Source organism: Cheilinus undulatus, linkage group 20 (genome assembly GCF_018320785.1).
Source record: "Cheilinus undulatus linkage group 20, ASM1832078v1, whole genome shotgun sequence".
Classification (NCBI taxonomy): Eukaryota; Metazoa; Chordata; class Actinopteri; order Labriformes; family Labridae; genus Cheilinus; species Cheilinus undulatus.
The window spans coordinates 14,686,405-14,808,300 of NC_054884.1; the positions used below are offsets into that span (position 1 = coordinate 14,686,405).

The 121,896-nt window shown below is 39.6% G+C and overlaps 2 protein-coding genes and 1 long non-coding RNA gene across 3 annotated transcripts; 1 reads left to right on the forward strand and 2 right to left on the reverse strand.

The window, feature by feature from the left end:
• Positions 1-78,400: 78,400 nt before the first annotated feature.
• Positions 78,401-97,160, reverse strand: LOC121528449. Its single transcript, XR_005993485.1, has 4 exons — positions 97,066-97,160; positions 96,734-96,810; positions 93,114-93,271; positions 78,401-78,701 (listed from the first exon to the last, which is right to left on the reverse strand). It is a non-coding gene; the product is annotated as an uncharacterized LOC121528449 (long non-coding RNA).
• On the forward strand, positions 88,742-94,054 carry dlx4b (distal-less homeobox 4b). The gene is made up of 3 exons (XM_041815922.1): positions 88,742-89,303; positions 91,953-92,146; positions 93,427-94,054. Exons 1-3 carry the CDS (start codon positions 88,982-88,984, stop codon positions 93,676-93,678), a joined length of 768 nt encoding a protein of 255 aa, XP_041671856.1. The 5' UTR covers positions 88,742-88,981; the 3' UTR covers positions 93,679-94,054.
• A 6,976-nt stretch (positions 97,161-104,136) lies between the features above and the next one.
• Positions 104,137-106,793, reverse strand: dlx3b (distal-less homeobox 3b). The gene is made up of 3 exons (XM_041816090.1): positions 106,303-106,793; positions 105,302-105,486; positions 104,137-104,978 (listed from the first exon to the last, which is right to left on the reverse strand). The coding sequence occupies exons 1-3, from the start codon at positions 106,643-106,645 to the stop codon at positions 104,664-104,666; spliced, it is 843 nt and encodes a 280-aa protein (XP_041672024.1). The 5' UTR covers positions 106,646-106,793; the 3' UTR covers positions 104,137-104,663.
• Between the last annotated feature and the right edge of the window lie 15,103 nt (positions 106,794-121,896).

Consider the following 121,896-nt stretch of genomic DNA (forward strand, 5'->3'; position numbering starts at 1 on the left):
AAGGATTTCTGGAAGTGTTCCCAAGCCCATGCAGTGATTTTCAGTACAGAATCATACAGGTTTTTAATGCAGTGCCACTTGAGGGCCCAAAGAGCTAAATTTCACACCTGAAAGTCCATGGGACTTGGTTCAGTTCGTGCCACAAATTGCAACATTGCTGCTCTTTCATGCGGTTTGATTCCCTTTGACACTGCACTAGGTCAAACAAAACAAACTGTCTGGATAATGTCAAGCAGTTATACGTACGGTACCGTCATCCCAGACAAACAGCGGTGAAGAAGGAACGACAACGTACGCAGAAGCGGACAATACAGAAACTCCATCTCCTTCTTTGCATTGGTGTCATTATAAGCAGCCAGAGAGGCAGCGAACTATCCAGCATGTCATCTCTTTGCATGACATGAATGAATCAGAACCAAAGAACGTGAGCCAAATGTGAGCAAGACTGTGACATGTTGCTATGGCTACACAGAAGCTGGGCAAGGTAGTGACATGTATTTGAGAGTGGTAAATAACATAAATATATCTGTACATCATTACGCTTTATGCCACTTCCTGCCTTTGATTCACAAGTTAGTCTGCAAAACTGCACCAGGGATGGTTTGAAAGCAAACCGAGATCCCCAGGTTCAAGTGGACCAGAGTTCAAATGACCTTTCACACCAGTCCAAATGGCCCTGGAAAAAGTGGTTTAAACTGGCAAAAATGGATTAACTGAAGCAGAGCAATAGGCAGAAATGGGCAGAAAGGGGTTAAACTGGCAAAAATGGGCATAACAAACAGTGACATGTGGTTAAAATGTGCAAAAATTGGTGTATAAAGTGGTGAAGAGTGGTTAATAGTAGCAATAATAGGTTTAACAGATGCAACAATAATATAACCTTGCGAAGCAGATGGATACGCCTGTTTCCAAGTTTCTCACTGGCGAATCCATCTTGCAAAGCTCCCGTCTGAACCGTTTGGGCCTGGTTAGAAAGTGACAGGGCAAATCAGTGACAAGGGGCAGTACGTTCAGGCTCAGTGGAGTCGTGACCTAAGCAAGCAGCAACAAGAGGCCGGTGCAATTATGGCGGAAGAGCTTAGCGTGGGTGCTGCTAAAGCGCCAGTTTTATCAGAACTTTACAACATTTCTTTGTTAAAAGAAGAACAAAGAACAGCAGTGAGTTGTTTTCTTTTCAAAAACAACAAAAGTTGTGTACTTACATGTCTGTAGTTGCCATGGTTCGCGTTATTCGTCATGTGTTTTGTTGCTCTGATTGGTCTGTAAAGATGTGACAGACAGAACGTTCATCCAATCACTTTCTGACTTTTTTTCAAAGCCTCTGACCTTTCCCAAATGCTTAGTATTGAAGGTTTTCCAGGTGTCAGGTTAACAACAAGATGAAAGTGGCAAGAATTGGTTTAGAAGTAGAAAAATCAGGCAGAAAAAGGGGTTGAAAGACTTTAAAATTGCCAAAATTTGGCAAAAGGATGTTAAAATTGTAAAAAAAAAAAAAAAAAAAAGTGGGAGAAAGTCGTGAGGAAAGATTATAATCTGTCAAAATTGGTGTAAAGTGGCAAAAGTTGGTAAAATGGGGTAGAAAGAGGTCCAAATTCTTCAGAAATTATGAAAAGTAGCTTACTTTTGTGACTTACTTTTACAGTTTTCTTGAACATTACTTTAAATTTTAGTATAAACCACTGGTCTAATGTACTGGAAAGGCCAAGTTCAGATCCCTGTAAGACCAAACGTATTGATTTATTACACTAGTCAGAGTCTTTGTATACAGATGAGGTCTTAAATCACTGTCAGTGCATTAGTCACACACCTCATCAGATACTTCTTTAAATAGCTTTCAGAGCATTTGAAAACATTTGTTGTGTGTGTGGTTTTGTGTGTTCTGCAGACGCAGACAGGTGAGTGGGCCGCAAACACGACAAGGAAGTCTCCGCTCCCTGAGAACACAGATCAAAGCCTTCTGCGCGTCGACGGGCCGCCGTGTGTACACAGCTCAGATAATTCTTTGCATTTAAGCTTTTTTAACCCTCTCCTCGTCTGCTCTGCTGCCTGTTGTAATAACACTGTGCTCAACAGTGTCAGTCAGTGTCAACATACTCGCATGTGACCTCTTTCATTCAGCTGTGGGAGTTTCACAACTTTAATTCAACAGGCCGCTACTTTATTTTTAGCTCTCTTGATGTTGAGCTGCAACCAAAAAAAGCCTCAAACAAGGAAGGAACCTCCTTGAATTTGTCTTCATGTATCATACTCAAATCTCTGCAGCTTCACCCAAAGGTAAAGAGTCAGTTTGGTTAAAAAATAACTCCAAAGTGGGGGAGAGGGCCACCAAAAAGCCTTATTTTCTTTCTCCCCACACAACCTTTATTTTGACAAGGCTGGGAGAAAAGAGTATTTATATATGGGGCTGTGTGCTGTGGTTTCTCCACAATTACAGAGTGGCAGTGCTTAGACTGGGAGGCGTGCTGGAGGTTTATGGAGGGGGACATGAGGGGACCAGCCCTCCTCAACCTCTTCAAATCTGACGTATGGATTTCTTCAAATACCAACATTTCAAGCATGAAAAAAAGCTGTAATGAATATCAGGTGAATAAACTGCACATTCATCGGATTATAACTCAAAAGGATGGGGGTTTTGATTTAAAAATTTTATGGAGTAAAAAGTATGAGGAGAATTTTTCCAGGCCGAGCTAAACCTCTGTTGCCCCAAACCTTTACGTTGCAATGAGGCTCAATTTCAGTGTTTAGAAAGGTGGTCAGTAATGTTTTGAGTGGTTCTGGCGCGGGGGTGGAGCCCCCTTTGTAGATCTGCTGTATTATGGTTGTGATATAAACAAGGATTTCTACCAAAAAGCGTCTTGCACAACCGCCGCAGGCCACGTAGAGGAGAACAGTGGGAGTTTGTGTTTGTTTGGTGGATGCTGTGTTGAATCTGGCATCGGCCTCTGCAGGGGTGAGGAGAAGGGGAGGGAGGAGGCAGGAGGGGTGAGCGGGATTTTGCGGTTGGGGGGGGCGCTGGAAGTTAGTCAGGGCGGTGGCTGAACCACCTTCCCCTCCACAAGCCGACATCCAGCATCCCCCCCCGCACACACACACACTCAAAAAACGTCCATGTGAACAATGTGGTTGTCAGAATTTTCAGTTCCTTATCACATGCTTTAAAACTCTACAGTAGCCATTATTTTACTGAACTATGGTGACCAAAATCACCAAAGCTTTAGATAAACTTCAGCTCTTGTGTCATTAAAAAAAAAAAAAAAAAAGCTGGCACAAAAGAAAGAGAGCTGTCTTAATGAAGCAAATTAGCTGGGGTACATATTTGTGTGTCTTAAAGACTTTGCTCTTTTGGGGGGAATTTAAAGCTCCTGGTTGGAGTTTTTGGTAGGTTATGAAACATACTCAGATGAATACAGTTGCCTCTGTATGAGCTACAGATATACACAAAAACATCAGCATATTGCTAAAGAAGTTACTGTTAAAACCTGAAACTTCTGCAATGGGGTAGGTGTTGATGGCTCTATTTTCATTCCAGCATCCAACATAAGTCAGAGCTCTGTCTTTTGTTTCCATGCAAAAGTTTCGTTCTATATACAGTCATGGACGCAAGCATTGGCACACCTAGATTTTTTTCCAGAAAATACACCATTTCTCCCAGAAATTGTTGCAATTACAAATGTTTTTGCTGTACATGTTTATTTCCTTTATGTGCATTGGAAAACCACACAAAAAAAAACAAAAGAAAAAAGCCAAAATTGACACAATTTTACACAAAACTCAAAAAATGGGCCAAACAAAATTGTTGGCACCCTCAACTTAATATTTGGTTGCACACCCTTGGGGAAAAATAACTGAAACCAGTCGATTCCTATAGCCATCAACAAGCTTCTTTCACCTCTCAAGTGGAATTTTGGACCACTCTTCTTTTGCAAACTGCTCCAGGTTTCTCAGATTTGAAGGGTGCTTCTTGCAACAGCAATTTTGAGATCTCTTCATAGGTGTTCAATGTGATTCAGATCAGGACTGATTGCTGGCCACTTCAGAACTGTCCAACGCTTTGTCTCCAACCATTTCTTGGTGCTTTTTGAGGTATGTTTGGGGTCATTGTCCTGCTGGAACACCCATGACCTCTGATGCAGACCCAGCTTTCTGACACTAGGCCCTACATTGTGGCCCACAATCTTTTGATAGTCTCCAGATTTCATGATTCCTTGCACACAGTCAAGGCACCCAGTGCCAGAGGCAGCAAAATAACCCCAAAACAACTTTGAACCTCCACCATGTTTGACTGTAGGTACTGTGTTCTTTTCTTCGTAGGCCTCTTTCCCTTTTCTGTAAACAGTAGAATGACCTGCTTTTCCAAAAAGCCCTACCTTACTCTCATCTGTCCACAAAATGTTCTCCCAGAAGGATTAAGGTTTACTCAGGTACATTTTTGCAAACTCCAGTCTGGCTTTTTTATGTCTCTTTGTCAGCAGTGGGGTTCTCCTCTGTCTCCTGCCATAGCGTTTCATCTTATTCAGATGACAATGAATGGTCTGAGCTCACACTTTTGCACCCTGAGTCTGCAGGACAGCCTGAATTTGTGTGGAAGTTGACTGAGGATGTTTATCCACCATTCCAGCTATCTTGCGTTGCATTCATTTGTCAGTTTTTCTTTCTGTCCATGTCCAGGGAGATTAGCCGCAGTTCCACGGGTTATAAACTTCCTGATTACGTATATTACATACAGCAGACAAAGGAATTTCTAGATCTCTGGAGATGGTCTTGTAACCTTGAAATTGTTCATATGTTTCCACAATGTTGCTTCTGAAGTCCTCGGACAATTCTCGGCTCTTCTTTCTCTCCTCCATGCTTGGTGTGACACACACAGGCACACAACACAAAGGTTGAGTCAACTTTTAGACATTCTAACTGGCTCAGGTGCGATTTTGATGTTGTCTTTATGAAAAAATCACTGAACTGAAAGCAAAAAAGTAATTTAAATTCAAAAAATGTGTCACTTTCAACATAAAACATTACAAATATCCATCTTATTCTTAATGATTAAAATATCAACTCAGCCGCATTGTGGTCTGTCCACATGGAGATACAGTTGTCAACAACATTTGTGACGTCATCGGGAGGTGCATGACCCCGAAGAGTGTTCATAAGCCCATGTTGGGGTACCAATCACAGAATGATGCTAGTTTTTGATATGGTGCCACCCGAGGGATCAAAAATAACAGACATTGGTTCTCCACTTAGTGCCAGTTGACCTATGGCTAAGTCACGTCCCCTCCACTCACTCTACAAACAATGAACATTCAGTGACAGGCACTATGGCAGGTGTCACAGTAGGAGACATTTCGCAGAAGGCCACTGATGATTTGTGGAGACAGAAAGATCACATATCATCTAGGAGTCACCAAAAGGGTCTAAACTACGCATTGGAGGGATATATTAATCATTTTATTGTCGAGAAGGTCGATAAAAAGCTTCAGTTACAAGCCAAAATTTATAGGTCCCATCAAACATGATAAACTGCATCTCATTGCCATCACAATCTCAGACCACAAGATAGAGGATCAGCATCAAAGAGCCACTAAAGTTAAGGTTTTTGGCTCAGAATATGAGAAAAATATAACAGCCTTTTTACCATCTTTGCCAAGAGCGTCTCTCCGTCAGTTTGGTGCTACAGTATTTACATTGAATCATACAGCATAACGTTTGCCAACCTTTGTTATCTCGGCTATTACAGATAAGTTAATGAAGCTAAGCTCCAGGAGTTAATGTTAGTTTAACTAGAGCCCTTTGGACAACAGCTGACAATGATGTACAATCACCAAAGAATAAAAAACTAGAACAAAATAGGCCACTGAAGTCTCAATAAACAACGTGACATAATGAACAACGCAGGTAGGAGCTAACTTAGGCTAACTTTAGCTAATGTTACAGATGTTAAAGACAACTTTTTATTTCTTTCCAGCAAAGTGACAATATGTTGCCTCAAATGCGATATTGGCTTTCCTTAGAACAGATGTAGACATCCTTGTTAATTTTATTCACGTTGAGTTGATGTTGTTGTCTACCGCACAACTTTACACAAATAAGACACTTTTCTCAGTTTAGATGTGGCTGAGAAAAGGGTAAAAAATACATCCCGTCACCCAGCCTCTCAGGATACCTTGTGTTGGAGTTGCATGTACCCTATCAACACCGTTTGACCATTTTGAAAATGAACAAAAACTGCGATGCATTTCAATGGACGTCCAGGCAGAGGATGTCCAAGTGTATGGGAAGGCTATATGCACTGTGATTGGCTCATTGCATTTGAGGGTGGGACTTAGCCATAGGTCAATTGTGCAGAGATTTCTCCAGATTCTTTGAATCTTTTGATATTATGGACTGTAGATGGTGAAAGCTCTAGATTCCCTGCATTTACACGTTGAGGACCATTGTTCATTAACTGTTGGACTATTTCCCCAGACAAAGTGGAGAACTTTATGCCATCGTGGTTTGTAGACTACTGTGACTATCAGGAGTGCTCCTCTTACATGCAGCCATGGTACTATTTCTCCTTACCAGCTACCATACATACCTGTGGAATGCTTCAGGTGTTGCTGAGCCTCCCACTTTCCCAGTCTTGTCTTGCCACTGTCCCAACTTTTTTGGAACATGTTACAGGGATGAAATTATGATTGTTTAAATATTAAAAAGAGAAAAAGTTGATTGGTTATAACAACAAATATGTTGTTTCTATGCTGTATTTAATTGAATATAGGTAGAATCACTTTATTCTGTTTATTCACATTTCACACATCGTCCCAATTTTTATGAATTAGGATCTGTAGTTTTTTGACTATAGCACTTTCAGTATCATAAAACAGATATCATATTTCTTAAAACAAACAATAACTGAAAAGTGCCGAAAATGTAACCTCTAATTTTCCTAGGGTCACATTGAGATTGACATTAATGTGAACAAGCTGCTCCATAGAAGCACCGATCCTCCAAAGTCACAGCAGTCTTTTCTTTCTCTGCTCCTCTCTACAGTTGAATGTGGGGGATGGCGTGTCAAACAGGCAGCAGGAAATAAAAGAAGGCCTTGTTTACAAGCAGAGCACGTGACACACAGAAAGACTGGAGCCACATTCAAAAAAAATTAATTAAACACCTTCTTGGCAATCCACACAAACATTTCATTTTTCCTCCTCCATGCATCAGACCTGCTCTTGCCTGTTCATACGCCAGGCCTGGCTTTGAAATGTAATACATCTCCTGGGGTGTGAGCACTTTTAAAAACAGGCTGTAAACTTGTTGTGTCTCTGTGCTACAATGACAGATACCTGATGGATCCGCCTTCAGTATTGTCAGCATATTGACATACATTAGCACAGGAGCAGCGTCTTGCGTCAGCTTCTTGCTATGCGTTGATAGCAGCTTCATCCTGTTTTAAATACCGCCAGCCTGACCACCTTGTTCTCGCCCCCTCCTACGCATGGTTTTAGTCGCCAGGGCGGCATAACAAATACTGTGATCAGATGTAGCATTTCAGTCACAAAAAGCTGCACTTTGTGCCCACATTAAAGGATATCAGGTTTTCTGAGTGGAGACAAAGGTGCATTTAGGTGCGTAGAAAGCATCATAGGTTTGTTTGCATTTGTGGTTGATAGTCTTAAGGTGTATTGTGATGTACACAGCGTGGTTTTGTGCATAACTGAGAATAAATGAGAGGCTTTGTGATGTCACAGCTAAGGTGAAATGTTAAGATGCCAGAGACAGGAGCTGTCAAAGGTTTACTGTAATCTGAGCCCACTGTAACCGTACCCACTCGTCTGGCTAAATGTTTTTAAGGAAATATGACATTGGATCAGTTTTCACCGCTACAGGAGCTTTATTTCTATTGGTTGTCTATTCAGCCTGAACAGTAGATAATCTACACGCACATTACAAGTGAACATGATTTTTAGATGTATAATTATAATCATGACACCACTGAATAAAAGACTCCATAGCAAATAAAAGCTCTGCACAGAAAAAACTTAACTTAATTGGGCTGTTATTAATAATGCTTAAACTTGTCAGCAGGATTTTTTAACGCTGCAGGGCAGACAAACTCAATAACTCTCTTTATGAGGGCCAGATTTTCTAAAAGAAAACAGCCAAAGGCTGAACAGGTTAATTTATTAAGTTTACCTGTAAAGCAAGGACTCAAAATAAGTTGATATGGCACCTTTTAATCAATGGTGATTTGAACTTTCCCTGATTCTTTCTGTTCAGCAGGTTGAGTTGAATGTCCTTAAAGGAACGTTATCATGAAAGATGATTATTAATGGAATACCACTTTGAAATTGACAAATTTTTATCAATATCTATGCATTTTTTTCCATTTTTATAGCACACATAATATAGCCCAGGTGTTTTCCAAAACAGCTCTCACTTTAATTTAAGTGAGGAGCAGAGGGAGCAAGGGCACATAAAAAACAAGATTTAAAGGATGACAGAGAGTCAGCCAATGGGTAATAAAAACTTTGATTTGTAAAATCAATGCGTAGTCTTGTATGATAATCATGATCTCAGTAATGATCAAAGTAATTGTGATCATTTTTGCCATAACGGGCAGCTGTCTTATTTTGATTTGTTTCTTTTGTCCTGCATTTACTGATAATCTTTATGAATGATTAGAAGCCATGTTGAAATCATTGCAAATCCAGATTCAGCCCCCAGCTCATATTGGATATATCATGTTGAGGTGATTTTAAATGTGGTGGGATGAGGCTTTAGCAATGCATGATTTATTCTGTAGTTGTATAATTTGTGTAGTATTTCATAGCAAATGAATTAAAGTGTTATTATTACAATGCTGTCTTGCATGAACAAAAAGCTGAATAAGATGAAAATAATTTAAGTATCTCAGGCTTTTAGATTTTAATGAATTTCTTTGAGACTTTTTACTCCGATCTGACGTTATGTAAAGATATTTTACAGCTCATATGAGAACTTTCAACAGCAGCTACTTCATGTTGGCACCTTTCAGGTTTGTCACCGGAGACGTATTCAGTCTGTTTTTTCTCTGCCTCTTCCTCTTCTCTCTGCACTCAGAGGCAGATCAAATAGGATCTGCTCCCGTCACCTGTCAGAGGAATGTGCCAGCACTCCCGTCCATCAGCAACTGAACTAGAACAGGCAGAACTGTGGCTGCTGTAGGCCTCAAACAGCCCCAGGGGCGGCAGCAGCACCACTGATACCTGGCTCAGTGGCTTGAACGCGTGTTCATGTGCGTGTGCGTCGAGTGTGTAGATCTTGAAGTTTGCATGTTTACGAGGCATCGACGCAGCTAGTGGTTCCATCACGTGACCCAACATGTCCTGCCCTGCTCAGCGGCCTATGTGATGTCTGCGGTTTAGACAGGGCGTTCCAGCGTGTTCACCACCAACCTGGGAGAAAGAGGGGGATTTGGCATGTGTCAACAGGCATACCTGTAACCTGGGAGATGATGTGCCCTGCAGGCACCTAGTGATTTTCTCATGATTGTGATGGCCAGACGTAGACGACAGGGCTTGCAAAAGTAGACTCCTCAGCAGGACTGAGGTGGCTTAGCGTGGCGTCAGACATACACACCGCTGCATTCCTTTGGGATGCTCTTTATGCAGAGGGAGGGGTGTTACACTATGTGTGTGCGTGTCCCTGTTTGTGTGAGTCTATTACAATTACTGTTTGTGTTCGTGGCCATTGAAGGCCAGTGTCATGGTAAAACAGAGCGCAGGTCCAACCCTGAGAACCTGAGGAACCTGAGTAGACGTTAGGAGACTAACGGAGTCTAAGGGGCTTAGTCTTGGCCCGACACAAACACTTACCTACTGTGTCTGCTGTCTCCGTCACTGTGTACTGGAAAACAAGAGCTTTGGTGGAGACACTGGATCCGAGGGATACCCCTTGGCTCCGATCTAGGCCTGAGCTTTTCGTTACATATCTCCTGTTTGTTTACAGTTTAGCTCATGTTGAAACCACACTGTATCACTCACAATATTCCTCTTGTATTTTTTCTCTCCCATGTCATCTCTCCGAAGCAGTTCCCAACAAGGTGGCCTTAAATGTGAGGTAACAGAGCGTGTTTGTGAAGGGGGATTAATCTCCCTCTGTCAGTGTGGAGACAAAAGACTGGCCTCCTGATAAAAGACGAGCCTCGCGTGTTAGAGTACAGGGGGTCCTTTAGGTGAGTGCTGCCGTTGCTTGACAAACAAAAGAAAATGATTGCCATCAGCTGTCAGGAGGCACAAGATGAAACGTTTGCGCATGACAGATGAGGAGAGCAGCTCCTACAGTTGCATTTTCAGCATTGCCACACCTTAAGACTCTTTCTTTTTGATCTCGGCTGTCACTGCTGCCTTTGTGTGGTAAGTGACAGCAGAAAGCATATTTTCTTCATGAAACGTCTGCAGGTCAAGACTTGTAGAGGCACGCACTTTCCACAAAATATATTTATTAGGACATATTCCCATCCCTTTTGCATCACAAAGCAGTCCTAATGCTGCCATTGTTCCACTTTCTCTTATCACTGGAGCTGCATTTGTCATCTTGCATGTAAGGCCTAACTGAGGCTAGCTGATATGATAATTAAGATAAACTGCTCATAGACCCTGAGGTGTGCCCTCCTGGTCGAGTTGTGCAATAATACTAATAGCAGGCTTCCTCCAGGACCGAGGGTAGTGGAGCAGGGGAATCTCTAATTGCCCCAATTATCAAGGGAAACCTGCATTCCAGCACGTGGTGGAGTGAGCATGGATCCGCTGAGTGTTATGACATTACCTGTGCCATTAGCTGCTCATTAGATTACGACACCACAAATAACGGGAGCTCAATTACAGCCCTCCTCTGTGTGAGTAAAAAGAGAGGATACAAAACCGAGCTGAGCTGGGTGAGGATGTGAAAGGAGAGGAAGAAGCATTGAGCTGCAAACAGCTTATTAAGACATTATTGAACATTAAGAAAACCAACATAACTAGCAACCACGGCTAAGTATTGAGCAAATATTTGAACTATTTGTTCTTTCATATTGTTTATACTGTTAATCTACTGCTGTCAATGTTTTGCTCAATTTATTGTGTAAATATTAATTCTGATTGGTCTTCTTAAACATTTTTCTCTGTGTTACACTAAGTCCTAATAGCATGCAACATTACCACCAGTGGAAAAAATCTGCTTAATTCTACTGTTTCCTGATCCTGACAACATGGCGCCACGTTTTTACCCCATTTCTAATTTTTTCTATGTTGCTTGCATTGACATGGATCAGGGATGTCCAAACTGCAGTATAGTCTCTTTAAAATTGGCTTACAACATACCTAAGAATAAAATACTGATACACACAAGAGCACCAAGCTTGTGCCTGACCATATTATACTTTTGACACTAGGTGGTGCTGCTGTGCTAATTCTGTAAACAAACATTTTGACAAGAAGAAGTCATTAGGTACGTCTTTCATGACTAAACTAAGGCGACAACATAAAAAGTAAAAATTACAGTTTAAAAATGATATCTGAAATCCTTTCAAGCAAATTGCAGAATTTACACTAAAATCTGTTGGACACCTCAGCATCCTTTACAGTGATTTGCTCTTTGCTTATTAGCCCTTAAATCTGTGATGTAGGCTGTTTTTTCTTTTACCATATTCAGTAGCTAAGCATACAGTAACCTTCACTGGATTGGCTTAACTAACTTGAAAACACTTAAGATGAGTTATAGATAACTGGCCCAGTCAAAAGTTTGGACACCGCTAACACAGACCATAAATAAGGAAGGAGGGAGTCAGGCAGCCAAGACTGACTGACAGGATTTTTAAAATAAATTTCTTTTGCTTTTGTCACTCACACACAGTTGTTAGCTTTTTTTTTTTTTTTTTTAAATGAGACATTGCTAAAGTGATAATATCCATACCATTATTTGAAATATTGCACTCTGGCTCATGTTAACATGGCAGTAAAAGCAGAGCTGATATACTGTTTCTATCATGATGACGACGTGCCCATGCGCAAAAAAACACATCGCATGGACATGCAGTAGTCAGGTGACTATTAGATTTTTTTTATTATTATTTTTAAAAATTGCAAATATATCTCAAAGAGAAAAACTATTGCAATATCTGTTTTTTCCAATATCGTTTAGCCCTAGGTAAAACTACTGATTCTGCAGACTACTTAACACAGTGGTTGAGTAGTAATACACTAGTATAACCCCAACAGCCTACATACAACTTAATTTCCACTTTCTAGTTTAAAAAAAAACTGTCATACAGTGCTCATACAACATGCTAACTAGCAAGCTTCCCATGGCCATGAACTGAAGCTAGAGCGGCTACTAGTGGAAGGAGGTTACATAACAGCTCTAAAAGAGTTTTTGACTGGGATTTTAGGCTCGTAATTAAAAAAACAATCAGTAAGCAGTTTAGTCGACTTGTGCATCCCTGCTGCAAGAACCAAAGATGTGTGTAAAAAATGCCAAAATAAAGGCAGTAAAAAAAAACTCTAACAGATGTTTAAGTCCGTTTTAAGCTCCACCTTCATGTGGAGCTTGGAGGTGTTTGTCATTATTCTAGCAGTTCATTGTGTGTGCCACTGGATTTCAGCATGTTTTAAGGTTGTAAGAACTAATTGTTTTTCAGTAGTTAAAATAATAACATGCGTTGAGGAAAGTTTAGACGAGGCTCTTTGTTAGTAAAGAAAGTGTGTGTCTATTTTTCAGGGACTTTATCACTATAAAACACTTAAAGTTGATGTTTACGTTCTTTAAATGTCAGTCTCATTCTTGTTTTTGCCCTTGTCCTGCCACTGTAATAAATGTAATAAAACTTGTTAAATGAACTGAGTAAGAAGATATTCTGATGTTTTTTAATTATTTCAATCATCAGCCATTGTATTTAAGAAGAGAGGTAACTGCCTTGGACAAACAAGGATTTGTACCCATTGGGTTTTCAACAGAGCGCAACTCTTTCGGGGTGTGGTGATTTGTTTGTTTCACCTTTCAGAGACGCCACCATTGCCAAGGAGATGAGTGTCACGCTGGATCCAGAGGCACACGTTGACACAATGCAATCAAATATTCACCTCAGATCAACCCAACTTATGAAGTTCACTGAGTGCTCAAGGCGAGGTTCAAATTAAAGTTTGCTCTCAGTTGTGCTGCCAACCTGTTACCCAAGTCAACTGGTTTTTCCCTTTTAGATGCATATCGGTTTGAGTATATGATTGGTTTGACATGACAGTGCATAGATTGTTCCCTCTTAGATGCACGTGTACACACAAACAGAAGTACACACCCCCAAGGGAGGTGGTGCCTGATCATGACATGTGTCAAGTATAATGTCTTGGCTAAGCCTTGGCCATCTCGTGTCAAGAGGTTTGGATTAGTCACACTCTGTGGTGTACCGTGTGCATTATTAACCAGCAGGCTCCCTTGACACTTCCACCCTCTGACACCAACCATGCCGTCCCTGCCAGCGTAGATTTATACCCCTGGTGTAGCTGGCAGGACGAAGATGAACACGTTAATTAAGAAAATGGAGACAAAGTGCGGCCGACCACACTGACACCCTCTTAATACAGCTGTCCCGCTCTCCTCCGCCAATTAAATGTGAAATGATCACATCAAATGATACGTGGAGCTACAGCTGATCAGTCAGACGAAGCTGGAGTGCATGTAAAGTGATATTAGTCACTGTCACTGTGAACGAGCAGCAGCGAGACACGCTCTCTTGTTTTCAAGAAGTTACAAAGTAGTGTTAGGCCAGAGGTCTTAGAAGAACTAATGGATGGGGGTGAATGGGTTTCAGAGTTGTCATGAATTATTGAATGTGATCAGGTTTCTCATGCTCTTGCGTGGCCTACGTACAAATGCTTGGGCACATAGGAGCAAGACCCTGGTTCCTCTTGCACAGTGGAAAGAAAACCAACACCTGTAATCCCTACAAGGTGTAGGAGAGTCCAGGATCAGACCGCTGAGGCCTGAGTGTGCTTTGGGATGTGTGTTCCTACCAGTGTAGAAGCTGGGGGTTAAAGTTCTTATCAATAAACAATTGAATTAAGAACGGATATCACTCTGTAAACTAATTATTTATTAAGCTTTCATTTGATAAAAGGATCCCCATTGGCTAACAGGAAAAACAGGATTAGTCCAAGTTTAAAAAAGAAACAACTGGTAGTAAAAAGCTAACCTTCTTATGAGTCCTTTGTTGAGTAACCATTTTATTAGGTACACCTGTTCAACTGCTTATTATTCAATCAGTCAATCGCATGGCAGCAACCATCAAATGTAGGCATGTAGAAATGGTCATGACAGTGTGCTAAAGTTCAAATTGAGCATCAGAATGGGGAAGAAAGGGGATTTAAACGACCCATTGTTGTTGGGGCCAGACAGGCTAGTCTGAGTGTTTCACAAACAGGAGCTTTTAACACACAGCCTTTACTAAGGTTTACTGAGAACGGTGTGAAAAAGAGAAAACATCCAGTGAGTGGCAGTTGCCTTGTTGATGGGAGAGATCAGAGGAGAAAGGCCAGACTGGTTTGAGCTGATAAAAATCCACTCATGTGCTCAAGAGCAATTCTGAACACACAACTCATCAAACCTTGAAGCAGACAAGCCCTAGCATCAGAATACCATACTCAAAAAGTACTCAAGATATTTTTTGCTTCCCGATACAGACTCCAATACCAGAGAGAAAGTTAAGATAACCTGGCTTAACATTGGCTAGCTATAAACTTTAGCTGAGTCGGTAGCAACACAATTAACGTCAGAGTATTATAACACTAACTCAGGCAGGCTCATGCTGCCAGATAAGACCAGAGCAAATCAGCGTTACACAATTTATGACTAGTGGGGTAGGGAGACATTTCTGGTCGAATGTTGATTCATTGTGACTGCACAGACTTAATAAATGTATGACTTCATTTTGTACATTAGTTCTTATTTTGCCAGTTAAAGTATTTGAAAACATTAAAGGGATGCTCCTTCAATTTATATTTCTGTAACACGTATTTAAACTCTATTCAAGGGTTGAGAAGCAGCTATTTGTTTTGTTTATTAATTAATCAAGAAATGTATGTAAGAAATTAACCGGAAGCATAATTTTTTTATTCCTTAATATCAGCATCAGCCCCCAAAAATCCATATCAGTTGAGCCTTGGTGTTGACTACATCTGCATGCTTGAATGCATTGGTTTAGCCATGCGATTGACTCTAAAGCTAATTGCGTTAATGAGAAATTTAACAGTAACAGTTTATATTGGCCTGTGGTGTTTTAAAATAAAAAAAAAAGAAAATATACGTGGCAAGCAAGTAAGTAGCAGTATTAGCATGGATTTGGTGTGATGTTTTTTGTCTAATCAAACAGTAGCAGTCTAACACTCATAAAGCTCCTTTGAGGAACTTTTGGTTGTGTTGATTTTGGCACCCCCTGTGGACAAAGCAGTAACTCTTATCTATTTTGTACAAGCAGTGTTTTTAAGCATCAAGAATACTTGCAGTGTAAAAAATTAGGGGATAAAAAAGTGTTTTTTTTTCCACTTTGTCAACCTCCTACCCACCAGCAGCATTGTCAAACATTGAAAATAGCAGTATTCAATTTTTTTATGTTTATTCTGATGGTCTTGTTTGCTTTTGAGGATTAAGAAGAGACATCTGTTTTATTTCAGTCTGTTTCATAACCAGTGAAAAATTTCTTACAGGATCTTTAAATTCTCAAGTTGTCAGCAGTCAAACACCAATGTGTGCAAGCTGGTCGCTAACTTTGTGGCATTTGTAGTGCTGGTATAGTCCAGATTTTTAACAGCATGTTGAAACCCATTGAAAACAGATTACATGTTAAAAGAAAAACATAATAAAGCCTTTTATGAGATTTGACATTAAAACTACTAATCATGGACATTTAAATAGAATTTTTTCTCAACCCAATGTTTGGCCACAAAACATTTTCTTATTGTTTTTAATATCTTTTTGTATTTATTTAATCATTATATAAATCATATACCTTTATTTGTGTTTTTTTATTAGGATGTTTTATAAACCTTTGAATTGGACTCCTGACTTTTAGAGCCCAGCTGAATACATAAAAGCAGCAGCCTTACTGCCATCCACTTTGAATTATTCAGCCACCTTCACCTATAGATCTTCACCTCTCTTGGAGGTGTGACAGCCCCCCTCAGCTCCTGTTTCCTCCCCTTCACTAATTACATCTAGATCTTGGCGTCCTGCTCAAGAGAAGCGCTAATGAAGCGCTCTCTATTAGGATAATGGCAGAAGATGATAAAGACTTTTGGGGGAAGGAAACACTTGGCTAATACCTCACAAATGACTCTGAGCTCTAACCCAGTTTCCCTGACAGATCAAAAGTGAAGAAAGCTGCCACTGATGCATGTTCTATTGTTCTAAATTTGTTTAAATACACTGGTTAGGTTGTTATACATGCTATTTTACTGATTACCTTTAATTAATGCTTTGTGCGTTCATGTTTGACTATAGTTAGTGAAACACAAGTGATTATCTAGTCACTTCTGATGTTTGACACACTTGGCTGAGTGCATGACCTTTATTGAGAGTAACTGTGTCACTATAGGATGGCGGTTCCTGTGATGGTCTATTCTATAGAAGATCCTTGTTGGCTCAGAGACAAGACTTCCTCTGTGTGAAGAAATCATTTCAAATGATGAAGATATGCCTCTGTGTCCTTTGTCTACATTGTTTTTGGTATGCATAGGGTACCTTCTGGAAGGAAATTTAGAGTGGACCCAATAGCACACACCGAAATACAACATAGCTTTTGATCATTATCAATCACAGAGCACTCATGGCCTAGTGGTTGGGTCATGCCACATATACTGAAGTGTAGTGCGGCTGAGGCCTATGTCAAACTTGTGGCTCCTTTCCCCACATATAATACTGTGCTCTTTCCCTGACTCTATCTACTGTCCTTTCAAGTAAAGGCTAAAAGCTTGTGGCAAAACTCAAACTTACCTTTCTTATCTTCTGTGATCATTCTCAAAGAAACTTTGGTCTGATATCCAAGTGCACCTCTCCACCAAAACACAGAGTAATCCTTATGCTGCTGCTGTTAGTAGAAGGGGTGTTACTCGACAACTGATTTAAAATCTGGGTAAATGCATATTTAATTGTGTTCATTAAACTTTAACCATCAAAGTGTTTTCTAACAATAGCAACAATAGAATATAGCTTCACACTAACTACAGATCAAAATCCTGCCAAACCACACTGTTCTTAAGTGATGCTAGCACCTGCTCACTGTGCTTGTCTACATCTGGGTAGTAGAGCCTTGTGGCAGCATGGTAGTATCTATGAGCTGGAGCCAGTCTTGTAGTACTCGAGTCCGACTCGAGTCCTGATTTGGAGGTCTCGTGACTTGACTTGGACTCGAGCACTGATGACTTGGACTTGGACTCGAGCTTTAACTGAAGAGGAGGACTCAAACCTTTTTTGCTTAAGACTATAGCTAAGACTGTGAACACAACCAGAGGAGAGAGAGCAGGAGGAGCAGGGGAGCCTGGGTGACAGAGAGAGGAGCTGATAGGTTGATAGGTAGTTTAAATCTGTGGCTCTTCTCTGTTTTTTTTTTTTTTTTTTTTTTTTGTAAATCAGTCATTTTATTTAGGATTATTTAGCATGAAATAAAGGTGAAGTATGAGTTCAGTTAAAAACATGTCTCATTTTTCCACTCTAAATACACAAATAATCCTGTTAACATAACTAATATTATCGATTAAGAGTGTGATCATTAAGGAGTATTAATAAGAGTATCAGTATCAATAAAATCAATGACCCTCATCCTGGACTGGAATGTTTGTCAGTTTTCATTGACTAGCACTAGAGTAAAACTATGAAGGGTGATCGGGACTAAAATGTGACTAAAACTTAAAGTAGTTTTGTCTAAAGACTAAAACTAAAGACGGTTGCCAAAATTAACACTGTCTCTAAGTCTACACCACGGGGTTGTAGATGTCTGGTTTTGTTGATGCACAACTGCTGTAAACTGCTCCTTTAGTCCTTTAAAATAAAAGTTGAAGAAATTCATACATTAATGAAACACATCAATGTAGCCCACCTGGAAAGCTGGAATGGCTTAAAAAGAATTAATAAATGAATTTAATTTGGCTCTAGGTTTTAGGTACTGGGGACTCATCTAGAACTCAAACACCGGTAATTAGGACTTGGACTCGAACATGGGTAAGTGGTCTTCTACGTCGTGGCTGAGTTGCTGTTATTCCTAAATGCTTCCACTTGCTTATAATGTCAATTACAGTTGACTGTGGAATTTCCAGCAGAGATTAAATTTCATGAACCATCTTTTTGCAAAAGTAGCATCCAACACGTCATGTTTGAAGTCACTGAGCTCTTCAGAACGACCCATTTTGTATTGCAAATGTTTGCTAAAAGAGAGTCTGCATGGTCAGGTGCTTTATTTTATGACTAAAACTCCTGAATTTAATAGCTAACAGTTGTGGCCAAAATACTTTAGTCAGTATAGTGTATTTTATTTAACTGTTTATTTTTTCAAGCGTCTTATCTAAGATTAAAATTCTGATATCATGACAGCTGCAGTATGATTCACCAAAATCTTCTGAGTCAACTAACCAGTAAACAAACAAACTGTTGCACCACAATAAATGATACTTACAAATCATGATAAGAAATGGTAGTTTTCATAACTGCAATGTAAATCAGATTGGCACCCAAGAATCGTGATGAAATTGACCTGGAAGTAGGACAATAGTGCATCAGTCCAGGACAGATGACAACCCTTGTTACGGACTGTATACATGTAACCTGTTAGAAGAACAGCTCTGTAACCGTTTGTTTACTTTTAGTGACTAGACTTGCAACACATTTTAAATGGATTGGTGTTTGAGATAAAAGATAATGGGAGAAGAAGAACCACCAGTTTTTTAAAAGTGCCACCACAGAGTTTGACTTGCACATTAAACAGACTTTTAACACCATTAAGTTGAAGATATATATGATATATACAACATATCATCAACTTAATCTGATTGCTGAAGAAAGTTTGGTACAGGTAGGAGAGAGATTTTGCCTTGCATGTAGAGAAGAAACTTAAAATCGCATCTGATCAAAGTCTTGATTTTTTACTTTTAATGGAATACATTTGAATGAGAAAAATCACTTAATTGACATCACAATGGCAGTCTTTTCAGCACTCCTTTAAACCATAAAGCCTATTTCAGGCTTAAAAGTCGTTCATGCCAACTTTTTTTTACACTTATCCTTGTTAGATTTTGGTACAAATGGGGTAATGAGGGAGTTGGGGTGGGTTCAGTCCCTCCAGGGTGCAATGGAAAATCCCATCACCATCCTGTTCAATTCATTTCCCTGGCAGTGAGGTCATGTTGTCTGCTGCACCACAGGCCTCAGGGTTGAAGCGTGATGACTGGCTGTGTGATGTTATTTCATTAGGTGAAGTCACTAGGTGGCAGTGTTGAGCTGGGAAGCTGGAGGAGGCGAGTGCTGAGAGGGGGTGTAACCTTTAGTTTTTGGCACATACACATTCAGTGCAGTGTGTCCTTTGCTGAGTGGACTGATATGAAAATAAAACAGTCAGTGACAGGATTAGAAAGAGACTTATCAAGGGATTTGAAAGCAGATATTTTGTAAATCTACAAACCCTGATCCAACAGGGAATCCAACTTCTTAAAAGTTTTCATTGAGTGACCCTGTTGCACCCTAAGGGCCCTGTGAGTGACTGTGGTCATTGTGTGTTGGTCCTGATTCTGAAGGTCTTACCTGTCAGCAGCTATAGCCCAGAGGACAAGCCCCTGTGCCTACTTTGTTACAGCAGTGACAGGGGGACAAGAGGAAACCTCCAAGGGGACCTTGTTTCAGTGATCAGATGATGATGAAGTGATCTGTGTAGGATTCACAAGTGTCGATATCAGCTGTCAGCACTTCTTTGATGGGCGACCGTCCCTGGAAAATACCAGTGAGTTGATGAATGTTTGAAGTTTTTAAGAGAAATTCAGCAGTGCAATATAAATTGGATGCAAAGCACTATTTTTAAAAAGCCATACATCCTGGTCTTCATCCATCTGACCCTTTGCACACTCTCTTTAAACCTCTCTGTCTCAGTCGTTCTGGAGTAGAGACATGCCTGACTCTCCTTAATGGCCCTTTGTTCAACCTGCAGGCTCTTAGGTCAGAGATCAACTGCACCTGAGGCCGGTTCCCACAAACAAAAGCTCTGTGTTTACTGGCACCAGGTCACCACTTCCCTGTCTCCTGCCGGGGGGGGGGGGGCACAACATGATGGAGTGGTTATAGTCCACTCATGTTTAACAGCAATACTCTATTTGATTCATGATGTCCAAATTCATACAGATTTGTGTCAGGGACATTCCTAGTGACTAATTTCCATGATTACTGAACAGAAATTGAATCTCCAACTTGTCAGCTACTCAAAACACAAATAGTAAAAATCTAGTTTATAGCAATCCAATTCACACGGCCAAAACATTTCCACAATCAGTTTGTGTAACTGTTTGTGAAGCAGCTCATTTCATCCTTACAAAACAAAATAGACCGCTGTTTCAAATGTACCTGGAATCTACAACACTTTGCAGCATGTATTACCCTGCTAGTAGATGGTGTTAAATTGGTTTGCTGAGCTTCCACCACCAGCCTTTGGTTCTCCTTGCAGGTTAATGTCCACATGTGTGCGCTGGATGTTGTTATGCATTTTGCCAGTTGACCGGCTATTTATAAAAATTTGCTATCTGTTTCTGAATGCTGGAACTGGGGATGTTCAGCCAGTGCATTATCATGGATTACAAATTAATTTAGGGCATTCAGTACCTAAGTCCACTGTATGCTAACCTGACACGCCAGATAGGCTGTTTCATATGTCTTTTGCATCGGATATATTTCACTTTCATTTGGTAAACCTCCATGGAAAGGGCAAAAAATTCTTGGAAGGTGATTGGATTAACAAATTAGTCTGCCACATTCATCAGGAAATGCTGTCCAGATCTGATGAAAGCTGTTGCTAAAGTACTTCCAGGCTAACAGCTTCACTGGCAACAGTCATACTGGCTTGCAATAGAACTAAACTTCACCTGAAACTATTGCTGTCTCATGCCAATGCAGGTCAGAAGTAGAGCAAAAATATTTCTTCCACAACAAAAAGTTGTCAGTGCAGGTTTTTCACTCTTGTTATTTCTTCGGCAGTGTGTTTCAGCTCTGATAAAACTGCTGCTCTATAGCTACATCCAAGATAGTAGCTGCACCAGAGGCAGCCATAGCTACTGGCCTCCAATAAAAGCAAACCCTCATTCTCATTTCAGGCGTGGTACAATCATTGTAGAATGGATATTTGCAAGATGGGTCTGTCTAATCACATACATGGAATCTTGCCAAACCATTGGCTTTGCAAAGTAAATAATATGCATTAACAGTACCTCTTCAATGATTAGATGATAACTGGACAACTTGACTGCCACTTACGTAAACAAAAGCCTGCATATAATTAACTTAGCTTTCTTACTATGGATTCATATCCCTGCATGCTGTGAGCATGGCTAGATAGGCCTCTTTAACCGCTTTTCTCCCGACTTTTAAGATAAGATATTCCTTTATTAGTCCCAAAAAGGGAAATTCCAAATTTACAGCAGCAAAAGTCATGTAAACAAATGAATAAATACAATATATGATGGTGTGTTATTCCCTGGTGAGCTAGTTCCAAGAAATAGGATCCAGCTTTAGTTAGAGAGGCTGTTTCCTTTTCTTTTCTTTTTTAACAGAATTGTCTATCTTTAAAAAGAGCTGCAACTCCCATCATTCTAAGAAAGTCCAAACATACATAAATTAAGCCATTTTAATGCATACCTCAGATCAAGTCAGTCTGCAGTCCAGACCATTCAATATTAAATGATTTCCACTCTGCATTTAGATGCATCCAAACAAAGCATTAAGGATTCGATATTGTAAAGATATCTCCACCAATGCAAAACAGGGTATGAGCCCTCTTCTCTCCCATTAAGTCACTGTGTGACCCCCCAGAACTCCAAGTCCTCCACCTTTGTGGCAAACAGTTCTGCTGTCTTTTCAAGTTTTTCTTTCATACCTTGTAGGTTACTGAGCCTGTCTTCAAAGCAGACATACATAGATCTGCCTCAGTTATGTGACTGCTGTATTGTTTATTATCTTAACCTTTTTAATCACTCTTTGTGCTTAGCCTACCACACCTTCATTTTCATGTTCAGACAAGATTCATTTCGCTTGTTAGGAAGTTTTTCAGTTGTGTGAGTTTCTCTTTCACTCCTTTTCTTGGCATATTCACTTGAAGTAGGTCTGTTGAGATAATCTTGCACTGTGGGGGATTGTTTTAATTGTGTTAATGTCAGGATTAGGTACAGATCAGCAGTAATCGCTCTGCTTAGCTTTCCACCTTAACTGGATGCCCCAGTTGAGTGTCAGTTTGCCTGCGCTGCTACTCTGAGACGCCATTTGTCTGATATGCTTGTTTACATCTAGACAGTAGAGCAAAATAAGAATGCCCATTAACTGAAGCGACAGCCCCCGCTGGTGGTGGGTGGCTGCATTACAACTTGGACACAACATTTGACTAGCAGCCTTGTGGGCCTACATTAACAGAATATTAACAATTAACTAATAATTCTAACTGGCGAGGGGTGACAACTTTGTGGGCTAGTCCTGCAAATCCCGGATAAACATGTTGATGTACTGTTGATTACTGTAACATAAAAAACATTTATACTAAGGTTTATGATGATTATATTTTTTCATTTTAGTAGTTCAGTTAAGGGACAAAGAAGTTAAATTACAAGAGAAAAAATGGAGCTAAGATGTTCCTGTACAAGCAAATAATAGGCAGAACTCAGAATTCAGATGTTTTAATTCGTTTTAGACAAAAGCAGAAAACTGTTGTGGTATTTTGCTGCAAAGAAAGAGAAACCACGTCCAAAACATCACCATAGCCTCAAAAACCCAAACCTCAACCAAAACAAACCAAAATTAATCTTCCACTGAAATCTACACCATAACTAAAGCTTAAAAGCACTCGAAAAAGGACATTTTTAGAAGCGTAACTAAACTTTTGATGAAACTGAGAGTGAACACACTTCCAAGAAATGATCTCAACTCTTTGCACTCATCACTTATTTCAATCTTTCCCCCTACTCCCGACACAAATATCACCAAATGATCTCTAACATTAAACAGAGGAATAAACCAGGAAGCAAAGTCTTAAAGATTCCCTTCACGTCCTGCTTCAGAGTCGACTATTCCCAGCTTCTCTGGCACCGAGTCAAGGACAGCAGATGGGAATCTTTAAGCTGCCACACATCCGCCCATGGACGGGAACATAAGGGGGCCTGCACTGACCAGATTGATCCCTGAGCGGGAATAAAGGAAACTGTTGGATGCTGTGTTGGGCGGGAGATGTGGGGGTAGGGATCAGAAGAAGAAGGGGTGGAGGGGGGATCCTACCTGTCAGGACATGAGTAGAACAGGTGAACCCCCGTCCCCAAGGCCCTGCATACAAACACACTGACATGGACCAGCCCCCTCCACCTGTCACTCTGTCACCGGGGCTGGAAACAGCAGGGTGCCTCCCTCCACCCGTCACACCCTCTTTTCTCATCCATCCCTGTTTCACCCGTCAAGTCCCATCCCATGAGCTGAAGGCTACCTTCAAGGTACTGCTTTTTATGCCAGCTTTATAACTTTTAGAGCTCTTATAAAGTTATTCTATGTCTTATTAAGATCACTACTACTGATGAATACGGCAAATTAATTTAGGATATTTGCTATTTTGCTTCGAAGCTAATTTCCAAGACAGTTAAACAGAAATTAAAATCAAGAATGGCCTTTGATTGTCCTTGCAGTTCACATCCTTGTGCTTAATAGGATAATGCATTATTTCCATTATCAGGATTGAGAAACGGCCAAACCTCTGTTCCTACAAGCTGCTATCTGTTTGTTGGGTGATCATAGAAATTATTAGGCTACTACAGCACTACAGCTGCATTATGGCAAAGCCTCTGTGTGGCAATGATTCCTTGCACCAGCCACATGGAAATGCACCCCTTAAAAGCAAACTGTTTCTTCAATCTAAAATGAAAGCCATTATTTGTGAGCCCATGTCTACAGGAACATAATCACTGTTTAAAACTGCTTAAAGGGCCTAATCTGGGATTAAATTATGTATAGACCCATTTTACAGTAGTACATGGACAGCTAGATTTAGCTTTGTTAGCTTTAGCCAACTCTAACATAGCTGGGGTAGCTTCTTAATTTCTCTTACTGCATAAGTGAATGTAGTAAGCTAGCTTTAGCAAAATGAGACTTAGTAATCATTACTAAAGCTAATGTAGCTAAGTAGAGAATGTATCCGTGTAGCTAACATAGCTGCTATGTGAGCCTAACTTTGGCTACATTAGTTACATTAGCTCTGTAGCTCCGTTATCAATGACTGAGTTAGCTTTAGCAGCATGAGCTTTAGCAAACATAGCTAAAGCTAATTTAGCTATGTAGATAACATTGATATGTAGAGAATGTGTCTGCATCGCTATCATAGCTGCTATGTTAGCTAAGCACCACATTAGCTGTGCTAGCTATGTTGCTCCATTATCAATGGCTAAGTTAGCTTAACTCATTGAGTGCCAGCCCTTTTATAAAATGGAAAGTGCCTTGTGCCAGCGTTTTTGGCAATTTTGAGTCATCTTTCAAGACCCACAGAATATTTTGTACTATGGTAACAAAAACATCAAATAGCTCAAATGAAAGAAGAAACTCTGTATTTCATCATGAAAAAAAAAAAAAACGTTTGTTTGTAGCTTGTTCCGTTCTTGATTTATCTTAAGTTGAATAGAGGCTAGTTTTACCAAAAAGACCACTTTTTTTCTAGAAAGCTGAGAAAAATGCATTTTTGTGAAAGAACAGTGATTTGAATGTTATAATTTTGCCTTCAATGACATAAAAGACATCTGAAAATTGTATTACAAATATTATTTTATTGTAAAATAAATAACAATGCTTACAGTCACCGTCATGCCATTCACACTCTGGAACTGGACGGCCTCCATAGGACCCGCCTATACGTCCACGTCCTCTCCTGCTTGTTGCTGTATGCATCCAGCTGGCGAGAGGCTGCCTTATTTCTCCAACTGGTAGGAGACCTCGCGGCATTATTTAGCCTCTTGACCGCATAGACAGATGAATAAAAGCGCCGATCCCTGGATTTGCAGTCGTTAAGTTCAGTGTCGGTTTCAGTGAGTAAGCAATTTCTCAGGCAAAAGTTTAAAGTTTCTTCCAGCGTCTAATTAGAACTTTCAGCTTAGATTACTTCCATAACGATCACTCTGCTCTTTGACCCCAGGGTGTCCACGTCACTTCCAACTGTAGTGTTCCGACTACGTATCCCAGAAGCCCCAAAATTACTCACAGGGATCGTGAACGTGCCCCCTTGTGCGAGCCGCCGAAAAAACATTTTGACGTAGGCATACGTTAATGGCACTCAAGCGTTGTTTTTTTAATGACGTATGCATACGTCAATGGCACTCAATGAGTTAAGCAATGTGAGCTTTAGCAAATATTGCTAAAACTAACTTAGCTATGTGAATAACATAGATACGTAGCTTACATAGCTGCTTTTTGGCCTTAGCTTTAGCTACAATAGCCCTGTTTGTTTTGTAGCTCGGTTATCTAAAACTAAGTTAGCTTTGGCAATGTGAGCTTCAGCAAGTGCTGCTAAAGCAAACTTAGCTACATAGATAACATTGATATGTAGCTCACATTGCTGCTTTGTGAGCTTAGCTTTAGCATTGTCAGCTATGTTACCAACATAGCTCTGATATCAAAAGCTAAGTTAGCTTTAGCAGCGTGAGCTTTAGCAAATGTTGATAAGTAAATTTACTACATACTGTAGATTACATAGATAAGTAGCTTACATAGCTGCTTTGTGAGAGGCCCTTCATCCACTTAAGCTACATAGCCACATTTTTTACGTAACTCAGTTATCTATGTCTTGCTGTGTTAGAATGTTTTCATGGAGGATGAGCTTTTTTCTTGTAGGCCGACTGTTTACTCAACTTTTTTAATTGTTTTATGATCAGGTGTAGGTCAGGTTTTTAACTTTTAACCTCTGATATCATATCTGTTACCTTAACCCTTATCCTTACCCAGAGGCTTAATCTGTTTTTATTTTGAAAGTTTTAGCATATATTTCCTCTCTGAGATACATGCCGCTTCAGATGAACGGTCGTGAGAGTGGCCCATACAGAGGAACTGTCTGCGGCCAGACTGTCTTGTGGTGAGTTTCGAGTTCTTTTACAGTCTTTGGTTATGCTACATGAAAATGGGCATTCGTTCTAACAGACGCATGTATTCATTGACGTGTGCATGCATTCGTGAGTGTGTGTTTATACGTGAGAAAGAAAAGGTGACACAGGGCATGACAGGAGTAGATTCACTAACCTCCATGGTGAGCTGTGTGTGCAAGATAGAGAAGTGTGTTAGCCCACAGTGCCATCCTCATTATTCCAGTTGGTCAAAATGACACACAACCTTCCAAATCTGCCAAAGATGAGGAAACATTTTTTAAATGCCACCTCTGGCTTTGGCAAAGCAGTTGTCTGGCACTGAGGGCCAAAACTTGAAAACAGTGATCATTCATTTAATAAACTAGTTATTCCTGCTCTGAGATGTTTAATTGTTTGTTCGGTTGGTTATGCACATCAAGGAAATGTTATGATGTGTTGTCGTAGTCTCTTCTGGATTGTTGAGCAACAGCAAACACAAATGAGAGCTAAAATAACAGCAATTTTAAGTTAAAATGCCTCGCAGGCATTGGGCCAAAAATCTCATATCTCTGCTTTTTATTACTTTGAACTGTAGCAATTCTTAGACATATATTCCTAACAACTCTAATACAGCAAAAAATAGATGTAATTGAGATACCCACCCCTACAAAATGACCATTTAAGTAAAAAAAAAACACAAGAGGCACAATGAAATTCTTGATTGTAGTAGATTGTATTTTTCAAAAGCACTTTTGTTTCATTCTTGTCTCTCTGTATTACATTCTGCTTTTGCAGCAGCAACAGTGTTTTTGTTTGGAGCAAATAGAACAGCATAGTTAGCGTGAGCAGCAACATCTTTTCAACAGACAAATAAAAGTAACACAAACAACATTAACACCACAGCGGTGCCCACACTCTTTGATTAACAAGTGAATCTCTGGGGAACGGCCGCTCAGACTCACCACAAACAACCCGGCACCAAAGACGAGGCTAAACCTTGGCATGAATTAATTACTGAACACTTTAACCACAATAGTTTTTGCAAAGCCTTTGACAGCATGTGATCACAACAAAGCTCTGTGCACAGCCAGTGGTTCAACTGTAAGGATGTCAGTCGGTTGGAGGGCTCACCACTTTGGTCTGGACTGAATATCTCAGCATTATAGGATGGACAGGCCCCTATATTTCATTCAGACATTTATGACAAAATGAGGATAAAAACTGTCTTTGATAATCCTGGACTTTTATTCCAGTGCTGTTGAAATGTGAGCTTTGAGCAAACAACATGCAGTCAGAAATGCGTCCAGAAATTGGAGAAGGGCTTTGGTAAGAGAGGTGACCAAGAACCCGATCACTCTGACTGAGCTCCAGTGATTCTGTATCTCTGACTTGAACCCCATCAAATATCTTTGGAGCATATCTGAAAATGGCTGTCCACCAACGGTCCCCATCCAACCTGACTGAGCATGGGAACATTTGCAAAGAAGAATGGCAGAAAATTCCCAAATCCAGGTGTACAAAGCTTGTTGCTTCATATTCGAAAAGACTGGCAAAAGATGCTTCCACTAGATACTAAGTAAAGTGTCTGAATACTTCTGTCCTTGTGATACTTCAGTTTTTTCTTTTTAATACATTTTCAAAAGATTCTGCAATTCTGTTTTCATGTTCATGTATGGCTGTCAGCATTAATGCATTAATCATGATTAATTAAGATCCATAATTACTGTACTAAGTTTTAAATCATAATTAATCACATGCTTTATATACTCTTTAAAGTGCAATGCAAACAATACCGTACCCTAAGTAAGATATATTCAGAATAATCAGAAAAGTCCCTGGGAGGTCCTCTCGCCCCAGCAGTAAAGTCCAAGCCCCCCAGGAAGCCCAAGAATATCTTATGCAATTCATAGTTGGGTAGAGCCAGACATACTGAAACAATGAAATGCTAGATGACTGTGTGGTAAAATGGCATGTACTTAATAAAAATGTATGATTTTGTCAAAAAAAAAAAAAAAAAAGGATAATGCAGAAATAAAGAGCATATGTTTGTATTTTATTGCTTACACTTGGGCTAGAGACATGTTAAAATATTAAGATTATTTGAGTTCCGATGCTTCTATAAGAGCGGAAAACAAATACTGTTGGGTGCCTATATCAAAGATTTGATTATGGGATTTAAAGTATAATCTCTTCTATTTGAGAAAAAGGTTTGATTGAAGCACTGGATATCTTTTTTCCCTGTTTGCCTATCAAGCCTATAATCCACATAATCATAAACCAGACTGTAACTGAGACTTGTGAAGCCTCGCTTATACTTCCGTGTTGAATCTTTGCCAAAGCTGTTTTGTGCACTTATTGAACCACCCAGAGAGACAAGAATGAGGAAATAAACTTTTGATACTTTTGGATGTTGGTGAGCAGATTTGACTAACAGTGCTGCTGGCTAGAGTGTATACAGAGTACATACAGTAGGCCTATAGGATGTTTGCAGGTGAAGCCATGTTACAGCGTAGAACTCCAAATGGCGGACAGGAAGTGATGTCTGCATAGTGAAGTTCTATGATTACCAGAGTTTTGCTCTGTTTATGGTTCTGCCAAATGTACAGATTGCAGAAAAAAGCAATTTTAATATCATAAAAGTAGGGACACTTTCAGGCATAATGTTTAAAAAGCTCACAGAGAAACACATGGGGTAAAAAACCTCAATCTATAGCCTGGACAAGTCGTGTCGGACATCGTTCATGTATGGTCTGTTTCCACCAAGCTATCCGAGTTGGATCAGTGCACATTAGTCACGGTTTGCCTCTTTAAACTCTGATCTTGCCTGCATTTTCCACAGCCGATGTCCGCCCAGCATGGGGAAATCGTCTCTTTGTAGAGATCCAGATCATGTGACCCGGCTCAGTCCTAAGAGTTGGTTCTTTAATTTCAAACAGCTCATCAGTTTGGCTTTTTAAATGTTTTTTAAACACCAAAAAAAAATTTAAAGAAAGAAAGGAAACTGAGCCTCAAAAAGGGGGGCCGGCTCCTGTAGTCGATATGAAAGGCCCGACTCATTCATGAAAAACACATCATGACTTAGTCGCTTACCCCACAAGGTTTATTTGCTGAATAATGTATTACTGTTTCAGTTAAAATCATGTTTAGAACAAAACAAGGTTGACGAGAAGTGAAAAAGATGTAGCTTGCCGTCTAGACTCCTCAAGTCTCTGGTCTCATTTTGTTTGGCTTGATTAGAGGAGATCTTCGGGCTAGGTCATCTGTGACCTATGAAAAGAATAGCCACTGTATTGTTTTGATTACTGTCTTGAAGATGGTGCTGTGTAATGAGAATATGAGTATGTGTCTGTTTCCAGCAGCAGCACCATTGCCTATGTGTTAAGATGCTTAAGATGATGTAAGGCCAGTTTGGCAAACAACGAATATGCACATTGATAACGCTGCGTATATACTCTCGTGCACAGCTGGTTCTAATGTGATACCACCCAACAATCAAAGAGTGTCTGAAAATAAAACCTTAATTCAACAAGCACCTTAACCCTGGTTAATGTAAATTTCCTGTTCTGTCTTTTACGGCTTTAATACTCAAATACGGAGATAAAGCTCACCATGGTAGATGTATCTTAAACTTAGATTTGTTAGAATAGGGCTACATGTGAAAACACTGGGATCTATGTGTGACTGAATTTTGAATTTAGACCTCTGGAAAGTTATTCACCTCTTTCCTGGCTGGGTTTAATTTGTCCAGTCTGCTGATGTCTCTGCACTGAAAGTGAACAGCCAGCTACATGCTGTGGTTTTGTTCAGTTTGAGATAAATTCCCCAAATCTATCAGCCACCGTGGCCTATGGATCATTAAAAGCATCATAACAAAGAGATTTGTACCAGAAAACAGTAAATATAATCCCCAACTTCTGTCTTTCTGCTCTGGCACAGAGCCAGGCAGCTGTAAGGAGTGATCATATTTCTTGTGAGTGGGTGTGGCTTTGACTCATTCAATGACCAGCCCACACCATCCTAGAGCAGACCTTTTTTTCTGCCTCATCTTTCATGGTTTTGAAGCTTAATTTCATGAACTTTGAGATGGCCTGGTGGTTCATAAGACAGTGGCCTGTCAAACAACAAACCTAAATAGAGATTTATTTTAAATTATCTTATCTAGCTCATGTTAATCTACCCACATCCTTACATATTTTATACTTCTTCAGCATTCTTGCACCCTTTGCACAACTTGAAACCATACTTTCAGTGCACATGGACTTGCATTTACTAGAAAATATACCTAACAAGGGCTTGTACATATTTAAATCTTCATTCTTTGTATTTTTGTCATTTTTATTTGGTGATGAAAAATGATAAAGTTTGATGAATGCTGCAGCAAAAACATCAGGAACAATTAAACCATCAAAGATTGTTTTGCAACATGAAAATAAATCTTATTTAAGGCCAATCTTTATCCATTCACAAGCACATGGATCATTACTTCAAAATCTTAGAGCCTGTCCAACAATAGTTGTGGGTTTGTATTTTCACATGTCTCTTCATAAAAAACCATGAATAGGAGCTAATACACACAGGGGTGAAAGATCATTTTACCGTCTTTCCTGTTTACCTCTGTTTACCTGTGAAGTGATAAATCACTGCTTCAGTTATTAATCCCTTTGAGCACCCATGGAATCAACGTCATTTCTTTATTTTTTAAACTGAAAGCATTTTGTTAAAGGGTTGAATACAACACCTGCAGGGGCATGTGATCTGCTTATGCAAGCTGGCAAGTGGTTGTATTATTCAGTTTTCAGACCGGGCGCTAAGATACACCCTGGTAATATTTGGGGAAAGGTTGACAGTATTAAAAAATGGATACTGCCCAATTTTAGGGTGTTGGCCTCTGTGTAGGTTCAGGACTCCTATTTGTATGCTTATGCATATGTATTTGCATATGCTTATAGTACAATTTTCAGCATCATCGCAGTTGCTTAGTCAACATCTACACACAGATCTTTGCTGAAAACTCATTTATTCGCACTGGCTTTTAATACAAGTTGAACTTGACATTTTGACATGTATTCTCTTTGATATTGATGTTGCTAGATCAGTATGTGTTTTATGTGTTTTTGTGAGTCATTTATTGTGCTTTTACTGTTATGTCAAATCCTGTAAAGCACTTTGGTCAACTAAGGTTGTTTTTAAATGTGCTATACAAATCAACTTTGACTTAACTTGACTTGACTTTTTCAGGCTTTTCTAACAAAAATGTATACCCCTGGCCTGTCCACAATCCAAGAGGGTCTGGCTGCAGACCTCTACAAAACCTCTACGCTGGGGCGTTCATCCACAGACCTGTACACTGGGACGGACCTCTACGCTGGGGCGAGCAGCAGCAGACCCCAACCTACGTTATCAAAACCAGAGTGGATAGGTTAGGTTAAGCAAGTGGGCAAGGGGCTAGAGCAGAAAATTCGATGTACATCACGCCCCAGCGTAGAGGTCCGCCCCAGTGTACAGGCATGCTTTGGGGACCTCTGAGACTAATAAACACTCACATTAAAAGGATCAAATATGTCCCCTTTGATTCAAAGAACTGAATGATGGATCTACCTTCTATTACTTAATAAAATGTGTTATGGGGCCTTTAAGTGGGACAATTAACTCCCTGCTGTTTCAGTGAGCAAACACTTGCTGATTGTGGATCTTCATGCTGGCCTCTAGAGGTGCAGAAGCTAGGAACATGCAAGCATGCCCTGTTTCACCTTACAAACACTGCTTAAAACAATAAATAATGTTTTGGCAGGGAGATGACGAGCTGTGAGTCACCCTGCATGGTGTGCTCTGACTCATGCCGATGGCTCCAAGCCGCAGACAGACGCTGAAAACTGTCGCTGAGAAAGAGGCGAAGACTGAACTGGTTTAAACATTAAAAACCAGCAGATCTGTTGTGACATTATTTGAAGTTCCTCATACCATAAATCAAGGAAAGAGACTGTCTCGACACATATTTGGACACAAAGCTCTGCAGTGTCGATGCATGTCAAAATCACGATAAAGCCTGTGTTCACTGCTGCTACCTAAGGGGCTCGCTGTTTTACATGGCCTTTTAAGCATTTCTGTGGGATTAAAAGAGGTTAGATGCACACAACACGCTGCTATTTCCCTCAGGCGAGAGAGGAACCTTTCCACTCTCTGCTCACACTCCACACAAGTCACGCAAGCCCCGTCAGAGATCGGCACACACACGAACTCTCACAGGAAAACTGCACAGACCAGAGAAGTTTGCACTTAAAACAAAATGAGTCAGAGGAGCAGCTCAGGATGGTAAATCCACATGTTGTGTAAGAGTGTGTTTGTGGCATGGGGATTCTTTGCCGTGCTGATTTTTTTGTATTTACAAGCGTCTGTGTTGTTTTAAGCACAAAGAGACAGTGAGAAGGTAAAAGGGAAGTTTGTATTTGCATTAGGGAATTGAGCGTTATGGTTATCAGTCGGCACGCCAAAAGGAAATACAAATGATGGCAATGTTGCCATGCACTACCGTGATTCTGCTTAATTTGGCAGTGTGAACATGCTGCATAGCTTAAATGAGTAAGAGAGAGTCCTACAGAACAGGCTGCAGGGCATCGCTGAATGACTGATAGGAGAGACCTTTAAGACAAAGCTTCTAACACAGCCCACCCACCCGTCACACACTCTCAATAGAAGCAAAATCTACACAAATCCTTCCCTGCCTGTCTTCCTATCATAATTCTTCAAACATGTGATCTTACTGTAACAATAATTCATGCTGATCAGTCAGAGAGAGTCCTTGCATCCACCCACTGACAACTGAGTGGGTGGAAACTGCCACAGAAGACAACAACAGGCAAACTTTATAGTCTTTATACATGCAAACTGCTAGTCTGAACGCCCTTGGTTGCAGATCTTCATTTCACTTACCAGGTGTGGGGTTTAGACCCTCTGAATTCCACAGCGATATAAACGCTCTCAGATGCTCGGGGGTTAAAACGAGCAGGGGTTAGGTCCCTCACAGACAGGGTGCAACAACCCATGCAACAGAGCAAAACCCAGACAACCAGTCCCAATGCCTCTGTCATGTAATCAGAGGCATTGTGGGTCGGCAACTTTTGTAACTGGTAGGGATTTTCAATTATAACGGCCACAAACTGTCACCGCCACTCAAGTCAAGCAGTGTGGTGGATGCATATTAAGGCCTCATTACGTTTGAGCATTGCAGTTTTACAGTAACTCTGTGTGCTTGCTGTTCCTGGAAATCCCACACAGTGTGTCCAACTCGATTTTATGTCAAACAACATTTGCTATATTCATGAAGTGTATTTTCTCTGATGTCATGCTCAGGGTGGGAAGCTATGATGCTGGTATGATGTTGTAAAGCTCTATTATAGGATGCAAATCTATAAAAAAAGGAAGTTTATATTAAATGACAAATAATGATCTACTTATAAGTTCATTTTGTGTGTGGAGATGACAAAACAGCCAGATTTTATTTATGAACAGCCAGAGTCCTCTCTCTGAGGAAAGCAACTTTTAAAAAACAAATACAGTAAACAAAAGGCAAAATTAACTGGCAACAGTTTTTGAAACTTAGGTGTTTCAATCAGACCTGTTGCCACAGGTGTATAAAATCAAGCCTCTAGCTGTGCAGTCTCCATTTGCAAACATTTGTGATCATTCTGAAGAGCTCAGTGACTTCAATAGTGGTTCTGTGATGGATGCCAGCTTTGTAATAAGACTGTCCATGAAATTTCATTCCTGCTGGATATTCAACTGTTAGTGATACTATTAGAAAGTGGAAGAGTTTAGGAACAAAAGCAACTCTGCCACAAAGCGGAAGACCACCTAAGCTTTATTGAATGGGTTTCCATGGCTGAGCAGCTGCATGCTAGCCTCACATCACCAAGTCCAAGGCCCAGCATCACGTGGCGTGTGAGCAGTGGAAACGTATTCTGTGGAGTGATGAAGTCAGATGGGCGAGTCTGGGTTTGGTGGATACGGAGAAAACATTACCTGCCTGACTGCATTGTGCCAACTGTGACGTTTGGTGGTGGAGGAACGGTATGGGCCTGTTTTTCAGGGTTAGACATAGATAAAGACATGGTTTGAGGAGTTCAGTGTGAAAGATCTGGACTGTCCCTCCCAGCATCCTGATCTCAACCCCGCTGAGACCTGAGATTGCAAGCCAGGTCTTCTTGTCCAACATTAATGCCTGTCCTCATAAATTCTCTATAGGATGAATGCCCTTTTGAGTAGATTTGATCACTCTTAACACACCTCATACAACAGGAAAACCTGGCAAGATACCCTTAGAAACATAGAATAATCTGGATTTCGCTCAATTATGTTGAAATAGAGAGTTGGGCCGAAAGACAGCCTTTTTATTTTATTGCAAGTAGATTAAATGAGGAACATTTACTAAATAAAGCATTATTTTATGCTGGATCTTCTGTTTTAAAAAACAATCCAAGATGGCCGCCCCTCCTCCTCCCCTCCCTGAGCTGCTTAGTTCATATACAGTGTGCAGGAAGTGATTAACAGTAAAAGATCAAAGGCAGAGGACAGGATAAGCCTTCTTCCCCGGGACCCTACTCCTCCAGGGTATACAAGACCACTTCCTCTTTCTACAGACTGACTGCTGCCTCCACCGCCACAGCACAGCGCACACATTGTCACCACATGAGGCACTGACCCACAATTCAGCTTGTCTGTGTGACAGACAGAGCAAGATATAGAGATAGAGAGGGGGAGGGGTGGTGTGTTTATTTTTCTAAGGCTTGCCTGTATGACTGTTAGGAGGCGAGGCAACATCTAAGCCGCAATTTTAAGTTAGAAAATTTTGATGTTGTCCAGACGCACCGATCAGTCCAGAGGCAGACTCTATGCTAATCCTTCATGATGCTCTCACTGGTGCACAGCTGTTGTTAAGAAAAAGGACTGCCATTAGGAGTTGATTATGTGACCCTACCCGCTGCAGGTGTAGAGGAGAGGAAAGACAGGAAGAGACGGAAACCCTCTCTGATGTCAGCAGCTCTGGATATGCAATGCAAATTTGAACTAAAGTGTTTATTTGTAGAGCTGCATGTGTGAGGTGAGGAAAGACTGAAGGGGAAACGAGTCTGCATGTTAATCTTTCTGTGCAAAAAAATGTAATCACTGAATGAAATGTTGCAGTATGATTTCATCTTTCAACGCCACATCCAAATACCAAATATCAGGGGTGTAATAAAGCTACATTAAAACTTAGTACAGAGCAGTGATCCAAAATATGTGTGGAATAAATGTACTTTAAACCTGAGTTCCCAGATGGACTGCAAAAAGGCAGCAACTACTACAAACAACATGCAAGAACCTGAAGATTCCCCATACCCTAAACCAGTGCTTCTTATATGGTATGGCATGGCATACTGGTGTGCCATAGCAATTTGTACAACCTCACATAAGTAATGCAACTATACAATAACTTAAGTTTAGTCAGGACCACTTTGTTAAGAAACACATGATTTGCAGTCATGACTTGCTTTTCTCTATCAGCAGTTGTAAATTTAAACTTTTTGCTGTTATTCATATGTGGGAAGGAGGAGCTGGGGTGGAGGAGGCTTTTAAAAAGGGGCTTGGAGAGTGAGCAGCAAAGCATAGCCAGGTTAGAGCAGTTTATATATGGCAGCATGAGTGCAATTAGCCAATAGCGTGCTTAAAAGTAAATCAGCTGGCCGTCAGCTAATTTGATGAGGACTTGCATGAGATCAGCTGATCTCACTTATATAGCAGTGCTTGACCCCGTGGCTTGCCTGAACTAATGCTGTATGCTCGATTTACTGTAGCATTTTTTCATTAGGCAGTTTTGTAGATAAGGGTTTGATGTGCCTTGAAATTTTGGCCTGAAATTAGGTGTACCCTGGGCAAAAAAAAGTTGAAAACACTGCTAAACCCTTGTGTTTCCTTCATTTGTTCAGTGTCTTCATGACTCAAAGTTTATCTAGCTTACAAACACTTTTTTTTTACTCTTTTATATACTTTTATTGTCAATATGCCTTATTTACATTGGGTAATTCCTTGTTTGTGAGTTTAAAAAAATCCAAATTTTGAATCATTTTGACTGTAGTCATGATTTGATTACAGTTCAACGCAACCAAGCAATATAATGTTTTTAATGGCTGCAAATAATCCTGCTCGTCGTTGTTGTTGGCCAAAAAGTACATCATCTAGTTTGCGTGTTTGTAGAGTTTATAATATTTCACCCATCTTAGTGTGAGAGGTTTCTTGAAAACTTTATTTCATCATAAACCCAATTTTTACACTTCTTTTCAGATGATTAATACCCAAATGCCTAATTAACATGAAATAAATAATTGCCCATATCTTCCCAGTCAGGTCACTGAGATCTTCAGGTGTGGGCCTCCTCAGTGTACCTAAAGTTAGAGGTACAGTTGAAACCAGAAGTTTACATACACTATATAAAAAGGCACATAAATTTTTTTTTCTCACCGTCTAACATTAAATCAGATTAAACTTTTCCTGTGTTTGGTCAATTAGGATTACCAAAATTATTTCTGTTTGCTAAATACCAGAATAATGAGAGAGTATTTGGTAGCATTGCCTTTAAACTGTATGACTTGGGTCAAATGTTTTGGATATGCTTCCACAAGCTTCTCACAATAGTTTGCAGGAATTTTGGCCCATTCCTCCTGGCAGAACTGGTGTAACTGAGCCAAGTTTGTAGGCTGCCTTGCTCACACATGCCTTTTCAGCTCTGCCCATAAATTTTCAATGGGATTGAGATCAGGGCTTTGTGATGGCCACTCCAAAACATTGACTTTGTTATCCTTAGGGTCATTGTCCATTTGGAAAACCCATTTGCGCCCAAGCTTTAACTTCCTGGTTGATGTCTTGAGATGTTACTTCAGTATTTCCACATAATGTTCTTTCCTCATGATGCCATCTATTTTGTGAAGTGCACCAGTGCCTCCTGCAGCAAAACAACCCCACAACATGATGCTGCCACCCTCATGTTTGACAGTTGGGATGGTGTTCTCAGGCTTGCAAGCTTCCCCCTTTTTTCTCCAAATGTAACGATGGTCATTATGGCCAAAAAGTTCAATTTTAGTTTCGTCAGACCACAGAACATGTCTCCAAAAATTAAGGTCTTTGTCCCTGTGTGCATTTGCAAACTGTAATCTGGCTTTTTTATGTTTCTTTTGGAGTAATGGCTTCTTCTTGGAAGAGTGGCCTTTCAGCCCATGTCGGTACAGGACTGACTCGTTTGACTGTTGATAATGACACACTCTTACCAGCTTCAGCCAGCATCTTCACAAGGTCATTTGCTTTTGTTCTTGGGTTGAGATGCACTTTTCGGACCAAAGCACGTTCATCTCTGGGACACAGAACCCGTCTCCTTCCTGAGCGGTATGATGGCTGGACATTCCCATGGTGTTTATACTTGCATATAATTGTTTGAACAGATGAACGTGGCACCTTCAGGCATCTGGAAATTGCACCCAAGGATGAACCAGACTTGTGCAAGTCCACAATTCTCTTCCTGATATCTTGGCTGATTTCTTTTGATTTTCCCACGATGTTACACAAAGAAGCAGTGTGTTTTAGGTGTGCCTTAAAAGACATCCACAGGTGTGCCTCTAATTAACTCAAATGTTGTCAATAAACCTATCAGAGGCTTCCAAAGACATGACATCATCATCTGGGCTTTCCCAAATTGTTTAAAGGCATAGTAATCTTAGTGTATGTAAACTTCTGACTTTGAAGAAAGCAATAAAAAATTGTCTAAAAAAATGATCTCTGTCATTATTCTGGCATTAAGCAAATAGAAATAATTTTGGTAATCCTAATTGACCAAAAACAGGAAAAGTTTAATCTGATTTAATGTTAGACAGTGAGAAAAAAAAGTTTATGTGCCTTTTTATATAGTGTATGTAAACTTCCGGTTTCAACTGTAAATATGGTAAAGGAGAATTTAGTCATTATGGTGCTGTACTATGGAACAAGCTGCCGGCTGACCTGGATCTGTAGACACTTTAGGCTCTTTTAAGAGTGGTCTGAAAACACTGCTTATCTCTCATGCTTTTAACTGTTAGACCTATAGTATTTTTGCATTTTGGATATGTTGTACTGAAAGAAAAGACAACATAAGCTGTATTATATGTGCATTTTGTGCGTGTATGGGTGTGTGTGAGTGTGAGAGTGTGTGTGTGTGTTGTGGGGGGGTTAAACTGTTTAAGTTGTTTATTGCTTTAACTGTTTGTTTTTTATCTTGTGTAAAGGACAGTGAGTTTACATTTGTATGAAATGTGCTATACAAATAAAGTTAAATTGAAAAATAAAAAGAATTCTCATCCAGTCCCCAGAACATGATCAAATTCAAAATACATGCAGAGGAAAAATTCTAGAGGCAAAATGTTATGTCTTGGGAATGTTTTTCATGTTTGGCATGGCAGTATTCTATTTTTTTTTAATTTATTTGTAATAATCTCCATACAGCTATTAAACCAAATCCAAAAAACAGAAGAGACCGGAACAATTTAATCAGAAATGACCTTATGTTTCATCCATTTGTTAGAATTCCATCTGTAAGCCATTATTAGCAAACATAATGCATGTTAAACATGCATTTTTCAGTTTATTCTTGATTTATTTTTAATGCCATTTTCTGTGGAAACGTTTGGCTTCAGGTGTTTTGGGAGTGCATTATCCTACTTGGGTTTTTCATTTATCCCAAGACAGCATATTAGCTTCAAACCGAGGGACGGTCAACATGACGGCTGCATAAATATTTAGCTAAAATATCTCAGTTGCCCCCTTGTGGCTGGCTGCGATATAGGGACTGATCTCACTGTTGAAGCCTAAAAATTTTGTACATTTGAAAGAAAATAGAAATATACATACACAAATATGTTACATAGACTATTTTGAAAATTTCTTTCATTTATTTGAAAGTCCGGCCCCCAAAGTGCCTGTTTAGGAAAAAGCTGGCCCTTGTACAAATGTAGTTGATGACCCTTGCTGTAAAACCTCTCTATACTTTTCAGCATTTATAGTGCCTTTCCAGATGTGTAAGCTGTCCACACCATGGGCGCTAATGCGACACCATACCATCAGAAATAAATGCTTCCTTTTAGCTATACACAAATAACAAGCTGAGTGCTCCCTCCTCTCTTAAGTCCACAGGAAAAAACGTCTGTGGTCCTGTGTCGTGTTCACATATTTCTTTTTCTAAAACGATACAGCTTTAACATGCATTTTTTGATAGTAAGGCAAACTTGTAGACAGGCAGTGATTTCTTGAATTGTCCCTGAGCCTATGCAGTGATTTCCAGTTTAGTATCATGTCTGTTTTTATTGAGTGCTGCCTAAGGGCCCGATGCTCATGAGCAGCCAATATTGACCTTCTTGACCTTGTTCCTTACCCACAGAGATTTCTCAGGATTCTCTGAGTTTTTGATAGTATTATGTACTATAGATTGTTGGTTATTCAAAGTCTTCATAGTTTTACATTGAGGACTATTTTTCTGAAAATTTTCCACAATTTTGAGACAGTTTTTCACAAATTGGTGAACCTCTGCCCATTTTCACTTCTAAGAGACTCTGCCTCTCTAAAATGCTCCTTTTACACCCAGTCATGTTACTTGCTTGTTGACATTTAACTTAATTAGTTGCTAAATGCTTCTCCAACTGTTTTAATCATTATGATTTTCTTATTTTACGCTTTTAGAAATATTAAAAAGAAACTAGCAGACCTTAGAGCCAGAACAGCCGTTGTTGCTTTAGACTTCAGTGAACCAGCTTTCAAATATGCAAATCTTGCATCTGAAACATTGCATAACAGTGACCTTTAATTAAATGTCTGCATGAATGACTGATCGTAAATTTTTAAGGTATCTTTATTGCTGTTGCTCAGTGTTGGGCGTCACTCGGTACACAGAACATTACATGACTGCTCCTCCTATGAATCCAGTTTTAACCCTTTGATGTTAAATCAGTGTTTACATCAATATCAAGGCATTCCTTGTTGAATCTGGGGCTATCTTTGCCCCCCCTCCTCTCTGGCACAAGGTGAAACATAACCTTCTTTTGGGCTCAATGGATGGCAGATCACAGGCCCTCAAGATCTAAAAGAGACAATTATCCTCAATTGAAGGCTGACAGGAAGAACAAACGCTTCATAAGTGGAGCAAGGGGCTTTCTTCTCTGGGGGCTGGGGGGTTAATCCACTGATAGGACATAGGAATGACCAGGTCACCCCTTAGCAAGGTAAAGGACCCCACAACTCTCCCTCTGGAGAGATCATCCACCCACCCATGCATATATGGAAAATCCTCAACATACATTACACAAGGGCCTACAGTGTGGCCTAAAACAAGGGTTTATAAATACAGCATTTGACCTTGTTGTTCCTTTGAAGCTCTCCTCTCAGGGACACCGTCTTTGTGTTGGGTTCAGTGATGGCTCCAGCAGCCTTTGCTGTGGTAGGAACCCAGCGCAGAGTCCAAATGTGGGTTTAAAAATAGCGAGGTCTCTGGATGTGTGGCTTTCACTCGCTGTTTCTCTTGGCAGGCCCAGTTCAGAACATATTGCACATAATCCACTTCAAATGCAAGGCTACATAATATGACTCCATGTCTTTACAGTCTGCCAGTTCCTCTCATAGTCAATCATATTTAAGGAACATGTTGATGATGGAGCGACACCGTCAAAAGGAAATGAATTGTTACACCCATGTTGTTCATGTGACAGCCGCACTCTAACAAGCAAGACATTTTTCTCACTAACTCTGCCAGAGTGTACTTTTTCATTCACATGTTGGTTACAAATGAGCCTTGTTTTAGAAAAATAACCAACAAAATGAACACATGGCTTCTAGTAGAAGACCCACGTTTGGCCTCTCTGCTTGCCATTAAAAACATTCAGTCTGATAGAATCATTTGTCTTTGTGTTTCAGGCCAGGCAAGTCCAAGGGCAGGTTTCAGTGTCCGATTGGTGGAGAGGATCATTGACATCACAAGAGGTGAAGGGTCAATCTAGGACAACCTTGCAGGTTCTTTGGTGCCAAGTTCTGTCTGAGAGTTGCCAGGTGTGAAAAGCTTCTCTTGTTGTTTTTGGGGCTGATTTGAACATCTGTGCCGGACGAGCGGCCAGTGCAGAGAAACAGATTCATGAATTCCCCTCAAACAAACAGTCATTTAGAGAAAACACATTCATGGGTGTGGAGGGGGGAATGGGAATTCAACATCTTTATGAGACTCATCAAGGGTTTCACAACATATCTAAGATTTTTCAACAGTATAAAATGTTTCATTGTGAAGTTTTTTAAATAAAAAGTAAAGTTTTATCTGTCAGTTTATTGGGCAAAATAATGGTTTAACCACCTTGATTTGATCACACTGAACAGAAATCAATCCAAGGCTTGGATTGGTTCTATTCAACAACTATTATTGCAAGTAAAATTGAATGCATATCTACACTAAATTCATCCCAGCTCTTGGTGGGTTTAACTAGACACACTATAAAATAAGATCTTGTATAAAGGGATTTGATGCTCCAAATGTGGAGGGATGTGGAGGCTGAGAGGAAGCAGAGGCTATGTTAGTTGATTGCATTAGTGATGTTGACGCTAACAGGCTGTAATCCACACACATGCACCTGCAACTCTGCTCAAAATAGGGATTTGCACAGTTAGTTGGTTAAACAATTAAAGTCAGACCCGTTGGTAGTCAGCATTTGCTGCCCTGGTTTGCCCGTAATGAATGTGACAGAGAACGTAAGTCCATCACCATCCATCCATCTGCAGGATCGCCAGGTTGCGGGAGTAACAGGCTCAGCAAGTCCACCCAGACGTCCCTTTCCCCAGCAACACTTTCCAACTCCTGCTGGGGGATCCCGAGGCATTCGCAGACCAGACAGGATACGTATTTCCTCCAACGTATTCTGGGTCTTCCGTGAGGTCTCCTCCCAGTTGGACGTGCCAGGAATACCTCCACACGGAGGCAACCAGGAGGCATCCCGATCAGATGCCCGAACCACTTCAACTGGCTCCTTTTGATGCAAAGGAGCAGAGGCTCTACTCCTAGCTCCTTCCAGATGTCTGAACTCCTTACCGCATCTCTAGGGCTGGCTGGGCTAGCCGTGACCTCATTCTTTCGATCATTACCCAGAGTTAATTACCATAGTTTGGGGTTGGAAGGTAGATTGGCCGGTAAATTGAAAGCTTTGCCTCTCGACTTGGCCACAATGAACTGGCACAACGCCTGTAGTATTATTGATGCTGCGCCAATCCACCTGTCAACCGAACGCTCCCTTTTACCCTTACATGTGAACCAGATTCCAAGATACTTAAACTCCCTCACTTGGGGCAAAGACTCACTCCCCACCTGGAGAGTCCATGTTCCTCCATATTTTTTTTTCAAAGATCCTGCCTTTGCTTAACACCATCTATAGTGGATGCAAAATACACTAAATTGACTAAACCAACAGGAAGTGACATCGTATTCAAATACATGTACTTTAATATGGAGTTAATCCCATTTTAAAGATATAACAGCCTCCACCTTTCTTGGACAGCTTGAAGTCTCTTCAAGATTTTTGGGTATTTCTGTGGGAATTTGTGCCCATTCATTATGTAGAGGTCAGGCACTGATGTTGGATGAGAAGACCTGGCTTGCAATCCCTATTCCAGTTCATACCAAAGGTGCTCGATAGGGTTGAGGTCAGGGCTCTGTGCAGGCCAGTCTAGTTTTCAACACTGAACTCATCAAACCATGTCTTTATAGTTCTTGCTTTGTGCACTGGGGCACAGTCATGTCGGAATTATTGTCCAAAATGTCTTGGTACGCTGAAGCATTAAGACTGGCTTTCACTGGAAATAAGGGGCCTAGCCCAAAACCTGAAAAACAGCTCGATACCATTATCCTTCCTCCGAAACAGGTGCCACAAAGCAGTCATGCAGGTAACATTCTCCCGGCATATGCCAAACCCAGACTCACCCATCTGACTGCCAAAAAGAAAAGCGTGATTCATCACTCCACAGAAGACATTTCCAGTGCCCTACAGGTCAGTGTCAGTGTGGTTTACACCACTCTATTTGATGATTGGCAGCGGACTTGCATGCAGCTGCTCGGCCATGGAAACCCTCTCAAGTTTTTGTTTTTACATCAGTGCCAGTGGAAGTTCAGAACTCTTAAGTTATTGAATCAGTAGAGCATTGATGACTTTTACGTCTAATAAAGCTTCGACCATCTCGTTCATAGTATGGATCTCCGTGTTGATCTTCTCCACAGTTAATTGCCCTTGTTTACACATGTACATACCAAAAATACAATAAACTCCCATCCCTAGTAGCAAAAGATTTGTTGTATTTTCTATAATCATTTAAAAATGCTGAAAATATTTACATTTACACACCTCCTTCGTAGTCTGTTGTGAGTGAACATGCGTGGTAGAAAATTCATCATACCCCTTGGTTTCAAGTGCGGTCCTGAAAAATCTTCGTTTCAAGGGCTATGTAGTCCTTAGTCCTTGATGCAGAGGAGGATTGGGATACACCTTCACCTGATCTGAACTAACAAAACCCAAGGGGACGGGCTAGAAATGGGATTGACCCTAAGACTTCGTGACTAGGTGCTTGACCTAATTAAGATTTTATTTGAGGGTTTTTTATGCTTTTATTGACAGAGGACAGAACCGGAAACAGTGATGAGAGAGACATGTGTAGAAAGTGTTACAGGCTGGATTTAAACTCAGGCGACTGCATTCATATGGCACACCTTTAACCACTACGCCACCTGCGCCCCAAGGTGCTTGATTTTTCTACACTTGTTATGACAGCTGTAATTGAAACACCTGAATTTAACAATTAACAGGTGTGGCAAATTTAATTTGCCCAGATAGCATGTATCTCATGCCATAGATAGTATGTGTAATAGTCCATGTGGTGTGACAGGTTAGTGAAAGAATTCTTTTTTGTGGTTGTTGCCATTAATCATCGCAGGATTGTTTGGACTATCCTTCCTGACAGGGGCAATTTTATACTGATGAAATAAAGAAAAATGAGAAAATGCTCAGGAAAATTGCTCGAGCAGACATGAAAATACCTGGGCAGGCTGCTCAGGTGTATAATCTGTGTGTGCTTTTTTAATTATAGTTCCTTTTGCATCATCATTTAAACTGATTTTGCTATCGTGTCAGCTTCAGGCAGTTATTTCCTGAAATTACTTTTAATCTACGTAGATCACATAAACATATTGTACTTATTTGAGTTTGTTCAGTTAGCTATAATGAGTCAAACCTCCATCTACCGGTCTGATAATATTTTGTTTGTGAGGTTGGAACTCATTTAATTTTGCATGGAAGCATAAACATCCCCTTATGTTACCTCAACAAAGTTTAAAGTTTCAAACAGCTGCTGTTACATCCGGAGCTGAAACACCCAGCACACATTTAGCCTCCTCTTCTGATATAAATAGACAGTATTTACTCACACATCTAGTTTACCTTACAATGGCGTACCTCTGTGCCTGACCCCTAACATAAACACAACATGGCTCCTTTCCCCAGCGGCACACAGGGGTGCAGGTGGTCCCTATGAAGGCCTCTATATGGGCTGTGACCCGGGTTCAAAGGTTGGAGCCCTAAAATGGCGGCCTTCCTTGCCTCCCATAATTGCCGTGTTTATTTTTAGTCCACACCGGGCCGTGTTGAGCTATTAAAAGAAACATGAACATGAGGCCGTGTGCTAATTACTGTTGGGCCAGCAGACCCTCACTTTCACTGATTGCTTCCATATGCTCACCCACTCAGAGAGGAGGGTCTCATCTGTCACCTTAACTGTCTCCTGCTGGTTTGGGTAGCACTAATGTTTGGTACTTTACTACAAATGTGTGCAAAAATGTATGATATGGATGAAAGAGTGAGAAAATGTTAGTTAGAATATTCTTTTGGACCTGGTCTGCAGAAATAAGAAACTGCTGATCAATAAAGATATGAAATTTGATAAATATAAGGGATGAATAAATGATTTGTATCACAGTAATGCATTGATGACACAATTTTATCATGCCTTTTTTCTACAAAGACATGAGATGAGTGAATTCACGGATATGGTCTTTAATTTCCGTTTTCTGACAGAAAATTGCAAAATACAACTTTTCACAATTTGATTTTTATTATTTTATCCATCCAGATCAGCTCCATCCTGGATTGATTAATAGGACAGTCTAGTAGTTGGTTGTACCCTGATATCAGTACAGTCACTGGTAAAATTTCCACCACAGAATGTATTTTTGCACACACCAGTTTCAATGCATGTGTTGTGTTGTAGTGCACACAAGTAAAAGCAATGCCACCATGAGTAGCAGAGAGATACAGCGCATTCAGAAAGTCCAAATCAGCGGAGGGCTGCAGTGATGTTTGTCCTTCTACAACTTTGTCCCATCCTCGCACAGGATCTCAGAGTGACCACCGGGTTCTTTGTCACCTCACAACTGATTGCTCAGTTTGACCGAGCGACCAGCTCTTTGAAGAGTCCTGGTTGTGCCAAACTTCTTCCATTTGAGAATTATGGATGCCACTATGCTTTTGGGAACCTTCAGTGCAACAAAACTTTTTCCCCAGATCTGTGCCATACAACAATCCTTTCTCTTAGCCCTGCAGGTTGTTCCTTTAACCTCGTGGCTTGGTTTCTGCTCTATGCATTGTCAGCTGTGAGGCTTTCTATAGAGAGGTGTGTGCCTTTCTGAATAATGTCCAGTCAATGTATTTTACTGCAGGTGGACTCAAGTCAAGGTGTAGAAACATCTCGGCAAAGATCCAGAAAAATGGGAGGAACAAGGGATGCATTTCAAGTGTTGTTAGAAAGGATATGTAGAGTTTTTCATTTTTAATTAATTTGTTAAAATTTCTACAATTCTGTTTTCACTTTGTCATGATGGGGTACTGAGTATGGATTACAGGGAATTAAGCTGATTTTTTTTGACTGTAGCATCAGGCCTTAACATAAGAAAATGGAAAAAGTGAAGGGGGTCTGAATCTATTCTGAATGCACTAAGGTAATTGCAGCTGCTTTAAGATATGATTTATTTACCAGGGAATGGGTTTACAATTATGAATATGTCTTTATGAATGTATTTGTGATCGTGTTGACCATGTGATATAAGTTTTTCTTATTCTGTCTTTTTTGGATTACTGCAGGGAACCTTGAAACGAGACCTTGGTCTCAGTGGGTTCTCCCTGCTTAAATAAAGGCTGAATAAAACACAAAGGAATAATATGGGAACTGTGAAGAAAAATACCATTATATATATTGCATAGCCAAATCACTTATTTTTCAGCCTCCTGTTCATCTAAATTGATTTTATTTTCCCATCGTTCCCTTCACTATACGCCATTTTTGTTTCAAAAGCTTGTAAAATGTTAGGATGCTGTTCAGATGCATTCATTCCAGTCATTTTAGTATGTCATTTAAAAGCAGATTCCATGCATGCATGCTTGTGTGTAATGAAAACTAATTTACATGGAAAACACAGCATTTAAATCTGACAAAAAATGGATTAGAAGGATGACTGGAGGAGGGGCAGGGAAAGCAGCCTTTTGCAGAGAACAAAAGTCAAGAGAATCTTCCTCTAATGCAATCTTTCTCATACTGTTGATATACTGGGTTAATTATAGTTAATTACAAAGCCTGTAATTAATCAGATTAAGCTTTAATTGATTACCAGTACCAGAATCCAACATAAAATAAACAGTTATAGCGCAGATCACAAAGATAATTCCAACTAACTACTTGCAGCCTTTTTTCTGGCACTGATGCTCCGAAATCTTTTAAAGATGATTTTTCCTCACACTCTCATTTAAGAGCATGCACATCAACAAAACAGACAAAAAAGATGCTAACAGAGCCGGGGCTGGCAAGTATCAGAAAATCCGTTTGGAGCATTTAAGGAAGCACTAAGTAATTGGGTCGATTTAGACCTATTTGTGGTCACAGAGAGGTTGAAATAAAGCAGCAGAGGCGGCCATCTTGCTGGAGTTGTGAAGTTTACAGAGGTTTGATTGCAGGAGGAAGCTGTTTGTGTGGATTAGCAGATGGACCTGGACAAAGAGAGAGCAAGCTTCTGTTCGGACTGAGAGTGGGGCTGACATTTGATATGTCGATTAGAGATCTGTTGGGGGATTTTTACTGAACAAAATGAGCAGAAAAAGCTGACATTTTTATGGTGATTAAAGTTACATCTAGGAAACTTCCTCTTGTATTCCCTTTATAAACCAACATTTATTACAGTCACAGATCTTTGCTCACATTGATGAATTCAGATTTTATTCAGCTGAGGTAGCATTGTCTTTTAACTTTGTAGATTTCCTTCTTTCTGATGTGTGTACACTCGCCCCTCAGTGCCAGCTTACGTTGCTGGTAACACGTGTGCCTGCACTGAAGCTGTCATGAAAGTGTCTGGATATTGTCAGACAGCACAGGCCCACCCGCCTCGCTCTGCCCTGATGGATTGAGTTTCCCTCCGCACCTACATCCACACAGACCTGCGCCTTCCTGCAGAAATGAATCACGGGGCGAGGGGAAAACAGATATTCACAGGAGAGCAATGCATTATACTACTAAGACCTGTTAGGCAGCTATGATGTGATGTTGTGTTTCCTGTGCAAATAAATGAGTTTGGAAATGTCAAAGTGAAGCAAATGAGAGGCCTGTTTATGGTCAGTGTCCACGTGAGAAGAGCTTGGATCTGCTACGTTTTAAAAACATTGATTATGACAAGCAATTCATTTGCTTAATAGGTTTACACGGAGGAGGTGCTAACTAGTTTAATGTTCAACTACATCATCAAATATTTGTTGATTTAAAGCTGGAAAAAAGGCTTAGAATGAGTAAATGTAAGCATGAAATCCAAATTCTTTGCTCATTTGATACATTTACAAACACTAATGTGGTAAATGTGGCTGATTTGACCCCCAGTTGGAGTGGTATGACCCTGTTTGAGGCTTATCCAAACTGATTACTTGTGTGTGGTGTCAATATGATGTACTCCTGATCAAGCCTAAACTTCACAGGTCCAGAATCAGGACCTGTGAATCAATTCTACTATAGCGTATACTGTCTCCTCAGCCAGGATTTCTCTGCAAAACAGAATTCCCACCAGGACAGCCAGCCAGGGATCATCGATAGTGCTCCATATTTCTTTTGCCTCTGAAGTCATGTTTGATCATGAGTTTCTGTGAGATCTCACCATGAAAAATCTGTGAAATAGTGACTACAAAGATCTGGGGTATGGCTGTAGTATGAGCCTTAAATAGGTGATGTCATAAAAGATTAAATGATGCATTTTTCTAATAGTTATCACTTTATTCATGTTTACTTTTTAAAGATATGAACATAGCCAAAAAACAGAATTAAAAAAAAACAGCAGCATAGAGTACAGACAGAATCTATTTTTGAGATAGGGTGGCCGGGTGTTTTGTTGGTTTAATGTTGGTGTGTGTGTGGTCTAATTAGTCCTCCAAATTTAGAGTCGACTGTGTGGATAGTTGGGTGGGGAGGCGAAATAGAAATAGGGAAAAAGAGGGAGAAAAATAGAAAAAGGAGAAATATGTTTATACAGTGTACACACTTGTATAAGAAGAATAGGAGGACATGATGCTACGCAGTACATGTGTGAGGTCATAATGATAAAAGTCAGGCCCCTGCCTTTATGCAGACCACACGTAGCGCGTAGGGCCTCATCGCCCTGTAGCACCACATTATGTAATAATGCCCCATTATGTAATAACCCTAATCATAGGACTTAGTGTGGGCTCCAAGGTATGCCCTACCCAACTGCCTTGCCCTAACTCGAACCGCTTAATGACTTATGGCTAAACCTAACCCCCCTTCAGGGCTCTAGACTAAACACCTAACCTTAACCCTAGGACTTAAAGTGGGCTCCAGGGTATACCCTACTGTGTCAAGTTCCATACATTAGTTATATCCCTCCCTTTATTCCCAGTTTCAGCAAAAAGTGCAATTTGCACATTAAAAAACACCACTGGAAGTGCAGCAAATTCAAAAAGCTTCTAAATGTTGCATAAAAATTTTACCCTCATATGAAGTGGATAAGTTGGCGTATTGATAAAAGGAAGGTGCAACTTTATTCAAAGGAAGCACTCCGCAAATAAACAATTATTTTGATTAACATACTTAAGTTAGCACCCAGATCTATTTCTAGAACTAGATACCCCTTCATGTTGTTTAGCTCTTCATCAGCTTCCCACTACCAACCATCACGCAACATATCATATGGCACACTTCCTCTACTGTGTTTTTTCATGAGTATACTTGCATAAAAGTTGTAGATGAAAACACACTTTGATTTGTTTTCTTTTGCCAGACTTCTAAAAGTTTGTTCAATTTTTTGAAAAATGCATTTGGATGGAAACTCCACTAAAGTGTAAGAAAGCACCTGCAGTTGTCAGGAATCAGTGGAAAGTAAGAAGAAACAGATGGGGGCGCTACTCCTGACATGGATTATTTTAGACTCAGCTGAAAGGTGTTACTCTTCTGCAGTTATTTCTAGCAGATGTTTATAAAAATGTGTGGAGACCTAATGCTCCATTAGGAGAGCTAAGAACTGAGCTGTGTTGTTGCAGGAGTGCAAACTGTATGGATTGTGCTATCATAGTCTTATTTAGTTCCATTTAATTTTAAAAAGTTGTTCTGACCACATACAGTTAAGTGAGTATGTTTTTGATTTTTTGACATGAGAGAAACACATTTGTGTCTGTTTAGACCAGCCTGATATGTTTTTTTCCAAAGGGCAAAATGAGTTTTAGAGACACAATGGATCTGAGCTGTGATAACCTGAAGACTGATGATGGTGTTGCAGCAGCATGTGGTAACACTCTGTTTTAATGGCAGCTATCCCTCTGTTATCAACACTGAAAGATGTGGACTATTATCTAAGCAGAGAAATCTCTGACTTTCTGCTTTGTGAAAGCCTTAATAGTGGAAAATTTCAGACTTTTTTTTTTTCTTCTTCTTTGGTTTGGCCTGCTGAGCTAACGCCCAGCTGTTGCTGGGATGTTAATATCTGGAGTGCGTCAGAAGCTTTTCTTTCACTATTGCTGTTGTTTGTCTTTTCACTCCTGTGTAACACACAGTGATTTTATACGGTTGAGGTAATCCTTAAATGTGCCGTGCAGATGTACAGTAGATACCGTTACACCACCAGACACTTTGTTTTGGCGCGTGACACTTGACTGAAACTCAAGTTAAACAACATGTTGATGATTAGTTTGAAGAATTTACAATAGCAACATTAAATACACGTTTGAAAGTCTACCTTAACATTAAAAGTATTTATTTAAACTACGGCTCCAAGCAGCACTGATCCGGCCCTTCCACCTTTATGCAACTGGAGGTTTGGTGCACAACGGTCTTGTGGAATGGCTGCTAAATGCAGTGTTTTAGAGACATCTTTCAATCACAAAATATCTAAAATCCTCTGATGTGTCATGTCAATTGTGTCATGTCCAGTCATGGCCAATTAAACCATTAAACCATGCCACAAAATACTGCTTTGTCTGAATAAAGGTGGCACATTGAAATATGCAATATTTCCAGTTATGATGGCACTGAGTCAGTTTGCAGCCATGCCCTGTGTAACGGCTTGGTCGTATTCTGCACAAACAAAGCAGCAAATGCTAGCTGCAGATCAAATTTCAAGAGGATCAGAAGACTCCCTGAAGTTAATTCTAGAAGGATCCCTGGAATTAGTTTTATTTTTCAAAATTTTTTCCCCTTTTTTTCTTTTCTTTTCTTTTACAAAATTAAAATTTAAAATGCCAGACTTACTGGTGATTTGGTGACATGAGTCAAGAGGCTTTTGTAGGTCCTGTTATGCTGAATATGTGTACAACATTTCAAATATTTCGGTTGTATGTTGTTTGGGGGCTTATTTTGTTTTTAAATTATAGGGGGTACTACTGAGCCATTAAGCCACGCCCACAAACTAAACCCATATGTAACTTAATTTTTTCCTCTGTGCTTATTCCCACCAATTTTCATGGCAGTACAAGCCCTTTGGAGCTGTTCAAAACCCTTAACTAGACTACTTTCTCTTTCATTGTGACTAATGGGTCACCATGGTAAAAGATTTAGTGTCACATCTGTGAGTTTAAAAAATATCTACCATGGGAACGCTTAAAGGATGTTTCACACCAATTTTGTGGCAGATTTGGTCAAGTTTACAGAAGCTGCATTCGTTTATTTGAAACAAAGTCTGTTTCTGTGTCACTTTGGGACATCAAAGTTAGATGAGCTGCCAAGGCCACGCCCTTTGAGTTTTGTACAGAACTCAGAGCTTTTCTTCACAAAGGTCTCTTCTAGCAGACAACTCAGTTTTGAGTCAGTCAGAAGAATGCCTTCAAAGGGTACTCCTGGAAGAACACCTGGAAATGGCTAGGGTTGACCAATGTTGTTACAAAAAATCAAAATGGCGGACTTCCCGTTGACTTGGCGACATGGGTCCAAGAGGCTTTTTTGTAGGTCCTGGCAAGATACATATACCTTCCCATTTTCAAAAACCTAGGGTGAACTTGCTGCTGGAGCCGATTTTTTTTTAATATTCCAGAGGGCGCCACTGAGCCATTAAGCCACACCCAAAGACCAAATTTATATTAATGAGCTTGTTTACTTGTGCACTAAGAATTTTATGAACCAAGTTGGCTGTATTATCCTTTTTACCGCTTAATAAAACTACTTCCTGTTTCATGGCAATCATGACTTTTTGTTTTTTGTGTGTTTTTTTGTGAGTTTAGGGGGCGCTATTGTGCCAATGTCCCACAATCATATTGGGGACCTATAAAATACCAAAATTTCCAGCAAATTAAAAGCTTTTCATGCCGGAAAAGATATTTTCCGCTCTTCAACCAGCCTTCTCCAGCATGGGTTTGTGATTGTAATGTGTGGTGTTTGCCCATGTATCCTATGGTTGTTACTGTGGTCGCTATTAGCTTGGATGAAGCTGAAAGAAAGTAGCAGTTAAATCGGAACTGGACCCCATTTCTTTTTTTTTTTTTTTTAAAAAACAAGAGCAAAGAGTCAGACCAAAAGCTTGTCTTGGCAGATAAGATGTTTTTGCACATCCTGCAACCGGCATTAGCATCAATTTTGCAGCTCCGGCAGTCAAGAAGCAGTAAAACTCAGGTGAAACACATGCATACAACCTCATTTTGTCTTGTTGCTCTGATTGGCCTGTGATGATTGGGCAGACAGAATGTTTGTCCAATCACTTTCTCTGAATTTTTTTAAAAGACCTGCCCAAACACTTTCAAGGGAGCTTTCCAGGATGAAATATGTGAAATATATCCATGCAATGGAGATATAAAACAGTCCATCTGGCGTGTCAGTGAAGCTGTCTGTGGCAGCTGCCTTTCAACCATGGCACAGTATAGAGGCTTATGTTTGATGATGTAACGTATTTAATGAGATTATCTCACAAGAATCTGTGACAGAACATCAGAATTACAGGAAAACCATTAGATTATGATTTGTGTGTAACAGTTTTTTTATTTAGGCAGTATTATGACTGGCCTGAGTGAGCCAGGGGAACATGCAGTCAGAGGGCCAGGAGTCTTTGAGTCATGCACCAGGACCAGTGAGCCTGTTTTAAGGTCAAGCTCTGCAAAATTACACAATATACAATCTAGAGCCAATCAGTTCAACATTATAAAACATTTGACTGTGTTCTAAGTTAATAACCATACAATACCATATTTTTACTGGTTATTTTGAATTCATAAACTCTGATGTACAACCCCAGGCTCTGGCTCTAGCATCTGTGGTTTTGCCTCCATTCTTCTGTAAACCAATGTGATATCAGTAGTTGCAGGGCCACTGTTACCACCCACACAGCTGTTGTAGAGCAGCAGGCCACCTGATGAGCCCCTCACCATCATGTACACACCTGACGGCGCTCCCTGTGGTTCTGTTCCCTCGGGGAGCCCTGCCGACGTCTGGTGCGTTGGTTTTGGGCAGCGCTCCAACAACAACGCTGTAAGTCAACGGAAACCAAGTTTGAAAGCAAAGCTCATAAAATCACCAATCACACTTTAATGTTTGCTAACAGTCAGCTGCCACTGTGGAGAAGCCCCTTTAATGAGGCTGCGCTCAGTTATTCATAATGGACGGCTGGGTAATAGAAAACCGCTGCGCTGCAGTTGCATTGGTTTCACATTTTTGAATAATCGCCAAACCAGTGAAGCATAAAAAGCACAAGGTTGTTGCAATACAGCCTGAAATCTAAGCCCTCAGTGTTCCCAACCCAGTGTCTGGTCCTTCTCTGAAAACTGGAATACCTCCCAACTGGGATCAACACCCTGCTCCAGCAGACACTCCCAGTTCCTCCACCGCCTCCTAATCTTCCTGAGAAACCAGGATGGGACTCCTGGGTGAAAAGGTCACTGTCCCCCAGCATTCCTGGCCTGGCAGGGGGGCAAGGGTTGGGCTGAATTAGAGGGGCAGGGTGAGGTAAGCAGGGGCATTGAATGTCCAGGGGAGGTTACCTTGTCGGGTTTGGCCCTGCAGCTTTTTGTTGTCATTGTTGGTCAGATTTAACTCAGCATTCCTCCTGGCTCTGCTGTGAGTGCGTACTGGAGAAAGGTAGCAGTGAGGGGCAAAGACGACAAAACAGACAGCTTTTTAAACCTTACAGGAAACAATAGAAGGTGAAGCCCCCTGAGCCATTCAGGGTCCAAGTGGCCTTCAGGGCTTTAAGCAGAAAAACTGCATGACAATTGCTGTCAGTAGGTAAAGAAAACATGAGTTACCTGCAGAAAATCACCTGTAAGAGGACTTACGAAATACAGGTTTACCTTTGATATCAAATTTACATTTATTTAAATCAAAATGTGAGATGCTATGGTGTATATATTGGCAATGTTTACCAAAGTGTCCAACTTACCGGGGTTCAGAAGAGGTCATTAACCAGTCCTTCCATGATTTTGTTGCTTTCTGTTATTGTTGCGGCCTAAAATTCCTCATCTGCACCATTCTTATTAAAACATATCGTAAAGTTGCAATGTGCAGTGTTTTACATGAAATTGCAAGGATGCAACAATTGGCTGAACTAGCGAACTTCCTGTAGGTATCAATTGACAATAAATGGAACCAAATGATTCTTCCAGATTAATTTGGATTCCCAGAATTGTTGTAGTGCAGCCACAGAGGTATATTTGCTTACTCTTTCTGAATTTTCCTTTAAAATTGCCATCTAAGTTTGTTAAACCTGTGGAATTCTGTACCCACTGTTTACTGATTGACACTGGAGTAAAGAGCAGTACCAGTGTACCAGTGTGCAGGGGATCAAATAGAGAGTGATGTCTGTTATGTTCTTTAGGTTCTATAGGTTCTTTTTTTTTAGGCCACCGATGGAGGCACTGAGCCTCATTCATCAGTCGTTCTTCATAGATTTATTCATAAAACCATTTAACACAGTTTTTAAGAAGATTCTGAAATTCACTAAAGTTTTCTTATTTGTGATTTGTTCAAAGAAAGTCTTATAAATGTTTAAGTGCTTATATAATAAGATAAAATATTTAATTTTGCACTCATCAGCATTTTTATAAATGTTACACTTTATATAATATATACACAAAAACATGATTTCAATATGGTGAGGTTTTAATTTAAACATGCAATGTTTGATCTTATCTGCACAATGTCAAAAAAAGATTATGAATTATGCACACGTAGGAATTTTATTGTTGGACACTTATTTAAAACAATAAAACTATCTCACATACATTATTTTATGTGTTTGAATAATGTTCCATAATTTTGAGGTGTCAGATTTTAGATTTAATTTACATTTTAATCAAATCATCCAGTTAATGTGACTGTAGCACAAATTTGATATCCACTACTGTTGCTAAAAATATAAAAAAGCTCCCTTTTTTGGTGTCATTTGCAGTAGGACTACATTCACTTTAGATCTTTTTTGAAGTATTTCAAACCATTTTAAGGTTTATTTTAATTTGGACAACAATGACATCTTGCCCCTTCTCTCAGTCCTACATGCTTTCTGCAGCACTGCAGTCTCATTTCCATTAATGCGCATAAAAAGGGCATGTATGTATGCTTATTAGGAGATGTGTGCTTCCAGTTTACAAATGCCTGGCATTTATTAACTTAAGAATACAGGTGAGAACAGTTGAACAGTAAAAGAACCTGTCATGAATCCCACATAGATGTCATTTGGAAGTTTTCTTAAGAACAAATTTTATAAACATGCAAGACACAATCTTGTAAGACGCTGTTAGACTGAACACACCCACATGCAAACATCTCATCATAGCCCCCCCACTGGCAAAAGGAAGTGACACAATTTGGGTCATCTTCATTTGTCTCATTGTGCTTAACCTGTTGACCTTATTTGAAAGAAAGGCCTCAATAACTGACCACAACATAGATATGTTTCGTTTAAAGGATGTCTCACTGGCTATGGTGAGCATTTCAATATCTCGCCAATTTCACAGGAAGTATGTGCAACACACATGCCAAACATCTGATTGCCTTCAAAATTCAAATGTAGGATCAAGGTCTGCCCATCCGCAAATTCAAAAGATAATTCCAACATTTTGATGTTGCTCCCCTTCTGGCAACAAGAAGTGACACAGTTGTGGCATTTCTTTACTGACAAGCAATTCTTTACCGCCCTGTTTCACAGGAAGTCACTGTAACTCTTTTATAAAACTTCTGATTTGCATCAAATCTCACATAACTAGTGTCTGCCCCCCTACATATTTAAATGTGTATTTAAATGTGTAATACATGTTTTTGCTAATATCCCCCTGAGACCCAGCATGTACTCCTGAGGACATTAAATCTTTGGTTTTCCTACAACATAGTAATTCTGCTATTAGAATATCTGAGATGATTGTTCTGAATTTCCATTGGAGTTTAAGCTATGGAATGTTTGGGAAATTTGCTTTAGAATTTTTAGGATTTTTAATGAAAATTTTGGAGTATATATTTTTGGATATTTTGTAGGGAATTAAGTTTAAAAGGGGGATTTAATTTGGAATTTTAAAGGTTCTTTCAGGGTAACCTGGGTAATTTCTTTGAACATTTAAGGGAATTTGTTTGTAAATATTTGGCTCTGGAAATTTCCTTTGACATTTTATTGAATTTTTATGGAAATTTTAGAGTTTGTTTTTTTTTTTTTTTTTTTGTAAATTTGATTTTTAAAAGCTTGAATTTGCTTTTGAAATTTCGGGAATTTGCTTCATAATTTTCAGGATTTTTCTGGTAAAAAAAAATATATTCAAATCTTTGGCCCTTTTCAAATTTTACTCTAATGCTTGGAAAATATTTAAGGGTATTTTAACGGGATTTTAAAAAGAAATGTGTAAGCATTTTCACAGAAATTTTTTGAGAATGTCTTGAAAATTTTGGGGAATTTTTGGGAAATCCCGAATTCCGAAATTCGGGATTTTTATGTCTTGGAAATCTCTAATAATTTAAATAAAATTTTTCCAAGATTGGCAAAACTTTCAGGGGTTATTTAGTTCATACCTCCATCATCATATACTGACATCAATACTTTTATACTTATCAAGTCCCACTATCCAAAACAAGTGAAAAAAAAAAAAATTGCTGGGGTCTCAGGAGGATATGCCACCTACTACAAGGGACTAGTCGATGCATCTCTAACATATAATGTCCTGTTTTCTTGAACATGGCCTGATGTTATTTGCCCTGCATTGCCATAGGCTGTCTTTTATCATCATTAGGTGAAATGTAGTAGTAAATATTTCATCTGTGGTTGTTCAAAGCTTTTTGATTTAAGGTTCTGGTGGGGCTGAGATTAATTTTAGAATTTAACTTAGGCCATGTCATTTTAAAATTTGTGAATGGATGCTTCAGAGCAGCCTCTCACATGTGATTGTTATTGTGATTGACAGATAGCTAACACACTTCTAATTATTCATAGTGTGTTCATTCCAAATGTGCACTTCCTATAATTCCAACCTGTTAATCTGCTCATAGTGGCATGTCAGAATCCTTTAAAATCTTCTTTCAAATGACCTACATCAGGACAAAAATTCATTTCTTAGCCTGAAGTGACTTAGCTAGGAGCTAATGGGGTCAAACTTTGGTCAAATGAAGCCTCACCTTCCTCCTCCTTGTTCTATTTTTCAGGTCTCGACGTGGTTTCCCAAGGCAGATCATCTCAGACAGCTCTAACATCGTCACGGGCCTACCCCCTCCTCCTCCTCCTCCCAGGCTGCTTTTAAAACAGATTACAGGTAAATGGGTTGTTTTGCCCTGAAGCCATCTGTCACTAAAATATGGACGTGTTTGAACTGTGGCCCCTACATGGATAATGAAGAAGTTACATGATAGAGTATGAGCAGGACTCGTCAGTCTGCTGGCATTATCAGAACTTGTTCTGCATAACTGCTAAAGCTTGGATAGATTCCTCAAGATTTCTATCCAAAGGATGCCAGAAGGTCAAGATTTGACGCTAAAAATGCTTTCATCAAGGGAGCCTCAAGCGAATATGCTAAAGGTGGATGTATGGTTTAAGATTCATAGTTTTGCTGCTGGTTTTTATGAGTTACACAAGCTCCAGACGCCAAACAGTTTGCTAACTCAGCTTCATGCCCAGCACAAGGCGCGTTTGTCCACACATGCAGATTTAAAGACATAGCTTTGTCCGTTTTGAGAAAAAGAGTTTTTCTGCCTCATTCGAAGAGGAGAACTGCCAAGCCTCCATCAATCAGATAAACGTTTCAGGTTTTCTGGTCAGGCACGTAAGAGGAACATTTCGCTCGGTGCATTTCTTTGCAGTTGCCAGGCAGAGGTTTTCCAAGGCCGGCCCTGGGGAGCAGATTATGACTAATGAGGTCTAAGTTAACGTGACCAGAGGAGGCAGCTGGCGAGAAACAGGCCCCGGTTTGAACCTTTATCGTGAGATCTCTCCTCAGGGCCAGACTGAGGGACAAACCCACAGGAAGTACATCACTGCCGACGCCGGGCGGTCACGTCCGCAATGAACAGGCTACAGTGACTTATAAGGATATCTTTGAGACCCCAGACTGGATTATTTTTTTTAAAAAAGAAGATATTTTCACTACCTCTATAAATTTAGAGGAGATGCATGTGAATTTGTCAGATGGTGTGTGGTTTCATTCACCTAAACAAGCAGAGCACCTGCTCTCCGATCCCATGTGTTGTTAAAGTTGTTTTTGTGCTCGTGTTTTTACAAGAATGTCATAATTCGTACGGGATTATTTATAAATCATGTCTAAAATAGAAAAGAGTCACTTTCACATATTATGCATTTTAAGAGTCAGTTGATTATATATAAATTGAGTGCAGTTTAGTGCTTTTTATTTATTTCCTTCTATGGTAAAGGAGATGGATTTAGTTGCTCCAGTTTCAGGTCTGGCCCCATGTGGCAGGATTTGTTTTCCCCTCATGCTGCCTGACTGAGCCCTCTGTTGTCAAAGCTGACAAACAGAAATAAGTCATTGGTAATTGTTTTGCGGTTTTGGGGCCCCGGATTCAATTATTGTACCTCCACAGCAATAATTTCTTTGGTTGATTTAAACTCAAGTTCCCCCTAGGCCAGTCATCAGGGCTAATTGAGACCTGGGGAGCTCCACTGCAGGACCTAGCTGGTTTTCAAAAGTGCTGTGGTACAGCTCAGCTCCTTTATATTTTCCATCAATAAAGAATGATATCAGTTTAGGGGTTCCCTAAAGGCCTGTTAAAAAACTGCTAAAATCATGTAAATCTTTATAGACTGTGCCCTGCTAACATTTACCTGTCCTGCACCTTGTAAGCAGACATCTCAGAGAGCAGCAGGTGTGGGAATAATCCAAGACCCACCCAGTTAGCTGAAGCCCCTATTCACACTTCGCCTAAGCTGCCATCCATTGTGTCCCGGTGGCTGAAGAGGAGCAGAGGAACAGGACAATTATGACATTATGGCTGGGTGGCTGAGCAGCAGTCCCAGCTGGTGAGAAACAGAAGGGAGGAATGGGCGACCAGAGAGCGACTGTTCCCACAGGAAAGCAATCCACCACATAGAGGGTCCTGTCTTCTCTGAGGGGGTTTCTGTGACGCTAGACCACTTAGCTTGTTGTTGTGTCATTTTATCAACTGACAACAAAACAGCCTTTAGTTTTACCCTTATTAATAAGGAACATCTTTCAATTTCAACTAGATTCTCACTTCTGAGGTTTAGTCAGACTTGAAACCAGTGATTCTCAGAAGGTCTAGCCTCAAGACCCACCCCCACATTTATGATGATGAATCTAAAAAAAAAATCTCAACCATCCACATTTATATATTTAAAGTATGATGCACTTTGGACATGAGAACATCACTGCATATGACCCATTTGTCATAAAAGACAACCCATACTTCATGTATTTTGTGTCATATTTATATCATGTTTTGCTAAATTAAAAAAAATAACTTCCATGATCAACTTTTGATTTGGGTCCCAATCCACCAGTTGAGAACTCCAAGTGAGTTTAGAACCAAGTAGAACAAAGGTGTCAGATAGATTGCCTAATAAGTTCAAAATGGCAATGCAGCTCTGGTGTTAAAAGCCAATTAAGAATTGCCAACACTGCAGTTCCTTGAATGTCCACTTGAGGCTGGCTAAAAAGCCTAAAAAGTTCCATTAACCCCCATGTCAACACCCCCCCCCCCCTTTTTTTTTTTTACAGTATAAACTAGAAAAGCACTAGGAGAGCGCAGCCCTCCGCTATTAGCCCTATCTCCCAATAGTACAGAATACTTTAAAAAATTCCTGTATCCAGACGGTGATCTAATTAAATCTAATCAGTTCTTCCTTATGCCATTCCTGACATTTCCTGAAAATGTCATCAAAATCCACCCATGACTTTTTGAGTTATGGTGCTAACAAACAAACTAACAAACTAACTAACAAACTAACAAACAAACCCTGTCTATCACATAACCTCCTTGGCAGAGGTAATAAACTTGTTTACAGCCAGTTTTGATCTAAATCACTCATTTCCTTATTGGTATGAAGTATAGGGGATGACTTCTTTTAAATAACTCCTCCACATTTTCTTGATTGAAAGTTAAGATGTATTCCAATAAGGGCTGTGCCAGACAGGCAGTTAAGTGTTTGCCAGGATCCATAAGGCCCGTCTTAGCTCCCACACTTTACCTGTTAATAAAGCCAGGCATACACTGTGCAATTTGAAGCCAACCCTATGACAGTCGTGGCAGAATAACACCTCATACTGTGCGTCTGAATCGCTTACGAAGCATGACCATCGTGAACGCTTGTGCTCACACTGTACGAGTGAAGTCGGGATGTAATGTGTCAGAAATCCGCAGTTTCCTTTCAAAAAAGTCTCGCACACTGAAGATGAAGTGTTTTCAGTCATATCCTCTCTCTCTTACTATCCCACACACACAAACACCATCACCAACTGCTTAGGTTTCTGCTCTCACCAACTGAAAGTTGGCGCGACTACCAAGTGAGTCATGCGACTCAAAATTAGTGGCTGAATCGAATGAAATTTGCACAGTGTATTCCCAGCTTAATGCTGCATTTCCACTGAGAGGTTTGCTTTGGTTCAGTATAGTTTGGTACAGTTTGATAATCCTTTGCTTACATTTTTACAGCCAATCGTACCCTTAATTGGCAGGGGAAAAAGAAAGCCAGCAGTATGTCTAGCTCACCCTTTAGGGTTTGATGGGTACACTAAGTGCCTGAACAGCAGAATCCAATTAAAAAAAAGGTTATTTTGGTATTTTTTCTAACCTTCGCAGTGACAACACAAATAAATGTTAACCTAAATTTACCATTCCAACCTAGAGTTAGTTTGAGAAAACATTTCCAATATGGCAGCTGCCACGTTTGCTTCAGAAACCAATGGCTGACATAACTCAGACATTCCCATGTTTTATACTGTCAGTGGTTTGTTCTGTTGCTGAGGTAGTGCTATGGTTTAAATGCTATTATCAGCTACTTGATCCCTATGAAAATGCATGTTTGGTGGTGTTAGCATTCTTTGTGATCCATGTTAATGTGCTAGCATGGGTTGTTAGGGATTTTGAATAATAGTAATGTAACTAGTCCTATAAACCAAGGTGTATGACAAACATAACTGGGTCAGAAGTAAGAGGGCCTCAATGACTTGTAGTACAGATGATGAAACATTTTACCCAGATCCTCAAATGTGAAACTCATGGTGACACTGGAGAAAATCCAACATCATTGGAACCAAAATCATCATGCTACCGTGAATGAACATGTTTGTATCAATCCATCCAACAGTTGTTTAGATACTTCATACTGGACCTGAGTGATTAGTGCTAAAACATCCAAACTAAACCTTTTACATCTCTTTAATGTCCCATCTGTTGAAGAGGTCTGTGACTACGTTCATTTCGGTTAATGAAATAGAAAGTCTGCTGTACTATACATACATAGACTTTATTCATGCAGAGCTGTAACTACCACCTGCTCCTCTACAGTCTTGGTAACATTCCTGTTTAGTTCCACTCCATCCAGGTGTTTGAATCTCTCCTGTCACTGTCTCATCCTCTAAACCCAACCACTTTGACATCAAAGCAGAGGTGTGTTGTTGCCTCTCTGTGCTGAGGAGGATGTCATGGGAGAATGACCCTGCGAGAGGCTGCTTCAGCCCCAGGACGATGTGAAGCCACCTGAGAGGAGCGGTCAGTGCATTCCTCTGTGGCTTGGCACTGTAAAGGCCAGACTAGACATAAAGACATCATATGTCAAAGGGAACATGCAGTGGACAGTATGAGACCAAAAACATTTTATCAGTTTTTTAAATCAATTTTCACTCATTTAATTCCACTCGCTGGAATGTTGACTGGCAGGGTCTGTCAACCAATGGCAGGCTGTTCCATCATGATGTCACACTGTGATTGGACACCTCTCTTATTGAGGCCCTTCTCCCCCAATTCCTCAGTTTGTCCAGGTGACCAGCTCTAGGAAGAGTCCTGGTTGCTCCATATGAGAATTATAGATGACACTATGCTCTTGTGAACCTTCAGTGCAGCACAATTTTTGTAGCCTTCCCCAGATCTGTGTCTCGCAACAGTCCTGTCTCTGAGCTCTGAAGGCAGTCCCTTTGACCTTATGGCTTGGTTTTTGCTCCGATATGCATCGTCAGCTGTGAGGCCTTCTCTAAAGAGGAGAGCGCCTTTCTAAATCATGTCCAATCAGGCAGACTGCAATCAAGGTGTGGAAATATCTCAGAAACAATACTTATGTCAATCTGTTATGTATTTATTCTTAATAAATTTACAAAATTTTCTAAAATTTTGTTTTCACTTTGTCATGATGGGGTACTGAGTGTAGATTAATGATAATAAAAATGATGTTTTTTTTTTTTTTTTTACTGTAGCATTGGGTCTGAATGCTCTCTTAATGTACTGCACATCAACAAAAATAAGTCATACTGAGATGTGAGTTTCAATAACAAACCCCCGACCTAAATGTTTATGTCATCACAGTCACAGTCTTTCTTTAAGGGTCAGTGTTTCTGCCCTCTGCTCTGTCCAGTTGCATACCTGAACTGATGCTGTAAGTAATAAAGTAGGACCTCCTTTGATGTGATGTCCCACCCAGAGGCTTCTCCCTCTGAGCAGACAATACTCCAATTCATTACTGGACCTGCCTCTTCAAAGCTCAGCCACTCTGCACCGGGAAACTCTAAACTTCGGCCCCAGACAGGCCCTTTAAAACGCCCACTCACCCCCTCTAGGCGCTGAGGTGTTGGCTGGATGAGTCCACATAAGTCACAGTGGCCTGCACATATCCCCTCCTCAGCCCTTCTTAGCCCCTGCAGCACCACACCTATCCCCCTCAGGTGACAGGTGGATTATTGGCCGATGGTATTTCTACATTCTCCTGCCCAGTTATACGTGGGGTCAGTGACCGTGGGAAAAAGGCACTTAAGATTTTCTGTAGTTTTCTCTAAGACTGCAGTTTTGTGTTTCTTTAAAGCTCCTGTCAGGTTGTTTTTTTTTTTGTTGTTGTTGTTTTTTGTTTGTGTGTTTTTTTTTTTTTTTTTGATGATTATGAAATGTGCTTAAAATTAATATTAATGCCCCCGTATGATCTAAAACAAGACCATTAGAATAAACTTTTACAATGTGTGTACTGTTAATTTTACTGTCTGAAACAGCTGCTGCCAGGGGGTAGGTGTCAGATGAAGAGCTTAGCTGTGTGCTGCTGAAACAGAGTTTTTCTTACATTTTCCATGCCGTGTTTGCAAGTCTGCCCACAGAGTTGACTGGGCCCCTGAAACACCCAGAGAACAGGCCCAGCTGTGATCTATCAGATGTATGTATGTTAGCTCTGATGTTGAAATTATTTATTTGTGTTACTTTTTAACCCGCTTCACCACTTCTTAACCAATTTTGCAACTTCTTTTTACCATGTTTTAATTCATTTTTCTGCATTTCACTCATGTTTGCAACATGTCATTTTTACCCAATTTTTTTCAACGTGTCGCCCACCTTTTACGCTTCTGTGTGCCACTTTAAAATCCTTTTTTCTGCTTTTTACTCATATATGCCACTTCATTTTTCAGTTTTACCCCATTTTTGATGCATTTTTGCCCTTTTTGCCGTATTTTGTCACTTTTACCGTATTTTTGCCACAGTTTTCAGACTTTCAGACTTCAGACTTTTTTTTTTTTTTTTTTGCTTTTTGCCCCCTTTGGCCCATTTTTGACAATTTAGTTCCTTTTTGTCACTTTTACACAATTCTAGCAACTTTTTTTTAAACTTTTGACCGATCTTTCACATTTCTCACTCCAGATTGCCAACTGTTGCCCATGTTTCTGCTTTTTAACAATTTTTGCTACATCTTTTAATCACTTTTAACCCTTTTGTGCCTCTTTTTTTTTTTTTTGAGGTTTACCCCATTTTTGTCACCTTTACCCCTTTATGACACCGTTTCTGACAGTTTCAACCAGTCTTTCAAATTATCTACCATTTTTGCCACTTCTGTTTTCCACTTTAAAACATTTTTTTTTCTGTTTTAACCCATTTGTGCAACTTCTTTTTTCCACTCTTAACTGACTTTTGCTGCATTTTGCTCTTATATGTCACTTTTAACCAATTTTTGCTGTTTTTCCCATTTTTGTTGCTTTTTGACCCCTTCTGCCACTTTTTGCCCATTTTCACAATTTTTTTTCTCACTTTTACACCATTTTTTGCAATTTCTTTTTGAAACTTTTAGCCCATTTTTGCTGGTTTTCAACCTATTCCCCCTTATTCCTGCCACCTTGAACCATCCATCCATTCATTTTCTACTCTTCTTATCCCGTTGGGGGTCATGGGGGCCTGGAGCCTATCCCAGCTGTCACTGGCTACAGGGTACAACCTGGACTGGTTGCCAGTCAATCGCAGGGCTCACTTTGAACCCATGTTGCTGATTTCACCCATTTTTGCCACATCTTTTTGCCACTTTTAAACCAGGTTGCTGCTTTTCACCCTGATTTGTCACGTTTAACTCATTTTTCTGGGGTTTTTTTGCACTTTTTTGCACATTTTTGCCATTTCTTTTTGCCACTTTCAAGCAGTTTTTGCAGTTTTTGCCCTTATCTGTTATTTTTAATATATTTTTGCAGTTTTTGCCATTTTGGCACATTTTTGCGACTTCTTTCTTTTTGTCTCTTTTAACCCTTTTGTTTCTGCTTTTTACCCTTTTTGCCACTTCTTTTTGCCACTTTCACCCCATTTTTGCTGAGTTTTGCCCTTATTTGCCACTTATAACCATTTTTCAAAATACATTTTTAGGGAAGGGGTTTCCATTTTGATTAAGTCTTCATTATGAATAACTAAATTTTTTTTTTTTTACTTTTTTGTTACTTTGATTGTTACTTTCAGAGTGAAAAGAAATGTGGTTATGCCAGCTTAACTTTACACTGGACCATGATTTTGCTGACTTCCATGGGCCCCCATTTTGTCTTGGCCCCAGAAAGCTTTTCCCCTTATGCCCTTATGGGCGGCCTTGCATGTTTCTAAACAAGACTGGTAAGGAGATAAGAGGTACCACAGGGGGCACCAAAATCAACATACTGAAAGTTAGTCCCAGGAGCTTTAAAATTTTAGTTTCCTTTAAAGGCATCATTTAAAAACACAAACTTTTATGCCAAAATTTGCACATGAAATTAAAAGTCTTACCACAGCAAATGTTAGCACCCCTTGTCTTTTTTTATCATGTGTATCCAAAGCATCCGTTTACACAGGGATGTGTTTGTTTTTGCTGTGTAATCCCTTGTTATGGCCTCAAACAGGCTGAATGGCTGACTGGGCACTTAAGAGGCCATTGATCCACTTCACTAAAGTAAAAGTAGCTTGACATCTTCCCTCTGCACAATCGATTTTTAAGTTGCAGAGCTGTGGAAAACAGGCCTGTGTTTCTGTGATGTAGAGATTTACAATGTTGGTGTTATTGCAACACTGTCAAGCCTTCACAAATATGCTCAGCTACTCTTGACTTCATTTGTATTTGCCATGTAAACAAAATAAAGGATGAATTTGTATTAACCCTGAAGGACAAGCAATAAGAAAGCAATATACTCTTACATAACTGGATATTTTAAAGAGACGCTCACGCCTTGGGTGGTAAGAAGCTTAATGTGTCAGAAAAACCTGCACATCTCATCTCATTTTTCCTCTTCTCTCTCTTTTCTCTCTGACGCTGTTTACTCAACACTTGCCAAGTCTGATGTCACACCACCGCTCATAGGGTCTCCAAGCGAGTGTACAGTTTCTGTTTTGACACCCGCTCCTAATTACACATGTAAATGATTGATCACCTGGACTTTGGCAGCGGGCAGCAGAGATGGGAGCCCTTGTTACATGACGGCTCCACGATTATGTCCAAGTTCAGGACGGTTTCTGCTGCCAGGAACGGTGGAAACGGATACCCACGATGGCCTTAGAGCGGGGAGATTAAGTTCTGAGCACCGCCATTTGGACCAAAGACTCCCCCTATTAGCAGTCCTTGAGGAGCCAGTCGCACAGGTGCGGCTGGATATCTATAGCTCTTTGTTTGGTCTAATCCCACACAACTTAAACCAAGGCTCACTGCCCGCACCTCTAAGCTGACTCTGTAACACCTGAGGGGCCTGGCGGCTGAAAGCAGGACTCAGCTACTTTTGTGAAATGTGATTTGGCTAATTGATTTTGGAGTGGCCGGTCTGGAGTGCCCGAGGAGAAAAACACACAGGGGTGGACTGTGTTGGAAGATGCAGAAACGTACCTGCTGACTCTAGAGCGCTCTCTTTTCAGGTACAAAATGATCTGGACAACAAAGTAGTCCCAGTCTCAAAACACCCCTTGCCACTACTAATACATTTTTTTTGTTTATATTTATGGGTAGCAGGTCCTCAGTCTTGTTGAAATGGAGGGGTGGAGTAAAGTGCAAGGAGTTGAATCGAGATTTTCCTGAAGCAACATCAGCATGTTTCACGACTGCAGCGCCTTGCAAATCATCGTTAAAAGGGCTGCTCAGAGAAGCATACTATTAGTTTTTGTCAGTAAGATTTGATCATTTTGGCAACCATTGTTGTAATCTTAATTTATGTTTTTAGGTGCCGTATGGTCATCAAATTGTCCAGTATAATGGAAATGTCCATTAACATAGACGCATGTCTTGAAGTTGATGTGATCAACGACTACTGATGAGGTATCAGGGGTCTTAAAGGGTTATTCCACTTCCTGGGGGGGGCTTGATACTCTGTTACAAGAGGTAAAAGGCACTCAAAAATAAGGGCTAAAGTTGAAAATTATAAATGGGACAGACTAGTAGACCATAGGAGCTGAAGCAGGCCTTTAGCCTCCTAGCTAGCATGAACAATGCACCCACCTGTACGTCAACCCAGCCATGCCCTTTATTATTCATTACTGTCTAAGCAGTGACCATTTGTTTCATTTTGGCTGTTCAACATTTTGGGTGTCTGAAACTACACTGAAAGAAGGGAATTGTTGGGTAAACTTTTTTTTAAGTTTTCCTATTAACAAGTAGGCTAGTATTAACGCAGTTTCTTTGAGACAAATACATTTAATTTGAAGTTAAATCAGCTCAATTTTGCTCATGCATTTATGTTAGGCTGACTTTTTTAAGTTAAACTACACTGTGGTAACTTTCCTTCACTTTAAGAAGTATTTTTCAGTACAATTCAAACATGTTTGGGTAATTTCATAAAGCTACATGTTTTCATCCACTGCAATATTTCTTTATATCTTGAACGTTTATGCTACTCAACCTAAGTGACTATAGCCCAACCAGAAAGTCCTCCTCCAGGATGTTTCGCATACCACCCATTGTGGATTGTGATGGCTCGCCACAGGCAGGACATCTCTGACTGAGTCAGTAACTTCACTCATGGTGCAAAAGTGTCGAGGGATTCTGGGAAAACCCTGTAGATTTAAGGTATGTTTCATGTCAAATGATTTGAGCACAGTGACAAAAAATGCTCAGGGTGAGTACTGTTCACGGAAAAATCAAATAGCTGTTTTGGATTTTTAAGTTAACACGCAGTTTTTTACAACTTGACTGTTCAGTCTTACAGTGAAAGATTGAAAGGTATATTTGATTGAGAAAGCACCCTTTCCTAACCTTGCAAAGCAGATGGATTCGCCCGTTTCCATGTTTCTCACTGGGGAATCCATCTTGCAAAGCTCCCGTCTGGCCCTGTAAGAAAGTGACTGGACCAATCAGAAGTAAGAGGCAGTACTTTCAGGCGCAGCGGCCTTCATGACGTAAGCAAGCAGCGACAAGAGGCCATTGCAATGATGGTGGAATCATCCAATCACCCTCCTAGTTTCTTTTCAACGGCTCTGCCTTTTCCCAAATGCCGTCTATGGGAGGTTTTCCACATGGATGTGTGAATCAAATCCATCTGGCGCGTCAGGTCAGCACTTCCCAAGAGTTCAGTAAATCTTCCCTACAATGTCTTAGTCAGTCCCCACAGTTGGGACTTCTCTAGCAAAGTCCAGAACTCTTCAGCTATGGAATCAGCAAAGCACTGGTGACTTTTATGCACCATAGCAGTCTGTGACCCCACTCTGTGATATTACATGGTCTTCTGCTTCACGTTGTTCCTAAATGCTTCTACTTTATAATAAGTCGCTGGGCTCTTCAGAACAACACTTTTTGTATCACAAATGTTTGCAAATGGAGACTGCGTGGCTAGGTGCTTGATTTTATACACCTGTGGCAACAAGTCTGATTGAAACACCTGAATTCAATAATTAACAGTTGTGGCCAAATACTTTTGACCATATAGTGTATTTTTGTACTTTTACACTTCACCTCTCTGTGGTGGAAAGTGAATGTATGCTTGATGTTTCATTACAAAGTTGCACCACCAACTATATCTGGCATATACACTACAGTGATTTTAGTGGGTTTTGTTGATCCTAGCGCATGGTATTTGTTATCAAAATGTGTCTTAATTTGCAACTCTATTAAACCTGGATGATTGCTATTTATTGTGTGCTGATCCAAGAAATGAAAAAGATTAATTCAGACCAAATTCATTTAAAAACAATAATGTTAACATGTTTACTTCTGATGTCCAAATATGCTATTTTCAAAGAATTTGAATGTGACTACTAGGACTTTTGGATTCAGCCTCTTGTGGACACTTATGGGACTTCAGCTTTTTTGCATTTGCTTTTTTTTTAGACACTCACTATTTTCACTTGATACAGACATTTTAGCCCAAATCACTGAGAAAATAAACATTGACATAGAGCCAGTGACCATGTAACGCTTTTACAGATGGGCTGAGGGAACCCCTCTGTCTCTGTTCTGCCCGGTAACAGCTGCTGGCTGGTGTGTGCTTTGACTCAGGTATGGAGCCAATCTGAGGGCCAGGAGGGTTTTAACCCCAATCTTCTCTTCTAGTTGTCTCACAGCCTGGCACACATGGACTATGCAGCTGCACTTCCCATTGATCTAGCGGTCTGTCTGGATGGCTGGCTGGAGGGAGATAGATTGGAGGGGAAATGGCTTAATTGTCCTAGCTCTCGCTGCTGGAATGCAAATAGCCCTCCACTAGTGGCCTCCTCTGTGAGGAGAGCTCCACGTTGAGAAACCAAGAACTCATTTGTTGCGCAGAACAGAAAACATTTTTGACATGTTTTCTTATTTTGCTATTAATAATTTTCTGCATTTCAATTTTTCATCATTTTTATTTTTGTTGATAAAGAAAACTGTCCAAGCTCACAAAGAGTCTTCATCGTCTGTCAGTCAGCGGTCAAAGAACAGACAGGTGAAGGGTCATGACTCATGTAGAAAAGGTGGGAGATGAAAGAGTTAAACACTGAGGTGTATGTATCCTGTCCGACTTTGATCTCTGCCTCAGGTAGCTCTTTCATTGCCATCAATCTGAGCCGGGAGCCGATGGGAGGCTGCTCCTCTGTGAGCGGGCCTGCTCAGACTGAGACTGTCTCCTAGAGCCTTGGCATGGCACGCCAGACCTCGACACAAAGATGCAACCAGCCTTCAAAGGTGTTTAATTATCTACTTGGTATTTCACTCCTGTGTTTATCTTTTAAGTTTTTATTTTTTTAATCATCAAAAGAATTTGGTGATGTAAGGCAAACAGGCAGGTAGGAAGAAAAGCAGGGAGGGCATGTTGAACTGAGGTTCAAAGATGATACGAGCATGTCTCCGAGGCTTTGATGTTCCGTGGCAGGTTTCAAACAGCAACTGACAATCTGTTGATCTGGGAGCACAGGCCCTTTTTTTTTTAAATCCTTGGCCCATCCTGGCCCCAGTTGTCAAGCCCTCCAGTGACAAATGCTTTAATATGACAGGGTTAAACACCTGAAGCAATGCTGCAAAATGGTCATGACGAAGCCGAGGTCAGGAGAGCAAACTTTGAACGCTGCTCGGCTTAGTGGTTTACCATGACTGCTCACTTCTTCATGTCTATAAGAAAGGGTTGAAGTTAGTTTAAAACTGAGCTGTAATTTAATCTACATGGAGTGCTATTTTTAGATCAGATATACCATGTGACTTCTTGTTTGTGAAGGTGTCTGATGGATTGAAAACTTTCACGTGACTCAGCAGGTCCTTTCATCTCTACACTGAGCTTCATTTCAAGTCAGTGTTTTGGCTTTCAGGCCCTCAGAGTTATTTTTTAGCTCAGTCTCACGGCTCTCATGTGCAACATTTTAAAATACAAGTAGCTCAAAGGTTCAGTCTCAAAGTAGTGTTATTATCTAGGACTTTGGCCAAATAACTGTGTCAAGATTCTGGTGGGTCAATCATATTGGGTTCTTTTATTTTCTGTATTCTCAGATCAGACTTATTCATTGTGATTATTAACCCGACACGCCAGATAAATTGTTTCATATCCATTGCATGATATATACTCAGTCATCTGGGGAACCTCCTTAAGGAAGGTCCTTTTCATAAAAGTCTCAGAAGATGATTGGACAAAATTTCTGTCTTTTACATTCATTACAGACAAATCAGAGCGAAAAGACAGAATGAGGTAGCAAGCAAGCACAGCTCTGGTAGAAGCCTGAGCTCAGCAGTGTAGTGTAGTGAAGCTTGTTGGTGGACAAAACTCAAGCCAAGGCCAGTTGGGAGACATGCAAAAACACATTTTCTGCCTAGAGAAAATGTTGATTTAGTGCTTTGCTCATGTTTTACTGAAGAAATGTGGCCCAGTTCTGATGAAGCTGCCGCTTTACTACTGCTTCGTCACTACACTGGCGGTAGCGTATCACTTGAATCACTGTTGGGTAAAATTTACACGGGGCTGTTCTTTAATCGTTACTTACTTTATACTGATAACATTTTAAAGTCTGACAGTCATTGAACTTTCCTAAAAGTGTGTTTTGTACCACCTGGTGTTAGAAATTCTTTCCAAAACTCCATATTTCATAAATTACTATATATACCAAGAACAGCCATGTGGGTAAAATTGATCCCAGTAGAAACCATTGATTCTTCCTGTTTTATGTCACACCAGCAGATAAACAGTAGACATGCCATGGAAATACCTTCTCACAAACCTTCAACATGGATATCAATGGCAAAAAAGAGATCTGTGGTTGTTAAGTGTCGATAGATTTGCTCTATGCTTTGAGTGAAGAAGAATCTGATGTTGAGGAATCTGTGATCAGTCTTGAGACATTTCTGGATGGGACAGATCCTCATTCAGCAGTGATCCAGTTCTCTCTCTGCTGTTAATGAGCTGTTCAGTGTCTGTGGTTAAATAGTTGCTTTTGACCAGTGCTATAAATGAAAATGAATGCACTATAATAACAGGTCAGTGTTACCTGCTGGCTGTTCTAGGTATAAAGAGATCCCTGGCAGTTCTAGTGGCTTACCGTAGTACTTAACCACACCCTGTACTATTGCAAACTCATGCCGAAGCACATCAGGAGAAGAGTGATAACATCTTTTCCTTCATGAAAGCTTTCAGTGCCATTCTTTGCTCTTAATTTAATAAAGAATTGTGGTCTAATTCTAAGTTTATAAAGCTGCTGCTATATTGCAGCTACAGTGCTTAATAAATTTATTAGACCACCTGTCATATTTGTCTCAAAGACCATCCAGCATTATGAAGTGCTTTAATGCGGACTCTTTCATTTTCAGTGAGCTCTCCACATTTTACCATTTTGAACAGGAATGAGGGATTTCAAACTGAATTCACCCAAATTTGAGCTGGCTCACTGGGCTTCTCTGAGAAGTTAGAAATGAATCAAGCATAACATTCAACCACTAAAACTCATTTTTCTGTTCAGGAATGCAAGTAACTATAATTTGACATATTGATCAACAAATATTAATGTGCTTTACTATTTTTTCAGTTTTTTTTGTAAATAAGTAAATTTGAAAATTCATGGATAACAATTATAATTACATTTTAGCATTAAGAATATCATTTGGGTTAAACAGCTTCTACATATTAGTGTATTAACCATTGCAGAAACATAAAAAATGATTTTGGTAATTACCAATGCTGTTAATTTAGGGCAGCTGTGGCATAAACCTTACTTTGGTTAGGGTTAGGTGGTCTAATAAATTTGTTAAGCACTGTACACATATCTTAATATCAGTTTTCAGTTTTTCTCTAAGTGACGCTGACATTTGATAGGATGCCGGGTGCTGCAGGGCCTTTGTGTCCTGTTGTAGGTCACAATGGAACTTAACACTTGACAGAGCCGGGGTTTGTTGTCAGCAGCTGAACTTGATCCTGTCAACTTGTTCCCATTGAGAAGCCTGAAAGAAAGAGCCTCAACCTCACGGCTGTGCAGGCTCTATATCAAGCCAAATATTAATTTCTCCATTCATGTTTGATAGGAAAGCTGCTGTAGAAGGTGCTGGAAGTCTGTTTTGACACAGACATCACATAATCTTACTCTAGAGTGGCTCATAAGACCCCTTTTGGATACCAGAAAACAACATAATACTGGAAGATTTTGTGCCCTCAGTCACTTAACCGGGCAACCCCGTAAAGATGACACAAAAAGCCCCGTCCTCTGAGGCTTTTCATCCCCGTCACTTCTGGCATTTCAAACCGCCGCTCGCCTCGCACACTGTTGCCCTACAGACCACAAAAGGGGGGGTTCACGTTACCCAGAGGGGCCGGTAACTTCAGATGGATAATCCTTGGACCTGGTAAACCGGTCTTTAACAGGACCTACTGTTTAAACCTGGCAACCCCAAGCCTGTGTTATTGTGTGTTGATTGGGTGTGCATGTGCTACTCCCCTGGGCAAATCATTGTCCGGTATGCTCAGTATTTACACCTCGCCTTTCTGCTCCTCTGCTCTAAAGGGACAAGAAAAATGAATCAATTCAGCAACTCATACCATTTATTACAACTAAAAATAGCAGTAAAAGTTATGACTAAGTTACATCATTTAAAGCACCCTTAGAAAGCGTTTAGTCTGTGTTGGTTTTGGCACCCCCTGTTGATTAATAAGTATATGCTGTAGTATATATGTGAGTGGGGTTTTTTTGTACAACAAAAAAAATTATACTGTCAAATCAATCACTTACTCTGAATCTTTGCAGTGGGTTTCTCTTCAAATTTTTGGTCCTCAAGTTGCCTGTGGTAATACTGTGTAAATGTAAATTAATGCCAATTTTCCAGAGATCTTGTGGTGTAACCTCATTATAATGGACAAAACAGCGAAGAAAATGAGATAAATTACTATTAATTAAATGCTAATTAAATGTTCATTTTATCAACTGACAACAAAACAGCCTTTAGTTTTACCCTTATTAATAAAGAACATATTTCAATTTCAACTAGATTTTCACTTCTGAGGTTTAGTCAGTCGAAACCAGTGATTCTCAGATGGTCTAGCCTCAAGACCCACCCCCACATTTATGATGATGAATCTAAAAAAAAATTTAAAAAAACCAGTTGAGAACTCCAAGTGAGTTTAGAACCAAGAAGAACAAAGGTGTCAGATAGATTGCCTAATAAGTTCAAAATGGCAATGCAGCTCTGGTGTTAAAAGCCAATTAAGAATTGCCAACACTGCAGTTCCCTGAATGTCCACTTGAGGCTGGCTAAAAAGCCTCAAAAGTTCCATTAACCCCCATGTCAACCCCCCTTTTACAGTAGAAACTAGACAAGCACTGGGAGAGCGCAGACCTCCGCCATTAGCCCTATCTCCCAATAGTAAAGAATCCGTTAAAAAAATTCCTGGATCCAGACGGTGATCCGGATCACTCCCAAAATCTAATCAGTTCTTCCTTATGCCATTTCTGACATTTCCTGAAAACTTCATCAAAATCCGTCCATAACTTTTTGAGTTATGTTTCTAACAAACTAACAAACAAACTAACAAACTAAAAAGTCCTGCCGATCACATAACCTCCTTGGCGGAGGTAATAAAATCTATGGATGTAACTCAGCTATGGCCTCAGGACTTCAGAAACTTTTGCTAACGTTTTCTTCCATGCACAAAGTATCAGACCACTGAAAACAGCTCCACAGCCCACTTTTGGGCCACCAGCTGAGAACCACTGCTTCAGAGGTTTGTTCTGTTTATTATATTACGAAATGATTCCCCCAGCAGTCATAGGGATGTAAATTATTGTTAAGTTTTTATCAAAACATTCTGACTGGGGTTGTTTGAGGTTTTCCGTATTTTAAAGGGTGCATTGACGAAAAGAAGTTGCGAAACACTGGTGTGCAAATTTTTTACAAGAAAAGTTAAATCGCCTCAGATGTCTGTATCAGATACCTGTGAATCATTTATTAAAACTGCATATTTCAAACCACTCTCTCTTTTGCAACACAAGCACTGAAAGGGCCAATAATTAAACATTCAAATGCCAGTGTTACGGTTTAAAATGTGACCGTTTTTACTAGTGACTTCCAACCAAATTAAAACAGAGAGTAGCTTACTCTTGAATGTCCTGTCATCATTACTAATGAGCATATCTGACATTTAAATTAAAAACTAAATAAAAAGGTATTCAGGGAGACAGCTACTTAGGCTGCTTTAAGATCCAAGACAGTCTGGCTGCAGACATCACTAACAGCCACTCACAGATTGTTATCTCACATGTGTATTTCAGAACAGAACTACAACAATTTGCCAGTACAATATACAATATTTCCAATTGTAATTTAATTTAATTTAACTTTATTCATACACAAAGTATATATTCATGAAATAACCATATTGCAAACATTACAGACAAAGCAACATTTTGTAAATAAAACAGGAAAAGATAAGAGGTCTAATCCGGGATTTAATTATGTATAGACCCATTTTAGAAGTAGTTACATTAATGGTGACTTGCTTTAGCTAAAGTTAACATAGCTACGCTAGCTATGTAACTACATAAGTTAATGTATTTAGGTTAGCAACTAAGCTTTAGCAACCATAGCTAAAGCTAACATAGCTCCAAAGCTCACTCAGCTGCTTTGTGAGCTAAGCTTTAGCTGTGCTAGCTACATAAATAAATTATCTACATAGCTTGTTATCTACACATCTGCATTGTTTACTTAGCTTTGTTAGCCTCATATGCACAGTTATCTACATAGCATTGTTTGATACTTAGCTATATTATCAACATAGCTTTGGTAGCTACATATCTACATTATCTACCTAGCTTTGTCAGCTTCATATCTACTTGATCTATATAGCTTTGTTAGCTACAGAGCAATGTTTAACTATGTAGCTTTGTGAGCTACATGGCTACTTTATCTACAAAGTTTTTTTAGCTACATAACTATTTTAGCTATGTAGCTTTTTGAGCTACATAGTTTCCTAAGCTACATAGCTACATTATCTATGTAGCTTATGCAGGTAAAAGAGAAAAATAGCTTACCTTACCTTTAACCTTATCCAAACTCTAAAAGGTAGTTTAATCCAGTTTTTCGTTAGTTTTAGCCCGTTTTTCTGTTCTGTAATAGATGGCGTCTTAGCTTAATGGTCTATGAGGATGGTGATCAGCCAGACCCTTCTCTTAAGATCCTTGCTTTTTTTCCTTTGCTTTGTGTTGATGTGGTATATTTATATATAAATATATGTGGAATATAATCCCGCAGCCTTTTAACTTTTTAAAAGTTATATGGTGCTTACATGGCGCCTACCCCCCTGCAGTAGTTTTAGGCTTCAATAAAATGATCAGTCTTCAAGCAGATGATCTGATTGACTTCAGTGTAACATTAAAAAAAAAAAAAAAACATTTTTATCAGTTTTAGTCTGTTTCATAACCAATTTAAAGTTCCTCACGGGAGCTTTAAAAATGTCTTCACCTAAACATCTGCAGCTTGTTAAATCTACAGTATTTGGCTTTCTCCCTTTTTTACGGGCACTGTGAATCTTTTTATTGTAACTAGAGGGTCTGGACAACACTGTCTGTGCAGTATTGCACTTTATTTTTCCTCACAAATGATATCCTTTGATACACAGCAGGAGTATAGCGTCACATGTCTCCTCACATCCTTGTAAACAGTCAGTTAGCAGGCCTGGCTGCTCGGTGATGCCACTCCCACCAGCTGTTTTGACCTCGGTTGAACTCATATATGTCATCTCAGCCACTAGGCAGGGCAGGATTTTCACACAGAGACAACTGTCTCACTCTCTCTGTCTCTGAGTCTCTCTTAGCCACTCCTGTCACCCTTCTGCCGCCTCTCTGATCCATGCTAACAGCTTTTTGTTTGCCTGTATCCGCCTCTCCTGCTGGCACTGGGGGCAAAGATTTACAGTGGAAAAATATATTTTTCCCCCATGTTGAGTGAGGAATGTGTGTTTGGGCAACATTTTGTGTGGAGTGTGAAAAAACAACAGAGCTGTAAACACGGAGGGGAGACCCAGACTGGTTTCTTTGTTCCAGATGTGGAGTAATGTTAGCTGAAAACACTGCCACTACTGTCCATCAGCTGGGCTCGTGCTGCATATGTGCAGACATGTTCTCGCGTGATATTGTAACAGAGATATTTGTGTTTGAAATTGTGTATGTGTGCCAGAGCCAACAGTTGGCCTACAATTGGAACCAAATGCGCAACGAGAGGAGCAAGAGAAAAAAAACGTGTAATTTGGACACATGAGCGCGCGACGTTCTCTGCAAATGAAGCCGTTCAAAAATCAGAAGCCCGCGAGCTCAGGTTGCACGAGCCTGGCTCATACAGTATATTACGGTTAAAAGATTCCAGACATTTTTTTAATCCTCCAGGATACCAAGGCCTCGATATTCAACCAATCAATTAAAAGTTTAAGTCTAACCGTCAGCGGCAGTGGGCGATGCTGCTGTCATCCGCTGTCTGGCAACAATTACGCCAGTGATGAATTCAGAGCTCGAACCAAAAAGAGCACGCACACGCGGACGTTTCCCACGGAGCAACTTTCACGAGAGTTCACCTTAGATTTTGGATAGCAATATTTAGGATTTTAACCTCATTTTTTTAAATGTGTTTATTCTATCTTTACTTAGGGCGCCGCTTCTCTTTTATCTCCTACGTTTTCATTGAGCCAAAATGGCGACGAAAACCTGATTTTAAGGCTTTCTTTATTTCACTTTTAAATCTGTAATTGGACTCTCGGCTCAAATTGGCCAATAAAAACGCCGCTTTGAGGGTATTCCAAAACAATGCCAGTAAATAAAAGGTTAAACTTGTATGAAAGGTCGGACTAAAAGGCCTGTCGTATATATATATTTTCATTGATTAGTTTACAAAAATATATCACAAAAATCAATATTAGTTTCTCCAAAATAAAGCACGGAGATGATATTTTTTTGCAAGGTAATTGCAAAAAATGCGTACTTTTTACTTACGTAAGAAATTATTTATCAAGAAATAATAAATGTTTTTAATTTGTAAAAAAGCCTGTGTGTAATTTTCCTTAAACGATGCTTATATATTTACAATTGTAGTGATTTATTGTAATTTGTATCATTAAAAAACTGCCCAGATGGCTGATTATTTATTTTAAAAAGCATTTAAATACTCCAAGGAACATGGACATTTTTCAGAATTAACACAATTATTTATTTTGTAGCCTTTCATTTAATTGTATACATTGTTTTTCTCCACTTTCATATACGTTTTATTTTATTGAAGTTCTCCTTTAACTATATGAATAACTTTGAATTGTTTAAATTATATTGATGCTTTTAAAAAAAACCTTCCTATCTACTTGGATCATCAGAGAATACAATGTAAATTTTGCCTACATTTTCATTGTAACAGGGCAAAAATCTTTGAAAAATGGACTCATTTGGAAATGTCGATGTTCTAATTAAATCTAACTCTTTTGTTATGCAGCATTGTGAAAGAAAAGGCAAAAAGGACGTTTTGAATTTTTATGTCAAAATGGGTTATTAGAAGCTCTGAAAGTTGCCAAAATAAATCAGTCAAATTTATGACACCGTGAAACAAACTGCTGCCCTTAAAGCTGTCAGTCATGATCAGCAGCACTGTAATTATAGTCCATGTTTGTTTGAAAACCTTACATTTTAAACTAGAAATCCAACCGCAACATACAGTACATCAAATAGTCACAGAAATTAAAAGGAGGGATTATATGACACAAATTAGCCAAAGTAAATGACATGATAAAAATACTTTAATAAGCAGGTTTAATTTTACATCAGCTGAACCAGTCAATAAACATCTCAAAGAGCATGTGCCAAGAGTTTCACACATGACTGATGGTGATCAGTGATGAACTCTGAGGGCCTTTAGAGTCTGCACACATGCACAGATATCTGCAGCAACGTGGCTGCACTTCAGGAATGAGACGCCGGCTGAGAGCAGATATGAGTGTTCCTGTGGGATGGGTGCCCGGAGGAGAGATTAGGACCCTTCATCCTCTGCTCTGCTGCGACTCCTCTTCATCTGCTTCTGTCCTGAGGCAAAAAAAGTCAGAGAGAAACGTCAGTTCTTTTGTTTGCACTGGCTTTGTTGATGCAAAGGGATTGGAAAACAGGCGCCTGGTACAGTTGACATGACAGACGTCTGCTTATTCTGTGTAGAAGGACAGGCAAAGTCGACTTATCAGAGGGAGGTATTTGAGAAAAGGAGGAGATTTTGCATTCAAATAATAATATGTAATTGTGGTTATACTTGACAATATTGCGATAATGATAGAATACATAAATGGTATCATGCACTGTAAACCTCAAAGTCCCAAATAATTTTACAGATCAAGTTGTGTAACCTCAGTCTGCAAAAAAGTTGAATTTCTGTGTCTTACTGTGGATTAATTGTTCTATCTAACATCTACGCTTCACGAACTGGTCTGCACTGTATTACAGGCCCGATTAAAAAAATATTCTGGACCTTTGCTTAAGGAAATTTAGTCTAACTGGACCTTGGAGAATTGTAATTGATGAGCCATATCAGCTCTTTTTTCACATTGAAAATGCACACCTTTAGTTTTAAGCAAAAAGTATCGTGCTGAGTTCTTTTTCCATTGTACTAAAATGATATTATTTTTATTTCTTAGTCCAGTGGTTCCTGAACCTTTCCTGTAAGGCCCCTCTTTGGCACCTCAAATTGTTGTAGCAATATCAACAACCATCCCCTTAAACAGAGTTTTAAAGATCTGACTCTCTGAAGATGAACAATCCCCTTAAAATAAAAAAAAAAAAAACCCTTAATGAGCATCTCTAAGATTTATACTCCCAGTTCCACATAATTTCAGTGACTATCACTGGCTTATTTGGTGCTACAGATCTTCTTAAGTCTTGGGTGCAGCTGCGCCCCTTGTTGGGGCCAATGGCCCACTTTGGGAACTGCTGCCTTAATATGAGAGTTTTCCCAGAATGCCTTGGGCATTTGATACTTTTGCACAATGAGTTAAGTTACTGACTCAGTTAGAGAACACCCACATATGAAACAATGCTAATGGGCAATGGTAGGTGTGCTGAGTACAATGGAAAAGCACTTCCTAATTCAGGGTACACCTGATAGTCATTGCAACTTCTTAGAGAGGCATGAGTGATTGAAATTTAACTATGGGAAAAGATCAAAGTAAAAATTATGCTGGATGAGCTAACTCATACTTGAATTTTTTTGACTACTGTTAACTTGTTCAGGCTTACAGTGTGAGTCTTCTTGCTTGGGTATCGAGGAAAAGGTAATGATACTGATTGTGTATTTCTCAATTCAATCATAGGTAGCATTAAAAGATACAAAACCAGATGTTTTTACTGTACTGCTTTCAAAATAACTTAATAATTCCCAAAAACTAAAAGTTTTTTAGTTTTACTTTTAAAAATAAGGGTACTTGTATGAAGTGAAATAGTGCCACTATTGTAAACTTGAAGGCCTTGCTGCAGGCATTTTTGTAAACCCTTTAAGTGCTACTCAATACAAAAATAATTGCCACTTTGCAGCCCATGCAATTATGCAATTGCACTGCCTGACATCGTGATTACAATAAGTTTAATTTGCAGCACTAACTCAAACGGGTGAAATCAGAAGCAATAAACCATTTTAAGTAATTAATTTATTAATATGACACCCTTGTACAAATATGCAGCCCAAATTACATCACATAAAAAGCAGATAGGTGTCAAATAAGGCAAAAATGTGCAAGACAGAAAACTTACATCAAAACAAGGTAAAGAGATAAAGGCTTAAACAGATTGAAGAAACAAAAGAAATAGATCTGATTTTCAAAAATGGTGATAGGAATAACTATCACTATTAGGACAGCATGCTTGATCGCAAAAAGGCAGTTAGTCCCACAGCACAGGGGTGAAATTTAAAATATTCTGTTGTAGGAAGCAGATCCAGACCCTGGTGATCTGTCTTCAACATAAAAATGGAAGAGCGGGGTTAATGAACTAGAAAAAAGTAAATAGTTTAAAGTTAATTCTTAAAGAATGGTAGCCATTGCTGTGTCTTCAGCTGTAGGGTGATGTAATCTATGTTCCTGTGAAGGTGATTAATAACCTTTTGAGAAAGTGTGAAGATATTTTCATATTTCTCACGCCTTTTCCACCCTTTCTATGATTCATTTCTGTTGAGATAATTAAGTCCACCCTCAGTTCCAGGCCTGTCTGCTGAAATGGGACATGTGTCTGTGTCTATTCTGTGGCAAACTGAGCCTGTGATAATAAATCTCGGTATCCTGTCGGGGTCGTGGACTGTCAGTCTGAGCGTGCAGGGGCCCTCGGCTCGTGGCCCTGTGCAGCTACAGACAGAGGCCTCTACTTGTAAAACATGATGTGCCAGCGGGGAAGATCAGAGCGGTTGCTCTTCTCCTGGGAATGTGCTGTGAGTTTGTACACAAAGAATGCTGTCACTCTGCATCAGAGCTGCGTGATGGACAATCCCGTGTATCTGAGTTAGTGTTTGTGTGAGACTGAGGGAGCACACACCTACGTCAGGCACACCTCTGAACACGTATGTGTACCGTGCAGCAGGGAAGACGCCAGTGAGTCTGGGCTGCATTCGGGAGTGAGACTGTTTTAGCATCATCCCTTTGCGTGCACGAAGGTAGGCACAGTGAGGACTTATCCCTGCCCTATGACTGCAGGGCTCGCCTTTGTTCTTCAGCACTAATACACACATAATTACAGGCCTTACAGAACATGCACACCTTGCTTTCTCTCTCGCCCTCTCTGCACCTTTTTGGATTTGCAGGTTTTTCACACATTTAGCTCTCAATCCTCCGTATTCAGACACCCAAGTGTCTCAACATGAGAGCTTCACATCCAAGCCCACAGGCGTGCGTGTTGTCTTCAAAGACTTATGCGTCTTGTGTTTGTCTTCATTTGGACTCCCTGATCCCATTCAAATGTCAAATAATGGCTTTCTGGTGATGTGTAGTCACAGCTACAAAGGTTTATTACCCAACTTTAACACACACCTTAAAATCTGCTCATAGTTTAGCTATAAAAGCCTCTGAAAATCTGCAGATACGGCTACCATACCATATTTTACCCAATAACGTAGATCTAATTTCTAGCCAGTCACAGTGCCTAACTTGAGCATTTACACATAAGTATATCCCACACATGCTAGTGTTGAAAACAGTCAGAATTCAAAAGAGAAAAACTGATTGTTGCCATTTTGCTTATATTGACTGGCATTACATTCCCCACTTGCACTGTATAATTGTTGTTTCATGTCTATGAAACTAGTGGATTTGATTAATTGAAATGGGTATTTCAGATACCACATTATAGGCAGTATTCTCACTGCAACCCCACTATAGGTATCAGATCAACCCCAGGATATTGCTTGCAGCATTAAAGTTTTCTTCCCAAACACCAAGGCCGCTCATAAGGGGGGACAAAGGGGAGCTTTCAGGGGCCCAGCCAAATGGGGGGCCTGTGGAGGTGAGGAAACTGATTGGCAATTGTAAAATTAATCTTTGATAGCCATGTTTTACATCTAACTTAAAAATTAAATCCACTCTCATCAAAGAAACAAAAAAATAATTCTATTCAATGTTGCTGTAGTAGTATATATGGCTAACCTTGCAAAGCAGATGGATGCGCCGTTTCCTTGTTTCTCACTGGCAAATGTGTCTTGCAAAGCTCCCGTCTGAACCATTTGGGCCCAGTTAGAAAGTGACAGGACCAATCAGCGACAAGGGGCAGTACTTTCGGGTGCGGCGGAGTCGTGACGTGAGCAAGCAGCAACAAGAGGCCGGTGCCGTTATGGCAACAGAAATTAGCGTGGATGCTGCTAAAGCACCAGTTTTATCAGAACTTGACATTTCTTTGTTAAAAGAAGAACAAAGAACAGCAGTGAGTTGTTTTCTTTTCAAAAATGATAAAAGTTGTGTACCATGGCTCGTGTTATGCAGTTCTATATGGAGTTTATTCCTTGGTTGCTGCACACCCGCACCTTGGAAGCGGCGATGTTGTGTGTTTTGTTGCTCTGATATGCCCGTAAAGATCTGACAGACAGAATGTTCATCCAATCACCCGCTGAGTTTTTTTTTTCAATGGCTCTGTCCTTTCCCAAACACTGTATATCGAAGGTCTGGCGTGTCAGGTTAATACATGGCGGTTTTCAAAAAGAAAACCTGTTCTCTCTTAAAACAGAATTGCCTTTATTTCGGCCATTATGTACACAAACATCAAGATACCAGAGAAAAAAACTGAGGAGCTGAAACAACTTTAAGAGAAAAATGATTGAAAAAATTAGGCAAAAATCATGAAAATTGGCATAAATGGGTTAAAAGTGGCAAAAAAAAATGGCAGAAAAAGTGGTGAAAAAAGGGTAAACAAATGTGCAAAAAAATGATTAAAAGTGGTTAAAAATGGAAAAAAAAATTGGTTGTGTCAAAAATTGGTTAGTGAAAAGGTGTTAAAAATAGCAAAAATATGGTAAAATGGCAATAAAATGTTAAAAATGTGTGGAAGCAGTGATGACATTGCTATTAAAAAATTGCATAAATAAGTAATTCAAACATCAGAACCCAATAATTGACACACTTTTCAGCTCCAAAAATGAAGTTACTATTAGCCCAAACGCTAGCACCGATGCTACTGGTCCAATAACACAAACACTAATACCATCTATAAGTCACAACTGGGGAGGGTTCATTCTCTGGGTTTTCAGGGCCCAGCCAACTCTGTGGGCAGGCCTGCCTACAATAACATGGGCTGTATAGTTCTAGCACCCAATCAGACCAGCAAGAAAATATTTTAATTTACACATGCAAACAGCAAATAATGTGACCAAAATGGTAAAAATGTTGCTGTTAATGCCTTATAACCAGAATTGAGATATTCAATGTAATTAATTTTCTCCCATATTGATACCATGCCGTGCATGGCAGAGTAACTTCCTCTGAAATTAGCGAGATTTAAAAAAAAAAAAACTGGTTAAATCAAACTTGATTAGTGCCATGTTTGTTAGCTTTGATCCAAAGAACAGCCTACACTGACAGCATTTGATCATTTTTGGAACTAGTGTATAAATAAGGACTGTCAAACGATTAACAAAAAATGATCGCAAATAATCTAAAAATTTCTGTAGTTAATCAGGATTAATCTCCCTATTTTCAAATTCCATCAATAAGCATCTAAAACGGTTTTATTTTTTTACTTTGGATTTGTGTATTTTCTTAAACCAGAAGTAACTGACTTTAGTTGTGTTAACTTAAAAATCCAAAACAACAATTTCAGCTCTAGTTTTCTGAGTTCAAAGAACACATTTTATATTTTAAGTAAACAGTACTCAATCACCTTGAGTATTTTGTCATTTTACTCATTACTGACAATCATCCCTTAATCTGCATACTTTTCCTGGAATGCCTTTAGGCATAAGACACTTCTGCTCCATGAGTAAAGTTACCCACTCAGTTCGAGAAGTCTCACCAGAGGAGACTCATTTTCTTATACTTTTTTCAGATTCATTTATTTGTATTTAGTGCTTAAATCCTGTACGCTGACAGCAAAGCTAACCAAAGTCAAATTCTTTCCTTGTTGTGTAAGTATACTTGGCCGGTAAAGCTGATTCTGATTCTGACACAGCAAGGATGTCGTTCTGAAATCTGTGGAGGTGCACTTTCTGGGTCACCTTTCGGTCTTTCTTACTTGTTGTCAGTGAAGCTCATTTTGTGTGGCATGATTGGTTAAAATCAAAATATGTGAAAGTCCTCAGAGAAAACTGTGAAACATGTACATCATATACTCTAACTTGAGTCATACTCCAAATTTTATTTCAACCCTTTCAAACCTTTACATAACCAGTTTCAACAAATTCTGAGTATTTTCAACTTGTCTGGTTTTACAGTCCTGTTTGGATTCAAACTTGCTTTTATTTTGAAAGAGAGTGAGTGTAGATCAAAGGTTATGACATGAATGGATGGATTGAAAAGGAAATAAAGGAACGGTAAAAAAGTATATGCTTGACATCATAAGGTGCAGATGACAAAGTAAAATGAGACATGAAGGATCAGTGGTGGACTTAATTTACATCACTGTGGCTGCAGGGAGATGCTGCACAACCAACGTGTGTTGAAAGGGACAATAAAGCATGTGATTAATCAGGATTTTTTTTTTTTAATTATGCTTTAATTATGAACCTTAATCTATTGCATTTAGCCGTTAATGCTTACAGCCTTAGTATAAATCTAATTTCCACCTGGGGCAGGTAATAACATTTTATTAATAAATTTGATTCCTACACTAGCACACTCATATCAGACTACTAATATAACTTATGTTATTGAAAAATATGTTTTATATACAGCCACTGATCACTGATAACATTCAGCCTTAATGCAGCACCCATTCATACAGGGCTTCCAGGAGTTCAGCATGTAGGGACTTGGATTTGAAACTGCAGGGTTGTTGATTCAAGTCCCAGTATGGACCAGTTGGGACTGGTTATAGCAGAGCTGCCAGTTTACTTCCTGAGCACGGCTGCCGTGCTTTTGAGCAACCTCAGCTACAGTCCCTGTGCATGTCCCTGACTTGCTAAAAATACAAATGTGGCCCAAATACTCCCATTAAATTTGCCATATAACCACTTTAGTTCATAAATTCACTATAATTCTTTTTTCTTACTGGTTGTAATACCCTAGGGTGCTTATTGATGGTTACCCAGTGCCCCTGCCATACTCCACAACTGAAAAAATATGTTGTAGAAGGAGTTATGGCTGTCATTTTGCTGGCTTTGACAAGCATCAGCACCCTTCTTTATCCCTGTTATTGTCATTTGTTATAATTAATCTGAAATCCATGGCTTTAGATAATTACATCATACTGTGTTGATGCCTTTGCTTCTGTATGATAATATCTGATTCCACATTGCTGTTTCCTCCTCTGAAATAATGAGGATTTACAGCTGTGAAGTCAGAACCCAGCCTCTCCCCTAAGCAGCCTTTTCTTTTTATTACTGTGACTGTAATTTTACTATGATAATCATTTGTGGCTTTGTTCTGGCTGGCTGAGGCCTGTGGGGAATCGGGAAACACTCCAGCTCCCAGCAGGCCTTTAGTGCTGCTGCTGCTTCTGTGTTCACAGGCAGGCTGGGCAGGACATGACCAAAATGACGGGGTTGGACGGCAGCTCAGCACCACGCTCAACCCACCAAACACTCTGTTTATGATTTGACTGCAGCCGACGTGAGACCAGGCTCAGATAGAAGCTGATAGATCACACTGAATCTGCTGCACAGCTTCAGCGTGGGGATGTTCTCCCTCCACTGAGCTCCTCCACCTGTGGGTGGACTCTGCATGAGAGTGAGTCAACATGGACACAGGGCTGCTCTTTGATTCTGTGGTCGCCATTTTCTCCCCCAACACCCACAATTTGTCCACATGCACCTTAGCGGAGTTCTGCTGACTCAGCATTCTGCAGCATGAGTCTGTTTTATTCCTTAGATGTATAAACCATGAAGTTTATTTTGTAAAGAGGAGGGTGGCAGGAGTTTATTTTAGATGTGGTGAAACTTTCATGTGTTATGCTACTGTACGTTTGCAAAGAAAATCGGTATCTGTGCCTACTTTTGAGAATACTCACATTTTTTTAGGTTAATGTGTGAATAAAGGGCGTCTTTTTAATGTATTTATCAAACTGCTAATTCAATAAAGGCATGACATCCTCAGTGAGGGTTTTATTTGCAGCTGTCCAGCCTGAAAAAAAACACCATATTTGATCTGTTTTTTGAAGTAGTGCATAAATTAAGGCTGTCAAAGATTTTTAAAAAAATGATTGCAATTAATCAGTATTTCTGTAGTTAATCATGATTAATCAACTCATTTTCTAATCCCATTATTTGGCATTTAAAACATTTTTTACGCTAACTTACACTGCAGGTAACTGACTTCCTCACTGTTAGATGGAATGAGTTAACTTCAAAATCCAAAACAGCCATTTCAGTCCTATTTTTCTGAGTTGATGGGACACAGTATTCATTTTAATCAAACAGTACTCAATCCCTCCAAGTGTATTTTGTCATTGTACTCAAATTATTTGACGATCATCCCTTAATCAAGGGGTGTCAAACTCAAGGCCCAGGGGCCAAATCCAGCCCCTGGTGCAGTTATACCCGGCCCACCAGATCGTATTTTTATCATAACTGGCCCACCAGTATGAGGTCTGCACATTTCTTCCAGTACAGAAATGTAAACTTAACCTTTATAACATCCTTGTCAAGTCATAAAAAATAGAAAAAGAAAACAGTAAAAATAATTTGATAAAAATTTAGGAACGTGGGGAAGAAATTCATCTTTTCTCTATATTTTCAATGTTGTATCTCACAGTTATGACTAAAAGTTATGGTTTTGACTTTTTATTTCACATTTTAACCTTTACATCTCATAACTTAGACTTTATATCTCATATTTTCACCTTTTAGATTAAAATTTTTAAATTTTAAATCCTATTTAGACCTTTTGAAATCCTGATTTTGACTTTTATCTCATGTTTTGACCTTTTTTAACTCCTAACTTAAACTTTTATCTTTTTTTTTAACATTAAGAGTGCAGGATTTTTAATGTTATTTCAGTTTTTTACCTCTTAAAATCCTGATTGTGACTTTAATTTCACATTTTGACCTTTTACAACTTCTAACTTAAACTTTTTATCTCATTTTTTCCCTTAAAAATGTAGGATTTTTAATTTTATTTCATATTTTGACATTTGAAACTTATGATTTCGATGTTTACCTCATATTTTGACTGTTAAAAATCATGATTTTGAATTCTATCCCAGTTATTTACTTTTAAAATTCATGGTTTCAGTATTTTGCCTGATATTTTGCCTTTTAAAATCATTATTTTGACTTTAAATATCATGTTTTACCTTTTAAACTTAAAAATTTGACTTTTTATTTTAGATTTCGAGTTTTTGACTTATCATGTTCACCTTTTAATCGCTAAACCATTTATCATCAGTACCACATTTTTTACCCCCATAATTCATTGCTGGTGAAAATAAGGTTGACATTTTATGGTTAAATATCGACCCTCAGGTTAGACCCAAATTCAGAATCCGGTCCCTGTCGTGATTGAGTTTGACACCCCCGCCTTAATCTGTTTAATTTTCCCAAAATGCCTGAGCATTAGACACTTTTGCACCATGAGTGAAGTTGCTCACTCAGTTAGAGAAGTCTCATCTCAGAAGATACATTTTCTTTTTTTTTTTTTTTTCAGCTTTATTTATTTATTTTTGTTCAAGATTTAGATATTAAAAAGACGTCCGCCAAAGCAAGATCCAGCCCAGAAGAATTTTATAAGAAATGTCCAAATGTTCTTCTGAGTTGAATGTGAACACTTCTCTGCAATATGAAATCAACCAGTCTAGAAATTATCGAACAAAAATAAATTAATTAATTAATAATTAAAACAATATTATTATTATTATTTTTATTATTATCATTATTATTGTTATAGCACATTGAATACAGGAAAAATTTAAAGCAATATTTAAAGTTCCAGATAACGGAACTCTGATCTGTTATTTGTGCTAAATATCATGTGTGATATAAAGCAGCTAACATCATGTTTAAAGGCCCGTGTTTTTACAGACAGGTTAGGCCCATGCATTAACAGTCGCAATGTCTTTTTAATTTTACATCCAAATCATGTTGATAATCGATAATAACGCACTATAAAAAACCGAATCGCGCCTCTTAAATGTCTGTCTGATGTCATGCTTAATTGTATTTATATCCTGTTGGATTTGAGCCCTTTTTGAATGTCCTAGTCAACCATGAAAATAGCAGTAACTCCCATCTAGCTCTTCCTTATTAATAGGTGATGAATAGAATACCTAGATGGCGTTCTACCACAGAGCAGAATCTCCTTTCTGTTTATTTTGGTGTTCCTCTTAGCGGAAGGAGGTCAGAGCAGGCCTGGATCATACAGTATGTTAATGAGAGTCATGGTGGAGCTCCGCTGACAGCTGGCTGCTGATGACCAATCAGAGCGCGCGCAGACTGCAGTCAGTGTGTCGGAGGCTCCGCAGGCAGGAGGTGTTTGAAGCAGCATGTCAGCTCCTCCAATGATGTACACTGAGATCACTCTGTGATTTTATTCGATTTTTCGCCTCCTGAAAACTTATAAAAATGCACATTTTAACTTTAAACAACGCCGGAGTTTTTTTCTCAGTCAAAGCTTTGGAGTCGAGTGTGGATTTGTTCCAAGTTTTCCGACTGAACTGATGAAAGCCTCCTCAGAGCCACGCTTTATGGACTCGCGTATTAGCTAATGATGTCTATGGGTTTCATGCCTGACTGTCTGAACGCCTCAGATCCCTCCAAATCGGCCTTTCTAGAGTTCGGCCACGGACATCCGGCGCACCAGCAGCCCTCCCCCGGACTCTCCCACCTCTACCCCGTGCACGGCTTGCATGCTGCCGGCCATTCCCAGCATGAGAGTCCCTTTTCTGGCAGCGCGTCCTATGGCCGCTCTTTGGGCTACGCCTACCCCGGCGCGGTGAACGCTCACCCCCCGTCCGCTTACATGTCCTACCAACACAGCAATCACAGCAGCAGTAGCAGCCTGGCCCACAGAGGAGGGGAGCACACAGGTATGGGACAAAGTCACACAAATCAACATACTAATTGTTTATCATAAATAACTTTAGACTCTGATTTCCTGTCAGGCTAAAGCGTAATTACGCACGGGCCGCAAACTCCAACATTCTCTAAGCAGGATAACAGCTCAACAGAACATGCTGTGAAGCAGGGCTGGAAAACATATCTAGATACTTTTCAACATAACGTATAGATGCTGATAATTTAACTGTAAAGAAATCATTAATTTCAATCTTTACAGCAGAATTATAAATTTGGGTCCGTTTCAAGTGAACATCAAACCATGTGAAACCTTCTAGACACTCAATATTTGCTAATTTTTCTTTTTTTAACTATCAAAAATCGTATCTCACCTCCTACAAAACTTCCAAATCGTACTCAAACACTGGCAATATACCATGTGTCTCAGAAATGATCAAATCCTCATTATTTTGATCAGTTTTGGTATAAAAAAATCCAGAAATGAATGATCTTCAGTCATATTTTCAACCACAAGAGAGACAAAATAACACATAATCCCTCTTTTGTAAACGATGCAACATATTTGTGCAACTCTGACAGCTTGCCTGCAATTTTTCATCATAAAGAACAAAAATCAAACCATGCTGAAACCTGTTCTGGGCCCCCATTTTTGGACAATTTTCTTTTAAATGATCAAAATTGCAGACGTACAGCTACTCTGTCTAAATTGTACAAAAACACTGGCAACGCCCTGTGCCTGCAAATAAGCAATTTACAATTATTTCAATAATCTGTGGTACAAAAAAAGAACGTAATGATCTTCAGTCATATTTAAAACAGAGAGAAAATATGTAGAACGTTGCACAAAAACCTGCTTTTCCAAATGTTGCCAATGTATTTGTGCAATTCTGACAGCTTGCATGAGTTTGCCTGCGATTTTTGATCACTACCAACAAAAATCAAACCATGCTGAAACCTGTTTTAGATCTCCATTATCGGGCAATTTTCTTTTTTTAATTATTGTAAATTGCAGCCAAACTCCCACACCCTGTCTAAATTGTACAAACGCATTGGCAACAAACCCTGTGTCTCAAAAATGATCAAATCTCTATTATATTAATCATCTGTGGTGTATAAGAAATAAAAAAAGTTATGATATTTGGTCATTTTAAACCAAAACAGAGGGAGTGCCGACTGAATTGCACAAAATCCTTTTTTTCTTTCAAATGTTGCCAACATATTTGTGCAATTTTGACAGCTTGCAGGAGTTTGCCTGCAATTTTTCATAATTAGGAACAAAAATCAAACCATATTGAGACCCGTTTCAGACATCCATTATTGGGGAGTTTCCCTTTTTAATTATCAAATATGCACACAAACTCCTACACTCTGCCTCAGTTGCACAAAAACATTGGCAACATAAAAGAATACAATTCCAATCATTTTAATAATCTTTGTAATCCAACAGCACAGAGCTGAATGATTTTGGCATATTTTCAACCTACAGAGAGAGAGAGCTGACTAAAGTGCACAAAATCAGATTTTTCCAAATGTTGCCAACGTATTTGTGCAATTTTAACAGTGTTCTCTCTCTTTTGGTGAAAAAAATGACTGGTTACTGTTTGAGTTTGCAATTTTTGCTCACTCAGAACAATAAATTACGCAATCCTGGGTTTCTAGGTTGTCTATTTTTGTCTGTCGTAGGAATAAATATCATTTGATTTTACCACTAATAATAATAATAATTATGCTCCTTAATGGAATGAAATAAGATCTACAGAATTTATCCAATAAATTAAATTTTGATCTATAAGCGTTTTATCTCTACTGGTGCTTATGAGAGAGCATTAGGCCAGGCAGCTTTATTATCAACATAATCAACATAAATGGTCAATATTTCATTAAAATTACATCTTAAAAGCTTGATTTGTTACCTGCCAAATTAAACATGAATAATTGAATAACCAGTAAAATATTAAAGTTGACAGCAGGGATAATCTACCTAAAGCACTCCTCTCCAAGCAAGGCCTGTCATGCAGCCACCACCCTGCACTGACGCTCCCTCCTTTAAACTCATGTTATACACTCAAAGAAGATGGTGCCATTCATTTTATTGACCATAATTTTTTTGTGGGTAGCTGCAATCATGGCCTGTACAGTCTGGAGCCTCAGGAACTGGTTTTTAGCCTCATTGTTGGTGCACATTAACAAATTGATTCCAGTAAATAACAGGCCTTTTTATCGCGTGGAAGTGTTTCTAATTCCTCTGTTGAAATGATTCCTTTTTCTATTCTGTGTTAATGAAGCGTAGTGTAGATTTAATAGGCCAGTTAGTGTGGAGATAACCAGTGGATTTACATCAATAACAAAGGCATTAAGGCTGAGCTAAAGGAGACTGTAATAATATAGCTCAAATCAGACGGTTAATGCTGTGGGATTTAAAGTGGCTTTGAATAACTTAGTTGGTGTTTAGAACATGTGGTGTAAGTCCTGCTGTATGCATTACGTGGCATTATATTTCCTGTTTTATAATGGGCCTGTGTAAGATATGGAGCGGTTTAAAGGAGCTTTGCTGTCTTTTCAGGTGTCTTTTTTAATGTTTTACGTAGAAAGTCTGCCTTTACGTGTCATTTTTCTATATCTTCGGTGTGATAACTCTTTTCATTTGAATTCTCTGCAAGATCGCGAGAAGTCCACCGTGATCGAGAGCAGGGACCTGCGTCTGAATGGCAAAGGGAAGAAGGTCCGGAAGCCTCGTACCATCTACTCTAGTCTGCAGCTGCAGGCTCTGCACCAGCGCTTTCAGCAGACTCAGTACTTGGCCTTACCGGAGCGGGCGGACTTGGCGGCCAAACTGGGACTCACGCAGACTCAGGTGGGCCTTTAATTTACCCAGGAAGATCCTTATAGAACGGTGCTTTATAACTACCAAATATGAATGGAATTTCACTTTCATTCATTGAACGTCCTGCCTGAAACATCAGAGCTGCAGGCAGATTATTACGCCCAACTACAAAGCCTGAATTAATCATTCAATGTCCCAACTTAAATCAGCCTGAATCCAAATATTAGTAACAGAGAGCAGATGTTTAAGACAGCATCTTGTCTGCTGCATTATTAAGGATCACTGCGCATCTGGAGATCAAATGAAAAAGGAAATTGTTGTGATTTGTAACTCGATCCTTTAATGCTCGCCTTATTTACTGTGCTTAGTGACCGTGGCTCTGTTTCCTTTGTCAACCGCATACGCCAAGTAAACGCAGAAACGCCACTGCTGTGAATTAATAAGACGACAGAAAGTGATTTAGAGTCATTAAATGTGTCTGTTTTTATTTGTTTAATGTTTCAATTCATTTTAGCTCGTTCTTATACAACATTTGGACGCATCTGGAATGCGTCTTTACGCGCAGTTTTTGGATGAAATATTCCAAAATGTTGAAAACTTTAATGTGCAGTGAAGCAACTATCCCACTGGCGATGTGTGTGTGTGTGTGTGTGTGTGTGTGGACACATTTCGTAGAAAAAAAACAGGTGCATGTTGCGCTGATGCCTCATCTCACAAAGACAGTATTTCACCCTTTTCTCTTGTCAAGAACGAGGTTTTCAAATTTAAGATAAACAAGTGCTTCCACTCTGCCATCTGATCCGTCTCTCGCCCATTCTTCCTTAATCCCCGCACAATTATGTCAACAATTATCTGCCAGTTATCCAGCCGTTCTCTGAGATGTTTATGGGGTGACTCATTCGGGCGTTTTAGTGCAATTTCTACATATTCTCATCATTGTTGTGGTGTAAAAATAGACTTTTTAGTGTGGAATCAGCAGATCGTTTCGGTGACCTACCTCAGCGCATGTGTTGTATTTTCGGCCTGTTGCTGTCATCATGCACCATTGGGCTCATAAAGCAGCGAACAATAAAAGGGCTCAGTTTAAATGGGGAACAAGTGCCACTTGTGCGCACGGCTGAACGGCGATCAATGCGCCAGCGCGACTCCTGGGATCTACAAAAACAACAGAAAAGATGAGATTATTGTCCCCGGATGTTCACTCAAGGCCAATTCTGAAAAGCCTACTGACTCTGACAGGGGTAGAGATTCACAGATAGTCCTCTCTTTCTGTCACAGTGACAACTTTCTGCGATTTCTCTTGTTTTCAGGTGAAAATATGGTTTCAGAATAAGCGCTCCAAGTACAAAAAGATCATGAAGCACGGCAGCGGATCCGAAGGAGAACATCTCCACAGCACGAGCTCCATATCCCCCTGCTCCCCAGGCCTCCCCCAGCTGTGGGAAGTCACCAAAGGCGCCCAAATGCACCCAAACAACTACATGAACACTTTCGGTCACTGGTATCCAAACCACCACCACCATCCTCACCAGGACGCGGCGCCCAGGCCTCAGATGATGTGAGTGGATTGTTCTTTTCGGTCGCGTGCAGGAGGATGGGAGGCGCACGTGGTGGCTTTATTTCTCAGAACTGTTTTAAAGTGTGTGACATTGAACTTTCATGTGTTTGGGATTCAAACCCGCGCAGGGATGAAATCTATTTTTACTTTGTCCGAATGCCACTGCAGCACGAGGCTCTGTGTGCGGTTTACCTGAGAAGACTCGGGACAAAGGCGGCTATTGATAAAGTGGCTCAGCTTTGTTAGCTTTGGCCACCGTGAGCATTACGGAAATAAATAGTTGGATTATGATCAAGTCTTGTGTGGGATGTTTTCGCTTTCAAATGATTTAAACGACAAAAGAAAGACTGAGAGATTTTACTCCCATTACTGTTTATTTAAGCCAGCGTTCCTTCACAGGCTCCAGAGGTTTAAAGGGTGTCTTAAGACACGCTCAATTGCGCTAAGGTTTGTCAATTGTGTGATTACTCTTTATTGTGACGTCAGCTTTCTTTTGTCCATCAACACTCCTGTCCTGCATGCACAGAAAACCTGCAGAGCTTCTTTCTTTTTAACCTTCACGTTTTGTCAAAACATTCAGGGATTTTTTTTTCTATTTTCAGAGAAACCAATCACATCCACTAATGACTTTGTGGTAAATGATCATGTCATTTTAGTTATTTTGAAATAAAGCCAACAGAATAAAGGGCAAAGAGGTGCCAAAAGGCTTAGGCGCCATCTTCACGCTTTTACGCACACCTTTTAAGTACTCTGATTTAAAAGAACAATGAGCAAAAAAAAAAAAAAAATACTTTGATCTCTGAAAATACATCAAAGTATACTATATGTTTATCAGACCAGCTTGTTTATAAATAAAATGTTCTGCCTCCTTTGAAGTAGAGGGGTGAGGCAACATCTATGAGAATAACTTGCCGGGGCAGCAGCAGTGACGCGCACGCGAGCATTTCAAAGATATTTCCCTCCCTCTTCACGTGCCAAGTAAGCACAAACAGAACTCGCCGTTGTCACAACAAAATGACAAATAGCGCCGCTGCTCCCTTCGATACACCGCGCCTGATTGATAGTCGTTTGCACTGACTTTCACAGACGAGCGCTCCTGATGTCTAAACACACAGAATTGGTATCAGATCTTTGCAAACAAGACTGAAGACTCGAGCGAAGCTCTTGATTAAATCGAGGAGGGGGTCAGGGGTGTTAAGCTCTGTTTAATGAAGAGGAATAGCGTTAAAGCAACATAAGGGCTTCTTTTTCATTCGTCACTCTGCTGTTTTAGCAGTCTGGAAAGCATTAATGGTCTGATGTCACACAGGGGAAAGAAGTATACCAACTGGATGCATTTTCTCATAAGGTATCCTGTTTAATGAGAATTACATCATTCAAATCATGTGTAGGTGTAGCTTTTGTGATTTTAAGGCCTTAAAACTGTAACTTGAAATATCTTACTCCATGTTTTTCAAAGTGGGGGCTGTGGCACATTGAGGGAGACACTGGTGAGGTTGTGGAAACTTGAAGGGAAGAAAGAGAGCAAAAATGCAGATGAACTCACAACATTATTTTTGACAATACTTATGCGTATTGAAGTAAATGTGGCCTTTTTCAATACCAATCTAAACCTTAAAAATGGAACAGTAATTGACATGTAGTGACTGAATGGTGAAAAAATATCTAGAATATGTACGTTTACTACTTTTGATTACTGTTATGACAAAAAATACAGTCTTCCTTTATAAAGACAATTCATGAGATGTATTAAAATGTTCAACTGTGATTCAAATAATAAATTATGCTCCCTTTTTTTATATCTGGCACTGTTACGCAGCCTACAAGGATTTTAATACATTTTGCAGTGGAGGGCTGCTGCCATATTGCTCTATTAGGGTCCACGGCAAGACAAAATCTGAGAGCCACTGCCTTATCATTACCAGTAAAGCAGAATATTAAATGCTTTACATGCACAGGCTGCATTTGTCTTGTATTTTGTGCACAAATATATATAATTTTTTACACAACAAAACAGCGTGGCACATTTAAATCCATAAAAAAAACAATTGAAACATATCAAATATAAACAGAAATAGAACAGGCACAATAGACCTGTAAAAGCAGAGCACAGGGCTGTTTATATAAATAGTGTTGGGGTCACTCCTTAACTGAATAACTGAGAGAACAGGGAGACTTTTAGAACTCTGAATGTATTTTAAGTTGTGTTATGAGTCAATTTCCAACCCCTTCAGAGCAGATATGGAGGTATTACGGCTTAAAATACAGGGTCTGGACCGGGAAGATAATTTGGTCTGAGCTATTTTTGTGCAAACCGGCCTTTCACTGCTGATTGATTGAACATGACCTAACTGTTTCTTCATCTCCCACAGCAAGATGTTTCTCCTAAATTATAACAAAACTGAGAATTTAATGCCATAATTAAATAAAACGATGTGTATTCACTCTGTTTTCACTGTCTCTTGATGTGAAAGGTTACCTCAGTAGATAAAATATCCTAGTAGAAGTATGTAATAAGTTGGTAATTGTTATTAAAAAGAAAAAAGACAATCTTACTGGCCCCAAGGTGTGTCAGCCTATTGGAAAAAATAGCCTTTCCTCTAAACAAGGGTTTAGTTTAAAGGAAACGTTGTGAAGTTCATTCGTTTTGTTTTAAAGAGAGAAAAAGTAAATTTAAAAACTACTTCTCCCTACTTTAACCTTCTACAGAAACCCATTTGACCACCTTAATAAATGAAATAAAATAAGATAAAATAAAATAAAATTTATATTTAATTTTTAAGTGTCAAAGGTTAGATCTCCGGGCCAAAGTATTCACTCTCAACCAAAAAGTTGCTAAATTAAATTAATAGTCCAAAAATGCTCAAATTAAATCTGCACATTTCCCAATGAGGTTTGGTACAGCTGCTATTTTCAAGGCAAAACAACCCTCTAAAAAATTAGAAAATTATCATTGCCTTCAAATGGCATGCTTCTTGAAAATATCCCCCTGCCATTTTTACTGCCACCTTAGCAAATCACCCATTCATACACGCCACGTGCACACAGTCCAGACTTACCTCGCGGAGTTCAGGTTCAGGAGGTCTTCAGCCTCCAGAACAAAGCCTGTTTGCATTCCTCCGAGCTTGATTGTCTCCTACAACGACAACCATTGTGTTACTTTCACATCTCCTCTTCACACACATGTATATATACACCCGCGTGCCCCCATTTTTCCTCATTCCTGATCATTATGCTCCTTGTGGAGCACGCGGGCCCTGGGAAAGGAGAAGAAGAGGCGAGAATTGCTGCACCAAGTGACGGGGCATCAGGGAAAATTATAGGCAATTTCACATCTCCAGATTAGAATAATAGCTCGTAGAGTTGGACAGACAAGAGTAGGCTAAAGGACCTTTCAAACGAGGGCAATTATCATGCAAGCAGATTGAAGGGAAAGTAAAAAAGACTCGTCATGTAATAGACAAGCTAAGAGGAGGGGACGGAAGCCTGAAGGGTGATGAAAAATGCGAGAGTGACTGTATCAGTACTGCGGGGAAATCAGATAGGAGGTGTCTGATGGGTTTTAATATCAGTGAGAGGGAAAATAGCTTGTTATTAAATCCTGGTTTCTTTGAATGGCGAACGGCAAAGCGGGTCTCCGGGGTGATTATTGTTATTAACGTGAGGGATCTGACGTGTGGGGTAATTGTGAGCAGCTCCCCTGTTAGGGAGACTGGGGCAGGATTTAGTTTCATTTGAATGTGGCAAGATGATTCTCACACATACTGGAGGATTAGCTTCAAAACATTGAATTTACTCGCTCACATCCCAGGAGGTCAGAATAAGACGCTCTGTCAAGGCCCTTTGGCGACAGTATGGCACAGTAGGCCTGTTGGCTAGCTTTGAGCTAGCTAGCGTGAAAAGAAAAAGAAAGCAAAATGTGATAAACAGTGGAAATTATACTATCTGAAATGTTTTTTGAGGGGGGATAGCGACACATAAAAAAAGCCTCAAAACACTTAATATACTGTGCGCTTTTCATCCTGGGTCTTAATTTTTTTTAATTCATAAATAATTAGCTAGGTTTAAGCTAGCAAGGTGTGCCAAAAGCAGGATGTAAATTTACATCTTTTGCTCCAGTTTTTTAAAGATTCATTAGCAACCAAAAATATCAAATAAGCTAACTGCTGATGCCTTTTTATCCATTGGTGCCATCATGAACCCTTGCTGTGATGTTTGTACGCTCAAGTTACTCACCTAGTTTAAGCTAGCCAAATAGATAAAAGTGTGCTGAAAGGTGGAAGTATTACAGTCTGAAATGTGTTGTTGAGATTACAAAACACATAAAAATACAGAATAACCATCAAAACATTTGATATATGATTCACTTTTCATCCTAGGTGTTCAAAATGGGAAGTATGTCATAAATAATTAGCTAGGTTTAAGCCAGCAAAGTGTGTCATGGGCAGCATATGAAACTTTTATATTTTCTTTATTACAGGATTTAAGTAAATTAATTCCAGTTTGGATTGTGATGGAATAAATGGTACAAAAGTTGCACAAAGATGTATTAAGATTGAACAAACTGATTTAAGATTAATTTACAATCAAATACATCAAACAAGCTTAAAGGGCCCTGGCTGCAGACCATACCTTTAAAGGCCATTCTTACAGATCGTTCATCTGAGAGACCGTATATCTCAAAGTGTCATAATTTGCTGGTAAAATGTATTATATCCAGCTTTAGATATGTTTTTTAAATTCACCTTTATTCTCAAACAGAGTCAGGCAGTTACATTCATGAAATAACCACATTGCATGAATTACAGACTAAGCAGTTAAAAAAGAGATAAAGGTCAGAGGTCAAATCTGGGGTTTAAATATGTAGACTGATTTAAGAAGTAGTTACACAAACAATGGCTGTGTCTGAAATCACTCCCTATTCACTACATAGTGCACTATGTAGTGAATACGCCATTTTGTAGTGGTGTCCGAATTCTGAGTGAGCATTGTTATTCACTATACAATGCACTCATTTTATCCCGCTGTGCATTTTGAAAAGTTGCAAACAACCAATGCTCACTTGCCCAGTAATATTTACCATCATGCATAGGGTTAGGGTTGCTGCTCTCAAACATGACGGACAAATGAGAGGAGCACAGGAACACATATAAAAACTTATTTAATACTTTTTAATTTATTGGTTTTAACCAAATCTGTAAGAAAAAAATGTTAAGGATTTATAACAGAGTAACGCTGAGGATTGCAAGACATGAGACCATCATCTTTATGCAAAAATAAGTTAGAATACACACAAAAATGTGTTATTTAGCCACTTAAGACAAACTTTTTTTATCTATAAGTATTTTTTATTTTTTTTTGTGCAAATACGTTACATTTTGTATCAGTTTTCAGTGAAATTCTACTGTTAATGTCGATCCTCAGCCGTTGTCATTGAAATCTACGAGCCGTTGTTGCTAAGCATTTTAATTGTGAGACGGCAACGACATCATTGCCCACAGCCGGAGTAGAGTCTGAAACCATTTTGTTTATTTACAGTGAGTCCACTAAATAGTCCACTATATGCAGCTCATGTAATGGATAGGGAGTAGGGAATGAGTGTGTGGTTTCGGGCACAGCCAATGGCTTGCTATATCTTCGTAAAGCTAACATAGCAATGTAAGCTACATAATTAACGTTACTACATAATCCAATGTAGCTAGATTAGCTTTAGCAACACGAGTTTTAGCAAACTTTGCTTAAACTCATCTACGTAGCTTACATAGCTGCTTTGTGATCTTATCTTTGGCTATGTAAGCTAAGAAGCTATGTCAGCAAAGTAGCTATGTTAGCCATGTAGCCTATCTATTGCTATGTTAGCTTTAGCAAAGTGAGTGTTAGCAAAAGTAGTTAAAGCTAATATAGCTATGCTATCTACACAATTGACACACTACATAAACCAATGTAGCTACATAAGCTTTAGCAGAATGAACTTTAGCTAATGTTGCTAAAGCTCATGTGGCTACATATATAATGTATCTACGTAGCTTACATAGCTGTTTGTGAGCTTAGCTGTAGTTATGCTTGCTAGGTAGCTAATTTAGCCATGTAGCCTATCTTTAGTTAAGTTAGCTTTAGCAAAAGTGGTTAAAGCTAACATAGCTATGTAGATGACGTATCTACATAGCTTTCATAGTTGAGTTGCGATCTTAGCTTAAGCTCTGTTAGCTTCAAAGCTTATCTACGTAGCTTATGCTGCTCTAACATTTTTGTCTCATTTTTGTTTCCTTACTAAAACTAAACTTGAGGCATAATTCCACCCTTGGGCCGAATGCGGGCCTTGGGCCATTGTACTTCTTAGTTTCAGCATAATACAAATTCTGTAAACAAACATTTTAGCAAGTCGATTTAAATGTGTGTGAGGGTTGGGACTACATTAAGATAACAATGTAAATGGCAAACATTTTGGCAAACAAAATGACGCTACCTTGATACAAAATGCCATGATGAATTACGACAGCAAATAGTAGTACCAGTGATGTTCCAGGGCAGAGCCAGCAGTAGCTGGGGCCACCCAGGGCCCCCTGAAATCTGATTGGGCCTCCCAGAATCCTTAAAATGATTGTGTATTTGGTCTTTCAGCCATTTACGCATACACAATCACTATATCTTAACATACACTGGATTGGTTTTATTAACTTTAATGTCCTCAAAGTGAGGTATATGAAAGTGGCCTCACTATCCTTGTATATTTTTGGATGCAGAAAAAGTTCGGACACCCTGGTCAGTCTTCCAAATGGAATGAAGGTAGCATTTTTACGTGTACATGTACATTTTTAGTCGATGAACAAAACACCAGTCAGTCTGGGGCATTATTAAAAAAATAAGGTTGAAAAAATGGATAAGCATGTTCATTGTTGTGCCAGGACATCAAGTACAGATGCTCTATGATCATTGAGTCAGGTTTTCAATTATTCTGCAGGGATTTAGGCACATATACAAACAGTATCATGAGATAAGCTTAAAAACACTCATTTTACAACATGTTTTTATCCTAAGGTTGTTAAGAATAAAGATGGACTCTTTTAATGACCATTTGGAATCAAATTTGAATTATTCCAAGGTAGTCTGAAAGTAAGTTTTTAAAACTAAAGACAAAACTATTTAAAAGTTGTCAAGGTCCTTTGACCTGATATGATGATGCTCAAGGAGTCTGCTGGGATTGAATAAACAGACAGAAAGATTACAAAGAAAAGGCATATTTATCCCAGATGATAAGAAATCAAGGCTTTTTTCTGACCCAGAGGATATCTGCAGGCACTTGAAACATGCAGAGATAACATTTGTTCAAATGTGCTGTATTCTTTTGTATTGTTTGACATACTTGGGTGTTTTTCCTCTCATTCTCATGTCATGGGGATATATTTTTAGTTTGTAGGTCAAGGTGAGCCCCTAACTACTCCCTCATCAGTGGAGAGGTTTCTCCCTTGATGTGATGACTGCCAGTGAAGCATCAGCAGCACACAGCACAGTGTGGCCCCTGGCCCCTGGTCGTAGGTCAGACAGGGTTCAGGAGTCCGCAGCTGTCAAAGATGCTTCTGTGCCTTCATTTCATCCCAGTTTACAGCAAAATGGAGAGAGTGAGTGATCCTAATGCAGCCGAGGCTCGGCCCAGGCCCGGACGGACAGAGAGCCGGACAGCTGCTGGGGGGTCTTTCTGTGGATGCATTTCAGCTCTCGACCTCCGCCTAAACCCACCCCAGAGACGAGTACCAACACCAGCCTGCTGCTAGCTGCTCCAGGAGGGGGAGGAGAGGGTCTTGTAGGGTCTGGGCAGAGTCTCTATTTATGGTGCTGTGATGCCGGACCATACAGGATCACATTCAAGTTCAACAGTTCACCTCCACCTCCATGGCTACTTACACTTGTTAATGTTTTCAGACAACATACACACAAGTGCAGCCGGCTCGGGACACACATGCATGTCTTCAGCACAAATGTTTCCCCTGACAGCTCAAAGTGAGGGCCACACACGCTGAGGGAGCCCCAGAGGGGAGGTCACATGTCCGCTTGATGAGATTTCATTGATATTAAAAGGCAATAGTAATCTGGCTGCTTTTGTCAAATCAGCACAGTGAGCCGAGACGATGAGTGAGGCTGTGGACAACTGGTGCTCAGATCAGTGGAATAAAGGGATGGGGGGCCATTAGGGGAGGGGGATTCAGAGCTGGGACATGACAGTTTGTATGGTAGAATGGGTGATTATGAGTGTAAGGTTTGGCAGATATATATACAGTGCTGCTTGGTATATGAAAGTATGATTTAAGTCTATAAAATATCACTATTACATCTGAGTTTTATGGGACTTTAAGATTAGAAAAAACATTATTTTGGTAGGACAGTTATATGGAAATATTATGAAGCTAACTGATTCAAGACCATAAGGTTTATTAAACTCATTTATAAACTTTATATTAAAAATGTACTGTTTGTATTGTATGAGGTTATTTTAATTGCACTGCGGATTCATTAGCCTTTTTGTTTATTTGTTAAACAATGAGAGCAAAAATAATAGAAAGCAAAGCAGGCTCCAGTTAAAATAACTTTTTTTTTACCTATAATTTAAAATTATCTGTTTTTATTTTTTAATTCACAATTATACCATAATAATATCGCATTTTAATGGAATACCTTAGCATTGTTTGATCATAAGTCATGTAGGCTCTTTATGTTTGATTTACAGCACTAATTCTAGTGGTTTGTTGTTTCATCCTTTCAAAATAAAAGCCCGGGAATGTATAAAAAATGAAATTAAAATGCATGTAGAGATTTAACCCTTCAAAAAGGTGCAGGATGAAGCTTGGATTTATTATGCCCACCTTTTTTTTATAATCTTTGAAAATGAGTGACGTCACACCATGTTAAACGTCCCAATTAACAGAGATCAAATGTAAGGTATACCGTGGGATTCCTCCATTGAAATTTGACTCCGTAAAGTTGTTAATTTATATCTCAAACACAAAAGTTGCACTTAATTGTCAGCCTCTAACACCTCTAGCCCTGATCACACACCATTATTATGAAAACAAAGGATTATTAAAGCGCTCAGGCTGACATGCCTTCATTTTCTCTCCGTGCGTAATCGCGCCTTGGTGGTCCATGTGGAGGGGATCGCCATTAGCGCTTTCTCCCTCGTGCACATTTTGAGCCAAATATTTAATAACTCGTTCTCATGTCGCCATGTCTTTTTTTGTTCTCTGAGGCTGTTGTTTTCCTCCTGGCTTGTCTCATTGTCGCTGTCATAACAGTCATTATGAGCATGTTGTCATGTTTATGCAGGGCCTCTGCGCTAATTGATAAGGCTGTTTATTTCCCAGGTCTCGCACGTGCCACAAAAGCTCTCATTACGCTGTTTCGTCACCCGGGAGCACCTTGAAACTACACTGAAGACAATTATGTTAATGAGTGGAGAATTTTCTTGAATATTGACTTGGAGAAAAAACAAACTCATATCATCACCAGCTAGTTTTAAATGAACCATTTTTTTTTCCAAATTCTGCGGTGAGAGCCTGAGTATAAAAGTACAAAGGGCTTGTGTGTTCTTATACCTTCAATATTTGGCAGCTTTTCTACCTATCCTGCTGTGCACGTGCATGTGCGCGAACACGAGAGCCCCTGCAGCAACAGACTCCCTCCCACACCCCCACCGCCGCCCTGCTTTGTGTGTATGTAACTTCTCTCCTGTTATCTGGCAGCAGAATAGTAATAAAACCGAGAGACTCCAACATGTCTGCTGGTGTGTCGCCTCCTACGTAGGGCTTTGCACGCAGCTCACGGCACAGAAACGAGGCCCATGGGTGCCAAAGGAAAAAAAGGAAAAAGGCAAAAATTAAGCAGACTAAGACTGAAATAAAAGCATAAATCTATGCATATATAATGGTGTTATACGCATGAATACAACCTCATTAAAGACATATATGCTCAGTGTTGCACTTCACTACATTTACTACTTTTACGCATGAATATGCGTAGTTGCTCAGTAAGTATTCACTTTAAAGGAAGTTTAGAGTAGATAAATTCAAATTAAATCTGGTTTCATTTGGAGCCCAGGTAAAATTATCTGGACTCAGAGTGATTTAAATCGTGTGTGTGCACATGAACTGGTCAATCTGTGCGTAAAAAACACTCAACACTTTCTCATCTCCTGCAGAAATATTTGTTACAATATTAAAGGTCTCCCTTCAGAATAAAGCTCTCTGGTATCATGTGGGACTGACCTGGCTGAATAAATGTTGACTGAAGTCAATAAAATAACTTGTAGTGAAGGTGAGGTGGCGCCAGTTTAACAGTGAATTTACATTTCTACCCAGTTCTTGCAGCATCCTAAAATTGTGAACTAGTCTGTTAAAAGTCAGTTATAAAGGGTCTAGAGACACACCATGCATGTAACACCTTTATTCATTTGACAATAAGGCAACAAGTGGACTAATTACATAAAGATGAAAATGGTTTTGGAAGCACCACAGTGCAGCTTTTCCGTTTCAAACAAAGACGGTCATAGTGGTTCTGCATATAAACACATATTTACAGCCTTCGACGGTTTGTACAAATCCATATAAATATGACCTGAGTGTTTCTGACGCGCTCTTTATACATGATCTGAGTGTAGCCTGGATCAACTGCACAGTTTTGTCAATTTGTGGTTATGCTACTCGTTAAAAACAGACTTTGCATATTCATTTACAAAAAAGGGGTTTAAGGAAATACAACAGAAGCGATAAATAATTTAAAAACCACGCCAGATGTCCGTTAAATGTGCTGCCACAAGTGATCGGAAATCCCTTATGTGCTTTTGAATAGAAACCCAGTTCTGAAACATTGTTGGTCATCCTTAAAAACAGGCGCAATGTTTCACTCGAGGCCTGCTCCGGGTTCTTCTCTCTGTGGAGTCTTTAGTGGAGAGGCCTCGTTTGGAAAATGTGAGGAGCTCAATCTGCTCTGGAGTCACTGTCAATAAACTGCTCCGACACTCTGCTGCGGCACCGGGTGGTGCACGGTGCCCGGGTGCTGTAGATGTGATCCCTGCTGGTACCAGTGGTTGTTATAATCCTCCAGGTAAGGCGGCGACGAGCTGTGCGTCGGCTGTGGGACCTGAGGTCTGCTGATGGGGGTGTTCTGCTGGGTGCTGTTCTCCCACACTGCGGGGGAGGGAGGGGAGTTGCAGGCCATGGAGTCGCTGGCGTTGGGGCTGTGCTCCAGGGGGACTTCGCCGTTTTTGTACAGTTTCTTGAACTTGGATCTCCTGTTCTGGAACCAGATCTTCACCTAAGAGGGAGAAGGGGATCATTAATCGTCTTTGTTTTTGAATTTTTAAATATAAAATGTGTAAAATGCACCTTATATCTCCACTTATTAGATTTCATATTTACTTGAGAGAATATTAAAAAGCAATTAAGGGAACATTTAATTTAAATGAATTAAATCCACCAGGGGAAGGAGAAACCCTGTGTCTGTTGTGCGTAATTACGCACGGATGGATAATTACAGAGGAGACTGTCGCCCATATTTGGCTATTCTAAATCACACCACTTCAAAAGGATCTATCAGTTAGTGATTATGATATTATTAGAGCAGCGCGTGCAGCTCACCTGTGTCTGGGTGAGGCCGAGCTGAGCCGCCAGCTCCGCTCTTTCGGGCAGCGCGAGGTACTGCGCCTTTTGGAAGCGTCTCTGCAGAGCAGCGAGCTGATAACTGGAGTAGATCGTCCTCGGCTTGCGGATCTTTTTCGGCTTTCCATTCACCATCCGGACCTCAGGCTCTGGCTCTTCTTTCACTAAAAACAGATAAACAAGTTCATCATGAAATAAGACTTTGGCAATTTAGTTTAAAGAATCAGCCAGGATATTAAAAAAGGAGACGATCTCAGCAAATAAGGGATTTCAGTGCGTAAAAATACATATGGAAACGTATATTTACAAGCGTTATTGTCTTAAAAATCAGAATAAATTGTATTTAAAATTAAAAAAAAGTTCAACATTATAACTTTATGGTGCAAGAATACAAATGTTACAAAGCAAAAATTAAAGCTGAATAGTTCAATTAGTGTTTTTCTGTTTTGTCAAACTTCCACATTTTAAGACCAGGGGCAATATGTTAAAACTGATGGAGCGAATATTATTAGCTTTAATCAAACCAGTATTGTTTTATGACCAGCTTTTAATGGCTGGCTCCTTCCCAGGTGGGCTTTTAAAGCACAACATGAACACAAGCTGGCATAAATCACTAAAAAAAATGGAGAATTTGTTGTTTTTAGCCTGCAAAAAACTGATTTTATGTCGTGGATATTACACTGGTCTTTGAGGTTAAATTTATGTGAACTTGCAACGTGTACGATGCGCTTTCTTTTACTTTAGACGGCTGTTATGGCGCAAATGAAATGTCTCAAATTTGTAATAAATGTATCCTCAAATTTTAGGTGAACTTTCAAAAGTTTCTCCACGAAGTGAAGAGCATTGATTTAGAAAATAATATAGATTTGTTTTGCACATTAAGACTGCTGACAGGGTTACATGTTTGTACGCTAACGCTCAGATGGTATTACGCACACATATGGATGAAAACAATCGCAGGCACTGATCTTATCTTTTACCTGAGCTGGGAGGCGATGCCTGCAGGTGGTCTCTGTTGTAATGTCCGAACTGTCTGTAGCTGTTCGTGTACGGGTATTCAGATTTGGTGGCGTACGCTCCAGCGGCTCCCATTCCGTTCAGGTTAAACTGATGATGGTAAGAGTTCATGGGCTGTCCGTATGCTTGGCTCTGATAGTACTCGTGCTGCCCGTGAGCCGTCTGTCCGCTGTAGTAGCCCATGTCCGTCACCGAGGACTCGGGCAGAGTTGGTGAGTCCTTGGAGTTCGGGTGGCAGCTCATAGATCCTGGTAGATCGGTCAAAATACACCCGACTTTCTTGTCGTAGGTCTGTCCGGCGCTCATGATGAAATCAGCCCTCCGGAGTTAACAAAATCCACTCGTGGATTGTTCTTTTTCTGGTGCGTAAAGCAGGAAAAAAAATCGCCAAAGAGTTGGTGTATGCGCGCGTTTAAACGCACGACTTAGGAGCGTTTATATTCCACTGAAACTCTCCCTGCTGTAAAGACTTGGTTGTGGCATCGCTCAGCCCCTGTCACACAGAGTTATAGACAGAATGGGCTGGATGCTGCGCCCTCATTGGCTACGCAGTTTCCCCCCTTCTTGCGCTCCAGGCGAAGTCGTGGTGAAACCCAGCCTTCAGCCAGGAGCGTCCTGCACGCATACCTCAGTGCCCTGACGTTTTTTTAACGTTTCCCTTTAGATTTGCATTTACCTGCTCACCGTGTTTACCTGTAAGCTGACTTTGCCTCTCCACTGTTAGATGTCATGTCAGACAAAACGCATCAAGCTCTAGTTTTTCTGCATCTTCTCCACACTGGCACCAAGATGTTTGCGCACAATAGCAGCCTGGAGCTTAATCCTGCAGCAGACAGTCCCCGGCCCTTATGTTTATATGCAATGTTTTCTTAACAGTGGCTGCAGATCACACTCTTATTCAGGCCATTGAAAGGCCGCCAGTCGGACTCCCACTGCCCCTCCATTGTCATTCAGAGGTGTTGGCGGACAGTGAACTTTAGCTGAAAGAGATAGAGCAGATAGGTAAAAGACCCGCTCTACTGATAGCGCCTCTGGGTGAATACCTCCACACACTGTCCTCTCTGAGTGTATGTGTTGATGCAAATCAGATCAACACTGTGAGAAAATTAGAATAAAGAACTGGCCTCCATCGCACAAGACATTACGGAAGCCTAAACGGCCAAAAAGACGATCATAAATACAGTTAAAGAATATAGTTGGTAGAGGTGAAAATGTTGGCCCTCTTGGTGTTTAAATGGGAGAATTTCCACTCTGACCACTGTCTTCCTTCAGCTCATGCAATGCTGTACAAAACACAGTCCACAGCGCCCCCTGCTGTTTATCCACAGGTGGAACTTCACCGTAAAATTCAATAAAAGTAGCTCCATATGTGTAAAAAGGCACAGACTAAGTTTTCTGTCTTGAGTTGCTGTTTTTTTATTTTTAAATCAAAGTTTCCAGACTAAAATGTTTAGTTTTTAAATTGCACATTTAATTTCACAGGCTTCGTCTCTGCACGGCATCATCTCTGATGGCATACCGCCATCTGTTGGTGAGTATGCGTAGCACAGGCATGGTGTTTTAAAGGGCCAGCTCACTCAAATTTAAATATAGGCAATCCTTTCATGCAAAATATAGAGCAAAACAGAGCAACATTTTCCAGCTCCTCCTAAGAGATCCCATGTTGTTTTAAGACCAGACGGGGTATATATAATCCCTCCAGCAAGTTCTGGGTCCTCCTAAGAGAGGCGAGCAGGAGGCATCCTGATCAGATGCCCAAACCACCTCAAATGACTCCTGTTGATGTGAAGGAGCAGCAGCTCTACTCCTAGTGCCCTAGGAATAGAGTCTGAACTCTTCATCCTCTCTCTAAGGCTGAGCCCTGCCATCCTCCTCCAGAGGAAACTCTTTATGGCTGTTTGTGCCTAAACTCACGGCCAGAGGTGAGGGTTGGGATGGAGAACAAATAGTAATTTTCAGTTTTTTTAAGGCTGTCAGTATTAATGATTAACCTCCTGAGACCCCCTGGGAAATTTGCTTAAGAATTTTTAGGATTTTCATGAAAATTTTGGGGTATATTCTTGGATATTTTGTTGGAAATTAAGTTTTTATAGAGGGATTTGATTTGTAATTTTGAGGTTCTTTCATGGTAGTTTGGGGGATTTATCTGTACATTTAGGGGAATTTGATTGTAAATATTTTGCTCAGGGAATTTCCTTTTTACATTTTATTGAATTTTTAATGGAAATTTTATAGAATTTTTTCAAGGAATTTCTTTAGAAAATTTCCATAATTTTCAGTTAAATGTTTGGGAAATTTATTTGTTTTTTTTTTTTGTAAATTTCATTAACATTTTTCTTTTGAAATTCTGGGAAATTTGCTTCAAAATTTTCAGGATTTTTCTGCAAGAAAAAATTTTATTCAAATCTGCTCTGCGAATTTCCTTTGACAATTTATTGAATTTTTCATGGAATTTTTCGAGATTTTTTTTGAGGAATTTCTTTGGAAATTTCCCATAGTTTTTTAAATGAAATGTTTGGGGAATTTTTTTGTACATTTCTGTAAATATGATTTTAAAAAAAGTTTGAATTTGCTTTTGAAATTTGGGGGATTTGCTTCAAAATTTTTAGGATTTTTCTTGTAAAAATTATATTTAAATCTTTGGTCCTTTTAAAATTTCACTCTAGCACCTCAAGAATATTTAAGGTTATTTTATTGGGATTTTTTTTTTTTAATGTTGAATTTATCCAGAAATCTTTTGTAATGTCTTGAAAAATCTGGGGAATTTAGGGGGATTTTCATGTCTTGGAATTCCCTAAAAAATTAAATAAAAATTTTCACGACCAACAGAACTTTCAGGGGTATTTAGTTCATACCTCCATCATAATATGCTGAAAGTTTTAAATTAAGATTAAAGGAGAAAAATAGAAAATATAAATATAGATAGATAACTAAAGACTAACTAAAGACATTCTGAGATTAACTGTGATTATGAAAGTGACAGGAGAGACCACTAAGGAAGTGTTTTTTGGTGTCTAGCCTCAGGACTCATAATAGCAGCATAATGTGCAACCAAAAAGGGCAAAAAAGGAAAATATTTCCTCTCAAAGGCATTCAGTTAACAGGTTTTTGAAAATTTTTTAAGAACACATCAAATTTAAAGTACGATGCTTTCAGAGAGACTCCCCTGTCAGTGGCTACACACACCAGTGTTTTATATGAAAATAATTATTATAAAAGGACTTTTTTCCACACCTCTTCTTCACACATGTCCACGACCCACTGAAAACGGCTTTTGGGTCTCGAGCCACTGTGTTAATTGAAGTATCAACAGTGTGTGTTATTTACACATTGCAATGCACTTTTCATATTTAATTGACTTTGCAAACTCATGTTGAATACTTGAAACAAGGTGGAATGTCCTGAGTTTAAGCCAAAGCCTTCCTTTAAAAGACATTAATTCAACAAGTGGGAAGCCATTAACTCAGTGGAAAACTTCACTCACAGTGCAAAAGCATTTAACACCCAAAACAACAACAATCCACCAGAAACATGAGCACAGGAACCCAGCAGAGATCACTGAACCACATCTAAACATATTCAAACACTCTGCCTATGGGCATGATCAAATTTCAACTACACATCATCTGAAACTCAAACAAAAAGTCTGTAGACAAACATTTACCCAGCTTTCTTTGCATTTAGGATTATAAAACTGATCCTCCATATTTGGTGTCAAATGATCTCTGCAGCTGAAGAAGTTCAGATTTACATATGTGCCACATCCTTCCAGTTCTTGATGATGGATTTAACCAAACTCGAGGGGATCTTCACTGCCTTGGACATTTTTTTTTCATATCCATTTTGAGTTGCTTGAAGTGTTCTTTTGTCTTTTTGGTGTAATGGTAGCCATGAATACTGGTAAACCAGTCACTGGACCTTCCAGACACAGGTGTCTTTACAATACAATCACCGAGACACATTCACTGCTCTCAGGTGATCCCCATTTCATTAATTGTGAGACTACTAGCACCAACTGGCTGGCTCTGTTAAATCAGGTCAGTCAGTTTAAAGGGTGTGAATATCTATTCAGTCACTTACATCTATCTGTTAAATTGACATTACTTCGTAAAACATCCAAGGAAGTGAACACTTATAACAGGGCACTGTACATCAGGTACTGTGACAATGGACTGACCCATGGGGCCAATCTACTGTCATCAGTTTTCTGCTAGGCATGTGGCTTGGAGGAAGCTAACAACAAAAGCAGCTGGAAGGTATTTCATGCTTACACCAACAAGTGTCACAATTACAAGCAATTCATGCATAGCTTACGTTTCCAGGTGTGTCAGCTTAACCACAAGTTTAAACAAACAACAAAGCAGGTAAAACAAAGTGAAGTGAAGCAGTTAACTTTGTCTGCTTCATTGCAAATATGGAGGAAACTTCTAGTGATTGACTGAAAGCAAGAAAACACTTAGAACAACGGTACAGTTTGTCATCATGGAAATAGATAACCAAGTAAAGGTGCTCTGCCTGGATGCTTCAACAAAACATAAAAAACATTTAATCAGCTGGATGAATGGATGTAAAAGCAATGAGCTTTACCACAGATATCTGGAGCCATGTCACAGCGCAGGGTGATGTGTAGAGCTAAAAACAGCCACAGCCTGATTTCCCGCAGCCATTTCTTTAAATGCATGACAATAGATAATAGTAGCAACCGGAAAAAGCCAGAGACAACAAAGGAGTGCACAGCTTCAGATTCTTTGCACATCCAGAGAAGCAGAACGATGGTTCATGGTGACAGCAGAGGGTGAGAGATGATACTGAATGTAGTACAAAGATTGTGGAGCACACTGTTGATAGCAAATTCATTCGATTTCCTTCGTTGCTTTAGAATAAACCTCAAATAAGAAACTGAAATTGCTGAAAGCAAGTTTTTGTCTTCCACTTTGTAGCTGAGTTGCTGTTGTTCCTAAACACTCCAGGGACTCCAGCAAGCCACGGGGAGAGTCATTCTCCACAAATGGAGAAAACTTGGAACATTGATGAACCTTCCCAGGAGTGCCGGCCAACCAAAATGGCTCCAAGAGCGTGTCGACGACTCATCCAGGAGGTCACAAAAGAACCCAGAACATCCAAAGACCTGCAGGACTCACTTGACTCAGTCCAGGTCAGTGTTCAGGATTCTACAATAATAAAGAGAGTGGCAAAAATTGCATCCATGGGAGAATTCCAAGGCCAAAACTACTGCTGACAAAAAGAACACAAAGGCTTGTCTAAAATTTGCCACAAAGCATCTTGATTATCATCGGGACTTCTGGGAAAATATTCTGAAGGCACAAAAGTTGAACTTTTTAGAGGTTGTACATCCTGTTACATGTGGTGTCTAACTAACAGAATTTCATAAAAAGAACCTGGTGGTGGTGTGACAGGACTGCTTTGCTGCTTCAGGACCTGGAAGCAGTGATTGATGGAACCATGAACTCTCTACCAGAAATTCCTTAAGGAGAACGTCCACCCATCAGTTGTGGCATCAAGCTCAAGCAAATGTAAGTTTTGGAGTGGCCTAGTCAAAGTCTGGGCTTAAATCCAATTGAGATGCTGTTGCATGACCTTTAACCGGCTGTTAATGCTTGATGGCCCTCCAATGTGGCTGTATAAAAAAAATCTGCTAATATGAATGAGCCAATATTCCTCCATAGTAATGTGGAAAACTGATTGCCACTCATTGGAAAGCTTACTTGCAGTTGTTAGGGTTAAGGGGCAGTTACTTTTTCACATAGAACCAGGTAGGTTTGGATGACTTTTTCCCTTAATAATTGAAATCATCATTACAAACTGCTGTTGTATTTGCTTGGGTTATCTTTGTCTAATGTTAAATTGTGTTTGATGATCTGAAACATCTAAGTGTGACACTTTCCTTCCTGTCTTACCAAGTCCCTCCTTCTTGCAGCCACATTCATGCACAAAGCCACAAAGTAGAGAATATGCATGCACATTAGCCAAGTATTGATATCAGGATGTTTTTTTCAGAATAACTTTTTTTTAAAGCTCAAGAAGCTTTTGTTCTGTAGAGATGACTTTATTGTTGGGAAATCTCTTTTTTGCCCGCAGCCTCCGTCAGTGTCATCATAAAACATGTTACAACTATTACAGATGTGTAAAAAAGCAGGAGTGGTATAAAAGGGTTACATGAATATCTGCACGCATCAGCCATGAGAGCACCCTCCCATATTTGAGCTAGGTCATTTTTCATGTGGCTTCAAATAGGTCACCCTCTCTGGCAGGAAAGAGAGATGTGCCACCACTTGGACGGAAAAGTCTTAACCCTACATGGGTTTCTTTTTATATCGCAGCAGAAACCAAAAATTCTTTGGACAGTATTGACAAATTAAGCAATTGTCTTTAAATATGAGGGACGGAAATATACAAAGAAAGTACAAACAATGACAAGTAAAAGTGCTTTTCCGTTTTTTTCATGAGCACCTCTTTCGTATATTCTCAAATGTTTTATACTTTAATGTGATGAAGGTTAGGAAATGATGATGGACCACATGCACATACTCGGCCTGAGTCATTTGTAAAATTAAATCATGTCAACCACATTCACCAAAAACAGAATTATACACTTTAAAAATCATACAGTGTGAATTATTTAGTCCTACTTTTAAAGTGTTTTTTCTAACAGCAGCAGTTCATTCAGATTCAGTTTGTGACATTAACATCTGGGTCAAGAAAGGCCCCTCTGAATCGATCCACATGAGCCTGGTGTCACTCGCCAGCTGGCTTGGTGGATATTTGTGGAGCTTGTTGAGTTGGGTGGTTGTCGTGTTCACCAGAGTTTGAGGGTTGTAGGCTCCTTTGGTGGCATTGTTGTTTCTCTGACCCTCATCTGTTTCCAAAAATTTCCTCAGGGACCGGCCGCACATTCCAGGCCTGGCTTTTTGCAAACACATAGACTCCACCAAATAGATCCGGAAACAATAACAGCACGTCAACACTGGCAGCATCATCTTGACTAAAAAGAGAAAAATAAAACTTTGTTACAAAGTATATGTGACAGTTAAGAACCGTATGACAGTATATCCCACCGACTTGGTGAATAAGCAACAGTCCTTTATATATTAAGGTTATACAGCAATGGTGTCATCTCTTCATTTCCATCTCCTCCATCCGGTGTGCAGCGGTTTCCCTCAAACTGAGTAAGTAACCTCACACACTGGAAGCATGTGAGATCAGCTGGAGACTCGAGATCACAAGATCACAGAGCTCTACAAGTTCACGAGTTACAAGTGAGTATGTAAACAACAGATTCTTTTGTCTTCCTGAGGTTTAGTTAACATTTATTTTGATGAAAATATGGTTAACAGTCTGTTGGTCATTTGTCAATCAAGGTCCATTTTTGTCTAGAAAATCTTAGAAAATAGAACATGTATTTTTTGAAATGTTTTTTTTTTGTTTTACTTCTCTGTTATGTGTAGAAACATGCGCTGATAGTGGTTGTGATGAAAATATCGAGTTAAATAATTTTTTTGGTCATTTTAGAAAACAGAGAAAAGAATCATTTCCATCACACCACAAAAAAGTTTTTTTTATTTAAATTATGAATATAACCTCTTTTCAAAACATTTAAAGAAATCTGACACAGATGTGCCTAGATGTATGAAGATAACATTTTTCCATTGTTTAGATGACAGTAACCTTTTAAGTGTTTTACTTAAGTCTTTCAATCAATCTCTTACATGGTACAATCATCAGTTTTCTCTTCACAGACATTAATCATAACCACAATTGCACAATTTTTAAAACTGCAAAATATTATTAGTGAGACAGAGTTATTTTTATGAATTTAATGTAAAAAAAATGTGTGTTGTGTAGAAGACTGCAAATGTGGGAAATGAAATGTGACAAAGAGCATTGCTGAACAATGTTCATTCATATTAACCCTGACACAAAGGAACATCAATTTGAAACAAAACTTTATGGTCCACAGGTAATACTAGTCCTGTGCGAATAGCACTAAAGAAATTATTCACTATGAAGAGCCTGTGTTGTATTTTGAAGTGTCACATTTTTCTTGCTGTATGGACCGAAAAATGGATCTACATGGATTGATGTGGTTTGGCAGCAGCTGGCCCTGAAAATGGAGTGAAGTGGAGCTTCTGGGATGGATCTCAAACAGACTGGAGCATTTGCCTTGAAATAATAGAGACGGTCTAGAGAGGGAGCGCTTTGCAAGCAGATCCCGGCACAGGCCAAGTATGTGGAAATTAAGCTTAAGGATGTTCACATTCCACTCTTGGACTTGCACTTTGAACCTGTACTAGCATAATATTACTGTTCTTCTCAGTGGTTTCATACTGCATCGCTGCAGAAGCACCAGGCACATATAAACACATAAATCATGAGCTTCACACACACACACATATGTTCAGCATGCTCAAACACACAGCTTCAACTTCACACAATGCCTGTGTGTTCTCCCATCACATCTCTGTTGCTGCCTCCAATGACAGTACAGATGAGACTTCGTCTGTGTTCTTAACTGGCCGCGTATCAGAACCCATCTCCACCTCCTTATGATGAACTCAGACTGAAATATTAAAACATTTTCAACCAAACAAATGCATTCACTGAGGAGCGCTGCAGTTTGGACCTCAGATGGAACAAAAACATGATTAAACAAAGAGACAGGACAAAACAAACACGTTTGATTGGTCCATTGTTACAGAGGGGCAAACATACATTCTGTTTCACTCCATTATCCTGAAATAAAATTGAAATTTTGGTTGTGTCTCAAGGAATTACCTCATTACATTGGGAAAATCAGCTGTGTTATCGAAAGAAAAGTGGAGAAATAAGGTGAAATCTCACTGGTGATCACTGGTCATAACAGCAGGAAAGGTCTGACATGGGTAAAGTTTTAAGTCCAAAAAAGAGCTACAAAACCATAAAAATAAATCAGAACAAAAACACATTTGTAACTAATTTGAACTTACTAGTGCACAAAAAGGTCCAGAATGAAGCGCAGCAGTCCAAGGATGTTTGCAGGGTAGGCTCCCTTCATTTTCTGGACCAGTTGCTTTGGAAACTATCACAGAGAAACAAGTCATTGAGTCCATTTAGTAACATAGTGAGAGTCAGACTTTACATCTACTAAGTAAAGTGATAAAGCAATTTGAAAAAAGTCACCTCAGATTTCCACTGTCTGTAGGATCTACCCCCAGCACACTGTTCTGTCGAGGAAATCAGGTTCTTGTCAGCCTTTTTATACAGTGCTACTTCATCCAGGTTTCCGACCAGTGTCAAATAGTCCACTTTTCTAAAAAAAAAAAAAAAAAAAAAAAAGCAAACTGATGGTAAATTTTTTTTACAAATTCACAACTTTACACTTGAGTTTCTGTAAGAGATGGGCCCAGCTTTCAATTTTCTCCCTATCCCACTGGCTTCACTGGTAAACTGCTGACTGATGTAGTAGTAAGACTTTTACAGTCCAAACTAAGAATCTGGCTTCATTTTGGGCTAACCATTTCTTTATTTTTCAAAACATCAAACTTTTCATGGATGGTATGTCCATATTTTCACTGGCTGGTCCACATCAGAGGTTGAAATATGCCAACACCTCTCTGACTGATTGGAAGGAAATTCTGTAAAGACAACCATAGCTGACTTGCTTTTTTCATCTTTAAAGCAGATAACCTAAAATAAAATAAGCCAAATTTTATCCACTTGGAGGGCACCACAGAGGGCAGTCTGTCCAATTTTGGTCATGCAGTGGTTAAAAAAGGGGGCATTTGGTCAAATTTTTGTCCATTCAGGCAGCACTCAGTCGATCTTTGCCCACTTGGAGCGCATTGTGCCAAATTGTGTTCACATATGGAGTGCTAAAGTGGCAATTTGTCAAATTTTGTCCGCTCAGAGGCACCAAAGCGGGCAAGTTTTCAGTTTTGTCCATATAGAAGGCACAATATCATGCACTATGGCAAAAATTTCACTTACAGGGCACAAGAGAAAGCACTTTATTATGTTATCTATTGTGGCATGCAATAGGGCACTTCTGCAGGGTTTTTTCAACTATCAAGGCACCAAGGGGGCTGGACGCCCCCAACCATTCCACCATCTTGGATGACTCCTCTCTTTCAGGAAAAGTGTCAATCTGATCAGAGGACCCTCTAATTTCTTAACCTTTGTCCCAACCCAGTCTTCAATTTGCAGTAGTATGTGGGTCCATGGCTGTGATTATTCTTGTCAGTATAGCTGAGAAAAAATACTCACTGTCTTTTAGCAGGGAATGATGGTGTGTCCTCTTATCCTAAACTACCTCAGATCTTCTGCAAGTAAACAATAAATAAATAATACCGTTGTTACTCCTAGTCAATGTTGCAGACCAGCAAAACAATGTACAATGCCTTTCAGTTGAAAGATTAAAATGAATTGCTAAGGACTCAAATAAATCGCTCAATCAGTCCATTAGAATTTGATCTTATGTCATCGGCTTCCAAAAGGAAGGATGCCTCAAGCATTCCTCAACTTTTAGTCTTTCACTTGGCTCTTTGCTGATCATCATCTCAATGAGATCCTTGGCCACCACATCTTTAACAGTGTTTAACTCCCCTTGACAATGTTGTTCTCACATTCCCAAGCTTTGTCTCCTAAAGGATGGTGGCCCCCGGAGAGGATGTAATAAACCAGCATCCCTGCCACCTCCAGAGTTCACAGACACAATCAAGTCATTTTTCAAGGAGTCCTTCATGAAGTCTGTGAAACAGACAAAGAAACAAAAAAACACCTGTATGTCAGTGCTGGGCTTGTATGGAATCTCAGTGTCGTCCGCTATGGTCTCCTTGGCCTTCCAGCACTTTGTTCCAGCAGTCCCTGAGCAATAAGTGGTTTGGCCTTTAGACAACCGTCTACTGATTCCAAAATCAGCTAATTTTGCCCTCCCAGTGGTATCTGTGGGAAAAGTCAAGTGGAAACTTGTTACAAATTTGGTAATTGTAGACCTCTCTGGAATACCATTCATTCATCATCTCTATGGCTTAAAGTTGTCTAACCAATCAAAATATTTGGTGGTTTGAGACCCCGGTGGACAATCGGATGGGTTTTGACAATAAAGCACCTTTAAATTCTCAAGGACTTCATGGACAAGTGTCTCCTTCTGCAGACCCCAGTCATTATCGGAGCTGATGAATTCCTCCAGGGTGTATTCACAAAGCTGGAGACCAAGATATCCAAAGTCATCATCCTCTGCAGAGTCGATGTATCTCACGATAAACTGATGATTAAGCTCTGGAAGTCAGAGATACCCTTTCTCATTCTTCAGCACCTCATAGTTGATCTTCAACATTTTCTTGATGGCAACTTCTGTGCCATCTTTTGCCAGCCCCAAGTAAACTACAGTACCATCACTCCCCCTTGCAATGATGAATTCCGCTTTATTCACATAAATCATGCCCTCTGTTCTGGTTACTTTACTTTCATCAGTGCTCAAGAGCTTCTCTAATTCATCTCGCCATCTGTTGCTGACTGGATGCCATCTTTGTTTCACTGACGTTATGGTGATGTTGGGGAGTGTGGCTCAGCTGCTGTTGCTTCAGCTGCAGAAGTGCTACCTTTGTCATCATTTGGGTCCTCTTGCTTTTTCTCCCTGGATTCAGGTAAGTCGTCTCATTCTGGGTTTGTCAGATGTCTTTTCAGTTGTCTGATCACATTTTTACGATCTTGAAGCACATCCATGTCTGCAGATGTCAGGATGTCGTCAGGCACTGAAGTTATCCCTGCTGACTTTATGAAATGAACTTTGTCTCCACAGAGAGCAAGTTTCCAAATATGCCATACATGAAGAATTTTATGTTAGTGGAGAGAGTCTGATCCACAAAAGGAGTGATTGTTCTGCATAACTTATCGATAAAGAATGCATCCCAGGCTTTCTGCTTTGTGTTTTCTATGTTATCACATAGAGTGTTTTCAGAATAGCCTCAAACACTGCAGGTCTTGTTTCTGAGCAAAGCTGTTCCAGCAGTTGTGGGATCAGAGCGCATGCTTGTCCATTTGAAATCTCTTCAGTGGTACACAAAACTTTGCACAACTATCAATAGCCTGTTGTAAATTGTCCTGCGAAATGTTTTCAAAGCGATTGATGACACTTGCAATCTAGGTGTCTATGTTGCCAGTGTTTTTGAGCCACTTGATACTCTCCTGGCAGTACTTTTCTTCATCAGGCCCAGTCACATTGAAAAGGACTTTAATCATAGTTAAATGAGTCTGAGGATGCTCCAGAGCATGTGAGGGTAGAAGGTTTCAAACACTTCTTCAGGCTCTTTCATTCTCACAGCAACTTGAGCATCCAGAACACAACTGAGATTTAAGCATAATGCGTCCCCTTTCTGAGCAAGGCCATGGATCAGCTCAGGTATTTTCTTGTCATGAGTTTCGTGTTCCTCATGACTGATGGGCAACAACGTTACTAGTGCGCCAGCAAAGACGAGAGCTTCAAAAGCTTCAAGTAGTTTCTCTGCAAAAGGCAGAGGTGCGTTTGATAAAGAGACATAGCCTAATGCAGAGGTGTAAAGACTTTTTTGGAAAAAGTATCTGGGTTTGCACCCCTCTGTTAAAGATAAGTAAAAATATCCCAATTGTCAACTACTATGGCAGCAATCAGTGGGGTTATAAAATCTTTACACAGTCCACAGGTGTAAGTTCCATCAGTGTGTTTGTCCTTGAGGAATTTTTTCAGCTTGTCAAGGTTGTTGTCAATTATACACTGTATTAAAGGATGTTCCTGTTGGGGTGGCCATCGTTTTCTCCATCTCAGTAACTGTGAAAATAAAAGACCCCATGACTGTCAAAACATTTCATGTAAAGTTTATAAAACAGTCAAAACTTTACATGACTAGAAGACTGAAGTTTCTTTATTTTCCTACAAATTCCCTTTAAGTGAGAAGCTCAAATAAAAATTCTATTCAAATACTGACTTTGTAGGTGGTGAAGTTAATTATGGTGGCATCACATTCCAAGACAGTCTGGCTGTGGGCTGCAGATCTCAAAATGGCCCACCTTGCAGACCACTTATGTGAGACACAGCATCTGTAAGAACAGAAAAAAACATGAAGGGAACAGAAAGTTTCAGCAACACTTGTTTAGAGGGCAACTTTATTAGACTGACGCTGTAGAGGTACTATATTTTGCATATAAGTATAGACTTATATAATGGCGGACGGTCCTGACGTGGCCTCTGGCTACGTGAGGCTTCAGCCTTCAGGAAGTTCCTGAGAAGGCGGATGTTTACTGGACCAGAAAGAGTGATTAATGTTCCTGGGGTTAGCTATGACTGTGGGTGAACTGTCCAGTACAGTAACAATAGAAGCAAATACACAATTCATCCCAGGGCTTTCTAAAGGGATTTAGCATCAACAGCAGTTGAAAGAAAGAAATATTCTCTGTAGTAAATACTGCTTCACTTTGTTAAATCAAACATCTTGCTGAAGTTATTATAAGCTGAGAGTTAAAAATATGTATTTTCTGTAATGCACAGAACCTGTTGCTCCATTTGTGGTAATAATAAATGACAAAGTTAAATATATGTCTTTAACAACAGTGTTTTAAACAAGCTTTTCACTGTCTAAATGCATTGGAGATTTGTGTCTTTCAATATTTATTTATCATTCATTCCTAATAGAAAATCTGACATTTACCAAACTGAAGAGTTGACAACTTGAGTCATGGATAGTAATATCAATGTCACCCCCACATAAGAGAGAGCCCCACAAACTAAATAGAAGAAAGTTAAAGCTTTGACTGGGCTTTTCATCTTATCTGAAGGTGGTGTCCCAACTCATGATCATCTATTAGGCCTACTATACTGATACAAAGCTGATAAAGTTAGCTAAATATGCTTGTCTAGGTTATCTGAGGTATCTTTTTCACTTTGTCCTCTCTAGTAAAGGGCAAAAAAATATTATCACCCTCTTTGAGATGTAACAGACCAAGTTTAAATATTTTAATTTTTTAAATTGGTCTAAAAATCTTGTTTAGCATCTCGTTTGTATGCAAAATCCCATTTAGACAGAAAGGACCGGAAGTTGCGCCCACATTTGAGGCAAAGTATCATGGGAGTTAGGAATAATTATAGATAGATTGTGATAAATTTGTAGAACTTGGGATTTTAAACACCTAAGTTGGTAAATATTAAAACTGATTATTTAAAAAAGTCCAAATGTCTCGCGAACCCATTGACACCTGCTGGCGGTCCTTACAGACCCTGTAAAGTGAAATCCATAATTTGTGTCTCAACACTCTAGAAATGTTGGAATGTCGTTGCTGTAAACATGTGAAAACACTGAGATTTACATGTGACTGAATTCTGCATTTAGACTGTTAGAAAGTTTTTCACCTCTTTACTGGCTTGGTTTCATGTGGGAGGGGCCAATAGTGGGAATGACCCCATCCCTCTAACACTACAATCTAAAATCACAGAGCAGTTCATCTCAGTACAGTGGGCGAGGCTTCAGCTCATTCAACAGACACCCCCACACCATCCTGGAGCAGGTTTTACTGCCTCATTTTTTTATGATTTTGAAGCTTAATTTTACAAACTTAGAGATGTTTTATTCGGTTGAAATTTGACCTGGAGGTTCACAACTCAGTGAGCTGTCATACAACAAACCTACATACAGATTTATTTTCACTTTATAGGGTCTTTAAGTGGAATGGAACCCTGCAATTTCAGAAGGAAGTCCTTGTTTTTCATGAGATCAGATATCCTGGATCATAAATGCATGTCTGAAGTTTTAATTTAAAAAAAGCTTAAAAATCTGTTCTTTTTTGGGGGGGCATTTAATTCCATTTTTTTTGTCCTTTCGCTGCTGTCTGCATCAAGGTACTCTTGAATCGAGGTCCTGATAAAAATCTTTAAAAGATAAGGATTCCTTCAGATACAATAGGGCTCTCGTACCGAGGAGGTCGGTGCTCTGACCCTAATAAAATAATTTAAAAAATACACTACATAAAAGGACAGTACAGTACATACATCTTTTCATTAAGGCACAAAAGAATTTCATGACATAAATTCAATATGAAAAAGCATAATACATAATAAAATTGAGTGGTTCTGTCTGTATTATCTACATTCTCTGATGTTTCTGTCTTAATCTGAGAAAATGTGAAATACTTCTGTTAAATAATGCTAATCTTTAGAATCTCTAACTTATTTAGGCATAAAATTGGTAAAGATCCCAAAGAACTTTTAAATAATTTTCTTCCAGTTATCAGTGTGTTGAAAGAAAAAGTAGCTGCTGGCTAGAGATCTGTCCATACATGGTAGAGTTTTATGAAGTAAAGCAGGTTTATCAAGAGCTTTTTACAGATTTTGTCACTAGAGGTCTCCAAACCCCAATGTAATAGCTTTGATAAAGCTCTTTTTAATTTCACTTTCATCAAATTTAAAAGTATTTCCTCACTTACCCTATATCCAAAGAAGAACAAAATCCAGATAGCACATGAAACATTTCCCCCAGTTACTTTGTAAATAACTTGGTGGTCTTCACTTTGTATTATTTTATCCCTACTCCCTT

Excerpts from the sequence above, each read along its gene's own strand:
- dlx3b (XM_041816090.1), bottom strand. The coding sequence starts at position 106,645 with ATGAGCGCCGGACAGACCTACGACAAGAAAGTCGGGTGTATTTTGACC. Across the intron at positions 105,487-106,302 it reads GGCATCGCCTCCCAGCTCAG|TGAAAGAAGAGCCAGAGCCT; the intron begins GTAAAAGATAAG and ends ATCTGTTTTTAG. Across the intron at positions 104,979-105,301 it reads TCGGCCTCACCCAGACACAG|GTGAAGATCTGGTTCCAGAA; the intron begins GTGAGCTGCACG and ends TCTCCCTCTTAG.
- dlx4b (XM_041815922.1), top strand. The coding sequence starts at position 88,982 with ATGATGTCTATGGGTTTCATGCCTGACTGTCTGAACGCCTCAGATCCC. Across the intron at positions 89,304-91,952 it reads CAGAGGAGGGGAGCACACAG|ATCGCGAGAAGTCCACCGTG; the intron begins GTATGGGACAAA and ends ATTCTCTGCAAG. Across the intron at positions 92,147-93,426 it reads TGGGACTCACGCAGACTCAG|GTGAAAATATGGTTTCAGAA; the intron begins GTGGGCCTTTAA and ends TCTTGTTTTCAG.